This window comes from Pseudophryne corroboree, chromosome 3 (genome assembly GCF_028390025.1).
Source record: "Pseudophryne corroboree isolate aPseCor3 chromosome 3, aPseCor3.hap2, whole genome shotgun sequence".
Taxonomy (NCBI): Eukaryota; Metazoa; Chordata; class Amphibia; order Anura; family Myobatrachidae; genus Pseudophryne; species Pseudophryne corroboree.
The window spans coordinates 538,048,130-538,192,308 of NC_086446.1; the positions used below are offsets into that span (position 1 = coordinate 538,048,130).

General features: G+C 44.8%; 2 long non-coding RNA genes across 2 annotated transcripts; one reads left to right on the forward strand and one right to left on the reverse strand.

The window, feature by feature from the left end:
- Window positions 1–30,956: 30,956 nt before the first annotated feature.
- Window positions 30,957–78,428, reverse strand: LOC135057992 (uncharacterized). Its single transcript, XR_010244514.1, has 3 exons — window positions 78,346–78,428; window positions 60,551–60,622; window positions 30,957–31,837 (listed from the first exon to the last, which is right to left on the reverse strand). It is a non-coding gene; the product is annotated as an uncharacterized LOC135057992 (long non-coding RNA).
- Window positions 78,429–78,492: 64 nt separating this feature from the next.
- Window positions 78,493–100,126, forward strand: LOC135057993 (uncharacterized). The gene is made up of 3 exons (XR_010244515.1): window positions 78,493–78,578; window positions 93,297–93,483; window positions 99,747–100,126. It is a non-coding gene; the product is annotated as an uncharacterized LOC135057993 (long non-coding RNA).
- The last annotated feature ends 44,053 nt before the right edge of the window (window positions 100,127–144,179 follow it).

Consider the following 144,179-nt stretch of genomic DNA (forward strand, 5'->3'; position numbering starts at 1 on the left):
GAGAGATTGTCAGGGAGAGTGTCAGAAAGGGGGTGAGGGAGAGAGAGAGAGTGTAGTGAGAGAGTGTCAGGGAGAGGGGGGTAGAGGAACGTGCAGGAGATACATTACCTGCTACAGCAGACTTGCAGAGGTCTCTGATAGGGGCGGGGCTTCATGGAATTAGCCCCCCCCCAAATGACTGCGAATCGCGGCACTGCTGATCTGCTGCTGGTGCTAGGAGCTGCCAAGTAGGGCACTCCCACCTCCTAGCCACATCCTCTACAGCTGCAAGGGGCTGCTATCGGTGGCGGACATTCACCCGTGATCGGGGTTGAAGGGGGAACGCGTGACTGGGTGCAGCGGGAGCGGCAGGCCCTAGATGCAGCAGGGGCCCCATAGCAGCTGCACCCCCTGTACCCTAGGTAGTTACGCCACTGCATCCACCAATCAGCATCTGTCACTTATCTAGCTCAGTTACATAGGTAACATCTCCACTTTATCCCCCACCCCCCTTTCTTGGAACTTCTGAGCATACTGTACTGTCTGGTTATATGAAATGTCCTAACATCATACGGATCATACTTCTTAGCTGTTCCGCTTTCGTCCCCAGAGCAAGCGGTGAATAGATGCTGTGCACATGCGCCCGGCCTCTGATCAGCAGAGAGAGGGACTGACGGCATCCCAGCGACTCTCAGAGCCTTAAAGGTTCTAAACCCACACACACTGTGATATATCTCAAAGTATGGATGCGATGTCTGAGGGTATGAGGCTATCAGATAAATTGTTGGTTGCTCTGACAGGCATTTTTCCTTAACGTGTATGCCCAGCAACTACAACACTTTACACTAGCATACGGGAGGGGGGAAAAGCGACCAGCACAGGGCAAGTCCGCCCCGCATGCCGCACCCCCTTCCCCCTTGTATGTGACAGTCGCAGTCACACACAGAATATAGGCCTGCTGCATATAACTTTATCAGCAGAATCTGCTTGTGCATACTATTACATTATTTTGTGTCTAAGATCTATTTTCGCTGACAAAAAACGCTAAAAAGACTCTGGACCCTACCGAGTCACACGGCACTCACGCATTATGTGTAATGCGACTTGTAGCGCATGGAGCAAAGTTGTAAGAGGACATATGTGTATGTCACCAGCACTGACTGCAGCAGGACTCCAGAGGGGTAAGTATGATAGTAAGTTTAATTATATAGGTGCAGGGTGTGCACCCATTATAGATACGACAAAGATCACAGTCACCATTAACAGATTAATCTGTATAATCACAAAAACTAGTGATGTGCACCGGAAATTTTTCGGGTTTTGTGTTTTGGTTTTGGATTTGGTTCCGCGGCCGTGTTTTATATTCGGATGCGTTTTGGCAAAACCTCCCTGAAATTTTTTTGTCGCATTCTGGTGTGTTTTGGATTCGGGTTTTTTTTTACAAAAAACCTTCAAAAACAGCTTAAATCATAGAATTTGGGGGTCATTTTGATCCCATAGTATTATTAACCTCAATAACCATAATTTCCACTCATTTCCAGTCTATTCTGAACACCTCACAACTCACACTATTATTTTTAGTCCTAAAATTTGCACCGAGGTCGCTGGATGGCTAAGCTAAGCGACCCAAGTGGCCGACACAAACACCTGGCCCATCTAGGAGTGGCACTGCAGTGTCAGACAGGATGGCAGATTTAAAAAATAGTCCCCAAACAGCACATGATGCAAAGAAAAAAAGAGGTGCAATGAGGTAGCTGTGTGACTAAGCTAAGCGACCCAAGTGGCCGACACAAACACCTGGCCCATCTAGGAGTGGCACTGCAGTTTTCTAGTGAGAGGATGAGAACTTCCATCCTCATGTGAATCTGAACCACTAGCCATGAACATAGGCCAGGGCCTCAGCAGTTCCTTGCCACTCTGTGTCGTAAATGGCATATTGGCAAGTTTACGCTTCTCATCAGACGCTTTTAATTTTGATTTTTGGGTCATTTTACTGAACTTTTGTAGTATACTTGATGACACAGAGGTAGAGCAGTGGACTACTGTACCGTACTGCTATATATATATATTTATATACTGATGGTCAGCAAAATTCTGCACTGTCCTCCTACTATATACTGCGCACAACTAAAATGCAGCACAGGTATGGATGCATAGTATACTTGACCACACAGAGGTAGAGAAGTGGACTACTGTACCGTACTGCTATATATATATATATATATATATATATATATACTGGTGGTCAGCAAAATTCTGCACTGTCCTCCTACTATATACTGCGCACAACTAAAATGCAGCACAGGTATGGATGCATAGTATACTTGACGACACAGAGGTAGAGCAGTGGACTACTGTACCGTACTGCTATATATATATACTGGTGGTCAGCAAAATTCTGCACTGTCCCCTCCTACTATATACTGCGCACAACTAAAATGCAGCACAGGTATGGGTGCATAGTATTCTTGATGACACAGAGGTAGAGCAGTGGACTACTGTACCGTACTGCTATATATATACTGGTGGTCAGCAAAATTCTGCACTGTCCTCCTACTATATACTGCGCACAACTAAAATGCAGCACAGGTATGGATGCATAGTATACTTGACGACACAGAGGTAGAGCAATGGACTACTGTACCGTACTGCTATATATATACTGGTGGTCACAGCAAAATTCTGCACTGTCCTCCTACTATATACTACAATGCAGCACAGATATGGAGCGTTTTTCAGGCAGAGAACGTAGATATTTTCAGCACACTGAGCACAGATATTTGCAAGCACACTGAGCACAGATATTTGCCGCACACTGAGCACAGATATTTGCAGCACACTGAACACAGAAACTGAGAGAACGCAGCCACGTCCTCTCGCTATCATCTCCAAAGCACGAGTGAAAATGGCGGCGACGTGCGGCTCCTTATATAGGATACGAATCTCGCGAGAATCCGACAGCGGAATGATGACGTTCGGGCGCGCACGGGTTAACCGAGCAAGGCGGGAAGATTTGAGTCTGCATCGGAACCGTGTAAAATGGGTGAAGTTCGGGGGGGTTCGGATCCCGAGGAACCGAACCCGCTCATCACTAATAAAAACTAAAACAAATATTTCATAACCACCATTAGTTTATCACTTTCACATGAACTTATAGGCCAATACAGATACAAGAAGGAGTTTCTTTAAGGTCTACCTTTGTTTTTTGTCTAAGTCCACTATGTTAACAGAAACTGCATTCTTTCTAGTAAAAGCCTTCCGTGCATTTGCAGAAACTGTATCCTGCTCCCCAAGAACCAAAAGATTTTAAAGATTTTTCATCACAACTTACCTAGACAAATGTTTGAATTGTAAAAAATGATGCAGTGTGCTCTTGACTATTTCATGTATCATATAATAAATGACGAGGGCATAGCGTATTGTCAGACTCCAAAACAACAGCGGCTCTTTGGATATTGCAGATTTCCTGGAAAAAAAACACAATAGTGCTGGATAATTGTTTTGGAACGCTTAGACATGTTGTGTTTGGTCTTTCTTTCTTGATCTCTCCCCAGAGGCCCATTATGGTAATTTCTCCCTTCTATAACAGGCAAATTGCATAACGAGCCAGATGATAAAGTAGAGCAAGGCAGAAATTTGCATTTTAATACATCTGTCTAAATCATTTTTAGGCACTGGGTTAGGGTGAGGAGGTGCAGCGGGAAACCTGCACAGTTTATCCAAACCCTCTTATACTGGGGCTCTAGGGATGTCCTTTTATTTCTATCTGAACTAACCAAATAATCACTTCAATATTTAGATCTCCCCAGGCTGGGACATGTCTTTATCTTTCATCCCAAGAGACCATCTGTAGGAAAATCTTAAATTTCTTAAATACATAGATGCAGCAATGGATGGAGAGAAAACAAGCTGGATTTTTTTAATGTACAGTAAGGTTAAGATTTAAAGCTTAAGGACCCAGGGCTCCAGGGGAATGTGAGGTAATATAACATTATTTCAGGTGTCTCTATGGAATAACATAAATAAGACACAAAGTGGCTTTGAATCTCTATATAAAGAAGGCCGCCATTATGTTGTAAGCATTTGTTCTCAAGCCACATGTAAATATTAACTACAGATGAGAGAAAAGGCTAGGCTGTCATAAGTATAGTGACATCTTATGCGCTTTACATGGTTTAGTACGTTTGAAGCAGATTAAATGCTGACAAGACACATGCAGATAACACTGTCTATAACACATAGGGCCTGATGCTGATGCAGCGACAGTGTCGGACACAGGGGAGCAATGTCTTTTATCTGGCCATGCGCATCAGTCCCTATGGTATTCCTACAAAGGCACAGTATAAATTCGGATACATGGTAGCAGAACTGTATAGGCTGTGTATGAGGCATTCTGAGAGGTAGTGGCGGATCCGGGGGGGGGGGCACTCGGGCACGTGCCCCCCCTGTCATTTGTGGCCTCTGTCCCCCCCAGCGCCGGCGCCGCACAGAGAGATGACGGGCGCCCGCTGAGATTGTGTTACCAGCGGGCGCCCGTCTCCCTGCACAGCGCCCCCGCTTGTGTCACTGAGACACGCTGCCGCTCAGTCCGGCGGCAGCGTGTCTCAGCTGTCAGGAGAGGAGAACGCCCGACAGCGCGGCTGTGTCTGGCGTGGCAGCGTAAAGCGGACTTCGTTCAAACCAGCCGCCGGTTCGTGAGCCAATCAGAGCTCGCGGACCGGCAGCCAATCAGAAGCCGCCGGTCCGCGAGCTCTGATTGGCTCACGAACCGGCGGCCGGTTTGAACGAAGTCCGCTATACGCCGCCACGCCAGACACAGCCGCGCTGGCGGGCGCTCTCCTCTCCTGACTCACCCGTTCCTCACAGCCGGAGCCCGGAGGAGGAGGAGCAGCAGCAGCAGTGCAGCAGCGGTAAGCAGCTGCAGCACTGGCTGCTGTGGGGGCAATTGTATACCTGGCACTGTGGGGGAAATTGGCTGGCACTGTGGGGCATTTGTATACCTGGCACTGTGGGGGCAATTGTTTACCTGGCACTGTGGGGGCATTTGTATACCTGTCAGGTATACAATTGCCTTCACAGTGTCAGATCCACAATTGCCCCCACAGTGTCAGGTATTACCTGACACTGTGGGGGCAATTGTGGATCTGACATTGTGGGGGCAATTGTGGATCTGGCACTGTGGGGTCATTTGTATACCTGGCACTGTGGGGGGCATTTATGGATCTGGCACTGTGGGGGCATTTGTGGATCTGGCACTGTGGGGGCATTTGTAAACCTGGCACTGTGGGGGCATTTGTGGATCTGGCACTGTGGGGGCATTTGTATACCTGGCACTGTGGGGGCATTTGTATACCTGGCACTGTGGGGTCAATTGTGGATCTGGCACTGTGGGGGCAATTGTGGATCTGGCACTGCACTATTGGGGGCATATGTCTGTGTTTCACGTCCCATTTTAATTGTCCACACCCATTTTTTTGGCGCGTGCGCCGTGGGGCACAATACTTCTATGAGGCACTCTCTGTCTGATTGGTCGCCGCTTAGCCCCGCCGGGAGTGCACACAGACGCTCTCATTCCAGTGAATGGGGTGCGTGCGTGTCACGGACACGTGCGCGCCCCAGACGCGGTGATAGGCCCAGGCACAGACGGAACTCCATCTGTAATGGTGGCTAAACTACAAGCAGACAAACTACTGGGGGCATTACCACTGGGTGGCTAAACTAAAGGGGGGGAGGGGTAAACTACTGGGGTCATAACTGCAGGGGCATTACCACTGAGGGCATAACTACTAGGGCGCTAAATGACTGGGGGCATTACTACAGGCAACATTACTACTGGGGGCAATACGGGCATTGCATAAGGGGCACCACTACTATGAGGTCTATATAAGGGGCACTACCAGTACAGAGGACATTGCATAATGAGCGCTACAACTGTGGGCATTGTATAAGAAGCGCCACCTCACGTGCACCGAAGCCGCACGCAAATGTACTTGCCCCTTCCATGGTGCCCCCCCTATCATTTTCTTCTGGATCCGCGCCTGCTGAGAGGTAACAGGGGGATGGCTAAAAAGACACACACAGGGAACTCTCTTACGGGAGTGTCGTAGGTGAATAGAAATGCACACATAGGAGGCAATGCTCAGATGGAAAAAACATACCGAGTGGTATTTCAGCGTCTACGGATGCTGGCAGTTGGCTTCTCAGTACTTGCACATTATGGAGGCTTGGATGTTCGCCAGGGAAGACTTTGTACCAGCATTTGCATACAATCGCATATGCGTCTGCAGCAAAATACGCCATGGCTGTGTCCGACTCAAAATCAGGAAATTGAATATAAATGAATATGAACAGATCAAATTAATGATTGGATATGTAAAACATTTTTCCCCCCGTTTCACTGAAGTTACCAATTGTCCTCAGTGGATTGACCATACTCTGAAATAACAAATGAATCCAAATCAAATTGCTGTGGCTTCACTTCTCTTTCATACTGTAATACTGCAGGTTTAATATTAGGCACAGTAAGTTTGGGCTCAGTGTGAGTTAAACTATAGTATGTTTAGGGAATATTAAATGAAGTATGCGGTGGGGAGGGAACACTATTTAATGAACCGGTAGTGGTCGGGGAAAGGGGTTTACTGCTCTGTATACACAGGCTTGTGACCATCAGAACTATGGAGTCAGAGCCAGAGTAAGACCACATGGGGCCTCCTAGTCGAATCCAACCCTTGTCGTTACCCAGATCACCGCAACTCCTGTAATTACATCACTCACACCAACCCTCACTATTACCCAGCTCACACAACACCCTCATCATTACCCAGCTCACATGCAACATCTCACCATCACCTAGCTCACATCCACCTCCTCACCATTACCCCACTCACATCCACCCCCTCACCATTACCAAGCTCACATCCACTCCCTCACCATTACCCCACTCACATCCACTCCCTCACCAATACCCAGCTCACATCCACTTCCTCACCATTACCCCACTCACATCAACCCCTTCACCATTACAGAGCTCACACCAACCCCCTCACCATTATACAGCTCACATCCACTCCATCACCATTACCCCACTTACAACCAACTCCTCACCATTATCCAGCTCACATCAACCCCTCACCATTACCCAGCTCACACTAACCCTCTCACCATTACTCAGCTCACACCAACCCCCTCCCCATTATCCAGCTCACATCGAACCCTTCACCATTACCCAGCTCACACCAACCCCCTTACCATTACCCAGCTCACACCAACCCCCTCACCATTACCCAGCTCACATACACCCCTCACCATTGCCCCACTCACATCAACCCTCTCACAATTACCCAGCTTACACCAAACCCCTCACCATTATCCAGCTCATCCAAACCCTCACCATTACCCCGCTTAAATCCAACTCCTCACCATTATCCAGCTCACATCAACCCCTCACCATTACCCAGCTCACACTAACCCTCTCACTATTACTCAACTCACACCAACCCCCTCCCCATTATCCAGCTCACATCGAACCCTTCACCATTACCCAGCTCACATCCACGCCTTCACACCAACCTCTCACCATTATCCAACTCACACCAACCCCTCACCATTACCCACCACACACTCATACCAATCCTTGTCATTACATATCTCACTCCAACCCCCCACGCAGCACTACAGGTTTACTCCCTTGCGCAGCTGCACTGCTCAGTCAACTCAGACAGTCCTCCTTCAGTACAACGCCGGCTTTCCCACTCTGCTTGGTACTCCGGCTGATGTGCTGCTTCCCTCAGTCCGCTGCCTCACAGGACCTGTCAGCTGAAGACTGCCGCTCCGACACCTCAGGTCACTTGCCCGCTGTCTCCCTATTGTTAAATAAAGCTACTGCACAGTTCTGACTTGAGGTGGCAGCTCCTGCACCGAGCCGCACCTTCATTCAGTTCAGTCACAGTGTACCTCCGTCGCCTCACAAGGCAGATATCCCCGGGGCCCTACGGTCAGTGCTGTCTCACTTATCAATCCGGGCTGATGTCTCCCACTCTCTGCACAGCACTACGGAAGCAGGGGGAAAGGTAGGCGGGGTTAGACTGGCTTGCAGCTCCCTCACAAAATAGTTTATATTGCAAATGTAAAAGTGATGCTCTGTTTTGGGGATATCAGTGTTAGGGCCAGATTTCAGGAGGCCATGGGACCCCCGGGACCTAGGCAGACGCCTAAGTTGCCTAAAGGTAAATCTGGCACTTTATGGAGTGTAAAATTAAATGAGTTGCTGATAGTAATTGGAGTGGGGATTTGTAGCCCTTTGGTACTCGGGGGAATTTACCAAAGCTTTGAGAGAGATAAAGTACTTCTGTCATGTTACAGGCTATGTTTGAAAAATGACATTTAGGAGCTAATTGGCTAGTACTTTACCGCTCCGCTTTATCTCTCTCCAAGCTTGATAAATCTACTCCTCCATGAGATAAATCTGTTCCTGATGCAGATTTGCAAGGGATGGGTGCAGGCTACATCATTCACATGCGTGACCAGGGGCATAAGTAATACCTGGCACCCAGAGACGAAATAGAAGGTGTTGACCCCCTAGTAGATCCGGCTTCCACATGTGCTGACGTCCCAGCTACTAGCCAATAGTACATCCAGGAGAATAAAAATGCCTTACTGCACCTAATTATGGTGATTAGGAATCTTTATTTTGGGGTGCTGGCTGCAAATTATAATGAATGAGGGTTTCTTTTATCAAAGCTCGGGTAGAGATAAAATTGTGAGAGATAAAGTGCTGTCCAGTCAGCTTCTGACTTACATTTTACAGGCTGCGTTTGAACAATACAGTTAGGAGCAGATTGGTTGGTTCATTATCCCTCACAATTTTATCTCTCTCCATACTTTGATAAAACCCCTCCTACAAGTTTTCTTACAATAGTGCATTTACTTAAAACAACTTCTCTCCTTTCTTTCATTTAAGACAAAATAGCAGAGCTGTAGCTCACTATATATACACACTTGATTTGTTAACTCACATTCCGAGACTTTTCAGCTCAAGAGGGCTGCAAAAGGGGATTGAGAGTCAGCAGTGACTGTAGCAAATCTCTATGAAATGAGTGGAGACAGATTTGTCCAAGTTTAGCAGCCCCCTTGGTCTTTCTTTCTTGGTGCCCCTCTGACAGCTGGAGCCCGAAGGTCAGTGCCTCCAATGTCTTTGGGAGCACGGTGTATGACTGTAAGCATTCATTCACAACTCATATTAAAATAAAAAAATCAATAAAACAGTTGTGTAGCCCCTGCTATTGTGACCACATATAGGGGTATATGCAATTGCGGTCGAATTCCCGAAATTGTCAAAAAACAGGACTTTTTCGCCAAAAAATAAATAAAAAAAAATCGACAATGCAATACAGTACTTTCCGTCAAAAAAACGGACTTTCCAAATTCGACTTTTTGAAATTCGACTTTTGTCAAATTTGACTTTTCTGCAATGGTACAAATGTGGCAATTCGACAAAAGTATATTCAATTGAAGATTGGAAATTCGACAACAGTGCTTTTAGACAGTAAATTCGTCATTTTCAATCCGCCACACTTTGGTGGGTGAAACTAATAAAAAAAAATTAAAACATGTTTTTTTTGGTGTGTTTTTTTATTGGTAATAGCATATCTATTTATATTAAAAGGGATTAGGTACTTGGTTTGTCTTTTTGGGAGGCACAAGTATTATTTATATATATTTTTAAATATTTTATTTTATTATTTTTTAGATGGAATGGTAAAATCCCGAAAAAAAATGGCGTGGGGTCCCCCCTCCAAAGCATAACCAGCCTCGGGCTCTTCGAGCCGGTCCTGGTTCTAAAAATCCGGGGGAAAAATGGACAGGGGATCCCCCGTATTTTTAAAACCAGCACCGGGCTCCACTAGCTGGACAGATAATGCCACAGCCGGGGGTCACTTTTATACAGTGCCCTGCGGCCGTGGCATTAAATATCCAACTAGTCACCCCTGGCCGGGGTACCCTGGGGGAGTGGGGACCCCTTCAATCAAGGGGTCCCCCCCCCAGCCACCCAAGGGCCAGGGGTGAAGCCCGAGGCTGTCCCCCCCATCCAAGGGCTGCGGATGGGAGGCTGATAGCCTTGAGAAAATGTAAAGAATATTGTTTTTTCCTGTAGTACTACAAGTCCCAGCAAGCCTCCCCCGCAAGCTGGTACTTGGAGAACCACAAGTACTAGCATGCGGGAGAAAAACGGGACCGCTGGTACCTGTAGAACTACTGGAAAAAAATACCCAAATAAAAACAGGAGACACACGCCTTGAGAGTAAAACTTTATCTGTCTCCTGTTTTTATTTGGGTATTTTTTTTCCAGTAGTACTACAGGTACCAGCGGGCCCGTTTTTCTCCCGCATGCTGGTACTTGTGGTTCTCCAAGTACCAGCTTGCGGGGGAGGCTTGCTGGGACTTGTAGTACTACAGGAAAAAACAACATTCTTTACATTTTCTCAAGGCTATCAGCCTCCCATCTGCAGCCCTTGGATGGGGGGGGGCAGCCTCGGGCTTCACCCCCTGGCCCTTGGGTGGCTGGGGGGGGACCCCTTGATTGAAGGGGTCCCCACTCCCCCAGGGTACCCCGGCCAGGGGTGACTAGTTGGATATTTAATGCCACGGCTGCAGGGCACTGTATAAAAGTGACCCCCGGCTGTGGCATTATCTGTCCAGCTAGTGGAGCCGATGCTGGTGTAAAAAATACGGGGGACCCCTACTCTTTTTGTCCCCCGTATTTTTTGCACCAGCACCAGGCGCAGAGCCCGGTGCTGGTTTTAAAAATACGGGGGATCCTCTGTCCATTTTTCCCCCGGATTTTTAGAACCAGGACCAGCTCGAAGAGCCCGAGGCTGGTTATGCTTTGGAGGGGGGACCCCACGCCATTTTTTTCCGAGTTTTTTTCCGTTTTTACCCGATTTAAAAAAAACGGAACAAATCCGTCAAATCGGCCGTTTTTCGGCAGCGGGACTGTCGAATCCGTTTTTTATTGCATATGGTCAATTTCGGCACCCACTTGCCGAAATTACACTGTCGAATTGTGTCGAATTGAAAAAAGGCCGATAATTTGCCGCGATTCGCCGCTAATTGCATATACCCCATAGTAAAGAAGGCAATGAGAGAAATAGTACTGTAGTAACAGTTTATGTCCAAATATTATGCTGGACAGTGCATATTGAATGTGATGAATTGCTGCAGATAATCAGAACACAATGTTTCAGAAACATTCTCCAATTGTCAGATGATTCATGTATTGACTCACTGATCCTGTTCTTGCTGTCTGCAACGCTGTTCATCAAATTCAAATGTCAATTGTCACTACATACTAGCACAGACAGACATGGCTGCACCAAACCAATAGGTTGGCAGGTAGGTACTGATATATATTTCATATCCTATCGCATGTCACTTACAGATATTAGTATATTACTAATACTGCATCTCAAGAGATCCACAGAACAGTTAACTGCTCTAGACTAGAGCACCCCTTATTGAGGGGGCCCCACTGCTCACAAGCCCCCGCACGCTATTCTGATGTGATGTTATGGGGGTTTTTGTTATAAATTGATTTGACTTCACAGGCACTATAGCAAGGAAAATGGGGGCACTAAAGAGGGCAAAATCTGTGATTTGTTTGTGTATTCATTCTAGCTAAATACGGAGAAGTAGTGATAACCATCTCTTTCCATCATAAATGACAGAAAATGAGGGTTACCACTAGCGGCGGCTCCTACCTAGTAGAGGAGGGGGCTGCCGCTGGCCATGCTGCCTGGTCCCTGCCTCCTTGTCCCCGCTGCTGGCTGGGTCCTGGAACCTGCACAATGCAGTTGACAGGCGCTGGGAAAGGCACATGTGCAGCAGCGGTACTGCACATGTGCAAACCCCAGCTTCTATGGACTGCAATGGCTGCAGCCCATAGAAGGTGACTAGGCCAGCCCAAAAGGCAGGGATTGGCTTCCCACAGGACAAAAATACAGGGCTGCTTGCATTTCTGTCCATCTCTGAATCAGGCCCCCTGTGTGCAAGTGAGAAAGGTGTGTTTTTGAAGAGGTGCGTTTTTTTGGGAGAGAAATGTTTCCATAACCAAGGCCATGTGCACTTTGTTTTAGTATTAAGATAAGATAAGCTAGGCACATGCTTGGGGCAGACCTTTTAGGTGTGAAATAATGTAAATGGTTTTAGACATACTGTATTTTTTTTTTATTTTTACTGCTGTACTTGGTCTAACCATGTTACTGTAGATTATGTATGCAATAATGGTATATTATTCCAAACCTCCCTCTCTGAGCAGCAGCTTTTACTGCTCTAAAAGCTTCACTGATGTTATGTCAGCTCCTGCAATCATTACTATCGGCACTTGCCTGGTGCAAGAAATCTACCGGTGTGATACCCCAGAAATGAGAGAGACATTAGGACCCTGTGGACACCGGGAGTACCGCAGGGCCTCAGAGATGGACATAAGGACACTGGAGATAACAAGAGAAGTGGACCACAGGTTCTTTTAAGAGAATGCCACTGGGGAGGAGCCGGGGAGGCAGTGTGCATCAGGAGAGATGCAGGCTGAGAGTGAGCTGCTGCAAAGGCTGTGCTGTCAGACTTACCAAGGGAGCTGACTATGAGAGATGCAGAGTGGCTACGAGTGAGAGACAAAGGATGTAAAGAAAAGCCCAGCGGTTACAGGTGTCCACTGAAGTAGCAGGGTGGCTGCAGACAGAGGGACTGGCAGCGTAGTCCTGGGCTCTGGCGAATGGTGTCGAGAATGGCTGCAAGGGGCCTGGCAGTTGTGTGGACGGGGGGGGGGGGGCATATTCAATGTGCACCTGAAATTTTTTGGGTTTTGCGTTTTGGTTTTGGGTTCGGTTCCGTGGCCGTGTTTTGGGTTCGGACGCGTTTTGGCAAAACCTCACCGAATTTTTTTTGTCGGATTCGGGTGTGTTTTGGATTCGGGTGTTTTTTTCAAAAGACCCTAAAAAACAGCTTAAATCATAGAATTTGGGGGTCATTTTGATCCCATAGTATTATTAACCTCAATAACCATAATTTCCACTAATTTTCTGTCTATTCTGAACACCTCACACCTCACAATATTATTTTTAGTCCTAAAATTTGCACCGAGGTCGCTGGATGGCTAAGCTAAGCGCACCTAGTGGCCGACACAAACACCTGGCCCATCTAGGAGTGGCACTGCAGTGTCACGCAGGATGGCCCTTCAAAAAAATACTCCCCAAACAGCACATGACGCAAAGAAAAAAAGAGGCGCAATGAGGTAGCTGTGTGACTAAGCTAAGCGACCCTAGTGGCCGACACAAACACCTGGCCCATCTAGGAGTGGCACTGCAGTGTCACGCAGGATGGCCCTTCAAAAAAATACTCCACAAACAGCACATGACGCAAAGAAAAATGAAAGAAAAAAGAGGTGCAAGATGGAATTGTCCTTGGGCCCTCCCACCCACCCTTATGTTGTAAAAACAGAACATGCACACTTTAACGAACCCATCATTTCAGCGACAGGGTCTGCCACATGACTGTGACTGAAATGACTGGTTGGTTTGGGCCCCCACCAAAAAAGAAGCAATCAATCTCTCCTTGCACAAACTGGCTCTACGGAGGCAAGATGTCCACCTCATCATCATCGTCCGATTCATCACCCCTTTCACTGTGTACATCCCCCTCCTCACAGATTATTAATTCGTCCCCACTGGAATCCACCATCTCAGGTCCTCGTGTACTTTCTGGAGGCAATTGCTGCTGGTGAATGTCTCCATGGAGGAATTGATTATAATTAATTTTAATGAACATCATCTTCTCCACATTTTCTGGAAGTAACCTCGTACGCCGATTGCTGACAAGGTGAGCGGCGGCACTAAACACTCTTTCGGAGTACACACTGGAGGGAGGGCAACTTAGGTAGAATAAAGCCAGTTTGTGCAAGGGCCTCCAAATTGCCTCTTTTTCCTGCCAGTATACGTACGGACTGTCTGACGTGCCTACTTGGATGCGGTCACTCATATAATCCTCCACCATTCTTTCAATGGTGAGAGAATCATATGCTGTGACAGTTGACGACTTGTCAGTAATCGTTGGCAGGTCCTTCAGTCCGGACCAGATGTCAGCATCAGCAGTCGCTCCAGACTGCCCTGCATCACCGCCAGTGGGTGGGCTCGGAATTCGTAGCCTTTTCCTCGCACCCCCAGTTGCGGGAGAATGTGAAGGAGGAGATGTTGACGGGTCGCGTTCCGCTTGACTTGACAATTTTGTCACCAGCAGGTCTTTGAACCTCTGCAGACTTGTGTCTGCCGTAAAGAGAGATCCAAGGTAGGTTTTAAATCTAGGATCGAGCACGGTGGCCAAAATGTAGTGCTCTGATTTCAACAGATTGACCACACGTGAATCCTGGTTAAGCGAATGAAGGGCTCCATCCACAAGTCCCACATGCCTAGCGGAATCGCTCTGTTTTAGCTCCTCCTTCAATGCCTCCAGCTTCTTCTGCAAAATCCTGATGAGGGGAATGATCTGACTCAGGCTGGCAGTGTCTGAACTGACTTCACGTGTGGCAAGTTCAAAAGGTTGCAGAACCTTGCACAACGTTGAAATCATTCTCCACTGCGCTTGAGACAGGTGCATTCCACCTCCTTTGCCTATATCATGGCCAAATGTATAGGCTTGAATGGCCTTTTGCTGCTCCTCCATCCTCTGAAGCATATAGAGGGTTGAATTCCACCTCGTTACCACCTCTTGCTTCAGATGATGGCAGGGCAGGTTCAGGTGTTTTTGGTGGTGCTCCAGTCTTCTGTACGCGGTGCCTGTACGCCAAAAGTGGCCCGCAATTCTTCTGGCCACCGACAGCATCTCTTGCACGCCCTTGTCGTTTTTTAAATAATTCTGCACCACCAAATTCAAGGTATGTGCAAAACATGGGACGTGCTGGAATTTGCCCAAATGTAATGCACGCACAATATTGCTGGCATTGTCCGATGTCACAAATCCCCAGGAGAGTCCAATTGGGGTAAGCCATTCTGCGATGATCTTCCTCAGTTGCCGTAAGAGGTTTTCAGCTGTGTGCCTATTCTGGAAAGCGGTGATACAAAGCGTAGCCTGCCTAGGAACGAGTTGGCGTTTGCGAGATGCTGCTACTGGTGCCGCCGCTGCTGTTCTTGCAGCGGGAGGCAATACATCTACCCAGTGGGCTGTCACAGTCATGTAGTCCTGAGTATGCCCTGCTCCACTTGTCCACATGTCCGTGGTTAAGTGGACATTGGGTACAACTGCATTTTTTAGGACACTGGTGAGTCTTTTTCTGACGTCCGTGTACATTCTCGGTATCGCCTGCCTAGAGAAGTGGAACCTAGATGGTATTTGGTAACGGGGGCACACTACCTCAAGAAATTGTCTAGTTCCCTGTGAACTAACGGCGGATACCGGACGCACGTCTAACACCAACATAGTTGTCAAGGCCTCAGTTATCCGCTTTGCAACAGGATGACTGCTGTGATATTTCATCTTCCTCGCAAAGGACTGTTGGACAGTCAATTGCTTACTGGAAGTAGTACAAGTGGTCTTCCGACTTCCCCTCTGGGATGACGATCGACTCCCAGCAGCAACAACAGCAGCGCCAGCAGCAGTAGGCATTACACTCAAGGATGCATCGGAGGAATCCCAGGCAGGAGAGGACTCGTCAGACTTGCCAGTGACATGGCCTGCAGGACTATTGGCTTTCCTGGGTAAGGAGGAAATTGACACTGAGGGAGTTGGTGGTGTGGTTTGCGCGAGCTTGGTTACAAGAGGAAGGGATTTACTGGTCAGTGGACTGCTTCCGCTGTCGCCCAAAGTTTTTGAACTTGTCACTGACTTATTATGAATGCGCTGCAGGTGACGTATAAGGGAGGATGTTCCGAGGTGGTTAACGTCCTTACCCCTACTTATTACAGCTTGACAAAGGCAACACACGGCTTGACACCTGTTGTCCGCATTTCTGTTGAAATACTTCCACACTGAAGAGCTGATTTTTTTGGTATTTTCACCAGGCATGTCAATGGCCATATTCCTCCCACGGACAACAGGTGTCTCCCCGGTTGCCTGACTTAAACAAACCACCTCACCATCAGAATCCTCCTTGTCAATTTCCTCCCCAGCGCCAGCAACACCCATATCCTCATCCTGGTGTACTTCAACACTGACATCTTCAATTTCACTATCAGGAACTGGACTGCGGGTGCTCCTTTCAACACTTGCAGGGGGCGTGCAAATGGTGGAAGGCGCAAGCTCCTCCCGTCCAGTGTTGGGAAGGTCAGGCATCGCAACCGACACAATTGGACTCTCCTTTGGGATTTTTGATTTCGAAGAACGCACAGTTCTTTGCTGTGCTTTTGCCGCAAGTCTTTTCTTTTTTCTTTCGAGAGGATGAGTGCTTCCATCCTCATGTGAAGCTGAACCACTAGCCATGAACATAGGCCAGGGCCTCAGCCGTTCCTTGCCACTCCGTGTCGTAAATGGCATATTGGCAAGTTTACGCTTCTCCTCAGACGCTTTTAATTTTGATTTTTGGGTCATTTTTTTACTGATCTTTTGTGTTTTGGATTTTACATGCTCTGTACTATGACATTGGGCATCGGCCTTGGCAGACGACGTTGATGGCATTTCATCGTCTCGGCCATGACTAGTGGCAGCAGCTTCAGCACGAGGTGGAAGTGGATCTTGATCTTTTCCTATTTTTTTTTAACCTCCACATTTTTGTTCTCCATATTTTGCGCACAACTAAAAGCCACCACAGGTATACAATGTAGATGGATGGATAGTATAGTATTATATTACTTATGGACGACGAGTGACGACACAGAGGTAGGTACAGCCGTGGCCTACCGTACTGCTGCTTAGTGCTTATATATAAATATAATATACTGTATAACGGACCTGGTGGACAGTGTCAGCAGCAGACTGCTAAACTAGTATGAAGAAAGAAAAAAAAAACACCACAGGTATACAATGTAGATGGATGGATAGTATAGTATTACTTATACTTATGGACGACGAGTGACGACACAGAGGTAGGTACAGCCGTGGCCTACCGTACTGCTGCTTAGTGCTTATATATAAATATAATATACTGTGTGTATAACGGACCTGGTGGACAGTGTCAGCAGACTGCTAAACTAGTATGAAGAAAGAAAAAAAAAAACACCACAGGTATACAATGTAGATGGATGGATAGTATAGTATTACTTATACTTATGGACGAGTGACGACACAGAGGTAGGTACAGCCGTGGCCTACCGTACTGCTGCTTAGTGCTTATATATAAATATAATATACTGTATAACGGACCTGGTGGACAGTGTCAGCAGCAGACAGCTAAACTAGTATGAAGAAAGAAAAAAAAACACCACAGGTATACAATGTAGATGGATGGATAGTATTACTTATACTTATGGACGACGAGTGACGAGTCGACACAGAGGTAGGTACAGCCGTGGCCTACCGTACTGCTGCTTAGTGCTTAATTATATATATAATATACTGTATAACGGACCTGGTGGACACTGCAGTGTCAGCAGACTGCTAAACAAACTAGCATGAAGAAAGAAAAAAAAAAAACACCACAGTGTTTTTCAGGCAGACAAACGTATACTGGACTGGTGGTCACTGTCAGCAAAACTGTGCACTGTACTCCTGCTATAACTGCTCCCCAGTCCCCACAATTAGGCAGTGTGAGCAGTGCACTCAGCACAGATATATCATGCAGCAGTGCAGCACACTGAGTGAGCACAGATATGGCGGAGCGTTTTTTTTCAGGCAGAGAAACAACGGATTAAACTCAAAACCCTGCACTGTACTCCCTAACAGCTGCTCCCCGTCCCCAATCCTCCCCACAATTATAACTAACTAAGTTCTAATATAATACAACGGACTCGGAGAGGACGCCAGCCACGTCCTCTCCCTATCAATCTCAATGCACGTGTGAAAATGGCGGCGACGCGCGGCTCCTTATATAGAATCCGAGTCTCGCGAGAATCGACAGCGGGATGATGACGTTCGGGCGCGCTCGGGTTAACCGAGCAAGGCGGGAGGATCCGAGTCGCTCGGACCCGTGTAAAAAAAAGGTGAAGTTCGGGCGGGTCGGATTCCGAGGATCCGAACCCGCGCATCACTAATATTCATTATGGAAAAAATTGTGAAATAAGAAATTTTAGTTTTTGATTCTCACCCTTACATTGTACAAATGTTTTATAATTCATCACGCCTCTCTAATAAAAGTATAATTTCCAAAAAACTGCTATTTTTGCAGAACAGCTTTTCAGAAAAGTGTTATTTTTCTCTGTGCAGCTGAGGTGTCTATACGGGGTCTACTACGATATCCCAGCTGTCAGGATCCTGGCGCCCAGCATACCGGCGCTGGGATCCTGACCGCCAAAATGCTGGCAGTGCAAAAGATCCCCTTGCGGGCATATTTTTTTTCTCCCTCCAGGGGTGTTGTGGACACCCCAAGAGGGGGAATAGTTGTCGGTATCCCGGCGGTTGGGATCCCAGCGCCGGTATGCTGAGCGCCAGGATCCCGACAGCCGGGATATCGAATGCTTCCCATCTATAAGGATTTCCCCACACTGCACATGCACAGCTTGAAGACAAGCTACAAAAAGTAGGAGACAAGAGAGGAGCCAACAGAGGACAGCAGGTGTCTGTGCCCTCCACCACCCTCCCCCCACCTCAGCTCCCTTGAGTGCTTTTCTCCCCAGCACCCACATTCTGGCCACTTAACTCCCCCTGGCTCCTCACACAGGTTTTCTGTTGGCTGCCTGTAGTGAGATGAGCTCTGCTGCAGCCGCAGTCCCCTCACCCTCCCCTTCCCTGCCAGGATTGTCAGTCCCGTGACTGCCAGGCTGCATACAGGTAGGTGGGTGCTCAGCTGCAGCCCATCACTTCTCCTACCTGGAGTGTCTACTGGAGGTGAGTGCTGCTACAGCCTCTGCAACCTCTCTACCTCCCTTCCCCTGCCTGGACTGTATACAGGGAGGTATGCAGCTTATGCACACTGTGAATTTCAAATTATTTCTAAATAAATATTTCAATGCCAGCGTTAATATATACTACGGATGCAAGGCGCATCTTATAACAATATACGATAAAAGTGCGCTGAACGTCACAACACTATATCCCTTAAGAGAACGCAAGCAGTCGCACACATTGTAAGCTGAGGTCCAACGCTCAGAGATATATATTTGATATTAAAAGGGGTATGCATACAAAATAACATATGTACATTATATCATTCAGTTATAATATATATGGTTACAGAGTTACAGTTATAAAAGAAGCAGATACAGTTATAAAAGAATCAGTTACAGCCAGCATACTCCACCTTATTGCTCAATGCACAGTCGTCTCCATCTAAGCAAGCAACCAACAGAGCTTCCTGTGTGAGGGGAAATACCTATATACTGTGTATTGGAGAAAGATACATGTCTGGGGCTGAGTCTTCTGTTATTTGCCCAGGAGAGGGAGGTCTCTCATTCATGATGTGTTATTGGTCAGTTCATATGCAAGCAACGTCCAGTTTGAAGATGCAATCATAGGGGTTAGCCACTGGTTTTTGCTGCACACATGCTGTCTTTGTTCTAATAAGAGTGGCTTTAGATTTCATACATTTAATCATAACTAATCGTAGCAATGTGCTACAATCTTCCCATAGCTATCAAATTACTCCACACATTCTCCTGGTCATTTTGACACTAAGCATGATATGTTTAACTTGTTCCGTTCCAATAATTACATTTATGATGTTACACTCTATTATATAATTTAATACAAAATGGTGCTAAACATGTTTTGTCTTTGTGTTGTATGAATATGTTGTATATGTCTTTGTGGCTTCTCTGTGCGAATGCGTATGCTACCGTATATGCGCAAAACGCACGAACAGAGACCCATCTGTTTGGAGTTTGTATGTGGTGTGTATGTAATATTTTTGACTTCGACAACATATTCATGAAACTGAATGCCATTTTATGATGGCAAACTGTTTCTCTTTCAAACTCCAAAAATAATGCATTTTTGGAGATTGATGAATTTTCTAATTTCTACATCCCCAGAATTCTGCATGGGGAGTCTGGAAATTATCGCAGCTGGCTGTAACAAGGAGATATGAGTCATATCTAATTCGTTACAGCCTTTAATGAATGAAGCTGCAACTAAAAATTGAGAAACAGCCATGAAATAATTGTAAAAAAAAGCAGCTTTAGGAATAATGAATATGCTCCCAGGTCTGTTTGTAATTAATATGCTCCCAGGGTACTGCACCACCTTTCACCTAACACACATATATATATATATATATATATATATATCTGTCAATAGAACATATATAGGGGGCGCTCCATAGTGCATAAAAACTTTTTATTTTTAAAATTATACACAAGGTATTTAAAACCAACTGTAAGTATTCGTACCAGAAGGCAACCAGTGTGGGCCCTCTGACGAAGTCTATGACGAAACGCGTTGGGGCGGAGTCTGGTGACGTACACGATCGTTGGCATTGCTGAGCGAGGAGTCGGGGACGTGTGTGATTCCTGCCCGAGAGTCTGGGGAGACCAGCCGCCGGCGGGTGGAGGTATCCGGTATGATCGCCTGACACTTGTTCCTGCCTTTCCAATTGATCTTTTTGATTTGAATCACGTGGTAACCAGCCCACACTGGTTGCCTTCTGGTACGAATACTTACAGTTGGTTTTAAATACCTTGTGTATAATTTTAAAAATAAAAAGTTTTTATGCACTATGGAGCGCCCCCTATATATGTTCTATTGACAGATATCTTTTCTCCGGAGGAGTTCGGATTGCTGGAAGGGGAGCTGCGGTCCCACTAATATAACGAGGATCTAGTGCACACTGGCAGCATCCACAGGAAGTTGCTGTGATTCAAATATATGGACACACGCTAAGTGTATTTATATATACACATCATATATTTTCTCTGTCACGTATTAATCAGCGCTATATCATATTTGTTTATATATATATATATATATATATATATTATTAGCCTTTATTTATTTATTTGTATATGTACAGTATACATTATATATATGTATATATAATATATATATATGTCTATTGAAGCTCATATATTGAAGTTGTGAATGAGAGTTGCCTACTGTATGCATTCGCATGATGCTCTGGATAATCTATTTAAGCGAGGAATACAGCCACATATATATATTTATTTCAGTAAAGTCCCTGAAGTCAGTGACTTTGTGAGATTCCAGTTATTTGTGAAACTTCAGTAAATTATTCACACTCACTTTGGAGCCATATCTCAAAGCCTGAATAATAATTGCAGCTATCCACAGACATAAATACGCTCTGTAACATTCATGGGACAGATCCCTGAGTAAACAGTCGTGAGTTAACCTTGATGAACCATTGTGCAAGTGGACTGCAGCAAACAGGATCACACACAAATCTGTGGCCCTGCTTACTTGCATTGTAAATTATGGTATAGCCCCAAGCCAATAGCTATCAAAGATTTAATGGACAGCTTCAAAAATCTACAGTATTAAGACATTTTATTCTAGCACTTAAGGGCCCTACACACTGCGCGATGCGCCGCAGAACAGCCCGACGGCGGATATGGCCGACGGGCGACCCGGCGGTGAGGGGGGGGGGCAGTGATGGGGTAGTGAAGTTTCTTCACTCTCCCCGTCACCCAGCTCCATAGCAGTGCAGGCAAATATGGACGAGATCGTTGATATTAGCCTGCATGCACAAGCAACGGGGCACCAGTGATGAACAAGCGCGGGTCCGCGCATTGTTCATCGCTGGTGCCTCCACACTGAAAGATATGAACGGTATCTCGTTCATTAATGAACAAGAGTGTTTATATCTTTCAGTAATATCGGCCAGTGTGTAGGGCCTATTAGTGTTCACAGCTCCAGCATACAGCCAGGGAAGATTTGAAGGCTATTCTTATATGTTGCATGCCACAAATCCAGCCTGCATTGAGATACAGCAATCTGGAACAGCTGTTCATGAATTGTGAGCACTTCAGTCATTTACCAATAAATACACAATTCCTCTGCCACCACAAAGGATTAATATGGAGTCCTTACATTTTCCAAACAAATATTCATATTTCACAGTTAATTACACATAGGTAAGTAGATTGGGTCTCAAAAACTCACAGGTTAAGAAAGAATCATGGAGCTATGTCTGCAAATGCTAGGAGCTTAGGAGACAAAATTCCAGAGCTAATTGCGATAATGACAAGGGATAACCTGGATTTTGTGGCAATTACAGAGTCTTGGTGCAATGAGAATCATGACTGGGACTTAGCTATACCAGGATACAATTTATTTAGGAAGGATAGAATAGGAAGAATAGGAGGAGGGGTAGCAATGTATGTGAAAAAAAGCATAAATGCTACTTTAATACAAAATATTGAAGCCAAAACTGAGGCCCTTTGGGTCACCATAGAAACTGGGAAAAAGGACATTATTCGCATTGGGGTGATCTATAGACCACTAGGCCAGGGGCAGGATTTGGACAGGAACCTATTGTTGGACATCTCTAAAATGGCTTTAAAGGGAGAAGTCATAATCATGGGAGACTTTAATTTACCTGATGTAAATTGGGAGGGGTCTTTTGCAAGTTCAGCTACAAGTGGCAAATTTCTACATTCCTTACAGGGAGCATCTCTCAAGCAATTGGTGAGGGAGCCCACTCGCAAAGACTCAATATTAGATCTAATTCTTACAAATGGTGATAGGATATCTGATATATATGTGGGTGAGCACCTGGGATCCAGTGATCATCAAGCAGTATGGTTTAGTATAAAGACAGGATCCAACTCCTGTCACACAAAAACAAAGGTGTTGGATTTTAGAAATGCTGACTTTGCAAAAATGGGGAGATGTTTAAGTGATTCATTGGCAGACTGGAGGAACTTGGAAGGAGTGCAGGAGAGGTGGAAAAAACTGAAAAGTGCAATACTAAGTGCAACAGACCTTTGTATCAAAATGGTTAGGAAAAGCACCAGGAAAAGGAAGCCAGTGTGGTTCACAAAAGAAGTATCAACTAGTGTGAAAGCAAAAAAGATGGCTTCTAGGAAATACAAACAGACTCAAAATAATAATGACAAAGAGGTGTATCTGGACAGACGGAAGGATGCCAAGAAAGTGATCAGACGTGCAAAGGCAGAAGCTGAGGAGAAAATGGCCCAGTCAGTAGATAAAGGGGGCAAAACTTTTTTTAAGTATATAAGTGAAAGGAGAAAATCAAATGGAGGAATAATAAGACTTAAGACAGAGAGGGAGCATTTGGTGGAGGGAGACAAGGCAATAGCAGATCACCTAAATAATTATTTTTGCTCAGTATTTACTACAGAAGAAGGGATGGGGCCACAGTTAAGTTGCAAGGACATTCATAAAAATAAGGTAGATGAAAATACATTTACAGAGGAGAAGGTCCTAACAGAACTTTCAAAACTAAAAGTGGATAAATCAATGGGACCAGATGGGATACACCCAAGGATACTCAAAGAGCTAAAAGATGTACTGGTTACACCTTTAACAGAATTATTGAACCAGTCACTAAATACAGGTGCTATTCCAGAGGACTGGAAAAGAGCAAATGTAGTTCCACTGCACAAAAGTGGAAGCAAGGAAGAAGCAAGTAACTACAGACCAGTAAGCCTTACATCAGTAGTAGGGAAAGTAATGGAAAAACTATTAAAAGAAAGAGTAGTGAATTATCTTAAATCAAACAATTTACAGGATCCAAAACAGCATGGATTTACTGGTGGGAGATCATGCCAAACAAATCTTATTGACTTTTTTGACTCTGTGATGAAAATAATAGATCAAGGGGGAGCTGTAGATGTAGCATATCTAGACTTTAGTAAGGCATTTGACACTGTCCCACATCGCAGACTGCTAAATAAACTTGAAAGCCTGGGGGTGGATTATAAATCAGTTAAATGGATAAGAACCTGGTTGCAGGATAGGAAACAGACAGTCGTAGTTAATGGAGTGCAATCTATGGAGCGAAAAGTTACCAGTGGAGTACCCCAGGGATCTGTACTTGGTCCAATTCTCTTTAATATCTTTGTTGGTGACATTGCAGATGGTATTGTAGGGAAGATATGCCTTTTTGCAGATGATACAAAGATATGCAACAGGGTAGACACACCGGGAGGGGTCAAACAAATGATTAATGACCTTGGTAGGCTTGAGAAATGGTCCAGAACGTGGCAACTACAGTTTAATGCTAAAAAATGCAAAATCATGCACTTGGGTCTCAAAAACCCAAAGGCTAAGTATAGTATCAAGGGTACTATAATGGAAACTACTGAGGAGGAAAGAGAGATAGGAGTCACAATTTCAAGTGACTTGAAGGCAGGAAAGCAATGCAACAAAGCAATGAGAAAGGCAAGTCAGATGCTTGGTTGCATAGGGAGAGGAATCAGTAGCAGGAAAAAAGAAGTGATAATGCCACTGTATAGGTCATTGGTACGGCCCCATCTGGAATACTGTGTCCAGTTCTGGAGACCCTGTCTCCAGAAGGATATAAATACATTAGAGAGTGTACAAAGAAGGGCAACTAAAATGGTGCATGGCCTACATCATAAAACTTACCCGGAAAGGCTAAAAGATCTTAACATGTATAGTTTGGAGGAGAGAAGGGAAAGGGGGGACATGATAGAAACTTTAAAAAATATCAAGGGTCTTAACAAAGTTCAGGAGGGAAACATTCTTCAAAGGAAAAGAAGTATTAGAACTCGAGGGCATACATTGAGACTGGAGGGGGGGAGGTTCAGGGGAAATTTAAGGAAAAATTACTTCACAGAAAGGGTAGTGGATAAGTGGAATAGCCTCCCATCAGAGGTGGTAGAGGCTAAGACTGTAGGGCAATTTAAACATGCTTGGGACAGGCATATGAATATCCTTACAAAGAATTAAGGTTAAAAAAGGGTTGAGATTGCCTAAAGGATAAAATATAAAAGGGGCAGACTAGATGGGCCAAGTGGTTCTTATCTGCCGTCAAATTCTATGTTTCTATGTTAATATGCTAGATTAAATGTGTTTAAACTGAAAAATATTTCCAAGGCTTAGTTACAAATCCCTTAATAAAATTACATACAGGTTATAAATATGAATTAGTTTCAGAAATAAAATAAAAGGAATAACTTTCAGAAATCCAGGACACTTAAGATGGAGGCCTTATGAGCTTCTGTTGTCGGAGACTTCACAAGAATATGAGATGTGGTGTGTCCCCAGCATGTGGCTGTTCTCCAAGAAATGAACATTCCTTCTTGGGAGACATCTCTTTTTATTGATAAACTACTTCCTTTGTTCCCCTCAAACAGACTCTACTTGCCAAGCAAGCAGGGTCTTACAGAGAAGTTACAACATATTTGTCAGATGTGTCCACACAGCTTCTGACATAGTGATATACAGTATGACTAGATTACCCATATGGCAGAAAATTTTCGGGATTCACTGTTCTGTAAAGGTACATAGTTGTCCTCTAAAGGTCAAATATCATATTGAGATACATTTTTATGCTGTTACTGTACATATACTGTGTCAGTATTGTATTATATTGTACCATGATATGTTACCCTGCTTTTATTTAAGACAGAGTTTGACAGAGAGTTCCAGATAAATAAGCCATCAGTTGTATCATCATTGTATTGGGAACTAGAGGAGTCTCCTGTCTCTCTGCTGTGACATGGGGAGCCTTGAAGAGAAGGTACAGTCCACACTGACACACTACATCATCACTAGGGGTGTTACAACTTTGGCATCCACAAACAGGATTGAATATAGAACCGCAAGCAAGTAATCCTTCTTCAATGAATGGCAAGATGTCACAATCGGAACCACAGATATCCACAGCAAGTTTGTCCAATCAAGGAATTCCCTCCATGGGAGCTGCCTCACCAATAGCAATGCCATATCATTTCAGGGCCCCATAGCTGTGGTACAGTACAGACTGAAATACAACAATACCACTACGGATGTTACAGCGGAAACAGGATTTCCCTTACCGTGTCTGCAAATCACATGGAGCTTTGGCTGACACTGCCACAAGTCAGGGTGATTCTGTGTACTCGCATTGTTGCTGCCTAGTTGCCACTTCAAAATACCCAAATTCACAGATTTACAGATCCAACCGAGTTCCGCCCAAGTAAGGATAGTGTTACCAGTGGAGTACCCCAGGGCTCTGTACTTGGACCAGTGCTTTTTAATATCTTATTGGTGACATTGCAAATGGTATTAAAGGGAAAGTATGCCTTTTTGCAGATGACATAAAGGTATGCAACAGGGTAGACACACCAGAAGGGATTAAACAAATGATTCATGATCTAGGTAGACTAGAGGAATGGTCAAGAGTGTGGCAATTACAGTTTAATACCAAAAAATGCAAAATCATGCACTTCGTTCTCAAAAATCCAAAGGCTGAGTATAGTATTAATGGCGCTATAATGGAAACTACTGAGGAGGAAAGGGATGTAGGAGTCACTATTTCAGATGACTTAAAGGCAGGTAAGTAATGTAACAAAGCAATGAGGAAGGCTAGTCAGATGCTTGGCTGCATTGGGAGAGGAATCAGCAGCAGCAGAAAGAAAGAAGTAATAATGCCACAGTATAGGTCATTGGTACGGCCTCATCTAGAATACTGTGTCCAAATCTGGAGGCCATATCTTCAAAAAGATATTAATACATTAGAGACTGTACAAAGCAGGGCAACTAAAATGGTGTATGGCCTACATCACAAAACATACCCAGAAAGACTAAAAAATCTCAATATGTATAGTTTGGAGCAGAGAAGGGAAAGGGGGACAAAATAGAAACTTTTAAATATATCAAGGATTTTAGCAAAGTCCAAGCGGTACTGTAAACATTCTTGAAATGAAGTGAAACAATAGGACACGAGGACATGCACAGAGACTGGATGGAGGTAGGTTAAGGTTCAGGGGAATTTGAGGAAAAATTACTTCACAGAAAGAGTAGTGAACAAGTGGAATAGCCTCCCATCAGAGATGGTAGAGGGTAAGACAGTAGAACAATTTAAACATGCATGGGATAGACATAAGGATATAAGGATTAAATAAGGTTTGAGATAAAAATATGGTAAAAAATGGGGCAGACTGGAAGGGGCAAGTGATTCTTATCTGCCATCAAATTCTGTTTTTATAAGGATAGGACGGACATACACAAAAATGCATACATTCGCATCTGCACAAGCACTGTATGCAAAACTTGCCATATGTGCCCCTGCACAGAGGTCCGTCCGACCCAGGATCAGCCCTACATGAGTAAATACCTGTATTATTTTTGACAGAACATTATAATTTGTATTATTATCACTATTATTATTATTATTAGTGATGATAATAATAATAATCCCATAAAATCACATTCATTATATAAAACATTGTTAGCTAGTATAAAGCACTCTTCGCTAATATAAAAATATTATTAACATTATTATTATTATTAATTAGTATTATTATTATTCCTTTTTCATTTTCTTATATAATTTTTTTTTGTCCCTGTATTTAAAAAAAAATTATATATAGTTTTCAATTATATTCTTTTTCATTTTTCTTATTATTTCAATTTATGCTTTAATTATTGCAATCATATTTATAACTATTATACAGTATATATACTTTTATATGAATTTACATTTAATAATGATTCCTTTTTAAGTAGAGCAATCAATAGAATTTCATAAAGACATTTTATCATTTATATATTTTGTTTCACTGTTTGGGCTTTGTTTCCTGGCATGGGTCATGCCACATAGTTAGAACTTCATGTATATAGCTATCACATGACTTAGATGTGGTACAAACATGCTGCACTTGTACATTATTTTATATATGCCTGTGCCGCTCTTATAACCCAATGGCTAAACAATTTTATGAGTTATCTTAGCAAAGAGTTCACCATTTCACCCCAACAGCATGTTTCTTATGTGTAGCTAGAGGCATTTATTGTTTATAGTCTCTGAAAAAGACATACAATCATTTGTTCTCTTGCATTGTCCAGGCTTCCCAGGGTGACAGTAATATTAGTATTATATTAGGTTATGCTAGCTAGGCACACAAACTGAAATACAATCCCATTGGACTATAGCACTATTTAGGATTTCAAGTAATATGGACAAACATTTGCACAGATTGTATTACAACAATGTCACAAATTCATAAGAATAAAAATGTATTTGGCATGGTCAGAATCATTTGATGCTACTTACTTTAGAAACACACCTACTGTAGGAAGTTAGGGCTTTTATTTCTGACACCATGCAGGTCAAAGACTGCTGATTGAGTTCAAGCAGGAATGGGTTGATAGGAAAGACCCATGGACAGAGCCGGCCTTAGGCATAGGCAAACTAGGCAAGTGCCTAGGGTATTTGGTATGCTTAGGGGCACCAGCAGCTTCTGCTGATTAAAATGATATGCAGCATGCCTATATTCTGTGTGTGACTGCGGCTGTATCTGTATATGAAATACTACGTTACAGTGTATTCCTGGAAATCACTGTAATGTAGCATTTCGTATGCAGATACAGCCGCAGTCGCACACAGAATATAGGCATGCTGCATATCATTTTAATCAGCAGAAGCTGTTTGTGCATCCTAGCCACATAGTAATGCAAATAAGATGCATTTTCATAAACAAAAGGCGCCCAATGGTAGCAGAGCTGCCAGTTGACTCACGCCAGGCATCTCCTGCAGAACTAGTGGTGGTGCTAGGGGGCACCAGCCAAAATGTTGCCTAGGGCATCATATTGGTTAGGGCCGGCTCTGCCCATGGACTTTGAAGTTCCAGAAACTGGTGGTAGTGAGACACGAGCTACAGGTATAAATGGTGGTAGCTTTCTGAAGGATTATTTACCCTAAAGGGTCATCCATCTGTAAATATGGACACATTTCCATGACATGGTGTTGAGACATGTTTCCATAGAACAAGATGCCACCACTGCGACCCAGCAGACATCGTGCCTGATTGGTTGGAGGTGTGGCACATAGTGCAAAGTAGTCTTGCATTGTTGGACATACTACAGCCATTTAGGGGCAGGGAGGAGAAAGTGCCAGCTGCCATTTCCCAAAATGGAGGCGTGATCCGATGCTGCTTCCTAACAGTATGGCAAGCAGGAGTGTCTACTTATGCCAGTGCCTCCTGCTGCATTACCACACAAGTGCATCGCTACTGCTTCCATGTAGCAGAATTTGCCAAATTAACCATATCTGGTACACAGGCTACAATCTGCCCTTTTGTCTTAAATTGTCAGAGGGCCAGACTGTACAGATGTAATTGGATAGTATTGGGAATTGGCTGCACAATATACCCTTATGAAGGTAAACCAATGCCTTCACGTATGTGAGTGTTGGGGTAATTGACCATCTTATTTCCAATCCTGCCATGTGAAATACACTTTGATCATGCAGAGTTAGACTAAAATTGGATTAGGGTTTGGGAACAAGATTAAATGCAAATACAATGCATCCAAAAGTTGGTAAAAATGCCTGTGTGCATGCTGTCATTGGAAACAACAGGTTTCTGTTTTTATGCCCTTTTACATACATTGTACTAGCATAAAAAACGTGTAAAGTTCATATCATTAATACCAGTCTATGAAGCACTGGAGAAACACCAGCTGTGCGTCTCCAGATGTGATACTCTGCCGATCTATGCCCCTGGGCTGAGGTAGAGCAGGTTACTAATGTCCCAATGAAATGGCTATTAGATGTAGACTAATTAAATATTTCAGAAGGTTTGTATCTAAAAAATAATTGCCTGATTGCATATAATGTTTTATGTTCTCTCACAAAGCTATCGTTACAGCCCTGCTTGGAATTCAAGTGTTTGTTTACCGAGTTCCTGTTTCCAAAGAAATTGGATAATTAGCACTGATTTGCTAAACAAATTATGTATTTTTTCTTAATTTCCATTTGCACTTGTAACAAGGTTTGTACAAACTGAGCTGTGCCCTGATTGTCGGGTGTCTCACAGATGTAATAATAAAATGCATTCAAGCAAATGACATCTCGCAGAGTCGCTTTCTATGATGTGCCGTAATTATAGTGTAACAGATTAATCCTTTTACAGCCAGAAGAGACCCAGATAATCTGCAGTCAAGAGTTCATACTGATTTACGCAATCTTGCTTAAAGGGGAACGATCTCTTAAATGACAATTCCACACTATAAATATGTTTTATAGCTATTCTAAGCAATACAAATATCTCATAACTAAGTTTGTTCCTATTCCCCGGGAAAAAAGTATTTTGTCCTGTATTTCTGTGTCTCCCAGTATTGACTGGGGCTGTCCAGATGATGTCACATTGGCTCCCTAATGTGTGGATTAAATGGTGACTCACATATCACAGCACTGCCTTTCCTACTGTGTACTTTCTATTTGTGAGTCCATCTCAGGAAACTAGCTACACTCTGGTGCCAGTGATGTCACAGATTCTACTGCCCAGCAGGTAATGCAGCAAGGTGGCCAGACCAAAATGTATCTTACCCATCGAAACAAAAAACAATTAATAGCTGCATGGGCCATATAACAGCAAACATCTTGCTGGAGATAAAGCTATGCTATTTTGCATTTAGTTCAATCCTTGTTAAGTACTGTACATGGATGTAAAATCTAAATAGTGGGGGATGAACCAGCATTTGGTAGTTCTCTGTTTCCAATTAATGTCATATAAACATCCTCAGTGTAGGAAAGATGCTCTGTACCTATGCTCACATAGACCAGCTGTATTCAAGCCTTAAAAGGTATCTTTATCCTCCGTTCTGGGGTTTAGTTAGCCAGGTTATTAAATCGTCATAAAATCACAGCTCCTCAAAGACAAGAATAGCTCCTCATAGTGTTCAAAACTATTTTCAAAAAAAGAATTTATTTATATTACACAGTGGAGTACATCTGTATGTACAGATGGGTCCACATTTATCTTGACCTTTAATAGGATTAACTGAGCCAGGGCAGTCGGACTTAATCCCCTGCTGTAATGACTTAATCCCCTGCTGTATTGTTCTCTGTATTGTATTGCAGCTGAGAACAATAGATGAAGGGTTTATGCTAATAAATCATGCTGTGACTAGGCGCAGAAAACTAGTCAAGATAACCGTGGACCCATCTGTATGTAGTAAAATCTCATAATAAAAACAGCACAAGATGGTAAGAATTACTGTGTACCACAGGTGAGAAAGGTACACTTTTAGGCATGAGGGTGTAACATGGAATATCCGGATATACCACCTCTCCCTTTCAGTGGGTTCCCACTAAGGTTCTCAGGGGTAATAGCAGGCCGTCTCCTCCACCAACGCGTTTCGGACAGATCCTTTTGTCAAGGTGTGTAGGAGTTGTGCCAATCTGACATATTTATACCAAAAATGGGTCATGTGGTACAGGACACCCAATTAATGGACTAAAAACAGGTTTTCCTAGCTTCTAAAAAGGTATCATCATGTGGCAGTCAGTATTACAATAATATAAAACTAAACACAGAGGATGGTGTCTGAAAACATTTGCATTTAAACATAAATAAAATCCGTTTTCAGTTAATTGCCATATTCTTCATTATGACAACACAAAAGCAGATACGGAGCGCAGGAATGTGAAAAAAGTCCCTACAAGGTAGTTTTTCCAATCCTTGTGAGTCCAGTAAAGTGTTTCCTTGTTTCTAAGGATCCCGCCGTTACTTCCTTGGTCCACTTCCGGTCTTTGGACCGCATTTCTGTAAATGTAACTTGGGCCGCATTTCCAGTATTCCCCCGCGGTCAGACGGAAAACGGAAGTCGTCACAGGAACACAGATATCCTTGTCCTGTGCATTCCAGTGGTGTTAGTACCGCATTTCATACAATAACATGGTGAAAAAGAGAAATAATAAATATTACTTGCCAGAAAGTGATTCTGATAATAGTACTTTTAAAACTGTAAGCCACGCTTTGCATTTTCACAACATTGCTAAAGTAACCATTTGGTCTCAAATTCAACATTGAGACCATTTGGCACCAGGGTGTGCATTTCGTATCTCGCCAGATCTCCTTCTATATCATTGTTAGTTACTGCTTTAATTCCACAGAAAGCTACCATTTCCTCCACATTACAACTATGAATTTTCTTAAAATGACAAGAGACATTGTGGGTCTCTAAACCTTTCACAATTATTTCTTTGATGTTCAGCAAGTCTGAGCTTAAGCATATGCCTAGTTCTGCCTATGTACTGTTTACCACAAGTGCATTGCAATAAATAAACACAGTTTTCAGTGTGACATGTAATGAAATCTTTTATTGAATATATTCTGCTTGTGCTGTTAGATTTGTATGTTATTATTTTAGAATTAACACTTTTTACAGCTTTACAAAAGTTGCATGTACCACACTTAAAAATACCTGGAGTATTGGAGAGACAAAAATGATTATAAAGAGGGAGTACAACATCAGATAACCAAGAAGGAAAGTAGGTTTCATACATATCATAAAGTTGAGTATAGAGGAAGAACAGACACTCCCCTGAGACCCTTTTCTTTGGATAAATGAAGAGCTGATGGTCCATCGGGGCTCCGCCAACAAAAGGGAAAAGAAGGCAAATACAACCCTCATCTAGAGAATAAACACTATCCAACAGGAAACAAAGAGCAATACCCAAATAGAAGGAGACAGGCATCCTATAAGAATACCACTGAGGGAAATACATCTCGTGTCAGTTCTGCCGCTCGCCACAGGTTGAAGAGGAGCGGCGGCGGTCCCCCTCTGCTCCTGACCAGCATTTTTTAGGATGTTTATATGACATTAATTGGAAACGGAGAACTACCCAATGCTGTGTCATCCCCCACTATTTAGATTTTGGTTCATACTAGGGATTGGGTGTCCTGGTGATGACTCCAGCTGCTGGGTTTAATCGCAGGGTATATATCACTTTGTGGTGTAAAAAAGTACATGGATATATTCATACCTCCCAACTGTCCCGATTTTGTGGGACAGCCACATTTTTCTGTGACTGTCCCGCTGTCCCACCGGCGCGTCGCAGTGTTCCGCGATGGGGGGGAGGGAGTTGAGAGACCCTCTCTCACTTGCTGCTTTGCCTAGCAGAGCAGCAGTGAATAGACGCTGTGCGCATGCACACAGCATTTGTTCACTGGGAGAGAGGGACAGAGCTCTGGGCATGCCCCACAGCGTTGAAAATGGAGAAGTGGCCCACGACCGCAGCACACTCCATGAAAACAAGCACCTACCCGTGAGCCTGCGCTTCTTAATTTTGGACACCTTTGGCGCGCATCTGTGTCCCTCCTCTTAACTTTCTAAATACATCATACCTCCTAAAGTTGGGAGGTATGATGTATTTACCATAAGTGCAGGATGTGCCAGTCATACAGTACCTTGGGATGCATATGGTACATGAGACATGTGGGGACCCTGCACCGGAGTACAAGGTTCCAAAAATCCCTAAATGAATTTAGCCTCATCAGTGTGAGCTAGATAGTGAGGAGGTGCCATGCTGTGTGCTAAGTGCTACCCTCCATTCACTGAATCATTGATTGAAGTGGCCATAATAATATGACACAACTGTTTCTGAACCCTCCCGCCACTTTCTTGGTTAATTGAGCTGAATATATCTGATGCTTATTGTCTGAATGCACAAAACTGATTTTGTTTTCTTTGACATTGCATTACTATTGCAATTCTCAGAAAGTTGTGAGAAAATACTCTTCTAAAAATAAACACTTAAGCCAGTGGTTCTCAAACTGTGTGCCGTGGCACCTTGGGGTGCCTCAGGACATTTGTAGAGGCACCCTGGGTTGGTGGTCCAGGACCAATTAAAATTATTTATGGTCAATGTAAGGCAAAACCAGTCCTGGTGGCTGTCAATTATAAAATACAGATGGAGCCATGCTAATCGTGGCACCGTCTGTGCTTGGGCACGCCTGACAAGGCGGACCACTGGGAGCAAATGAGGTATGCGTGCATCATAGACGTGGATGCACCCCATTCAAAGTGAATGGGAATATCTGTGTACACTTGGCGGCGCGCCTAGGCACGCCGCTCGTCCCCACCTGCGATGTAGCCACGCTCAATAAGCGTAGCTCCATCTGTATGTGGACAAACAGAAGCAAATCACCACACAATTGAACCTAATGATTACATATAAACACAGTTTACTTAATTTAATATCTCTTTCTAAATTTCTTAATAAGAAACTTCTGGACTAGGGGTGCCGTAAAAGATATTCTGATACTCTAGGGTGCTGTGATTCAAAAAAGTTTGAGAACCACTGACTTAAGCAGTATTTTTGCAAGAGATGCCTGTTCAGGAAAAAACTTCTCTTTTCTAGGTATTGCTTGTAATCGGAATACCTCAAACATCCTAAGCAGATCATTTTATCCTGCCCATGACTGGCACACCTTTATTGCCTCCGACCAGTATTATGCGCCAAAGTGCTCTCATGAAGGGACTAGTCATCATACCTCCCAACTTTTAGTTTTGGAGAAGCAGGACTCCTCTGCACGGCAAAGCCACGCCCTCCTTAAAAGTGGGTGTGGCTTTGGTATAAGGGGGTGCGACCACTTGCCATGTCTCCCATTTACCTCACGGAGGGGGCATGCCCAGCGCTCTATGAACTGCTGGTATGACCCCAGTCCCTCTGTATCCTGTGAATAGGCAGAGCAGTGAGTGACAGGGGTTCTCTCAACTGTCCCCCGCCCCCCACCACCACCACCACACACCATGGGACACTGCGAGCCGCAGGTGGGACAGCGGGACAGTCCCCAAAAAAAGACTGTCCTGCAAAAATCAGGACATTTGGGAGGTATGACTCACTGACCCCTTCTCACTCATATAAAGACCTCTGTGGACTAGGAGTCAGAGGAAGTTACTAGGACCAGTGCATCTTCTCGCAGAGGTGAGTATAGCGACTTGTAAATGGTCGATGTAGCTCTAGCAAGCAAAATTCCCCCCTCTAAATTACATACTTTTCATTGGGCACTGAGCGAGCGCAAGTAGGGAGTAATTCAGAGTTGATCGCAGCAGCAAAATTGTTAGCAGTTGGGCAAAACCATGTGCACTGCAGGTGTGGCAGATATAACATTTGCAAAGACAGTTAGATTTGTGTGGGTTATTTTGTTTCCGTGCAGGGTAAATACTGGCTGCTTTATTTTTACACTGCAATTTAGATTTCAGTTTGAACACACCCCACCCAAATCTAACTCTCTCTGCACGTTATATCTGCCCCCCCCCCCCCCCCCCTGCAGTGCACATGGTTTTGCCCAACTGCTAACAAATTTGTTGCTGTGATCAACTCTGAATTAGGCCCTTAGCCTTCAGAACAGCCTCAGGTCCTCTGCATCCCATACGACCCAGCCATTTTTGCCCCTGAAATTGATCTGGCTCTCTCTTCACTCGTGGGGGATAAGGCACAGAGTGATAGCATATATAAAATACTGAGGAAGGTACAATTCAAAATGTGGCCCGCTGTTGTTTGTCTTAGACAAAGAAGAAAAGAAGGAGTCTCTAGCAGCTAATTTTACTCCCTGGTAGAGTTTAAAATTGCCCTCTTAAAAGCTTTTAGTAGGGCAACTTTAATATTTGGCCAGACATTTGACTTTTTACCTAACTTTTGCAGAACTCACTAGCTTCCATATGGCCCTTTTTGTCAGGAGGGTCATTCTGTCACGGCCAGCAGCTCGTCCTGAGACCAGCAAGGCGCCCCCAGAGAACCCAGAGGAGGTTTCTCTTGGACAAGAGTCACAAGAGGTTCAGTGTCCAGCAACACAAACCCCTCCAGGAAAGATAAAGTATATGGTAATTGGCCTATATATGTTCCCTTAGCCTTGTCTTTCTCAAGCAATAGCTTCCTGGAGGCAGATTATCACAGACAGGTGGTTATTAAAAATCAGAAAAAGGCCTGCCCCTACCCCTCTACAGGTTTCCATGGCAGATATTCCCTTGCTCAAAGAATGCCAGTCCTCTACTAGACATCATCTTAGTTTTTGCTCTAAGTCAGTGCAAAATAGAGCTGGCAGACACACCCAAAAGAGGATCAGCCATCTCTTTCCCAAAAAGAAACAGAACGAATCATAAAGACCAGTTCTAAATGTCAAATCCCTGAACCAGTGCATAAAACCTTGTTCTTTCCATGGAGGGTCTGGCAGACATGCCTTTCTTGCTGGTCAAGAATGACTCCTTTATCAAAATCATCCTCCAAGAGGTCTTTCATACAATCCAGGTCCACCCGAACCACAGGAGCATCCTCAGGTTCCTGTGGGAAGATGTTCTCTAGCAATGGTTATGGTTTTCGGCCTGTCCAATGCCCCTTACATATTCACCTGCCTCATGAAGGCTGTAGTAACACATCTTCGTCAGAAAGGAATCCGATGTGTCATCTACTTAGACGATCTCCTGGTAGTCCACTTACACCAGGAGATACTGTGGGCTCACAGGGATTCATTTTGTCACTCCTGTAACATCTTGGGTTTTCCATAAACCTTGACAAATTGATACTAAATCCTTGTCGGTCAATTGTGTTTCTGGGGTTCCTCATAGATTTCCTTTCTTTCTCCACAGTCAGTTTTCCTTGAGAGACTTAGCCAGAGTCATAAGAAAAATTAAGGCTTTGGAGCCAGGGTTTCTTCACGTCCCTCTCATTTGCAGACATTGCCAAAATCTCCTGTCATCTCTCCTCTGGCAGGGGTTCGTCTGGTCAGACAAGATTTGCTTACCTCTTGCAGTTCACAGGGAGATTCTCAGTTGGACATCCCTTCCTCTGCCTCCCCCGAAGACTCCTTCTACTTCCTCCTCCAATTATCATTATCACTTCTGATGCTTCAATCACCGGCTGTGGAGCTTTCACAAAAGACAAGACAGTAAGAGGAAAATGGTCCACTTAGGAGTCAACAGCCCATATCAACCTCTTGGAGTTGAGAGCTGCCAGCCTAGGGTTTCCCCAAGTGCTAGGGGGATCTCCGTGCATCTATACCTACAGGACTGCAGTTTTCTATCTCAAGAGAATGGGAGGCACTTGGTCTCTCATTCTGTGTTAAGAGGCAGTGAACATTTGGAACTGGGCGGTGGAACGATCAATACTTATGTCATACATTCTAGGAGAAATGAATGAGCTGGACAATTCCCTATCCAGAAAGAAACTCACAGACACATTAGACCGCACGAGTCTGAGGCAAAAAGATTTTCACAGCATACAAAAACATTCGGTCAGTCGCAGACAAATATGTTTGCGACCCCAACAAATGCACAGGTTCCCACCATCATGTCCAAACTCTGGACTCAGGGTGCCTCTCGAATGAATGTGATGTAATTTCCCTGGACTAATCTTCTCCTTCCATATGTCTTTCAACCTCCAGCCATGCTTCTAAAGGTCCTCCACAAAATTAAAGTGGACAGGGTGCTTCAGCTCATCCTACTGTACCCCTTTTGGCCTTCCAGAATTTAGTTCCATCCTGATCACCAGGCTCCACAAGGGACCTAAACTTCTGCAGGGAATGTCCCAGGATTGCTTCCAGGGGACACTGGACTCATTACTCGGCTGTTCACCAACACTAACCTCTCAGCTTCTTCCACAGCCTTAATTAATGCTTCTCTTAGGCCCAGAACAAGATCAAGATACCAGTCCATCCTAGGCTAATTTATATCCTGGTGGGCAACACAAGCTCCATTTGCCAGTCCCTTCTCTGAGAACTTAGCTAATGATTTCCTCGGCACTACGTTTGAGGCAGGGTTAGCTTCTGCCGCAATACAGTTCTACTTTAGCTCTGTTAATTCCAGGCCTTACAGAGTAAAACTTTACCTTAGGTTGCTCAAATGTATTTTCCTGTCCAGGCCTTATTGCCCACGTTACTCTTCTATGTAGGTTATTAATCCTTTTTTAAATTTACTAGCTACTATTCTTTCCAATGGCGACATTTTCTGTCTTTCAAAATAGCTAGCTTCATTGCTTGCTATAGCCTTTGCGGTGAGGGGTGCCGAGCTTTCATTGATACACATATCTGAACTCTGGATGACCTTCAAGTGGGTTTCCATATTGTCCTCATAGGACACACAAATACCAGCTTCTTTCAGACAAAACTAGTAGAATTTGCCCTGCTCACAGACCAATCAGACCTCGATCTTTCCATACTGTATTTGTCTGCTTATCAGTTTATCTTACTCTCACAGCACCCCTCAGAGGTAACATCTCTAATCTTTTCATCACTTGCCGGAAGCCTCTCTGCCCAGCCAGACCTTCTACGATCAGGGGCTGGATAGTTTCTGCCATGCATTTCAGGTATAGAAACGTCGCTCTTCAAAGGTCATTCCTTGCGTGGAGCTGCTGTTACTTCCGCAGCTGCCAGAGTCTTACCATTGCAGTCTATAATGCAGGCTGCACGTTGGTCATTCTCACGCACATACTGTACATTAAGCATTATTGAAGGCCTTCTGACACTCAAATGATAGAGTTCCTTAGAGCAGCCACCAGGTATGTGGTAGTTTGCCCACCAGCTTGTTGCTAGGTGGTAAGCCTCTTGACAAACAAACACTAGTTTGCAGGAATCTATGCTCTCCAAACTCTCTTTGGTCAAGGGAATAGGAGTTCCACCTAGTAACAGCTCCCACCCTACACTCCCTAAACCTTTTTAGGTCTGTTGGTTGTATCCTCTCAGGTTCAATTATTGTTATACCTGATCTCTCCTTTGAATCTAGGTGCTCCAAGAGTTCAAAAGAAGCAGCATGTACAGCCACCTAAAGAACAGTTTCTAAGCATCCCTGCATTAGTTAGCTCACCCCTCTCCCAGTTGAGGATTCCTTAAATCTTGTTGATTTTTGTTTTGAATGTTCTAGTAAACATTGTTCCTTCTGCATCTACTGGTCTTGACTCACTGCAATCAGACGAAGATCGGCCAGTATATTGTATAGTATAACCAGTGCAGCAAGTATGATGGTACAGGGTGGTACTGCATACTGGTAAGAAATTGACGCTGTAACGCTGGCTGTTCACCTTACTTGCAGCCGCTGATGTGTATTTGTCAGGGGAGGAGACCACAGCGCGCCTTTCCTACCCATCATTGCTCAGTCCGGCAGTGGTGGTGTGTAGGGTCTCAAACCAGCCTCCGGATTGTGAGCTAATCAGAGCTTGTGGACCAGCAGCGGCGGCTCCTGATTGGCTGCCGGACCACAAGCTTTGATTGGCTCATGAACTGGCACCTGGTTTGAGATGCACACTGCCGCCGTCTCAGCACTGAGGGGCAGGAGAGCCATATGCTGCGCTCTCCTACCCTGACACACATAGAGCAGCAAGCAGTGGTGAGCAGCACTGTGGGGGGGATGTGTGTACCTGGCACTATGGAGGGCATGTGTGTACCTGGCACTGTAGGGGGCATGTGTGTACCTGGCACTGTGGGGGGCATATCTGCCACTGTGGGAGCATATCTGGCTCTGTGGGGGCATATGTGTATCTGGCTCTGTGGAGACATATTTGTATCTGGCACTGTGGGGGCATATCTGGCACTGTGTGGGCATGTGTGTACTTGGCTATGTGGGGCCAAATGTGTATCTGGCACTATGGGAGCATATCTGGTGCTGTGGGGGCATATTTTTATATGGCACTGTGGGAGCACATCTGGCACTGAGGGGGCTTATCTGGCACTGTGGGGGCATATATGTATCTGATGCTATGGGGGTATATCTGGCACTGTGGGGGCATATCTGGCACCATGGGGCATATGTGTATCTGGCACTGTTGGGGCATATTTGTATCTGGCACTGTGGGGACATATCTGGCACTGTGGAGGCATATGTGTTTCTGGCACTGCACTACTGGGGGCATATGTGTATCTGGCACTATTGGGGGCATATGTGTATCTGACACTGCACTATTGGGGGCATATGTGTATCTGGCACTGCCCTATTTGGGTCATATGTTTATCTGGCCCCCCATATGTGTATCACTAACCATTTTCATTGGCCACATGGACACAGACATTTTTTTGGCATGCCCCACTGAGTATAACCCATCTTAACTCTATTTTAGAAGGTAACTTGGTCATCCTGAAGGCTCTGGTGCAGAGTCCTATGGCATTATACATACTGCCAGTGGCGGTTCCAGAGTTGGGGCAGCACTACAGTCCAAAATTCAAGTAGGGGAGCCACACCAACTGCCACCCTAAATGCTGCTAAACATCACTGGCTAGGACTCACTGGCAGTTGGTGTTGCACCCTTATTTTGAAATTTGGACTGCGCTGCAGCCCCACATCTGGTTCCACCACTGCATACTGTTCTCATTTAGTTAATATATAATGCTTCCAGCTTGTGTAGTGCCTTTGCTATTCTTGGACAAGAAAAGATATGAGAAATAGGCAGAATTCTAAGGAATGATTATTCATATCTTTCTGGAAAAGTCAGTTGTTTGGTAGCAAATATACTGTAGGATAACAAAGCGGCTTTATCAGCTCCTCTGACTCTGCACACAGTAACAGCTTGGTGTAATAGCATTTAATAACACAGTAGCAACATGAGGCAATGCGCATATCGATGCTTGTGCTCTTTCACTGATAGCCAGATCCCTGCAAGTGACACAGAGACCCCACTTCTCTCTACTAGCAAACAAGAAGATCGAAACGTCATGTCGTATATACTGTATATATATTTTTTCCTTTAGAGACTCTGTCTTCTTTATCTCTTGTGCTTGCTTTGAAATTGAAATAAAAGGACGCCCTGGAGCCCTGTTTCAAAGGCAGAGATAGGCAGTCTGCAATAAGCATCTCTTCTGACAGGTTGTTTGTGAAAATGAACCAATTTTAGACCTTGGCGGAAGCAGCTTTTAATAACACTTCCTTCGACCCTGGGGGAACCAACTCGTAAAACAGAAGCATATTTAAAATGGTAAATTCATTAAATGTCCTCTTCGCTTGAGTTACATTTTCAAAGAACCTGGTATGTCAAAAGTTAATATTTCAAGCTACTGTCTCTATCATGGAATAAAACAATATTACGACAAAAGCACATCACATGGCCGCTACAAGGTACAGCACCAAGACTTTTATTACAGAACCAAAGTTGTTTCTCCCCTTGAATGTCTAGGCCAGGCTGCCATTTGCACAGGTTGGGCCAAACTGCTATTTTCCCAACAGGAACATAGACAGGTACAAGCACAGAATACATATTCCACAACAAAGAATCAACATTCTACATCTTAGATTTCCCCAAGAAGTTCCACCTTCTGTCACATCTGGCAACCTTCAGCAAAGGAAGGGCAGGCCAGGCAGCATGCTGGAGAAAGTAGTATTATTAACACTTCCATGATTTTAGATATTTTCAGTAATGTAAAGACTTTTCATGTACTGTAAGAGTTGCCAGCTGTCTGGGATTTCTCCAGGACTGTCCGGAAATCAGCAGCACTATCCAAAATACGGAGACTGCCTAATCTCGGTTGTTGGTGGGAAATCAGTGGGGCACGGTTGCGGTGACATCTGTGTCAGTGTGTCAATCAGGCTAACATAATCTTCTGTTCTGTCCTGCCCTGTGGCCTGCCTTCTCTGTATTCCAGCCAAGACTTTTCTGGATCATAACACTCACTAGGCAATGTCACTGTTGGTGTACAGACTAATAGGTGAGTTCCACATTGTGTCAGGGGAGTGTGTAATCGAAACATATAATAAAAATCAGTGATTCACATGTCACCAGAGAAGTAGGACATATCAAGAGAGTCACAAGGGGAAGTAGAACATGAGTGAGATAGTATACAGAGAGGGCAAATTAAATGGGGTAGACAATGATAGAATAAATGAGACAAGGGAGAAGGCAAGACAAGTTGTGTAAAACATGAAGCAAAGGGGCAGATGAAATGGGTTACATTCAATATCCCGGGAGCCAAAACACCACTGCCGGAATCCCGACAGTCAGGATCCCAAAGGTAAGTGTTTCTGGGGGGGGGGGGAAGGGAGTTAGCTTTAGCTGCCACCCTGGGTGGTTATGGTTAGGCTGCGGAGGTGAGGAGGTTAGGGTTAGGCACAACCGGGCATGGGGGGGTTGGTCAGGTTTAGGCACAAAGGTGGGAGGGTTAGGCTGCGGAGTGTGGGGGATAGGTTTATGCACTAACCAGGGAGGTTAGGGTTAGGCACTAATGCGTGAGGTTAGGATTTGGCTGCGGTAAGGGAGCGTTAGCATACCCTCCAACTGTACCTTTTTAATAGGTACAGTACCTTTTTTTATGGACTGTACCTATTTTTGGCTCTCCAAACTTCCATTGAAAGTATAGGAAAATGGACGTGGCCACGCCCCCTTGCCCGAGGCCACGCCCCTTTTTCTAATTTGTACCGATTTTTGTGTGTAAAATGTTGGAGTGTATGCGTTAGGGGTAGGGGGAATACTTAACTCACCCCTGTCAGGATCTTCATCATCGGGATGCCTCTGTCGGTTTTCTGACTGCTGGCATCCCATGCATCAGCATATTATACCCAAACCACATTTAAATTAGTGATGAGCGGGTTCGGTTTCTCGGAAACCGAACCCCCCCGAACTTCACCCTTTTTACACGGGTCCGAGCCATACTCGGATTCTCCCGTATGGCTCGGCTAACCCGTGCGCGCCCGAACGTCATCATCCCGCTGTCGGATTCTCGCGAGATTCGGATTCTATATAAGCGGCCGCGCGTCGCCGCCATTTTCACTCGTGCATTGGAAATGTTAGGGAGAGGACGTGGCTGGGGTCCTCTCCGTTTATTCATTGTTGAGTTGATGCAAATATTTGTGCTTGCTTATATCATTGTGGGGACTGGGGAGCAGCTTTATATTAATATAGGAGGAGTACAGTGCAGAGTTTTGCTGATCAGTGACCACCAGTTTTATCCGTTCTCTGCCTGAAAAAAACACTCCATATCTGTGCTCAGTGTGCTGCATATATCTGTGCTCACACTGCTTAATTGTGGGGACTGGGGAGCAGCTGTATTATATAGCTTGAGTACAGTGCAGAGTTTTGCTGACAGTGACCACCAGTATACGTTGTCTGCCTGAAAAACACTCCATATCTGTGCTCAGTGTGCTGCTTTATTGTGGGGACTGGGGAGCGGGACCACCAGTATAATATTATATAGGAGGAGTACAGTGCAGAGTTTTGCTGACACAGTGACCACCAGTATATGTAGCAGTACGGTACGGAAGGCCACTGCTGTACCTACCTCTGTGTCGTCATTAAGTATACTATCCATCTACATTCTAATTCTATACCTGTGGTGCATTTTAGTTTTGCAGTTTGCTGACACAGTGACCACCAGTATATATAGCAGTACGGTATGGAAGGCCACTGCTGTACCTACCTCTGTGTCGTCATTAAGTATACTATCCATCTACATTCTATACCTGTGGTGCATTTCAGTTGTGCAGTTTGCTGACACGGTGACCACCAGTATATATAGCAGTACGGTACGGAAGGCCACTGCTGTACCTACCTCTGTGTCGTCATTAAGTATACTATCCATCTACATTCTATACCTGTGGTGCATTTTAGTTTCGCAGTTTGCTGACACAGTGTCCACCAGTATATATAGCAGTACGGTACGGAAGGCCACTGCTGTACCTACCTCTGTGTCGTCTTTAAGTATACTACCCATCTACATTCTATACCTGTGGTGCATTTCAGTTGTGCAGTTTGCTGACACAGTGACCACCAGTAAATATATAGCAGTACGGTACGGAAGGCCACTGCTGTACCTACCTCTGTGTCGTCATTAAGTATACTATCCATCTACATTCTATACCTGTGGTGCATTTTAGTTTTGCAGTTTGCTGACACAGTGACCACCAGTATATATAGCAGTACGGTACGGAAGGCCACTACTGTACCTACCTCTGTGTCGTCATTAAGTATACTATCCATCTACATTCTATACCTGTGGTGCATTTTAGTTTTGCAGTTTGCTGACACAGTGACCACCAGTGTATATAGCAGTACGGTACGGAAGGCCACTGCTGTACCTACCTCTGTGTCGTCATTAAGTATACTATCCATCTACATTCTAATTCTATACCTGTGGTGCATTTTAGTTTTGCAGTTTGCTGACACAGTGACCACCAGTATATATAGCAGTACGGTACGGAAGGCCACGGCTGTACCTACCTCTGTGTCGTCATTAAGTATACTATCCATCTACATTCTATACCTGTGGTGCATTTTAGTTGTGCGCAGTATATATAGTAATAGGCCATTGCTATTTATACTGGCATATAATTCCACACATTAAAAACTGGAGAACAAAAATGTGGAGGTTAAAATAGGGAAAGATCAAGATCCACTTCCACCTCGTGCTGAAGCTGCTGCCACTACTCATGGCCGAGACGATGAAATGCCATCAACGTCGTCTGCCGAGACCGATGCCCAATGTCATAGTAGAGAGCATGTAAAATCCAAAAAACAAAAGTTCAGTAAAATGACCCAAAAATCAAAATTGAAAGCGTCTGATGAGAAGCGTAAACTGTTATGATTCTAATACTCAGGTCTGGGGTCATCTTATATGAAAGGACCTGAATACCAGAATGTAATGCTGGGAAAGGGGAAAGGAATGGGAATAGCCCCTGGCGCCCTATCTCCGTTGTCTCGCCCGTGCTGTCAGTACACTCTTGCGAGACTATGGTTGCTTGGGCCCATGGCAGCCGCGTTTGAAGGGCGGGTTACGTCTGCCCAACTCCGATGCCCCCTCAGGTCTTAATGAGAGTCAAAGAGTGAACCGAGACAGGGTGATAACAAGGGGCCCTCTAACTAAACAACAAGGCCAGGGGCTACTAACAAACCTAAAACTAAAGTATGCGCGGATTACCGCCAGGGAAAAGAACAACCAAAATACTCCACTTGTCCACTCTCCTACACGGCACCGCCGAGTTCCGGAGAGGACTGTGGAAGCGGATACCTCCGCAAATGCTCCAAAACCAGAACACAATATAAAGCGGCCTAGGCCGCAGCACGCGGCAGAGCCGCCACTCACGAAACCACACGAGATCCTCTAAAGACTGTCACAGGTAAATGAGGACCAGGAGAACTCCTTGGGATGAGATGACAAACACCAAGACTCAGGAACTCAGAGGACTGGAATGACCGGGCACAGCAGACCAGGAACAGACGTTCACCAACATGAGCAGCATGCAGGAAACTATCACCGGCGTCTGTGTGAGGCACTGAGAAGGTATTTAGCAGGGAATCCTCCAATCAGAGTCCAGAGCCTGATTACAAGAATGTCATGCAGCTGCCTTGCTGCACGACCAGAAAACATGTGTGCACAGTTAAATAATCAACCCAGCAACGGGGAACGCGGTCCGTCCGTGGCGTCCCCGTTGCTAGGGTCCCAGCGGCTCGGCGCGCCCGGCGTCCTAGCGTTGCTAGGGAGCCGGCGGCTCAGCGTGCACGGCGTCCTAGCGTTGCTAGGGACCCGGCGGCTCAGTGCGCTCGGCGACCCTAGTTGCTAGGCGCTGGGCCGGGAGGAAGTCCCGGACCGTGGCGCCTAACAGTACCCCCCCCCCCTTGAAGAGGGGTCAACGAACCCCTAAAGCCAGGTTTCTGAGGAAATTCCTGAAAGAATAATCTCTTGAGTTTAGGGGCATGTAGATCCTTATCCAAGACCCAAGACCTTTCCTCCGGACCATAGCCTTTCCAGTGAACCAAAAAATAAAGCCGGCCCCGGGAAACTTTTGAATCTAACACCTTCTCTACCAAGAACTCCTGTTGTCCCTGCACATCCACTGGAGATCTACCCTGGGAGGTCCTCCGAGGAAATCTGCTGGAAGAAACATATTGTTTCAACAGGGAACAATGGAAAGTATTCCCAATTCTGAGAGATCTTGGCAAGCGTAGCCGAAAAGCAACTGGGTTGACCTTCTTAATGATAAGAAACGGTCCAATAAATTTGGGTCCCAGTCTAGCCGAGGGTTTTCGAAGCTTGATGTTGTGAGTTGACAACCATACCGTATCTCCCACCTTAAAAGTGCAAGAACGTCGGAGCCTATCAGAAAATTTCTTTTCTCGGAAGGCCGCTTTTCTGAGGGCAAGGTGCACTTTTCTCCAAATTGCTCTGAGATGGGAGGTTAAGGTCAACGAGGAAACTGGAAAATGATGGAAAAAAGAGTTGGCTCTAGGATGAAAACCAAAGACTGAAAAGAATGGGGACTCCTTGGTGGAGGAATGACAAGAGTTATTATAAGCAAATTCGTCCAAAGGAAGAAACTCGGACCAATCATTCTGGAGTTTGGCCGAATACAAGCGTAAGTACTGTTTTAATGACTGGTTGACTCGTACGGTTTGCCCGTTAGACTGTGGATGGTAACCCGATGTTAAAGACAGTTCCATCTTCAAAGAGGCACAAAAACGTTTCCAGAATCGTGCGATGAATTGTGGACCCCGATCAGAGACAACATCAGTGGGCAAGCCATGGAGCCTGAACACATGGCGGAGAAACAAAACTGCCAACCCTTGAGCAGAGGGTAATCGGGGAAGAGCAATGAAATGAGCCATTTTACTAAAACGGTCCACTACCACCCAAATGACTCGCAATGCGGCTGAAAGGGGAAGGTCCACCACGAAATCCATGGAAATATGAGACCATGGCCTGAGAGGAACGGCTAAAGGCATAAGTTGCCCGATAGGCGTCGAACGAGGAACCTTATGCTGTGCACAAACCTGACAGGAATGGACGAATTCCTTAACGTCTTTAGAAAGACTAGGCCACCACACTGAGCGAGAGACTAACTTCAAGGTCTTAGTGATACCCGGATGCCCCGAGACTTTGTTGTCATGAAACTCAGTTAAAACAGTGCCTCTCAAAAATTCAGGGACAAAAAGACGACCAGCAGGAGTAAGTCTAGGAGCTTGGTGTTGAAGCTGGTTTAACTGAGTAAATAAATCCTGTGTGAGGCCTGCCCGGATGACTGAAGATGGAACTATGGGGGTAGTAACAGGATTGCTATTGTGAACCGGAAGAAAGCAACGTGACAGGGCATCAGCTTTCGTATTCTTGGAACCAGGCCTGAAGGTGATTCTAAACCTGAAACGAGTAAAAAACAATGCCCAACGTGCCTGCCGAGCATTAAGCCGTTTAGCAGATTCAATATATTGCAGGTTCTTATGGTCCGTAAAACAGTAATAGTATGCCTAGCTCCCTCCAGCCAATGCCTCCATTCCTCGAAAGCCCATTTTACAGCCAGTAATTCCCGATTACCAACGTCATAGTTGGATTCAGCGGAGGAGAATTTCCTGGACATGAAGGCACAAGGATGTAACTCCTGAGACTCCGGATCTTCCTGAGAAAGGATAGCCCCCACTCCAACCTCTGAGGCATCAACCTCTACAATAAAGGGAAGCTCCGGATTAGGATGTCTGAGGACAGGAGCTGAGACAAAGGCCTGCTTCAAGGCCCGGAAGGCTAACTCAGCTTCAAGCGACCAATTGGAGGGATCTGCTCCTTTTTTAGTCAAAGCTACTATGGGAGCGACCAGGTCAGAAAAAGTATGAATGAACCGCCTATAATAATTAGCAAACCCTAAAAAGCGCTGAATTGCTTTTAAATTAGTGGGTTGCGCCCAATTAAGGATGGCCTGGAGTTTTTTCGGTTCCATGAAAAATCCCTGGGGAGAAATAATGTACCCCAAGAAAGACACTTCTGTGATGTGAAAATCACACTTCTCAAGCTTGGCATATAAATGATTCTCTCGTAATTTTTGAAGAACCAGACGCACCTGGGTAACATGTTGTTCCATAGACTCAGAGTATATCAAAATGTCGTCAAGATAAACGACCACGAACTTCCCAAGGAAGTCACGGAGAACATCGTTAATGAGGTCTTGAAAAACCGCCGGAGCATTTGACAGGCCGAACGGCATCACCAGGTATTCATAGTGACCCGACTGAGTGCTGAAAGCCGTCTTCCACTCATCCCCAGATTTTATTCGGATGAGGTTGTAAGCTCCCCTAAGATCAATTTTCGAAAAGATCACGGCGGAGCGTAACTGATCAAAAAGCACTGAAATTAATGGCAAAGGATAGGTGTTTTTCACAGAGATCTTATTCAGAGCCCTAAAATCAATACATGGTCTGAGTGACCCATCTTTTTTCTCAACAAAGAAAAATCCTGCACTCAACGGAGATTTTGAAGGCCCAATAAAACCTTTTTTAAGGCTTTCCAGAATGTAATTATTCATGGCCGTGGTTTCTGGCCCGGACAGGGCATATAATCTCCCCTTAGGCAAAGTGGCACCTGGTACTAACTCAATTGCACAATTGTAGGACCGATGGGGAGGCAGAATGTCCGCATTGCCTTTGGAGAACACATCAGCAAAATCCTGATATTCCACAGGAATAAGCTCTGGGACGATTGCTGCAACCCGGACTGGATAAGAAATACATTCCTTAACACAAAAAGGACCCCATTGGGAAATCTCCCCGGACCGCCAATCAATGGTGGGATTATGAAAAGCAAGCCAAGGGTGACCCAAAACTACAGGAACTGCCGGACAATGTGTAAGGTAGAATTCTATATCTTCAGAATGTAAGGCTCCTACTGTAAGTAATACTGGAGGTGTGCGGTGAGTAATTATCCCATTGGAAAGCGGACCCCCATCTAACCCGTGCATGGTGATACGTTTATCCAACGGTATCTGTGGAATGCCTAAGGCCTTAGCCCAAGTTAAATCCATAAAATTTCCTGCAGCTCCACTGTCGACAAAGGCCGACACCAATGAACTGAGGCTGCCAAAGGAAATCTTAACAGGGACTAAGAGAGAGTCATTTAAGGAGATAAGCTGCAGACCTAAGTGAACCCCCTCACAATTCACTTGGTCAGAGCGTTTCCCGACTTGTTCGGGCAGTTGCGAGCAATATGTCCCTTACCACCACAGTACAAACAAAGACCAGAACTTAATCTTCTGGTTCTTTCCTCTGGGGACAGCCGGGAGAGACCCATCTGCCTGGGCTCCTCGACGTCCTCTGGAAAGGTATAAGGACAAGGACTAGGCCTAACAGTTGTTCCTCTTTCAGCCCTCCGCTCTCGGAGACGACGATCTATTTTTATAGCAAGCTCCATGAGTTTATCGAGAGTCTCAGGAGCGGGGTACTGGAGGAGACTGTCTTTAATAAGTTCAGATAAACCGAGGCGAAACTGACTGCGCAGGGCCGGGTCATTCCAGCCACAGTCGTTCGACCAGCGGCGAAATTCGGTACAATACACCTCTGCTGGATTTTTACCTTGTTTGAGAGCACGCAGGTGACTCTCAGCTGACGCCTCTCTATCTGGGTCTTTAAAAAAGGCGTCTACAGATAACAAAGCAGAATCTTCAGTTTTTAACCCAAACGCCCAGGTCTGTGGATCCCCCTGGAGTAACGACATAATAATCCCAACCCGCTGAGATTCAGTACCAGAGGAACTAGGCCTTAAACAAAAATATAGCTTACAAGCTTCTTTAAAATTAAAAAAATATTTTCGATTACCCGAAAAACGGTCGGGTAAATGCATCTTTGGTTCTGGGACCACCCTCGGGTAGGCTCGCAAAAGATCTTCCTGCGATCTCACCCGAAGAGAAAGGTCCTGAACCATCTGAGTAAATTCTTGAATTTGGTTAACTAAAAGCTGACGGGATTTGGTCCTAACCCTGCCGGATTCATGAAGCCGGTTAACTCTTACCAAAACTGAATGGGAAAAAATTTAAAACCCCTTTTTTTTTTTTTTTTAGTTTTTGGGACGGTGATAATGTTATGATTCTAATACTCAGGTCTGGGGTGATCTTATATGAAAGGACCTGAATACCAGAATGTAATGCTGGGAAAGGGGAAAGGAATGGGAATAGCCCCTGGCGCCCTATCTCCGTTGTCTCGCCCGTGCTGTCAGTACACTCTTGCGAGACTATGGTTGCTTGGGCCCATGGCAGCCACGTTTGAAGGGCGGATTACGTCTGCCCAACTCCGATGCCCCCTCAGGTCTTAATGAGAGAAAAAGAGTGAACCGAGACAGGGTGATAACAAGGGGCCCTCTAACTAAACAACAAGGCCAGGGGCTACTAACAAACCTAAAACTAAAGTATGCGCGGATTACCGCCAGGGAAAAGAACAACCAAAATACTCCACTTGTCCACTCTCCTACACGGCACCGCCGAGTTCCGGAGAGGACTGTGGAAGCGGATACCTCCGCAAATGCTCCAAAACCAGAACACAATATAAAGCGGCCTAGGCCGCAGCACGCGGCAGAGCCGCCACTCACGAAACCAAACGAGATCCTCTAAAGACTGTCACAGGTAAATGAGGATCAGGAGAACTCCTTGGGATGAGATGACAAACACCAAGACTCAGGAACTCAGAGGACTGGAATGACCGGGCACAGCAGACCAGGAACAGACGTTCACCAACATGAGCAGCATGCAGGAAACTATCACCGGCATCTGTGTGAAGCACTGAGAAGGTATTTAGCAGGGAATCCTCCAACCAGAGTCCAGAGCCTGATTACAAGAATGTCGTGCAGCTGCCTTGCTGCACGACCAGAAAACATGTGTGCACAGTTAAATAATCAACCCAGCAACGGGGAACGCGGTCCGTCCGTGGCGTCCCCGTTGCTAGGGTCCCGGCGGCTCGGCGCGCCCAGCGTCCTAGCGTTGCTAGGGAGCCGGCGGCTCAGCGCGCACGGCGTCCTAGCGTTGCTAGGGACCCGGCGGCTCAGTGCGCTCGGCGTCCCTAGTTGCTAGGCGCCGGGCCGGGAGGAAGTCCCGGACCGCGGCGCCTAACATAAACTTGCCAATATGCCATTTACGACACGGAGTGGCAAGGAACGGCTGAGGCCCTGGCCTATGTTCATGGCTAGTGGTTCAGATTCACATGAGGATGGAAGCACTCATCCTCTCGCTAGAAAAATTAAAAGACTTAAGCTGGCAAAAGCACAGCAAAGAACTGTGCGTTCTTCTAAATCACAAATCCCCAAGGAGAGTCCAATTGTGTCTGTTGCGATGCCTGACCTTCCCAACACTGGACGGGAAGAGCTTGCGCCTTCCACCATTTGCACGCCCCCTGCAAGTGCTGGAAGGAGCACCCGCAGTCCAGTTCCTGATAGTCAAATTGAAGATGTCACTGTTGAAGTACACCAGGATGAGGATATGGGTGTTGCTGGCGCTGGGGAGGAAATTGACAAGGAGGATTCTGATGGTGAGGTGGTTTGCTTAAGTCAGGCACCCGGGGAGACACCTGTTGTCCGTGGGACGAATATGGCCATTGACATGCCTGGTGAAAATACAAAAAATATCAGCTCTTCGGTGTGAAATTATTTCAACACAAATGCGGACAACAGGTGTCAAGCCGTGTGTTGCCTTTGTCAAGCTGTAATAAGTAGGGGTAAGGACGTTAACCACCTCGGAACATCCTCCCTTATACGTCACCTGCAGCGCATTCATCATAAGTCAGTGACAAGTTCAAAAACTATGGATGACAGCGGAAGCAGTCCACTGACCACTAAATCCCTTCCTCTTGTAACCAAGCTCCTGCAAACCACACCACCAACTCCCTCAGTGTCAATTTCCACCTTACACAGGAAAGCCAATAGTCCTGCAGGCCATGTCACTGGCAAGTCTGACGAGTCCTCTCCTGCCTGGGATTCCTCCGATGCATCCTTGAGTGTAACGCCTACTGCTGCTGGCGCTGCTGTTGTAGCTGCTGGGAGTCGATTGTCATCCCAGAGGGGAAGTCGGAAGACCACTTGTACTACTTCCAGTAAGCAATTGACTGTCCAACAGTCCTTTGCGAGGAAGATGAAATATCACAGCAGTCATCCTGCTGCAAAGCGGATAACTCAGGCCTTGGCAGCCTGGGTGGTGAGAAACGTGTTTCCGGTATCCACCGTTAATTCACAGGGAGCTAGAGACTTGATTGAGGTACTGTGTCCCCGGTACCAAATACCATCTAGGTTCCATTTCTTTAGGCAGGCGATACCGAAAATGTACACAGACGTCAGAAAAAGAGTCACCAGTGTCCTAAAAAATGCAGTTGTACCCAATGTCCACTTAACCACGGACATGTGGACAAGTGGAGCAGGGCAGACTCAGGACTATATGACTGTGACAGCCCACTGGGTAAATGTATTGCCTCCCGCAGCAAGAACAGCAGCGGCGGCACCAGTAGCAGCATCGCGCAAACGCCAACTCGTTCCTAGGCAGGCTACGCTTTGTATCACCGCTTTCCAGAAGAGGCACACAGCTGACAACCTCTTACGGAAACTGAGGAAGATCATCGCAGAATGGCTTACCCCAATTGGACTCTCCTGGGGATTTGTGACATCGGACAACGCCAGCAATATTGTGCGTGCATTACATCTGGGCAAATTCCAGCACGTCCCATGTTTTGCACATACATTGAATTTGGTGGTGCAAAATTATTTAAAAAAAGACAGGGGCGTGCAAGAGATGCTGTCGGTGGCCCGAAGAATTGCGGGCCACTTTCGGCATTCAGCCACCGCGTACAGAAGACTGGAGCACCACCAAACAATCCTGAACCTGCCCTGCCATCATCTGAAGCAAGAGGTGGTAACGAGGTGGAATTCAACCCTCTATATGCTTAAAAGTATGGAGGAGCAGCAAAAGGCCATTCAAGCCTATACATCTGCCCACGATATAGGCAAAGGAGGGGGAATGCACCTGACTCAAGCGCAGTGGAGAATGATTTCAACGTTGTGCAAGGTTCTGCAACCCTTTAAACTTGCCACACGTGAAGTCAGTTCAGACACTGCCAGCCTGAGTCAGGTCATTCCCCTCATCAGGCTTTTGCAGAAGAAGCTGGAGACATTGAAGGAGGAGCTAAAACAGAGCGATTCCGCTTGGCATGTGGAACTTGTGGATGGAGCCCTTAATTTGCTTAACCAGGATTCACGGGTGGTCAATCTGTTGAAATCAGAGCACTACATTTTGGCCACCGTGCTCGATCCTAGATTTAAAACCTACGTTGTATCTCTCTTTCCGGCAGACACAAGTCTGCAGAGGTTCAAAGACCTGCTGGTGAGAAAATTGTCAAGTCAAGCGGAACGTGACCCATCAACATCTCCTCCTTCACATTCTCCCGCAACTGGGAGTGCGAGTAAAAGGCTAAGAATTCCGAGCCCACCCACTGGCGGTGATGCAGGGCAGTCTGGAGCGAGTGCTGACATCTGGTCCGGACTGAAGGACCTGCCAACGATTACAGACATGTCGTCTACTGTCACTGCATATGGGCCCTCATTCCGCGTTGTTCGCTCTGTAAATTTCATCGCATCGCAGCGATTTTCCGCTTAGTGCGCATACGCAATGTCCGCACTGCGACTGCGCCAAGTAAATTTGCTATGAAGTTAGGATTTTTACTCACGGCTTTTTCTTCGCTCAGGCGATCGTAGTGTGATTGACAGGAAATGGGTGTTTCTGGGCGGAAACAGGCCGTTTTATGGGCGTGTGGGAAAAAACGCTACCGTTTCCGGAAAAAACGCAGGAGTGGCTGGAGAAACGGGGGAGTGTCTGGGCGAACGCTGGGTGTGTTTGTGACGTCAAACCAGGAACGACAAGCACTGAACTGATCGCAGATGCCGAGTAAGTCTGAAGCTACTCTGAAACTGCTAAGAAGTTTGTAAGCGCAAAATTGCGAATACGTCGTTCGCAATTTTAAGATGCTAAGATTCACTCCCAGTAGGCGGCGGCTTAGCGTGAGCAACTCTGCTAAAATCGCCTTGCGAGCGAACAACTCGGAATGACCTCCATGATTCTCTCACCATTGAAAGAATGGTGGAGGATTATATGAGTGACCACATCCAAGTAGGCACGTCAGACAGTCCGTACGTATACTGGCAGGAAAAAGAGGCAATTTGAGGCCCTTGCACAAACTGGCTTTATTCTACCTAAGTTGCCCTCCCTCCAGTGTGTACTCCGAAAGAGTGTTTAGTGCAGCCGCTCACCTTGTCAGCAATCGGCGTACGAGGTTACTTCCAGAAAATGTGGAGAAGATGATGTTCATCAAAATGAATTATAATCAATTCCTCCGTGGAGACATTCACCAGCAATTGCCTCCAGAAAGTACACAGGGATCTGAGATGGTGGATTCCAGTGAGGAAGAATTAATAATCTATGAGGAGGGGGATATACACAGTGAAAGGGGTGAGGAATCGGAGGATGATGATGAGGTGGACATCTTGCCTCTGTAGAGCCAGTTTGTGCAAGGAGAGATTGATAGCTTCTTTTTTGGTGGGGGCCCAAACCAACCAGTCATTTCAGTCACAGTCGTGTGGCAGACCCTGTCGCTGAAATGATGGGTTCGTTAAAGTGTGCATGTCCTGTTTATACAACATAAGGGTGGGTGGGAGGGCCCAAGGACAATTCCATCTTGCACCTCTTTTTTCTTTAATTTTTCTTTGCATCATGTGCTGTTTGGGGACAATTTTTTTGAAGTGCCATCCTGTCTGACACTGCAGTGCCACTCCTAGATGGGCCAGGTGTTTGTGTCGGCCACTTGTGTCGCTTAGCTTAGTCACACAGCGACCTTGGTGCGCCTCTTTTTTTCATTGCATCATGTGCTGTTTGGGGACTATTTTTTTGAAGTGCCATCCTGTCTGACACTGCAGTGCCACTCCTAGATGGGCCAGGTGTTTGTGTCGGCCACTTGTGTTGCTTATCTTAGTCACACAGCGACCTTGGTGCACCTCTTTTTTTCTTTGCATCATGTGCTGTTTGGGGACAATTTTTTTGAAGTGCCATCCTGTCTGACACTGCAGTGCCACTCCTAGATGGGCCAGGTGTTTGTGTCGGCCACTTGTGTCGCTTAGCTTAGCCATCCAGCGACCTCGGTGCAAATTTTAGGACTAAAAATAATATTGTGAGGTGTGAGGTGTTCAGAATAGACTGGAAATGAGTGGAAATTATGGTTATTGAGGTTAATAATACTATGGGATCAAAATGACCCCCAAATTCTATGATTTAAGCTGTTTTTTAGGTTTTTTGAAAAAAACACCCTAATCCAAAACACACCCGAATCCGGCAAAAAAATTTCGGTGAGGTTTTGCCAAAATGCGTCCGAATCCAAAACACGGCCGCGGAACCGAATCCAAAACCAAAACACAAAACCCGAAAAATGTCCGGTGCACATCACTAATTTAAATGGGACTATTTCTGAACATGTTGGAATTAAATTGATTTGACTTTTCTACACAATTTTGGGGGGCCAAAGAAAAGAGGGCAGTTTAGCATTTTTGTCTACAAAATGTATTTTAATATGGGCTGGCATATGAGAGTATTAGCAGGCTTTCAGGCATTAAGGTGCTTTTTATTACAATGGTTAGATACTGGCCTGAAATTTGACAAGTAAAATGGTTGTTACCATACTATGACTTTGGCTATGGCCCCTGGTCACGTTATAGTACCTGTCCAAGAATCTGAAAATGAAAATATGGTAACCTGTGAACTTTATTATTTTTATTAAAGTAATCCCTTAGTTAGCACTAGAATATTGGTGTTGGACCATCCTCTGGAAAGGTTAGCTTTGCTTAATGTGGCATGTTCCCATTCTTTCCCTGACTGGCATCCATGGTAGATTTCTGTTGTAATTCTTTTACATAGCAGAAGAATTGGGTAGAACTGAAAGGTGACCCTTGATGGCCATGGGACAGGTACAATCACAAGCTGTTATTTACTTGTATTGTATCCCTCAAATCTGCCACTGAAAGAAATTGAACCAGAAGATGTCCTCAATCACATTGACCTTCCCAGGGGAGGGATCATACCTAATGGTTCCGGTATGAATGGTCGACCATGTTATGGTCGACAGTCATTAGGTCGACCACTATTGGTCGACATTGACATGGTCGACATGGACACATGGTCGACACATGAAAAGGTCGACATGAGTTTTTTTACTTTTTTTGGTGTCGTTTTTTGCGTAAAGTGACTGGGGACCCCAATTAGTGCACCGCGTCCCCTCGCATGGCTCACTTCGCTCGCCATGCTTCGGGCATGGTGCCTTCGCTCCGCTACCGCTTCGCTCGGCACAGATTACCGTTCCAATCGTAGTCCACGTGGATCGTAAAGTATGGAAAAGTTCCCCATAAGAAAAAAAAGTTAAAAAACTCATGTCGACCTTTTCATGTGTCGACCTTTCATGTGTCGACATTTTTCATGTGTCGACCATGTGTCCATGTCGACCATAACATGGTCGACCATGTGAACGGATACCATACCTAATTTACTGGAGTAGTCTATGGAGTGGTTGTCCTATAGCAGGAAAGGTTGACTCACACTGTGTACCTCTGTCACAGATGTGGGTATGTCAAACTCTTCCACAGGGCCGGCGCTACCCGCTCAGCGAAGGGATTCAGTGCAGGGAGGCGCTGGGAGGGAGAGACGGGACATAAGGGGCAGAGCTACACGGACCAGGCTGCTGCAGTGCTGTACTGATGGAGACAGTGGCTTAGGTAAGTGGAGGGTGACAGAGAAATGTGTGTGTGTGTGTGTGTGTGTGTGTGTGTGTGTGTGTGTGTGTGTGTGTGTGTGTATATGGTGGGTGTGTATGTGTGTGTCTATATGTGTGAATTGTGTGTGTGCGCACGCGCTTTATGGACGCTACTACTGGGGGGGTGCATTACGTGTAAGGACGCTACTACAGGGGGGGCATTACGTATAAGGACGCAACTACAGGAGGGGGCATTACGTATAATGACGCTACTACTACTGGGGGGGCATTACATATAAGGACGCTACTACAGGGGGGGCATTACGTATAACGACGCTACTACTACTGGGGGGGCATCACATGTAAGGACACTACTACTACTGGGGGGGCCATTACGTGTAAGGACGCTACTACTACTACTGGGGGGGGCATTACGTATAACGCTACTACTACTGGGGGGCGTTACATGTATGGACGCTACTACTACTGGGGGGCATTATGTATAAGGATGTTACTACTACTAAGGGGGGCATTACGTGTAAGGACGCTACTACTACTACTAAGGGGGGCATTACGTATAAGGACGCTACTACTACTGGGGGGGCATTACGTAAAATGTTACTACTACTGGGGGGCGTTACATGTAAGGACGCTACTACTACTGGGGGGCATTATGTATAAGGATGTTACTACTACTGGGGGGGCCATTACGTGTAAGGACGCTACTACTACTACTGGGGGGGGCATTACGTATAAGGACGCTACTACCACTTGGAGTGCACTACGTATAAGGACGCTGCTACTACTGGGGGGGCATTATGTATAAGGACGCTACTACTGGGGGGGTGCATTACGTGTAAGGACGCTACTACGGGGGGGCATTACGTATAAGGACGCAACTACAGGGGGGGCATTACGTATAACGACGCTACTACTACTGGGGGGGCATTACGTATAAGGACGCAACTACAGGGGGGGGCATTACGTATAACGACGCTGCTACTACTACTGTCGGGGGCATTACATATAAGGACGCTACTACAGGGGGGGCATTACGTATAAGGACGCTACTACAGGGGGGCATTACGTATGACGACGCTACTACTACTGGGGGGGCATCACATGTAAGAACGCTACTACTACTGGGGGGGGCATTACGTATAACGACGCTACTACTACTGGGGGGGCATCACATGTAAGGATGCTACTACTACTGGGGGGGCATTACGTATAAGGACGCTACTACAGGGGGGCATTACGTATAACGCTACTACTACTGGGGGGGCGTTACATGTAAGGACGCTACTACTACTGGGGGGCATTATGTATAAGGATGTTACTACTACTGGGGGGGCCATTACGTGTAAGAACGCTACTACTACTACTGGGGGGGGGCATTACGTATAAGGACGCTACTACTACTGGGGGTGCACTACGTATAAGGACGCTACTACTACTTGGAGTGCACTACGTATAAGGACGCTACTACTACTGGGGGAGGCATTATGTATAAGGACGCTAATACTACTGGGGGGGCATTATGCATAAGGACGCTACTACTACGGGTGGGGCATTACGTATAAGATAAATAAGATTGTGCTACATTTTGGCGTAATTTTAAATGGGGGTACTATTGTGTTGCCATGCCCCTTACTTGTGAGACCACACCCCTTTTTCCGGCGCGCACCAAAGGAATATGGGAGGGCGCAAATTTATAGTTTGCAGGGGGGCGCCGAACACCCTAGCACCGGCCCTGCTCTTCCATAAGAACACATAGTGGATGTTTCCCTTTGGTAGTTTAAGTGGAACATTTGGATCATGCTATAATAGTTTATGTTTTTACACTCAAAGCTCTTATTGCACCAAGATTATTGCCTAATTCAAGTGCCTGCTCACCGGACTGTTAGTGTAAAGCAGGGTTGGCCAAACCGGTCCTCGAGATCTACCAACAGTTCATATTTTCCAGGCCTCCTGGAGATCTGTAGAATTGTCAGTTAGGAATGACTGCATCACATCTTAATTAGTAATGACTACACCTGTGCACCAGCTAGGTGGTCTGGAAAATGTGAACTGTTGGTAGATCTCGAGGACTGGTTTGGCCAGCCCTGGTGTAAAGTGTAGGTCTGTATGAATAGGAACTTTGGATGCATAAGTAAAACTTTATGCCAACTTGTGGGGTGGGGGTCTCAGCAGCTCATAGCTGCTAAATACCCTCCTGTTTTTTGTAAAAGCTATTACCAACTATGGTGAAATTAAATGTTCCTACAGCACACTTGCCTACCTGACCCTCTCCATGAGGGAGAAAATGCTCTGTTCCTGGACTTTCCGGGTAATGTATGATTGCCATCACCTGTGGTGAGCTAGTTCATTGATAAGAAAGGTGTTTCACCACAGGTGATGGCAATCATACATTACCAGGAAAGTCCAGGAACAGAGCATTTTCTCCCTCATGGAGAGGGTCAGGTAGGCAAGTATGTCCTGCAGGCACTAGAAGTGCGTACTTCAAGCCCAAGCACTTTCTTTTAGTAAATGGTTGGCACAGTTGCTGCTGTTCAGTATACTGGACAATGGTGCTTAAAACAGTTATCAATGTTACAAACAAGTGGACAATATGAAACATACAGATACATATTTTAAATGAACGCTAACTGAAATAACAAATTCTCCCTGAAAACCCTCAATCACTACTTTAACATAATTGAAATTTCTCCTCTTGTTCTTTTCTTCTTCATTATTCAGTGAGAGAATATCTGACACTTGTCTGCTTTTTACCATTTCCAGTGCTGTCAGACTGTTCCCCAAACTCATCATGGCTTCACTTAGCTGCTAGCCAGTCACAGGTGGCCAGCCTGGGTAATCACTTACTGTTTATCATCACTAAAGAACCCGTTACACATGAAGAAACACTAAAAACTTAAAAAGTTTTTGGAGTTTGTTTGCAAGAATTAATGCCATTTGCAGATGGCGCTGCTTTTAGGAGCATCTGCCCAACCACCGCAGCAATGCTGAATTGCTCCGGTAAGTAAGCATTCACCGATGCAACTTATAGCAACTAGTTAAGCATTAGTTTTTATGTTTTTTTTTTCTTTTTTAATTAATTATGCAAGCAAAGTGTAGTTTACAACAAACGAAAACAGTACATTTTTATATGTAAATGGTGCAAAAACTGTGGTGGGGGGGGTTCAACTAAGACTTATTTTACAAACATGTCTGTTTTATTTTCTTATTTAGGAGTTTTAGGAGGCTATTCATCATTGGGGGCCCAGTTGCGGAGGTAGATACTTAATTACTGAAGCAATTCAGCATTGCTTCTATGCAGGGACAGCTGCTCCGAAAAACAGCTGTACCTGCTATCAGTAAGACTGCTACTTCAGTAACAGGCCCATTAGTGATACTGAATAGGCCCCTAAGGAGCACCGTCCCATTAAACTGGGACCACTGAGGTGATAGCCTCTTCAGGGGTCCCAATATTTTTCAATACACCAGGGAAGTTGGAAAGAGCCTCAGTGGGAAATTTAATAGAATATTATTTTAAATCCCACACATCACTGGCAGTTCAGGCGATCAATACTAGGAAAAAAAAATGCCCCTTGCAGTTAAAACTCGGTTACCCCCATACATTTACATACATTATATAAAGCACTGTTAGCTAGTATTATGCACTCTTAGATTATATAAATTATATAAATTATTATAATTATTATTATTACTATTATTATTATTATTATTATTATTATTATTATTATTATTATTATTATGTGCCAGCATAATAGAGGAAGAAAATACAACTGGGAAAGAGACTTCCATTGATCTATTGCAATACCATTATTATCATAATTTGTATCAGTTGCATTGTTTTTGATACTAGATGAAGGGAATCTGGGGTGAGACTTGTCAGTCATAGCCTGACATAATTTAATTCATTGATGTGTTTAATTATCAATTCAGTCACAGAGAAATAAAGGAAAAATATTTTAGCTACTCATTTCAACAATAGCAGGGTGGGATACAGTATATTTACACCCTTGGTGCCCGAGGCCCACAGTGAAACCTATTTAAATTCATGTTGACTATTCACTATTTCATGTCCACACTGCATGAACACAACAGAGTATGACCTGAATTTAGAAGTAAGATGCATACCTAAGCAAATGAAATCCACACACCAGCATTTTCCTGTCCCCATGGCAGAGACGTGAACAAAACACTGCTCGCCTGAAATAAATGTAAGAAGATTAATTATTGTAGCGCAGTCATGTGACAGGCAAGATAAGGTGTTACCCAGTGAACAGTATCGTATTTACCACTGAGCTTAGTACCACCCGGGACAAAAATAAACCTGAGATAAAACACCAGCACTATCTGTCTGGGACTCATTAATAAACTGTTCTAGAAATCCATAACTAATTAGCTCTCATTTAATTAGAGTTGAGAAACAAAATAGGCAGTCTGACGAGTTCACATACTGATGTAATGGGGTTGTTTGTACAACGCAGAAGCTGACGTTTGATAAAGAGGCCTCAAAAGTTTACATAATAGAAAGCCTTCCTTGACTAAGGTGCTTGCCTATTAATAACTATAGTTATGTGACATTGACAGTGATGTAATAGGGGCAAATATGTAAAAGCCTTCTTTTTAAACAGAACTTTTAATTGGTTGGACAAATAGCGGCATCTAGCCTCTACAGCAGAGGATAGCAGGGATTGGGGTAGCTAAACTGAGTCAATGGGGGGGAGATTCAATTGTTTGAAAAGTCAGTTGGGTGTCTGTTTTTTCCTATCTAATAGACAGGAAAATACAGACACCCAACCGAATTTTCAAACATTTCAATTCCCCCCATTGAGTCAGTGCTGCATCCTCGGTCACAGCAGATCAGAAAAGATATGCTAATGCACACAGTAGCCATCTTTTGTAATGTGATGCTCAATGTCGGCTTCTCAGATCCGCTGCATGTATCTGAAGACACAGCATCGGTTGCACATCGGAAACATTGGTCGGAAAACATTGTTGCTCTATGGTTGCTCAGAATGTCTGCTACAACTAAGCTGCCAGGGTCAGTGAAACTGTGTCTGAAGATGCAGTAGCTGGCTGTGACATGCCCCCAAAATGGTGCTGGCGCTCCTCCATTTTTAATAATTACCACTCTCTGTCACCGCCCCCAAACGGTTGCAGTCTGTCAATCAAACTGCATCTAAAACCACACTGCGACCGCCAGTGCAAGTGTATTAGGGCAAATACGCAATGTAGCTCAGAAGTATGTGCAGACCACAAGCCATCGATCATTTGGCAAAGAATCGAAACTGTGTAGACCTCCTGGTACTTTATCACGCTCCACATTATCTCTCTCCAAGCAGATGCCTGGATGCAAAATAAATGAAGGAAAGGGTTCTTCACAGTAAGGGCAGTAAAATGTGGAATTCTCTGCCAGAGAAGGTAGTAATGGGGTGCTCAGTCAATATGTTTAAAAATGGATTAGATAAATTCCTAGCTGAAAGAAATCTCCAAGGATATAGCATTTAAAGGAAGAGAATGTTAGAAATGAATTATAGTTGTTATTTAGAATTAAAAACATAACTTCATCTGGGTCAACTTCATCTGGGTCATTATAGTTAAACTATAGTTACATACAGATTAGTGTAAGAATTATAATACAGGTTGAACTCCATGGACATTTTGTCTTTTTCAACCTCATTAACTATGTTACTATGTTACTATGTATGTCAAGACAGTCATGTCATATTCAAGGAATATTTTAATTTCTGTTCTATAGAGAGAAAACTTTTACATAAATTGCCCTCAAGTAGCTGTGAAAGACATGGATAAAAAGAGAGAAAGAAGGATGAGGCACTTGGCCCTTTTGTAACCCTTTGGCACCCATGCTTGGACTTCATCCCGAGCACACTTATAGAAAAGAACATTCTCAATATCTTTTAATCAATATAGCAAGCTCAGATGTACTCTATTTTACATTATTATTACACATAGTTTCTTTTATATTTGTACAGCTACATAAATCCTCTGCAGAAAGGCACTATATATATGTTAATATAGTTTTTTTTCCTTTATATAGGACAGGTAATATCTTATTTGAATTATCATCAGACATGAGGTACGCTATATTGATTTTCACAGGCTATACCACCTGTGACATATACTTTATCTTTATTATTACAATTATAAATAAAATCTAATATTAATTTTATTTCTGGTTCTTTATTCTCCCAGGGGGACTTGAAGTACTGAATATGAGAAAAGAACAGAGCATATAGAATGCAATATAAACTTTGAATGACTAATATGGTTCTCGCTTTTTATTAAAGAAAATTGGCACTTAGAAATGGGAATAAATAAGGTAAATCAATGTTTTGACTAAGGGGCTAGTTATGATGGTTGGGTTTAATTGTAAGGGTACAAGAATTAATTATCTTAACAGAATTAATTCAGTGAGCTTGGAGTATGTAATTAAGGAGTTCATGAATATGAATGTATTAATTGATGATGATAGGGGATAATTCATATTACAGATGAGTAAGTTTATGTTTGTGAAGGGTTTAATAATGCTGAATGAGGTAGCTCTCTGTATTGCATTATGGTCACTAGGATACTCTGTATTGTATGGCAGTCATTAGGATACTTTATGTATTCTACTGCGGTGACTAAAATGCTTTCTAGGTTATATGGTGGACATTAAGCTATTCTGTGTAATTTATTGTTGTCACTAAAATGCTCTCTCTGTTTTTGTATGGTTACAAGAATACTTTCTATAGTGTACAGTATATTGGGCACCAGGATGTTCTATGTCTTTTATTGGTGCCACAAGAATGTTCTCAAGTATTGTATGGAGGTTAACAGGATGATCTCTGCAGGTCAGACTGGTGAGGTAGGGGTTTTGAGGAAATCCCCAATGGGACCACCACACTTGTAGCTCTATCCACTACCATGGGTGGGTGAGTCCAAGACCGCCATTCACAACCTACCTGGCCACGAAGCAGCTACACTTACAATAAATCTGTGGTGCGAGCTGCCGCCTGTCATTGAATGATCAGAAAGTCAAGTGTCACCTGTCTATTGCTCTGAGGGCCGGTTACCCTGGACTTGTAGCTCCACCTACTCCTACAGGTGGGTGGGGCAGAGCCTTTTGTACGCCATCTACAACGCAACCAGCTGCATGATGCATTTTAAACTTGGGAAGCAGCTCCATGATGCCTTTTTGACTTGGGACAGATGTTGGATAGATAAAGTATACATTATTTTTCAACATACAGTGCATCCGGAAAGTATTCACAGCGCTTCACTTTTTCCACATTTTGTTATGTTACAGCCTTATTCCAAAATGGAATAAATTAATTTTTTCCCTCAAAATTCTACATACAATACCCCATAATGACAATGTGAAAAAAGTTTTTTTGAGATTTTTGCAAGTTTATTAAAAATAAAAAAACAAGAAATCACACGTACATAAGTATTAATGGCCTTTGCTTAATACTTTGTTGATGCACCATTGGCAGCAATTACAGTCTCAAGTCTTTTTGAATATGATGCCACAAGCTTGGCACACCTATCTTTGGGCAGTTTCGCCCATTCCTCTTTGCAGCACCTCTCAACCTCCATTAGGTTGGATGGAAAGTGTCGGTGCACAACCATTTTCAGATCTCTCCAGAGATGTTCAATCGGATTCAAGTCTGGGTTCTGGCTGGGCCACTCAAGGACATTTACAGAGTTGTCCTGAAGCCACTCATTGATATCTTGGCTGTGTGCTTAGGGTCGTTGTCCTACTGAAAGATGAACCGTCACCCCAGTCTGAGGTTAAGAGCACTCTGGAGCGGGTTTTCAACCAGGATGTCTCTGTACATTGCTGCATTCATTTTTCCCTCTATCCTGACTAGTCTACCAGTTCCTGTCACTGAAAAACATACCCACAGCATGATGCTGCCACCACATACCCTCCAACATGACCTGCCCCACTAGGTACAAAATGCTCTGTTTCTAGACTTCCCTTTTAATTTATTTAGCTTTCTTTATTTTAGCTTTCTTATCATTTAACTAGTTCAACACAGGTGATGGAAATCATAAATTAAGAGGGAAGTCCAGAAACAGAGCATTTTGTACCTAGTGGGGCGGGTCATGTTGGAGGGTCTGCCACCACCATGCTTCACTGTAGGGATGGTATTGGCCTGGTGATGAGCGGTGCCTGGTTTCCTCCAAACATGACGCCTGGCATTTACTCCAAAGAGTTCAATCTTTGTCTCATCAGACCAGACAAGTTTGCTTCTTATGGTCTGAGAGTCCTTCAGTTGCATTTTGGCAAACTCCAGGCGGGCTGCCATGTGCTTTTTACTAAGGAGTGGCTTTTGTCTGGCCACTCTACCATACAGGCCTGATTGCAAGACTGTTGCAGAGATGGTTGTCCTTCTAGAAGGTTCTCCTCTCTCCACAGAGGAATGCAGTAGCTCTGACAGAGTGACCATCGGGTTCTTGGTCACCTCCCTGACTACTGCCCTTCTTCCCTGATTGCTCAGTTTTGACGGCCGGCCAGCTCTAGGAAGAGTCCTGGTGGTTCCAAACTTCTTTAATTTACAGATGATGGAGGCCACTGCTCATTGGGAACGTCAAAGCAGCAGATATTATTTTGCCCCCTTCCAAAGATTTGTGCCTCGAGACAATGCTGTCTCAGAGGTCTACAGACAATTCCTTTGACTTCATGACTGGTTTGTGCTCAGACATGCACTGTCAAGTGTGGGACCTTATATAGACAGGTGTGTGCCTGTCCAAATCATGTCCAATCAACTGAATTTACCACAGGTGGACTCCAATTAAACTGTAGGAACATCCCAAGAATGATAAGTGAAAACAGGAAGCACCTGAGCTCAATTTTGAGCTTCACGGCAAAGGATGTGAATACTTATGTACATGTGATTTCGTAGGGTTTTATTTTTAATCTATATTTGCAAAAGTCTAAAAAAACTTTTTTCACATTGTCATTATGGAGTATTGGTGGTCATTCCGAGTTGTTCGCTAGCTGTTTTAGGTCGCTGTGCAGCGATCAGGCAAAAAAACAGCATTTCAGCGCATGCGTATGCGGCGCAATGAGCACGCGTGACGTACTTTCACAACAGCCGAAGTAGTTTCACACAAGGTCTAGCGACGCTTTTCAGTCGCACTGCTCGCCGCAGAGTGATTGACATGAAGTGGGCGTTTCTGTGAGGTGACTGACTGTTTTCAGGGTGTGTGTGGAAAAACGCAGGCGTGACAGATACAAACGTAGGCGTGCCGGGGGAAACGCAGGCATGGCTGGTCGAACGCAGGGCGTGTTCGTGACGTCAAAACAGGAACTAAATAGTCTGAAGTGATCGCAAGGTAGGAGTAGGTCTGGAGCTGCTCAGAAACTACACAAACTTTTTTTGTAGCTGCGCTGCGATCCTTTTCGTTCGCACTTCTGCTAAGATAAGATACACTCCCAGAGGGCGGCGGCTTAGCATTTGCATGGCTGCTAAAAGCAGCTAGCGAGCGAACAACTCGGAATGAGGGCCATTGTGTGTAGAATTTTGAGGGGAAAAAATAATTTATTCCATTTCGGAATGAGGCTGTAACATTACAAAATGTTGAAAAAGTGAAGCACTGTGAATACTTTCCAGATGCACTGTACATATTGGACACTATGGGGCTGATTCAGAGATGGACATAGATGCATTTCTGTATGCAGTGGCTGCGTCCTTCTGGTCTGCGGACGCGCACTGGCCACAGTGCGTGTGCATGACCCTTCTCCTTGCGGCCACATCGGCGGCAAATGGGGATGTGCGGGAGCATTTTTGTAGTGGCTTAAAAAAAAAAAAAAAGTACCGCGGACCTCCTGACAGCGCAGCTATATATATATGTACGTAATGGTCAGAATACCGACAGCGGATGCAGGACGTACAGATTTGGAACAGTGGGGAAATACACCAGTTAGCTCTCTGAGCTGCCTCCCCCTATGCAACATACTGCTCTCCCCCAAAGGAGGGATTGTGGGCAGTGATCAGAGAGATAGGAATATGAGGGGGGAGTGGGACAGAGATGAGATGGAGGAGGGGACTTAGATGAAAGATACACGGGGCCAGCAACAATAGCTAACAACCCAGCAAATGATTGGTCAAAATATTAGCAGGAAATACTTGATTTAAGCATTTAGGAGCTCATTCATCGCTGGCGGCATCAGCGTCCCGCTGCGTAACCTTAAACATTGCGACCGCAGTGTGATTGACAGCGACGGGCATTCGCAGGGTGGCGATGCGGCATTGGGGGGTGTGGTGGGCCAAATGGAGGCATTCTGGGAGCGTTTCCAGGGCGACTGCGTGACATCACATGCAGCCGATCCGATTTAAAAAATGTTGCCGGGCTATCTGACAAGGCAGACAGGCTGCATTGCCAACCCATTTCTTGCATAGGTAGAGGCACATATTTCTTGTACAGGTACAGGAACCCATTTATTGTACAGGCACAGGCACATGTTTCTTGTATAGGCACAGGCAAACATTTCTTGTACAGGCACACGCACACATTTGTTGTACAGGTACATGCACTCATTTCTTGTACAGGTACATGCACTCAATTCTAGCACAGTTACATGCACTCAGTTCTTGTACAGGCACAGGCACACATTTTCAATTACAGGCACACGTTTCTTGTACAGGCACAGACACTAATTTCTTGTAGAGGCCCAGGCACACATTTCTTGTACATGTACAGGAACACATTTATTGTAAAAGTACATGTACTCATTTCTTGTACATGGCTACATGCATTCATTTTCTGTACAAGCGCAGGCACACGTCTCTTATACAGGAACACTATCTTGTATAGGCACACGCACACATTTCTTGTACAGGAACACGCATTAATTTCTTGTACAGGTACATGCACTCAGTTCTTGTACAGGCACATGCACACCAGGGACGTGCAGTCAGGGGAGGCAGTGCCTCCCCTGTCATTAATGAGTAAAATAATACAAAGAAGATACTTATGACACATAAGTACTTATGACACTCCTTTATTATTTTACTCATCATTAAACAGTGTAAAATGTGTTTGGGAGGCACCGATCGTGGTGCCTCACGTAGTGATTGGGGAAAGATATGGGAGCGGGGGGCGGACGCGGGTGGGGCCTAGCAATGGCAGGAAAAGCCCATTGAAATAACATGGGAAAGTGGCACCATTAGAGGTGCCGCTTTCATACAGGGATGTGCTTTCAACCTATGAAAGCACGCCCCTGTGAGTGAGGCCACAGTGATTGGCCAGCGGATCCGTCACTGGATCCGCTGTCAATCACTGTGTGGGTGTCGGTGGCGGCGGAGGTGCGGGATGCGGCGGGCCAGGTGGCGGATGTGCGGGCGGCGGAGATGCGGGCGGCGTTAGCGGGACGCGGCGGTCAGGGCCATTCTGCAGAGTTTGGCAGCGGAGCGGTACCCATTTCAAAAATGGCGCCTCAGCGTCATTTTTTAAATTCAAGATGGCCACCGCGAGGCAGCGGCTGTCAGTCCGACGGTGGAGGAGGAGCAGAGAAGAGCTCCTGAAGAAAGAAGATGCCATGGAAGTCCTGGATGGGCGGCGGCTATGCAAAAGAGCTTAGCAGCCGCCGCTCACCAGGTGAAGACGCTGGAAGCCCTGGGAAGGCAGTGGCCATGCAAAAGAGCTTAAAGGCTGCTGCCTCCTAGGTGAAGACGCCAGAAGCCCTGAGGAGGTGGTGCCCCCCAAGATGAAGACGCCGGATGACCTGGGAAGGCCACTGCCCCCAGGTGAAGACCCTTTGTAATAAAGCTTATTTTAAAGAATGTGTAGTGTTTTTTTCATATTTTCTTTACAGGTGGACTACATGTGCCAGCGGTCACGTTATGTCCAGGAATGCTGGCACTTGTGGTACTCCAAGTGCCAGCATGCTGGGACAGGCTTGCTGGGACCTGTAGGCCACCTGTAAGGAACAATATTAGCATACAATGAACTCCTCACCCACCGCCACCAGGGGTGCGGGGCATAGCACTGGGCTATCAGCCCAGTGCTGGTTGTTGCTCGGGAGGGGGGACCCCATTTTGATTTTTTGGGGGCCCCACTTTCTGAGGAATTCCAGCCCCGGGCTGACTGGTTTGGGGGGTGTTGGGACCCCACACTGAGTGCCTCCGCTGCTATGGCATTACCCCCCCTGGCTGGTTCTGCCTGGTGCTGGTTTTAGTGGTGTGTGGTGGGGGGACTGCACTTTTTTTTTTCCGGGGGGAGTGGGGGGTGTTCAGCTGCCAGTGCCTCCCCAGCTGGTGAGCTCACCGCACTTCACTGTTGCACACATTTTCAAATACAGGCACACGTTTCTTGTACAGGCACAGACACTCATTTCTTGTAGAGGCCCAGGCACACATTTCTTGTACATGTACAGGAACACATTTATTGTAAAGGTACATGTACTCATTTCTTGTACATGCATTAATTTTCTGTACAAGCGCAGGCACACGTCTCTTATACAGGAACACTATCTTGTATAGGCACACGCACACATTTCTTGTACAGGAACACGCATTAATTTCTTGTACAGGTACATGCACTCAGTTCTTGTACAGACACATGCATAGCACACATTTTCAATTACAGACACACGTTTCTTGCACAGACACTCATTTCTTGTAGAGGCCCAGGCACACATTTCTTGTACATGTACAGGAACACATTTGTTGTAAAAGTACAAGTACACATTTCTTGTACAGGCACAGGCACACATTACTTGTACAGGCACTGGCACACATTTTCATGTACAGGCACAGGCACACATTTAATGTACAGGCACAAGCACACCTTTCTTGTACAGGCACAAGCACACCTTTCTTGTACAGGCACACATTTCTTGTACAGGCAGGCACAGGCAAACATTTCTTGTACAGGCATAGGCTCTTGTTTCTTATAAAGACACAGGCACACCTTTCTTGTACAGGCACAGGCAGACATTTCTTGTACTGGCACCAGTGCCAGATTAAGGTCCACATGGGCCTGGAGCTGACATTTGTGAAGGGCCTATTGTGTGCCGCAGCAGATGATGTGACTATTGCCATGGAGGTGTGACTAGTTATGTGTGGGGTGGCCTTTGCCATGGAGTGTGACTAGCGCCTACCTCGAAAACCTCAGTCACATTTCTCTGGCTACAAGACACAGACTGCCTATCCCTGAATAGCAGCGGCCAGCAGGTCGTCCCTGATTATTAATATTATTACCCTTTATTTATATGGTGCCACAAGGGTTCCGCAGCGCCCAATTACAGAGTACATAAATAGGCAAAACAAGAAAACAGTGACTTTCAGTTGAAGACAATATACTGTAGGACAAGTACCGGGTATATAAACATAGCTTCATCAGCAGACGACACTGAAATAAATATCAGGGTGGCAGAGAACTGGGGGATTTAGTGCCGTCGAAGGGAGTATGAAGTAAAAGTAAACAGTGAGCGTTAAACAGAGAGTTAGGAGGAGAGTTGGCTGGGTTTGGTGAAGAAGTGGGTCTTGAGAGCCCGTTTGAAGGTTTGTAGAGAGGTGGAGAGTCTGAGGGGGGAGTGGTAGAGAATTCCAGAGAAAGGGAGCAGCATGTGAGAAATCTTGGAGGTAGGAGTGGGAGGAAGTAATCCGTAGGCAGGAGAGTCGGCATGCATTATACTAAGGTTTCATTCCCACATATTATACACAGATACCTCTCCACCTACAGAGCTCACTACCTAACACGTATCACACAGATACTAGGCGCTTGTCCGCAGATCTCACAATCTTACAAACATATCTCACAGATAGGGAGTTTCAACATCCCCAGAGCTTACAATCAAATACTGTACATGTCATCACACATACCTAGTAATATCACCCAGGATTTACAATCAAACACATGTGCCATAAACCTTCTAAACTTTTGTCCATCGGTTTACAATCTTATCTAACAGCAGCATAATCCAAGGTCTCACTGATATTTGTATCTTGTTTTAGGAGCTGACAATCATATGTTGCTCTCTCCCCAACTAGAGCTTGTTATTCCACTACACAGGTACCATCAGAGAGACCTCACCTACAACTTGCCACCTAGTACGTATCACACATCCCCAAAATCAGATAATATGATGCAAAATTCAGATTTAAGTGTGCAGGTTCCTTGCCCACAGAGCTTGCAATCGCAGAGATTGCCTTCTCACCTGGGAGGGGCAGGGAGTTGAGACAGGGGCCAAAGCAGCGGCTCCGTGCTCTCCCAAAACTCTTCTCTGCTGCTGGAGCAGGGGCCTGAGACGTCAGAGCTCCTTCCCACTGCACCAGGGTTGAGACTTTTAGTTTGACTGCATAGCTCAGGCTCTCGCCTGATAACAAGCAGCCCTGTCACAATCACGCGGGCCGCCTTCACAGAGCTGAGGGTAAGCACAGCTCAACTGCCCCTGGTGCACTGGTGGTGTGGCAGCGCTTGGTGTGGCATCACACTTCACTTGCATTTGAAGAACCCCGTGCGAGGTTAATTTTTGCTGGATGGCAGGGGGAGAGATTAGTTGCGGTGCGAGTGAGCGGGACCTCAAGTGCCTGCTGGCAGCTGGATTTTTTTTTCTCCTGTCTCTAGCAGGTGTTGAAGCTACATCTGCCCCATTATTAATCCAACCCTGGCTGGCACCCTGTTCACACTGTAGCTGTGCTGCGAGCATCAGTGTACACGGACGCATCTGTATGTATGTTGATCGCACGCTGCTGATTTTCGCAGCGCAGCGATCAGGGTACTACTGCGCATGCGTATGCACCGCAATGCGCATGCGCGTCATACGGGTACAAACAGCATCGTTGCTGGGCAATACTTCTAGCAACGAATTCATTCGCACGGGTGATCGCAAGGAGATTGACAGAAAAGGGCGTTTATGGGTGTCAACTGACCATTTTCTGGGAGTGGTAGGGAAAACGCAGGCGTGTCCAGGCGTTTGCAGGGCGGGCGTCTGACGTCAATTCCGGGACCGGACAGGCTGAAGTGATCGCAAGGGGTGAATAAGTTCAGACCTACTCAGAAACTGCAAAAAACTTTTTTGTCCCGCTCGGCTGCACATGCGATCGCACACTTGCAAAGCGAAAATACACTCCCCAGTGGGCGGCGACTATGCGTTTGCACGGCTGCAAAAAGAAGCTAGCTAGCGATCAACTCGGAATGAGGGCCATAGAACAGTAATACATACACATAGTATACATAGAAAAAAATAAGAATTTACTTACCGATAATTCTATTTCTCGGAGTCCGTAGTGGATGCTGGGGTTCCTGAAAGGACCATGGGGAATAGCGGCTCCGCAGGAGACAGGGCACAAAAGTAAAGCTTTTACAGGTCAGGTGGTGTGTACTGGCTCCTCCCCCTATGACCCCCCTCCAGACTCCAGTTAGGTACTGTGCCCGGACGAGCGTACACAATAAGGGAGGATTTTGAATCCCGGGTAAGACTCATACCAGCCACACCAATCACACCGTACAACTTGTGATCTAAACCCAGTTAACAGTATGATAACAGAGGAGCCTCTGAAAGATGGCTTCCTAAACAATAACCCGAATTAGTTAACAATAACTATGTACAAGTATTGCAGATAATCCGCACTTGGGATGGGCGCCCAGCATCCACTACGGACTCCGAGAAATAGAATTATCGGTAAGTAAATTCTTATTTTCTCTATCGTCCTAAGTGGATGCTGGGGTTCCTGAAAGGACCATGGGGATTATACCAAAGCTCCCAAACGGGCGGGAGAGTGCGGATGACTCTGCAGCACCGAATGAGAGAACTCCAGGTCCTCCTTTGCCAGGGTATCAAATTTGTAAAAATTTACAAACGTGTTCTCCCCTGACCACGTAGCTGCTCGGCAGAGTAGTAATGCCGAGACCCCTCGGGCAGCCGCCCAAGATGAGCCCACCTTCCTTGCGGAATGGGCCTTAACAGATTTAGGCTGTGGCAGGCCTGCCACAGAATGTACAAGTTGAATTTTGTTACAAATCCAACGAGCAATCGACTGCTTAGAAGCAGGTGCACCCAACTTGTTGGGTGCATACAGTATAAACAGCGAGTCAGATTTTCTGACTCCAGCCGTCCTTTAAATGTATATTTTTAAGGCTCTGACAACGTCCAACAACTTGGAGTCCTTCAAGTCGTCTGTAGCCGCAGGCACTACAATAGGCTGGTTCAGGTGAAACGCTGATACCACCTTAGGGAGAAAATGCGGACGCGTCCGCAGCTCTGCCCTATGTCGAATGGAAAATTAAATAAGGCTTTTATAAAACAAAGCCGCCAGTTCAGATACTCTCCCGGCCGAAGCCAGGGCCAGTAACATAGTCACTTTCCATGTGAGATATTTCAAATCCACCTTCTTTAGTGGTTCAAACCAATTTGATTTGAGGAAATCTAAAACTACATTTAGATCCCACGGTGCCACCTTAGGCACCACAGGAGGCTGTATATGCAGTACTCCTTTGATAAAAATCTGGACCTCAGGGACTGAGGCCAATTCTTTTTGGAAGAATATTGATAGGGCCGAAATTTGAACCTTAATAGATCCCAATTTGAGACCCATAGACAATCCTGATTGCAGGAAATGTAGAAAAACGACCCAGTTGAAATTCCTCCATCGGAGCACTCCGCTGCTCGCACCACGCAACATATTTTTGCCAAATACGGCGATAATGCTTCGCGGTGACTTCCTTCCTTGCCTTTATCAAGGTAGGAATGACTTCTTCTGGAATGCCTTTTCCTTTTAGGATCTGGCATTCAAACGCCATGCCGTCAAACGCAGCCGCGGTAAGTCTTGAAAAAGACAAGTACCCTGCTGAAGCAGGTCCCTTCTCAGAAGTAGAGGCCACGGATCGTCCGTGACCATCTCTTGAAGTTCCGGGTACCAAGTCCTTCTTGGCCAATCCGGAGCCACTAGTCTTACTCCACTTTGCCGTATAATCCTCAATACCTTTGGTATGAGAGGCAGAGGAGGAAACACATATACCGACTGGTACACCCAAGGTGTTACCAGCGCGTCCACAACTATTGCCTGCGGATCTCTTGACCTGGCGCAATACCTGTCCAGTGTTTTGTTGAGGCGAGACGCCATCATGTCCACCATTGGTTTTACCCAACGGTTTAATAGCATGTGGAAAACTTCTGGATGAAGTCTCCACTCTCCCGGGTGAAGGTCGTGTCTGCTGAGGAAGTCTGCTTCCCAGTTGTCCACGCCCGGGATGAATACTGCTGACAGTGCTATCACGTGATTCTCCGCCCAGCGAAGGATCCTGGCAGCTTCTGCCATTGCCCTCCTGCTTCTTGTGCCGCCCTGTCTGTTTACATGGGCGACTGCCGTGATGTTGTCCGACTGGATCAACACCGGTCTTCCTTGAAGCAGAGGTTCCGCCTGGCTTAGAGCATTGTAGATTGCTCTTAGTTCCAGAATGCTTATGTGAAGAGACTTTTTCAGGCTCGACCACACTCCCTGGAAATTTCTTCCCTGTGTGACTGCTCCCCAGCCTCTCTGGCTGGCACCCGTGGTCACCAGGATCCAATCCTGCATGCCGAATCTGCGGCCCTCCAATAGATGAGCCTCCTGCAACCACCACAGAAGGGATACCCTTGTCCTCGGCGACAGGGTTATCCGCAGGTGCATCTGAAGATGCGACCCTGACCATTTGTCCAACAGATCCCTTTGCATGGAATCTGCCGAAAGGGATTGCTTCGTAAGAAGCTACCATTTTTTCCCAGGACTCTTGTGCATTGATGTACAGACACCTTTCCTGGTTTTAGGAGGTTCCTGACCAGGTCAGATAACTCCTTGGCTTTTTCTTCGGGAAGAAAAACCTTTTCTGAACTGTGTCCAGAATCATCCCCAGGAACAGCAGACGAGTTGTCGGCATTAATTGGGATTTTGGAATATTCAGAATCCATCCGTGCTGCTTTAGCACCTCTTGAGATAGTGCTAAACCCATCTCTAGCTGTTCTCTGGACCTTGCCCTTATTAGGAGATCGTCCAAGTATGGGATAATTAATACGCCTTTTCTTCGAAGAAGAAATATTATCTCGGCCATTACCTTTGTAAAGACCCGAGGTGCCGTGGACAAACCAAACGGCAGCGTCTGAAACTGATAGTGACAGTTTTGTACAACGAACCTGAGGTACCCCTGGTGTGAGGGGTAATTGGAACGTGGAGATACGCATCCTTGATGTCCAAGGATACCATAAAGTCCCCTTCTTCCAGGTTCGCTATCACTGCTCTGAGTGACTCCATCTTGAACTTGAACTTCTTTATGTACAGGTTCAAGGACTTCAGATTTAGAAAAGGCCTTACCGAGCCATCCGGCTTCGGTACCACAAAAGGAGTGGAATAATACCCCTTCCCTTGTTGTAGAAGAGGTACCTTGACTATCACCTGCTGAGAATACAGCTTGTGAATGGCTTCCAAAACCGTCTCCCTTTCTGAGGGGGACGTTGGTAAAGCAGACTTCAGGAAACGGTGAGGTGGCTCTGTCTCTAATTTCAAACTGTACCCCTGAGATATTATCTGCAGGATCCAGGGATTTACCTGCGAGTGAGCCCACTGCGCGCTGTAATTCTTGAGACGACCGCCTACCGCCCCCGAGTCCGCTTGCGAAGCCCCAGCGTCATGCTGAGGCTTTTGTAGAAGCCGGGGAGTGCTTCTGTTCCTGGGAAGGAGCTGCCTGTTGCTGTCTCTTCCCTCGTCCTCTGCCTCGTGGCAGATATGAATAGCCCTTTGCTCTCTTATTTTTAAAGGAACGAAAAGGCTGCGGTTGAAAGGTCGGTGCCTTTTTCTGTTGGGGAGTGACTTGAGGTAGAAAAGGTGGATTTCCCGGCCGTAGCCGTGGCCACCAAATCCGATAGACCGACCCCAAATAACTCCTCTACGCATCGCCTGTCCACTGTCGTGTCCATAAAGCTCTTCTGGCCGAAATGGACATAGCACTTACCCGTGATGCCAGTGTGCAGATATCTCTCTGTGCATCACGCATATAAAGAAATGCATCCTTTATTTGTTCTAACGACAGTAAAATATTGTCCCTGTCCAGGGTATCAATATTTTCGATCAGGGACTCTGACCAAACTACCCCAGCACTGCACATCCAGGCAGTCGCAATAGCTGGTCGTAGTATAACACCTGCATGTGTGTATATACCTTTTTGGATATTTTCCATCCTCCTATCTGATGGATCTTTAAGTGCGGCCGTCTCAGGAGAGGGTAACGCCACTTGTTTTGATAAGCGTGTTAGCGCTTTGTCCACCCTAGGAGGTGTTTCCCAGCGCTCCCTAACCTCTGGCGGGAAAGGGTATAAAGCCAATAACTTCTTTGAAATTAGCAGTTTTTTATCGGGGCACCCCACGCTTCATCACACACGTCATTTAATTCTTCTGATTCGGTAAAAACTACTGGTAGTTTTTTCACACCCCACATAATACCCTGTTTAGTGGTACCTGTAGTATCAGCTAAATGTAACATCTCCTTTATTGCCAAAATCATATAACGTGTGGCCCTTTTGGAAAATACGGTTGATTCGTCACCTTCACTACCGGAATCAGTGCCTGTGTCTGGGTCTGTGTCGACCGACTGAGGCAAGGGGCGTTTTACAGCCCCTGACGGTGTTTGAGGCGCCTGGACAGGCACTAAGTGAGTGTCCGGCCGCCTCATGTCGGCAAACGACTGCTTAAGCGAGTTGACGCTATCCCGTAATTCCACAAATAAAGGCATCCATTCTGGTGTCGACCCCCTAGAAGGTGACATCCTCATATTTGGCAATTGCTCCGCCTCCACACCAATAACGTCCTCATACATGTCGACACACACGTACCGACACACAGCAGACACACAGGGAATGCTCTATACGAAGACAGGACCCACTAGCCCTTTGGGGAGACAGAGGGAGAGTCTGCCAGCACACATCAAAAAGCGCTATATATGACAGGGATAGCCTTATGATTAAGTGCTCCCTTATAGCTGCTTTTATATTAATATATTGCCATTTATTTTGCCCCCCCTCTCTGTTATACCCTGTTTCTGTAGTGCAGTGCAGGGGAGAGACCTGGGAGCCTTCCTGACCAGCGGAGCTGTGACAGAAAATGGCGCCGTGTGCTGAGGAGATAGGCCCCGCCCCTTTTCCGGCGGGCTCGTCTCCCGCTATTTAGTACATTTAGGCAGGGGTAAATATCTCCATATAGCCTCTGGGGCTATATGTGAGGTATTTTTAGCCTTTTTAAAGGTTTACATTTGCCTCCCAGGGCGCCCCCCCCCAGCGCCCTGCACCCTCAGTGACTGCCGTGTGAAGTGTGCTGAGAGGAAAATGGCGCACAGCTGCAGTGCTGTGCGCTACCTTAAGAAGACTGCAGGAGTCTTCAGCCGCCGATTCTGGACCTCTTCTTGCTTCAGCATCTGTGAGGGGGCCGGCGGCGTGGCTCCGGTGACCATCCAGGCTGTACCTGTGATCGTCCCTCTGGAGCTTCATGTCCAGTAGCCAAGAAGCCAATCCATCCTGCACGCAGGTGAGTTCACTTCTTCTCCCCTCTGTCCCTCGTTGCAGTGATCCTGTTGCCAGCAGGAATCACTGTAAAATAAAAAACCTAAGCTAAACTCTCTAAGCAGCTCTTTATGAGAGCCACCTAGAATTGCACCCTTCTCGTCCGGGCACAAAAATCTAACTGGAGTCTGGAGGGGGGTCATAGGGGGAGGAGCCAGTACACACCACCTGACCTGTAAAAGCTTTACTTTTGTGCCCTGTCTCCTGCGGAGCCGCTATTCCCCATGGTCCTTTCAGGAACCCCAGCATCCACTTAGGACGATAGAGAAATTATAAATATAAAATTATATACATATATATATATATATATACACACATACATACATACATACATACATACATATACTGTGTATATATATATATATATATACACACATACATACATATACTGTGTGTGTATATATATATATATATATACACACTATACATAGTATGCATGCATGGGATGCAGTCAGCATACCGGCGTTCAGGATATCGGCATTTGGAATGCTGATGCCGGAATACCAACATTGGTCAGAATGCTGGTGCGGGATACACACGTGGATAAAAACCCGAACGTAAGTGTGCTGTGGTAGGAGATGGAGGGGAAAGGTTTAGGCTGTGGGAGGGTTAGTATTAGGCTGCAGGAAGAGGGTTAGTTGTGGGGAGAGGGGGTTAGGCACCACCGGGAAGGGTTAGGCTGCGGGGGTGGAAAGGTTAGCTTTAGGCTACATGTGTGTGGGGGGTGGGTTAGGTTTAGGCATCACCGAGTAAAGTTAGGGTCAGGCTGCGGGAAGGGAGGGTTAGGTGGGGGAGTAGATGAAGGTTAGTAATAGTATACTTACCTTCCAGGTGTCAAGATTTGGCATGTAAGGGTGATGTTGTCTGTATTCTGACCGCTGCCATCACAAAGATCCCGATACCATCCCTGCATGCATATATAGCGTATAGTATATATATATATATATATATATATATATATATATATATGTATATATATATATATATATATATATATAAAGCACACACATACAATACACATGCATATATAGCGTATAGTATATTATATATATATATATATATATATATATAAAGCACACACATACAATACACATGCATATATAGCGTATAGTATATTATATATATATATATATATATATATATATATATAAAGCACACACATACAATACACGTACATAATATACATATATATGCAGAGTACATGTTGTATACATAGTATAGATAACTATACATACTGCAAAAGAGCAGGGAGGGTGTTACAGGAGGTGCTGGATAGAGATGGAACTTGTAGGTTTTGGTGAGGCGAAATCAAGCTTATAAAAGTAATTATCCTGTACAGTACTATACACATGTATGTGTGTGTGACACACTGACAGGTGACTAACCATCTCTCCTGTGTTGAGTTCCTGGCTGCAATATCATTCTGCAGCCTGCTGCCCGGGTAGTTGCTGGTCTGTGTGTGGGTGGGGGGGTGTCTGTGCTCTGATTGGCTGAGTGACTGTGTGTGATGTGTCACTCAGCCAATCGGAGCACAGCAGATGCTGCTGAGGAGTTCCTGCACTGATCAGGATTCTCCTCAGCGTTACAGCAGGGCGCACCACAGCTTCAGCAGCTGATAGTGAGTACCTACCGTATACAGCTTGTCACCAGCCCGACCCTGCCTTGGCCACGCCCCCGATGATAGTGGGAGGAGTTACAGAGCAGGGGGCACACCTGGGATTAACCAACAGCCCAGGCCGCCTCTGATTGTGAGGATAGGCCAGTGGGCGGGGCTATGGATGGATTCGGGGGCAGAGCCTCAGAGGTATTCAGGACTGACTCGGGCCGGCAGAGTTTCAGACCTCTGTGGTCGGAACTTTGGCCAGCTGGTTTGGGGTGTTGTGGGCCTATTTTCAATGGGAGGCCTGGAGCTGCAGCTCCATCCGCCCCATTGTTAATCCGGCCCTGACTGGCACAGCCACTTGTTTCTTGTACAGGCACATATTTCTTGTACAAGCACAGGCACACATTTCTTGTACAGCCACACATTTCTTGTACAAGCAGGGAAACATTTCCTGAACAGACACAGGCATCTATTTCTTAAATATAACAGACACACATTTCTTGTTCATGTACAGGAACAGGTGCACATTTCTTGTACAGGCATAGGCACACCTTTCTTGAACAGGCACTAATTTCTTGTACAGGCACAATCACACCATTCTTGTACAAGGTACAGGTACTCGTTTCTTGTACAGGCACACATTTCTTGTATAGGCACAGGCACACATTTATTGTACAGACACAGGCACACATTTATTGTACAGGTAGAGCACTCTTTTCTTGTACAGGCACAGGCACTCATTTCTTATAAAGGCACAGGCACACATTTCCTGTACAGGCACAGGCATATATTTCTTATAAAGGCACAGGCACACATTTCCTGTACAGGCACAGGCACTCATTTCTTATAAAGGCACAGGCACACATTTGTTGTACTGGCACAGGCAAATATTTCTTGTACTGGCACCGGCACGCATTTCTTGTACAAGCACAGCCACTTGTTTCTTGTACAGGCACACATTTCTTGAACAAGCACAGGCACACATTTCTTTTACAGGCACAGGCACACATTTCTTAAATATACACAGGCACCCATTTCTTGTACAGGCACACATTTCTTGTACATGTATTAATTTTCTGTACAAGTGCAGGCACACATTTCTTGTACAGGCACAGGCACACATTCCTTGTACAAGCACAGGCAAACATTTCCTGTACAGACACAGGCACCTATTTCTTAAATATACACAGGCACTGATGTCTTGTACAGGCATAGGCACACATGTATTGTACAGGCACTGGCACACATTTTCATGTACACGCACAGGCACACATTTCATGTACAGGCACAAGCACACATCTCATGTACAGGCACAAACACACCTTTCTTCTACAGGCACAGGCATTCATTTCTTGTACAGGCAAAGGCACACATTTCTTGTACAGGTAGAGTCACACATTTTTTGTACAGGCACAGGATCTTGTTTCTTATAAAGGTACAGGCACACCTTTCTTGTACAGGCAGTCAGGCACAGACATTTATTGTACAAGCACAGGCACACGTTTCTTGTACAGGCATAGGCACAGATTTCCTGTACAGATACAGGCACCTATTTTCTTAAATATACACAGGCACCGATTTCTTGTACAGGCACAGGTACACATTTCTTGTACAGACATAGGCACACCTTTCTTGTACAGGCACAGGCACTAATTTCTTATAAAGGCACAGGCACACATTTCTTGTACAGGCACTGGCACCCATTTGTTGTACAGGCACAGGTACGTGTTTCATGTACAGATACAGGCACACATTTCTTGTACAGGCACAATCACACATTTATTGTACAGGTACAAGTACTCATTTCTTGTACAGGTACAGGCACACATTTCTTGTACAGGCACTGGCACCTATTTCTTGTACAGGCACCAGAAAGCGTTTCATGTACAGGCACAAGCACACATTTTTTGTACAGGTACAATCACACCTTTCTTGTAGAGGCACAGACACTCATTTCTTGTACAGGCACAGGCACACATTTCTTGTACAGGCACAGGCACACATTTCTTGTACAGACACAGGCACACATTTATTGTACATGTAGAGGCACTAATTTCTTGCACAGGCACTCATTTCTTATAAAGGCACAGGCACACCTTTCTTGTACAGGCACAGGCAGACATTTCTTGTACTGGCAGAGGCACTCATTTCTTGTACAGGCATAGCCACTTGTTTCTTGTACAGGCACATATTTCTTGTACAAGCACAGGCACTCATTTCTTGTACAGGCATAGCCACTTGTTTCTTGTACAGCCACATATTTCTTGTACAAGCACAGGCAAACTTTTCCTGTACAGACACAGGCGCCTATTTCTTAAATATAACAGGCACCGATTTCTTGTACAGACATAGGAACTCATTTCTTGAACAGGCACAGGCACACCTTTCTTGCACAGGCAATAATTTCTTGTACAGGCACAATCACACCATTGTTGTACAGGTACAGGCACTCATTTCTTGTACAGGCACAGAGACACATTTATTGTACAGACACAGGCACACATTTATTGTACAGGTAGAGCACTCATTTCTTGTATAGGCACTCATTTCTTATAAAGGCACACGCACTCTTTTCTTATAAAGGCACAGGCATATATTTCTTGTACTGGCACCGGCACTCATTTCTTGTACAAGCACAGGCACACATTTCTTATACAGGCACACATTTATTGTACAAGCACAGGCACACATTTCCTGTACAGACACAGGCACCTATTTCTGAAATATACACAGGCACTGATGTCTTGCATAGGCACATATCTTGTACAGGCACTGGCACACATTTTCATGTACAGGCACTGGCACACACAGTGCAGTAACTAGGCATTTTAGCGCTGTGTGCAAGAAACGACAGTGGCGCCCCCCCCCCCCCCCCATGTAAGATAGGGGCAGTGCGCGCCGCAGGTGCGCAAAAAAATTCTAGGGGCGTGGCTTCACGGAGAAGGGGCGTGGCCACAAAATAATAGCAATTCATACTACGGTGCACAGTAGTCTACATTATTCAAATTACGCTGCACAGTAGCGCCACTACACCAGGTAGAGCCCCTTTTATACATTACAGCAGACAGTGTCCCCCTTTTTACACATTGCGGCAGCCAGTCACCTTTTTACACATTGCGGCAGCCAGGGCCCTTTCTTACACATTGCGGCAGCCAGGCCCCCTTTTTACACATTGTGGCAGATAGACCCTTTTTTTACACATTGCGGCAGCCAGTCCCCCTTTTTATACATTGCGGCAGATAGACCCTTTTTACACATTGCGGCAGCCAGTCCCCCTTTTTACACATTACAGCAGCCAGTCTCCCTTTTAACACATTGCGGCAGCCGGTCCTTCTTTTTACACATTGCGGCAGACAGCGTCCCTTTTTTACAATTACAGCAGACAGCGTCCCCGTTTTTACACATTACGGCAGACGGTGTCCCCCTTTATACACATTGCGGCAGCCAGTCCCCCTTTTTACACATTACGGCAGCCAGTCCCCCTTTTTACACATTGCGGCAGATAGACCCTTTTTACACATTGCGGCAGCCAGGACCCCATTTTACACATTGCGGCAGCCAGTCCCCATTTTTTACACATTGCGGCAGCCAGTCCCATTTTACACATTGCGGCAGCCAGTCCCATTTTACACATTGCGTCAGCCATCCCCCTTTTTTACACATTGCGGCAGCCAGTCCCATTTTTTACACATTGCGGCAGCCAGTCCCATTTTACACATTGCGGCAGCCAGTCCCATTTTTTACACATTGCGGCAGGCGGTGTCCGAGAGAGAGACAGAGAGAGAGAGAGAGAGAGAGAGGGGGGGGGGGAATATACTTACCTTCTCCCCGCTGACAGGCTCCTCGTGCTGCTCCCTCGGTGCAGGCAGTGAGATGAGAAGGAGGAGGAGGGAGGGGGAGCAGGGAGCCGCAGCAGCGCTATGTTATTGGTAGTAAGCGCCGCTGCAGCATCCCCCTCTCCTTCTGTATTGGCTGCCGGGCAATACATTTTTTGTACAGGCACAGGCTCTTGTTTCTTATAAAGGTACAGGCACACCTTTCTTGTACAGGCACAGACAGACATTTCTTGTACAAGCACAGGCACGCGTTTCTTGTACAGGCATAGGCACACATTTCCTGTACAGACACAGGCACCTATTTCTTAAATATACACAGGCACCGATTTCTTGTACAGGCACAGACACACATTTCTTGTACATACATTAATTTCCTGTACAGGCACAGGTGCACATTTCTTGTACAGACATAGTGTTATGCACACCAGTGCCTGCAGGAAAGTACTGGTGTCAGAACTGTTATGCACTCCAGTGTCTGCAGGAATGTACTGGTGTTTGAACTGTTATGCAAAACAGATGGACTCACAGACAAACTGGGGGATATGACATAATGTACACAGAAGGTGATATGGTAACAAAATACACACAAAGTGAACAGAGAAGCCCAGAGGCTAAGGAACTGGGTATCTCCCTTGTATTAGAACTGCTCAGATGGAAAAGCAAGATGTTGTGTTTTAATACGTAGAGAACCCGAAATGCGGTTGCTAAGGGCAACAGCAAAACCCTAAAGGGTTACCAACGGGTGTGGCAGTAAACTCCTTGGTCAGAGATGGAATGATAGACACAAGGAGAATCTCCACAATCCTAATTCTCACTTGCAGTGCACAGGTTTTAGCTTACTGCCACTAAACTGACCCCTGACACCTAGCACAGTGAGACAGGATTAGACAGGCAAGTCTTAGAATACAGCCGCAAACTTGCTAAGTTCACAGAGTAGTAACAGAACCCCAGCAAGCTAAACGACTGACTCCAGTCTTACTGCTAGGTCTGGATTGGCAGAGTGTAATACCAAATCCCCAGGCCTATTTGCAGTAAGCAACAAACAAATACAAAGCTACACAGTACTGGCTAACTTTCATGAACTGACTAACCAACAAAGATTCAGCAGCATCTGCTTACCCTGAAAAGAGGCCTTATAAAGCAGGTGCTGTCCACGCCCCACTCAGACCTCACAGACTGTGAGCACAAAAACCAGCACCGGATCCCCTGCCGTGCACAGAGCCTATAACCACTGCACAGCAAAAGACCCGAACCGGAGTATCAGCTGCGCTCAGGTTACTCCACTAGCACTTGTCTCCCGGTTGCCATGACGACGTGGCAGCACAGGGCAGGAGACCCTAACACATAGGCACACCTTTCTTGTACAGGCACAGGCACTAATTGCTTATAAAGACACAGGCACACATTTCTTGTACAGGTACAGGCACAGGCACCAATTTCTTATAAAGGCACAGGCACACATTTCTTGTACAGGCACATATTTCTTTTACAGGCACACATTTCTTGTACAGGCCCACATTTCTTGTACAGGCATTCATTTATTGTACAGGCACAGACACTCATTTCTTGTACAGGCACAGGCACTCATTTCTTGTACAGGCACAGGCACACATTTCTTGTACAGGCACAATCACACATTTATTGTACAGGTACAAGTACTCATTTCTTGTACAGGTACAGGCACTCATTTCTTGTACAAGCACAGGCACACATTTCTTGTACAGGCACACATTTATTGTACAAGCACAGGCACAGGCACACATTTCTTTTACAGGCACAGGCACAAATTTCTTGTACAAGCACAGGCACACATTTCCTGTACAGACACAGGCACCTATTTCTTATTTATACACAGGAACTGATGTCTTGCATAGGCACATTTCTTGTACAGGCACTGGCACACATTTTCATGTACAGGCACAAGCACACATTTCTTGTACAGGCACAAACACACCTTTATTTTACAGGCACAAACACACCTTTCTTTTACAGGCAAAGGTACACATTTCTTGTACAGGTAGTGGCACTCATTTTTTGTACAGGCACAGGCTCTTGTTTCTTATAAAGGTACAGGCACACCTTTCTTGTACAGGCACAGACAGACATTTCTTGTACAAGCACAGGCACACATTTCTTGTACAGGCATAGGCACACATTTCCTGTACAGACACAGGCACCTATTTCTTAAATATACACAGGCACCGATTTCTTGTACAGGCACAGACACACATTTTTTGTACATGTACATACATTAATTTCCTGTACAGGCACAGGTGCACATTTCTTGTACAGACATAGGCACACCTTTCTTGTACAGGCACAGGCACTAATTTCTTATAAAGACACAGGCACACATTTCTTGTATAGGTACAGGCACAGGCACCAATTTCTTATAAAGGCACAGGCACACATTTCTTGTACAGGCACATATTTCTTTTACAGGCACACATTTCTTGTACAGGACCACATTTCTTGTACAGGAATTAATTTATTGTACAGGCACAGACACTCATTTCTTGTACAGGCACAGACACTCATTTCTTGTACAGGCACAGGAACACGTTTCATGTACAGGCACAGGCACAAATTTCTTCTTTTCACAAAATTTTTTATTGAGACATTACAACATCACAAATCAGGCCAAATAAATGGTCATAATATACAGTCTGAAAAAGATTCACATGGATACATAAAAAGAAAACCATAACAATAGGTTATAACATTGCTTGTACATAACATTAATAGCCACATCAGTGTATTGTAAGTGAAACAATGAACATGACTATTTCCGGAGAGGCCACCGCTATTCAGCTAGATTAACAGGTGGATCTTGGGCAGCCAACCTTGTAAGATACCAAGTAGTATTTTTGAGACTAAAATGGATTTGCTGCCTCATGGCAAGAGGAAGGGACGCAATATAAGAGTCCCAGAGAATAAAGAAACATTCAACCTGTTTACCTTTATCCACAATAGCTTCTACCCAGTCCATTTTGAATAGAAAATGAAGCTTAGACAAGAATAAGGGAATTTGCAGGGGAGTGGCGTCAATCCAAACCTGAAGTATCGTCTTTTTCCCAGCTGCACTGAGGGCTAGCAAGAGCTGTTTACTTTCTAAAGTCATACGAAGAGAGGGGTCAAAGGCCCCCAGTATAGCCCATTCAGGGTTGAAAGGCACGTATGTGACAAGCTTAGCCTCAGCGTAGCGCCGAATGAGATGCCAGAAATATTGTATGATGGGGCAAGCCCAGAGACAATGGTAGTTATCTACTTCCGCTTGGTGACACTTCGGACATGTATGTATGTCGGAAGTTCCCATATGTAAATGCCTAATAGGGGACAGATAAGTACTATGGTATAGTTCAGTGTACATACTAGCTTTTAACATCTTACGTGAAAATAAAAGGGTTTTTTCCAGTATTGGTACGGTCAAAGTAGGGAAGTGGGTCAACCATTTAGACATGCCTCCCGCCAACCCTGCGTGGTTAATAATATTTCTCATAAAAGTATAATGTATAGATATGGCCCTACATTGAGACAATGGGAGTGTCAAGAGGCTGTCTAACAGGCCATTCCAATCCCCATGTGAAAATGAGTAACATAAAATCTTGTTTGTAAATACGCCATTGGGTATGAGTTTATCATAGGATATTGGGACTATACTTCTGAGTAATGCAAAGGACGCTTATCCTTTATTGAGACCAGGGATCGCAAATTGTGAACTCCTGTCAACCTCCACAAAGTGAAGGGGTGAGCAGCCATGCCATCCAAAAAGTTAGGGTTGCGAATCAGGAGTAGGTGAAGAGAATGGTATTGGTTGAGACCTGCTTTATGGTGCAGTATATGCCAAATTTTTCTAGTAGTCCATAAAAGGGGATTTAACTTCAGAGAGTCTGGTAACATAGTATCTGAGGTTGAAAAAAGACAATTGTCCATCGAGTTCAAACTATTTGTGGTCTCCTATGCATGATGATTTGACTAAAATTTCTGACTGATGCTGCTGTCAGCCGTTGCATTTTATCCCTATTTATAGTAACTATAATGCATGACTATGCACCATACCCCTGGATATCCTTATCCATTAGGAATTTATCTAACCCATTCTTAAAGGTGTTGACAGATTCCGCCATTACAACTCCCTCGGGCAGGGAATTCCAAACACGTATTGTCCTTACCGTGAAAAAGCCTTTACGACGTATTGTGCGGAATCTCCTCTCCTCTAACCTGAGCGAGTGTCCTCTGTGTTGATCTAACCAAAAACAGGTCCCGCGCAAGCTCTGTGTATTGTCCCCTTATATATTTGTAGATGTTGATCATATCCCCTCTTAGTCTCCGCTTTTCCAATGTAAACATGCCTAGTCTTTCAAGCCTTTCCTTGTATTCCATCGTCTCCATGCCCTTAATTAGTTTGGTCGCCCTCCTCTGTACCTTTTCTAGCTCCAGGATATCCTTTTTGTAGTACGGTGCCCAGAATTGTACACAGTATTCAAGGTGTGGCCTCACTAGTGATTTATATAATGGGAGTATAATACTCTCGTCCCTAGCATCAATACCCCGTTTTATGCATGCTAATATCTTATTAGCCTTCTTTGCTGCAGTCCTACTTTGGGTACTACTGCTTAGCTTGCTATCTATGAGGACACCTAAGTCCTTTTCCAGTATAGAATCCCCTAATTTTACCCCATTTAGTAGGTAGGTGTAATTTTTGTTCTTGTTACCACAGTGCATTACCTTACACTTGTCTGTGTTGAAGCGCATTCTCCATTTGGCTGCCCATGCTTCTAATTTAACTAAGTCGTTCTGAAGAAACTCGGCATCCTCCTCTGTATTTATAGCCTTACACAATTTGGTATCATCTGCAAAAATTGACACCATGCTCTCTAGACCTTCTGTTAGGTCGTTAATGAAAATATTGAACAATAGCGGTCCTAATACTGAGCCTTGCGGCACACCACTTAGCACTTCAGTCCAAGTTGAAAAAGATCCATTAACCACAACGCGCTGCTCCCTATTATCTAACCAGTTTTTGACCCAAGTGCATATTGTGCTTCCTAGCCCTGATTCTTGTAGCTTGTAGATAAGTCTCATGTGTGGTACAGTATCGAACGCTTTGGCAAAGTCTAAAAAGATTACATCCACGTCTTTACCCTGATCTAGGTTTGCACTTACTGTTTCATAAAAGCCAAGTAAGTTGGTTTGACAGGATCTGTCCTTCATAAACCCATGTTGATTCCTTTTAATTACCTTATTGACTTCAAGGAACTTCTGAATACTATCTCTTAGAATACCTTCAAATACTTTCCCCACTATAGATGTAAGACTAACTGGTCTATAATTACCTGGTTCAGCTTTACTTCCCTTTTTGAATATAGGCACTACTTCCGCTATACGCCAGTCTTTGGGAACCATACCTGATATAACTGAATCCTTAAAGATCAAAGATAGCGGTTTTGCCAGTTCAGAGTGAAGCTCCATTAGAACCCTTGAGTGAATACCATCGGGCCCTGGTGATTTATTAATCTTTAAATGTTTTAATCGGTCACAGACTACTTCCTCGCTTAAATAAGTACCTATCAGTGGGATATTCTCATTATTGAGATTGTGTGTCAGTCCCTGAATTGGGTCCTCTCTAGTGAATACTGTTGAAAAAAACTCATTTAGTGTGTCCGCTATGTCATTATAATTTTTGCTTAAGACTCCCAACTTGTCTTTTAAAGGGCCTATACTCTCCTTCTTTAATCTCTTGCTATTAATGTATTTAAAGAATTTTTGGGGATTCGCTTTGCTTTCCTTTGCTACTAGTTTTTCAGTTTCTACTTTAGCCGCTCTTATTTCCTTTTTGCAAATTTTGTTACATTCCTTATAGTGCTGAAATGACTCTGCTTCCCCGTCAGATTTGTATTTTTTAAATGCTCGCCTTTTCTTGCCCATAAGTTCCTTAATCTTTTTGTTAAGCCACATCGGTTTATGATTTTTATTCCTTTTTTTGCTGCTCATAGGAATAAATTTGAGTGTATTTTTAGCTAGCAGGAATTTTAGTACCTCCCATTTCTCCGTAGTATTTTTTCCTAAAAACAAACCTTCCCATTCAATATCCCTGAAAAATACCCTCATCTTTTCAAAATTTGCTTTGCTAAAGTTTAGAGTCCTAGTTGAGCCAGTATAGGGCTGTTTATGGAAACTGATATTGAATGTGACCATATTGTGGTCGCTGTTTCCTATGGGTTCCCCAACTATAATACCTGATACCAAATCCCCATTGTTTGTTAATACCAGGTCTAAGATTGCATTGTACCTAGTTGGTTCCTAAATTAGTTGGACTAAGTAGTTATCATTAAGTGTGTTTAAAAACATATTGCCCCTAGCAGTATCACATGAATTGTTTTTCCAGTTTATCTCTGGATAGTTAAAATCTCCCATCACTACTATGTCTCCTACTCCTGCTGCTCTTTCAATTTGCTTTAGTAACAATTCCTCATCAGATACGTTGATACCAGGCGGCCTATAGCATACACCCAATACTAACTTTTTTATTCCTTTTTCCCCGCATGCAATTTCTACCAATAATGTCTCGACAGTGTCTACAGTCCCCTACTGAATATCTTCCCGTATATCAGGTTTTAAAAACGGCTTTACGTAAAGACACACCCCTCCACCCTTTTTATTTAGTCTGTCTCTCCTAAACAGTGTATAGCCCTCTAGATTGACTGTCCAATCATGAGATTCATCCCACCAAGTTTCAGTAATGCCTATAATATCATACTGTTTGCTTTCTGCAAGTATTTCTAGTTCACCCTTTTTACCAGTAATGCTTCTGGCGTTTACATACATACAACTAAGATAAGTATTTTCCCTTGCGTTAGGGACATCTTTCACCTTATGTAGCAATGATGACATGTAATTGTCATTGGTTAGTGCTTTGGTAAAATCTCTTTTAGTACCCATGTTAGTAACCTTACCGCCTGCTCTTACCCTCCCCCCAACTTCTCCCCCATTTCGTTTACTACCGCCATCCCCACTATTCTCACTGCATGACCCATAGTTTCTAGCTAAACCCTCCCCCCAGGCTCCTAGTTTAAAATCTCCTCCAACCTTCTAACCATCCTTCCCCCCAGCACCGCTGCCCCTTCCTCAGTCAGGTGCAATCCGTCACGACAAAAGAGATGGCGCCTGACTGAGTAGTCCACCCAGTGTTCCAGGAACACAAACCCCTCTTTCCTGCACCAATCCCTAAGCCACACATTTACCTCCCTAATCTCCCTCTGCCTCCCAGGACAAGCGCGTGGCACGGGTAATAATTCCGAGAATATTACCTTAGATGTCCTTGCCTTCAGTTTCTTTCCTAAGTCCCTATAGTCTTTCTTAAGGACATCCCACCTTCCGCTAACTTTGTCATTGGTGCCAACGTGCACCAAGACCGCCGGGTCTTTCCCAGCCCCTCCCAACAATCTATCTACCCGGTCTGCGATGTGCCGTACCCGAGCACCCGGGAGACAACAGACTGTACGGCGATCACGGTCCCGGTAGCAGATTGCCCTATCTGCCTTCCTGATGATAGAATCCACTACCACCACCATCTGACTAGGTACCTCTCTTTCTTTTATCCCAACCGCGCCAGAGGGACTGCTCCTCTGGATGCTAGAGGGAGCAGTCTCCTCCGGCACCGTCATTTCTTCACTATCCTCCTCCGATTCCTCGTCCAATCGGGCAAATTTGTTCAGATTTGATAGTTCGGAGATGTCGAGCCTCCCCCTCTTTTTCTTCCTTCTAACTGTGACCCAACTGGCTACCTGATCATCAGCCTCTTCTACCAGTGACCCCTCCCGCAATTCCTCCACCGTTCTGTCTAAACTACGCTCGAGATTGTGAATCTCCCTCAGTCGCGTAACGGTTTGCTCTAGATCAGTTACCTGGGCTTCCAGGGCAACAGTTCGCACACACCTCGTGCAGATGTAATCACACTGGGCCGGTAGCTCCAGGTGTGCATACATCTTGCACGACATGCACTGAGTGAGGTCCCCAATCACAGCCCCTCCCATATTGTTTGTAAGGTCTAACTCCCTGTTACTCTCAAAGAAAAAGCAGAAAAAATAAAAAGTAGAAGACAAGCAATCTCACTTATACAATAATTAAGCTGGCTTATACTTATCTATCTTTGTGCGGTTCTTGGTCCTTCACTTTTATGCAGCCGTAGTACTCTCTCCTGCGGCACCTATACTCCACTTAGCAGTTGCAGTTGTTCCAGCTCACTGCACCTCCTTTTCACTCGGCTTCCAGCTCACTTAGAAATCCAAGCAGCACTTAAAAAAGACAAGCCTTTACACAGAGCAAGCTCCAAAGAGTCTAATCACTGCTTATATAGGCTCAGCCAGCTGCTTTAATCAGCCCCTCCTCCTCCTGATTACAGTATTTCCTGATCATGCTGATGGAGAAAACCTGTCAGACTCACAGTAGGAAGAAAACCTTGGTCTAATGATGTGTTGGTGTATACTGAGCTATCCTGTAGCCAATCTCTCAGATGTCTCAAAAGAGAGGTGTGATTGTAATTTACGATGTCTGTGAAATTTATTCCACCATTAGATTTTGGTTGAATGACTTTTTGTAATGCTATGCGGGCACGGCTCCCTTTCCAGATGAATCTACGAAAGATTGCATTAATTTGTTGCACATCTGCTTTAGTCAGTAAGGCCGGGAGAATTTGTAATGGATAAAGCAAACGTGGAATGGCTACCATCTTGAGTAAATTAGCTCGTCCCAAGTATGATAACGGAAGACGTTACCACCCCTTCACATCATTAGTCAAGGTAGTAATAGCACAGCTCACATTGATTCTATATAAATTTGCAGGATTACGGGGAATCATAATCCTCAGGTAGGGAATATGTGCGGTAGCCCAATGTAATGGGTATTGGGTAGTCCAACCAGGACGAATACGGTTACCGTGTAGTAACACAGCAGTTGATTTGTCCACATTAATACTAAAACCTGAAATGGAGCCAAATTGAGTAATAATGTCTAAAACATGATGAAGCGAGTTTTCAGGGTCCACTATGTAAAGGAGAATGTCGTCGGCAAAGGCTGACAGCTTTATTTCATGTGTACCTAGAGGGATACCCCAAAAAGCTGGAGAGTTTTGAAGCGTACGTAGAAGTGGATCTAGCGCTAAATTGAATAACAAGGGGGGAAAAGGGCAACCCTGCCGGGTACCCTTCTCTAAATAGAAACGTGGGCCCCTAGATCCATTAACCAACAAAGAAGCAGATGGCCTCTTGTATAGAGAAAGAATCATTTGAAAAAAGCTGGCTCCGAAACCTCTCCTTTCCAAGACAGTAAATAAATGTGGCCATAACACCATATCGGATGCTTTATTAGCGTCCAAGCTTAAAAGCATTTGTTGATCAGTATGGGAGTTTTGGGAAGATAGCACTGCAGCCAAAGCTGTGCGTACTGCTTTAACAGCATGTCTTCCTTGGACAAAATCCTACTTGTGTAGTCGTTAATATATCAGGGAGTATAGATTGTAGGCGTAGTGCCATGATTTTAGCTAACAATTTGTAGTCTACATTCAAGAGACTTATGGGCCTGTATGAAGACATTAAGCAGGGATCCCTGTCAGGTTTGGGTAGAAGGGTAATGAATGCTTCATTGAAAAGAGGAGGGGGGGAGTTCTTATCATATATAGCTTGGAACAATTCCAGCAGTGAAGAGGCAATGTTGGTCTGCAATAAACGATAATAGTCACCTGAAAGGCCATCCGGGCCTGGTGCCTTACCATGGGGAAGTCTAGAAATGGCCAAATTAATCTCATCCATTGTAATCCTACACGCTAAAGTTTCCGCCTGGTCAGGGGTGAGTGGAGGTAGCACTCCATCAGAAAGGAATCGTTGTTGGAGTTCAGTGTCCACATGTGAGGAGGTAAACAAGGTTTCAAAGTAAGTCTGAAATTGAGCCGCAATCTCAGTTGATTTGGTTAACGCCTGAAATAGGGTGTCTGAGGGTAGTTATAACATGTTGCTTTTTAGGGGGCCTAGATAAGGTTGCTAGTAGTCTACCAGCCTTATTTCCCCATCTGTAGAACCTGTTTTTAGTGAAATCAATAGAATGTTTAGCCTGCGTCGCCAAATAGGTCTCAAGTAAATGCCTGGTTTGCTTGTAAGCAGTCAGGGTGATATCGGAAGGGGAGACAGTATAATGTTGGAACAGCTCAGACATTGCCGAATGTAACGCAGTATATTCAGCCTTGGCTTCCCTCTTCTTCCGGGAGACATAGCTAATTATGTGCCCCCTCATTACCGCCTTAGAGGCTTCCCAGAAAACTTCTGGTTTGTCCCAGTATTCTAAATTTTCATTCACATAGTTAGTCCAGTGGTAAATAAGGTAAGATTTAATGTCTTCATTTGTTGATAAATAATGAGGAAATCTCCAAATACAATCCGATGTGGACATAAACGTGTGGCTGAGAGCTATGGAGACAGGTGCGTGGCCTGACACTATAATATCATAGATGACAACCTGACAAATATGTGACATTAGTGTATCCTCTACCAAAATTTTATCTATACGGGAAAGAGACCCATGTAGCATTGACAGGTGTGTATGCATTTTATCCATGGGATTAAACAACCTCCAGGGATCCGATAGACGCAGGGCGGCACAAACAGATTATAGGGTTTGACCTGAGAATCAGATGCGCGCATAATGTAGGGGGATCTGTCAACGCCAGAATCCTCTACCATATTGAAGTCCCCTCCCAAGATTAAAGTGTAATGGGGTCTACCCTGAAGGAGATAACCCAAATCTTGGATATACAAATGAGGGCTAACGTTGGGGGTATATAAATTGACCAGCGTATATTTGGTATGATATAATTCTATGTCCAAGATTATATATCTCCCCTCAGGATCAATCACTTCCGACAATATGGCTACAGGTAGATCTTTGCGAAATAAAATGGCTACACCCCTAGCTTTTCTTCGAAAGGGGGCGGAGATGCATGACCCAATCCAAGCCGCCTTCAAAGTATTTTCTGCATTAGCTGTCCAGTGTGTTTCCTGCAGAAACACCACGTCCGGGTGAAAACGTCTGAGGTGAGTAGTGACCATCTTTCTTTTAACTAGAGTGTTCAGGCCACCTACATTCCATGAAACTATTTTCAAGGGTTTTGGGGGCAGGGTATCAGAGGAGGCGGAGTGTGAGGATGGCATGGATTCTCACCCCCAAGAACTGGACAATAGGTGATAGTCTTCAAAAACTTAGAATCCCGGTCTCCTCCAACGTCCTGAACCTCAGATAAAGTTACATAAGTAGCAATAAACAAGCAACTAAGCTTTGCATTTGAACAAAACAGTAGCAATACAAGCAATAGTGAACATTTGCAATGTCTCATAACCATAATTTCAAACATTTTCCAACCAAACAAAACAGTAGTGAGCATCATCTAGATTTAGAGGTGCGCACGAAGAACATAGAATAAAGGTATTTATAGAATTGTAAATACAGGGGTAAGAACCCGCAATCATAATGAACAAAAACACTCCCGCCCAGGGGGAAAATCTCCCAATAAACTAAACCATGTAGTCTCACAAGGACATGAGCTATCAGTTTGGGGAGCGTTGTGGTGATTTATTCGTCAAGAAATGAGATTTTGCAGAGTCAGGGTTTGTAAAGAACAATTGAGTACCATTGTCCAAAACCCTCAACTTTGCTGGGTACAGCAGAGCAAATCTAATGTTTTTATTGTGGAGGTATGAACAAACTTCTGAGAATTCCCCACATTTAAGTGGGACAGCTGCTGAGAAATCTTGAAAAATAAGAATTTTATGACCCCCCAACCACCAAGTCTCTCGCCTTGCGGTAGGCAGTCAGGATTTTTTCTTTGGTTCTATAGTCAAGATATCGGGCAATAACCAGGCGGGAGCATCTAGGCCCTCCAGCCTGTACAGCGCCCAACTTGTGGGCCCGTTCTATGTATGGGACTTCTAAATCATCTGAGATTTCCTAGGCATCGGGTAAGTCTGAGCAGAGAAACAAGGTCAGAGCAGGACCCGTGATTGATTCCGGGATCCCCACAAACCGCAAGTTATTCCTAAGGGGTCTATTTTCTAAATCCTCTAATTTTTCTTGTAGCTGGAGGGTAATCTTTTCATGGGAGGTCACGTCTGTCTGACAAGATTGTAGTTGATCCTCTACATCACTCATTCTTGTTTCTAGTGTTGTAATGCATGTAGCATGGGAATCTATACGAGCCAGTCCTGCATCTAAGCGGGTTTGGAGATCATTGAACCTTTTATCCATGAGAGGCATTAGGAAATCAGAGATCTCCTTTGCCGTGAGGGGAGTGGATCTGTCTCCATGCATGTCAGAACATCCCTGGTCCGAACCAGAGGGGGAGGGTGGGCCAGACTTTTGTGATGAACCCCTACCCTTTCCTGTTTTAGGAGCCTGGTTGTTTGGGTGGCATAGTTTTCTCAATATATTTGTCCATGCCCCAAAAGAATTATGATGAGAAATTCGGGCGTAGAGAGGACTCACCAAGTGAAAAGTTAGTTATCACCTAATGACGAATCTAGAAAATATAGGCAAAAACCCGGGCGGGCGGTAATAGTAAGTTACATAAGCAAAAAGATGATCCCTCAAGGGGAGGGACTCCCACAACATATCGTTTACATAAGGGGAAAAGAGTAGAATTCACATATAAATGGGTTGTATTTGAGAAAAATTTAGGACTGCACCACCGGGAGGTGATGAGCAATAGAGACCCCACTGTTACTCAGATAATCAGAGCCACTAGGTGGCACAACTGCTGTGCCTACGGCAGTGAACAATATCTTCAAAATCAAAAAAATGAAGCTGCTCCACAAGATAACCACTAAAGAATAACACAGCAGTACGAATACCAACTTAATATTGAATTTGTCATACAAGGTATATACCCAAAATTTATACAACAGACACAAAGTCTAATTATAGCCCTACGGCAGAGACCTTCTAAACGTATAACATATGAAAAAAGGGCACTCTATGAGAATCCCATCTATACAGTGGAATAACAGAAAATGGAAAGCATGAACACTGAAGGTAGTCCTGCAATAGGAAAAGCCGTGGGGCTCAGTATGAAACACAAATTAAATAAAATGAAATAAAGCAACAGTCACACACTTAGGACGTTTAGCAGGTCAGTCCCATCTTGATTAAGGGTCTCAATGAACCTGTTACGGTTGCAGAATAAGGTGAGGGTAATCAGCCTGAGCAAGGCTTCCAGCCAAATACAGTTATTGCAGCCACCAGAGGAATAGGAAGGGTGGGATAGGAAAAAAGAAAGAAAGGGGTAAGGGATAGAAAAGGTCAGGGGGAGTGTAAAACACAAGGTAGGGAGGGAAAAGGGGGTCTTAGTAGGGGTAAAGACAAATACCGGGTAAGTAGGAGATGAGGTCCATAGGCACCAGCAGTCCCACTCAGAGGGCGTCGTATTGCCGACAGGGTGCTCCGTGGTCAGCAGGGGCACAGGAGTGAAAACGAAGGGGGAGGGCTTCGTCAGTCCCCTGCTACACGACACTCCACCAGCCAGGCTCGCAGCATTCCCTCAAATCTCCCGCGAGGCAGGTATGGAAGTCCTTAGAGAAACTTCTGAATGTCAAGATGCTGACAGCGAATCAGGAGAGAAGCGGTTGGATGGTGTCCCTTCAGCTCCGGATGGGCAGCCCCTCTCCGGATAGAGGAAGAGCAGAGCTTCGCAATAATCACAGGCAGATGCTGCAGTGGGACCTCCTCACCTCCCGCTGGATTTTCATCTAGAGGCAGCAGCCGCGATCGACTTAATTGCAGAGTCCTGCAGTACAGGAGGAACGTAGGAAGATGGTAGTTCCGGAGAATACAATCTTGCTATCAGAGGCACCACAGCTGTTCATGTGGCCACAGGGTCAGCGCTGCAGGAGCAGGGGAGTGGAGGGAGATCCTGCCCCCAGGGACGGCACAGAAAGCGCTGGCGGGAGTGAGAGCAGACACAGTGCGCCCGAGCACCACCACCCCCAGCCGCAATGTATACACCGGCAGAGTCCAGGTTCAGTGTGCGCAGAAGCCGCTCTGGTCTCCGGTGCAAAGAGGGCCATCCAGCGATCAGAGGAGGGAGCTCAGCATGGACATCAGTGCCAGCTATCCTTCTCAGTCCGCACAGCCACCCATTCAGCGCCGCAGAGATAGGGAGGTCCAATCTCCAGGAGACTGCGCTAGTGACTGCCAGAGGAGGGCACTGCAATCGTGAAGCCGCCAGTCACAGGTAAGAGTGGCAGTGCTGTTAACAGCCGCAGACTTGGTCCACAAGCGGGACAGGGATGAGAGGGAGTCCAGCAATGTGCAGCCCGGAATGTAGATTGATGAGTAGGGAGTAGGGGGACCCAGGGGATGGTAGCAGCTAGGAACGTTGTCCTGTACAATGGGAGACACGCCACTGGAGGCAAAGTTAAATGGTTCAGGGGCCCATCAGTCACAGTGACCAGACTCCGGTGAAAAAAGGTTGCTCCACGGCATGCGGGATATCAGTCTCCTCCACACAGTCAGATCTATCCACGGAGTATGTTACAATGTGGAAAAGGTAGTGTTATGAGGAGGAAATGGCTAGATTGTGGAGCCGCAGCCTGGAGCTTCAGTAAAAAACGGCCATGCTCGATGCCCCACCCACCGGAAGTCACAAGCACACATTTCTTGTACAGGTACAAGTACTCCTTTCTTGTACAGGCACACATTTATTGTACAGGCACTGGCACTCATTTCTTGTACAGGCACATGCACGCGTTTCATATACAGGCACAAGCACACATTTCTTGTACAGGCACATGCACGCGTTTCATATACAGGCACAAGCACACATTTCTTGTACAGGCACAATCACACCTTTCTTGTAGAGGCACAGGTAGTCATTTCTTGTACAGGCACACATTTCTTGTACAGGCACAGGCACACATTTCTTGTACAGGCACACATTTCTTGTACAGGCACAGGCACACATTTCTTGTACAGGTAGAGGCACTCAATTCTTGCACATGCACTCATTTCTTATAAAGGCACAGGCACACATTTCTTGTACAGGCACAGGCAGATATTTCTTGTACTGGCATCGGCACTAATTTCTTGTACAGGCACAGCCACTTGTTTCTTGTACAGGCACACATTTCTTGTACATCTACATGCCATCATTTCCTGTACAAGCACAGGCACACATTTCTTGTACAAGCACAGGAACACATTTCTTGTATAAGCACAGGCACCTATTTCCTGTACAGACACAGGCACCTATTTCTTAAATATACACAGGCACTGATTTCTTGTACATGCACAGGCACTGATTTCTTGTACATGCATTAGTTTCCTGTACAGGCACAGGTGCACATTTCTTTTACAGGCATAGGCACACCTTACTTGTGCAGGCACAGGCATTAACTTCTTGTACAGGACAGGCACACCATTCTTGTACAGGTACATGCACTCGTTTATTGTATAGGCACAGGCACCAATTTCTTATAAAGGCACAGGCACACATTTCTTGTACAGGCACATATTTCTTTTACAGGTACAGCCACAAATTTCTTGTACAGGTGAAGGCACACATTTCATGTACAGGTACACATTTCTTGTACATGTACAGTCACTCATTTCTAGTACAGATGCAGGCAAACATTTTCATGTACAGATACAAGCACTCATTTCTTGACAGACACAGGCACACATTTCTTCTGCAGGCACATGCATACATTTCCTGTACAGGTACACAGGCACACATTTCTTGTATAGATACAGGCAGAGGCATACATTTTTTGTACATGTACAGTCACTCATTTCTAGTACAGATGCAGGCAAACATTTTCATGTACAGATACAAGCACTCATTTCATGACAGACACAGGCACACATTTCTTCTGCAGGCACATGCATACATTTCCTGTACAGGTACACAGGCACACATTTCTTGTATAGATACAGGCAGAGGCATACATTTCTTGTACAGGTACAGGCACACATATCTTGTACAGGTACAGCCTGCAGTGGCGTAAGTTCGTCCCAGTTGCCCGGAGGCAAGATACATTTTGGTGCCCCCCCTCCCTTATATAGATAAATATATGTAAATATGTATGTACAGTGTGAATGATACACATAATATATACATATATATAAAATGTTCTAGGAAAAAGTACATATATATTTATATATGTATATACACATATTTCATTGTCATTTATTTTAAATCACACATTTCTTGGCAAACATGCCCATGACCTGCTACACTGAAGGTAGACGCCATACTGATAGAGCTCCTGCATAGCAACCCTGCAGATTCTACTTCATATAATTAGATTTCTCATGCTTCCTGTACATGAGCAAATAGCTTCATCAATAAGGTGGCTGCTTCAAATGTAATAGGTCGTGGGGTCTAATCCTGGGTATCACACTTGTAAAATGTGTATCTATAGTAAAGATGGTATGACTTGTAAGGTGAAGGGGGAAGACATAGTGGCGGCTATCAATTAATTGAATTGAATGGTATCGCTGAACAGGTGGAGAGGTGCCCCCTTACAGAGTAGGAGCCGTCTCTGTTACCTCCACATTTACACATTTGGGTACAGGCACATATTTCTTGTACAAGTACAGGCACACATACCTTGTACAGATACACGTCTTGTTTTGGTTTACTACAAGTTTTCACTTTAAGTAAACTTTTCATTTTTAAACCAGCATTTCTGTTTCTTCAGTTAAAGCTTTACTATAGGGACATAATCCCAGTTGGGGGGATGCACAAAGCTGCTTTCACAGCTACTCTTTCCATTTACATCATTAATTCTAAATATAACAGAATAAAAATGTCACAAAGTCCCCAAACCGACAGGATGGGGACAGGAGGAGGGTGGGAGGATGATAATAATACACATTTTTATTTCCCGGCTATCCAATTTCTAACCACTAATTCTTCTAACAATATGGACTTGTTTATAAATGATCTTTACATTTTTTTTTCAATTCCTCCACAGTTACAAAAACAGCCAATGCTTTTTCTCTGAGTGACATCTAATTCAATTACCACCAAACATTGGGAAAATGTGTAGTATAACATATTTTAGGATAAATTGGATTATGTGGAGCCTCAGTTGGAGAATAGGATACAGAAATGTGTTCATAGTTCCGCAGAGTAACAGTAATTCAATAAGAGGTGAAAATATTTCTCTCAACAGGAAAAAAATTAAATTTTGTACCATTTATCTCCTCTGTGATTTAAAGTAGCAGCATGAAAGCAATCCTGACACGCCCAATTAAAAAACTGAGTGCATCTGATTCAAAGAAAAAATATGTTTTTTATTTGCAGACTCCAGTGATCTACACCTGGCTATATGAACGAGATTAGTAATATGTGGTTATTTTGAAAGGCTGAAAAGTTTAAAGGATGATCCAAGACAACTGAAAATTTATAGTCAAATCCACCCAGTGAGGGGACAAGAAAAGGAAACCAGTTATAACTGGGGTGCACACAACCCAACTAATATTTACAATAAGTGCTTAATTGAGGATTTAATGAAACTCCCCTAGATTAATATTGTCCAATAAAGGCTTACATGCCACATATATTAAATAGTATAGATTAGAAAAAAAGTTTTTAGTACATTTTTGTTATATAGGGACTGAAAATGTCCTTTATTGTTTGACGAGTGAAGTATTAAAATCAGAAGATTCTGAAAGAAAATAAAAAGAAACACATCTAGTGAATAAAGATTAAAAACAAATAGCAGATGTGTCCATTTCTTTGTGTATTATATATGCTTTCTTATCCACACATTCATGAACCCAAGAAAAAAGACTGCATAGAATGCTGTGACAGCACTAATTCCGTTGAGTTGGATTTTTGATTGCCCCGTAGATCAAATAGTTTGTAAAGTAATAGGGCTGATATCTCACAATGAGAAGATGTTGTAATCAACTGTTTGAAATAATGAAACAAAGTAATAGTAACACGTGTCTAACTGTTGCAGTGTTAATTCAGTGCTACTGACAGACTGCTCAACTATATAAAAATGCTACAATATAGATACATTGCCACTATTCAGCTACTGAAGATGGATACATATTCATGAATTAAACCTCAATGGTAGCTAGTGTATGTAAGTATGGTGACACTGATATACTGCTCCTACAAAGCAACAAGGCAAGTCTTTACAACAGTGGAGATTGTATAATTACAGTAATAGTATAATTGTGCCTTGAGATAGGGTAGTATGCATATATATGTGTAATTTAAATGTTGCAGTGTTAATTCAATGCCACTAACAGACTGCACAATTATATTGAAATACTACAACATAGATACACTGCCACTATTCCGCAACTGAAGAAGTACGGTGACATTAATTCACTGTTTACAGTAATAGTGCGATTGCAATTGCACTATTACTGTAAACAGTAAATTAATGTCAATATTAATCTAGGGGAGTTTCATTTAATCCTTAATTAAGCACTTATTGTAATTATTAGTTGGGTTATGTGCATCCCAGTTATAACTGGTTTCCTTTTCTTGTCCCCTCACTGTGGGGATTTGACTATATACAGTATCCTTACTCGAACGAGTTGGTAGCACCATTTGAACCTTTATTATATATCAATGTGGAGAACCTTAAACTCACACAGAGATATATCATAAATAACCCAAAAGTTGGGGTACTTTATTTATTATTATAATGTCACTTGTATCTTGGTGCGGGTTACTCTCCAGAAATGGTGGGTATTTGATCTCTCCATTCTTGGAACTCTACAACTCAAAATTTGTTGTAATTGTTCAAGTTTTTATCCACATTTTAACACTACTTAATTGTGTCTCTCCAAGTGGGGCTTTTGTGCACCCCCAGGTTCAAAAAGAAAGAACAATGACCTTTGACCCCCGCATCCAAGCCTATCTGAACAAGTCACACCTACACAGACTGGAGATGTCTAATGAATACTGCACCTGATGGTTTCAATGTCTAAGCAATCTAGTGTTGTAGCAGGTGGAACTGGTATGGCTGTCTTAGTTGACCTGAAAAAGTGTCTGGGTCGACGCCAAAAGGTTGACAGGCACAAGGCCGACAGCTGAAATAGGTTGACATGGCAAAAAGGTTGACACAGGAAATGTTGACACAGGAAAAGGTGGACGTGAGATTTTTTTTAAATTGTGTTGTTTACTCCGTAAAGTGACCAGGAACCACAATCAGTGCACCGTGCTCGCCATGCTTCAGGCAAGGTTACTAATCTCAATTGTAGTCCACGTGGATCGTAAGAAAAAAAGTTTTTAAAAAATTGTCATGTTGACCTTTTCCTGTGTCAACCATTTACATGTCAACCTTTTGTCCATGTTGACATTTTGACCATGTTGATTTAATGCCTGTTGACCATTAGTGGTCAACCTATTGACTGTCAAACTTATCCATGTCGACCTAGCATTCGGATACTGGTGGAACACAGAGATGAGGGTATGAGGGTGTGGAGGGTGATAGGGAACACAGAGATGAAGGTGTGGGGTGTGATGGACAATATGGAACACAGAGACAGGGTTGTGTGAGTGCAGAGGATGGTATGAAACACGCAGATAGGGAGCGTGGGGGACAATATGGAGCATACAGATGGAGGTGTCATTGTGTGGAGAACAAAATGGAACATAAACAGAATTTATGTTATTATTGCAGGGTTGGCTATGATATGTTGACATTCATTATGTCCATAAATGCCCTAGTGGCTAATGACAGATAAACCAAACTTATCCAAAATAAAGACACAGACACAGATGGGGAGTTTAGAAAAGCTAGCTGGTCTTTTATATTTAAATAATAATAATAATAATAATAATTGTTGTTATTATTATTATTATTATTATTATTATTATTATTGTTATTATTATGATTATGCTAACAACTGAAAGAATAGAGCAGCTGACAGAGGTCAGTGCCTACCATCAAATGACTACCAAAGCTTGCAGGGCCAAATGCCCATTAACGTAAGTACATAGGTCAAACAATCCCCCCCAACAATATCATCAAGGCTGGTTAGAAAACTGAGGCCTCTGATCCTAGTAGGGATACTCAAGCAAAAGTATCTTAATGGGAGTGTGTGGGGGGAGTAACCTATTAAACTGCTTTCTGACCCCTTGACTGCAGTACTTTTCCACCAACATGCCAAAAAAAAAAAAAGTATGATAGATTGAAACATTTAAACATTAAGGTGGGAGGGAAAAAGGTTTGAAAGAGGCAGCTTCCTGCCTCACATGAATTAAGAAAAGTATTCTTCTCCCTAATCCCACCCTATCACTAACTATTGGCTAACTGTCACGCCTGAGGTCCGACTCTGACCAGTGGAGATCTCAGGCGTAGGGGCTGACTGGAATGTGAATCTGGGAGCTTTGATACATAACCAGGATATGGTAAACTTGAGCATAGGCCCGAAGGCATGACCAGAATGGAGGAGAATATAAGATAAGACAAGTCTTTTATTCAGCACGCAAGATGGTACAGATAGTGGCAGATGGTATTAGACTCAATGATCGGTATCACAGATAATGCAGTAACATTGGCACAGGATCAAGGTAATGCAGAAGCATATGTAACATCGATGGCAAGATGTAATATGAGATGCAGTGAGAACCACTGATGAAGTCCCAATATAATGAGCACACGATAGCAGACACAGTTGCAGTGTAAACTACTGATGAAGTCAATGTAGAGGAATACACAATGTTACTGACCACTGGAGAAGAAAGGATACCGATGGAGCTGGAGATCAATGGCAGAGCACCGATGGAGCTGGAGATCGATGGTATAGCACTAATGGAGCTGGAGATCGATGGATGAGCACCGATGGAGCTGGAGATTGATGGCGGAGCACCGATGGAGCTGGAGATCGACGGCGGAGCACCGATGGAGCTGGAGATCGATGGCGGAACACCGATGGAGCCAGGCAGAGCTGCAAGCAGGATGGAACTCAGGTCTCAGGGCAGAATGGAATCTCCTGGAGCAAGGTAACCTGGAAGCAGCTGAGAGCAAACATCCATACAAGGTATGACAATCATAGCACTGGCGACAGGCAGTCCTTACCCAGCATTCTTATAGGAGCCAGAGTGCAGGGATTGGCTGGGATGATCCGGTGATGCAGGGAGACTCAAACAGGTACATAATTGGCTGTGCTGCTGTCAGGTGATCAGGCCTTGTCACAGCAGTACTCCAGGCTCAGGCTCAGATGTGGATTGAGGCCTAGTAGGCCCAAACACTAGGAAGCAGACATTATGCTGAGAGAGCTATGCAGGAACAGCATGTAAAGACTTTACTGCAAGCTGGGTGTGATGAACAGAGAGCCGGGTTGCTGAACACTGGATCTTGGCAATTACACACACAGTGGAATTCCTGCTCAGGTGCTAACCAGCAAGTAATCAAGACTGCAGTTTGTATGAGAAGCAGATGCCTGTTTGCAGAATAAGCAGAGGTAAGCCACAGAACATGAGAATTACAGTCAGGATTGTGACACTAACACACCAAAGTACTTAACTCTTAACTCTCCTGCATCTGTCCATTCACCCAGTCATCTAGCCTAGGGGTTTATGGTCCATTCTGCATACATGGGTGCCCTCCGTTGTCATAATATTGACATTGACCACGTCGATATTAATCATGTAGACAGTGGTGAAATGTCAACATGTAAGAATGTTAACATATCCCTGGTGGCCTAGCAGGCACTTACCAGCTGACAGTGGATGCAGTGGCTCCATTGGCATCTTCTGGGTCCAAGGGGTCACGTGACTGTGATTTCCAGGTAAGGCCTCCAATCCTCTGAGGTTCTGTGAGTATTTCTCCTCTATGACTAACGCTAATACCTATGTGTAACCGAAACCTCCTCTAATGCCTAACTCTAATCCCCCTCCCTCAGACTAACCCTAATCCCCCCCCCTCCCACGCAGCCTAACACTAACCCTACCACCCGCTTCTAACCTTTCTGAGAATGTCAACACAATGCCTGTTAACATTTTAACAATGTTGACATAATAACTGTTGACATTGTGGTGTTGACACTATAAATGTCGATTTTCTAATTGATGACCTTTTGACTACGGGCCTGATTCAACCCAATAGTTTATGAACAATCCCGGTGGTGAGAGATCTGCTCTTGTGCAGACCCCGCGTTGTACATGTGCAGATCCTGTCCTGTGCGTATGATTGGCATGCTACAGTCTTATGTCGGTGAAGTGGAGACAGCAATGGGCAGCGCTGGAGAAAATGGGGGTGTCACCCCCTCTTCCCCCTATCTGAGCATGCTGAAGCCAGTGGCTGCATTTCTGGATGCAGCGTCGCTTGTTTCAGCTGTGTGACTATTTCGGCCATCCTGAGTAACCTTCAGCTTACTCAGATGACCAATGTTTGTGCAGATGATCCATTGCTGTGCCCTAAGACACTGCAGTGGATCCAAGAAGCTGGCAGAAGCATACTACTTACACAAGACGCATCCTGAAGCCTCATGCGGCATTACCATCATTTTGCAGTAATGGCTGTGAAAAACTGTCAAAGCCAAGCTCCAGAACGCTTCACATTCCGGATCTTTGTTAATTTCACATTTTGGGCTAGATGCATCATTGCTTGTAAAGTGATAAAATGGAGAGTGAAAAAGTGCCAGCCAATCAGCTCCTAACTGCCACATCACAGGCTATATTTGAAAAATGGCAGTTAGAAGCTGATTGGCTGGCACTTTTTCATTCTCCATTTTATCACTTTCCAAGCGATGATGCATCTAGTATTTTAGCTTCCTCAATAGGGGCTGCTTTTGTAGGTAAAAATGGAGGTATGACAGAAGATATGGGAGATGTCTGCTGCAGTCCCTCCTTCTTACACCTTAGAGATACTTTGCTTTTGCTGGGACCTCCCAAGAATTGTGGTTTTTAAGAGATTTGCACCAAAATGTTGTAGTATCTAATAAACAATGATAAAAAGATGAACATACAGTAAAAGACAACTGGGTAGAGACATCAGAGCATGGAGAGGGATAACGTGGGGAGTAATAAATGACTAACTAACTAATCAGCTTCTAACTTACATGTTACAGGGGAATAGAGGTGCAGATTGGGATGGGAAACCAGCCCGGGAAATATATGGAAGCAGCCCTAATAGGGGTGCAGTCTGATGAGGGGACGGGATGAGTCCTCATAGGGCCTGATTGTACGCAATTGTGGCCTTCCTTGCGTCTTTTGCTGCAGTTGTGTCTGAGACCAGGGGCAGATTGGGAACTTGGGTCTATTTACTAAGCCTTGGATGGAGATAAAGTTGCTGAAGATAAAGTACCAGCCAATCGGCTCCTAACTCTCATTTTTCAAAGACAGCCTGTGGCATAGCAGTTAGGAGCCGATTGGCTGGTACTTTATCTCCAGCGACTTTACCTCTATCCAAGGCTTAGTAAATAAACCCCTTACACTGGCCCTGTAAAAATTTGTACAAGTGTCCCGACATGGGCAGCACAAGAGGTATGACTTACCGTGTAGTTATTGCAGCATCACTGTATGGCAGAGTTGCTGTACTGCAGAGATGGTATAACAGAATAACTGGGGACAATGCAGTTTACTGTGTGCGGCGGCCTGTCATGTGGGGAGGTGGGGCCACGTGACAACACACAAAACAAGGCCCATAGATAGAATTTAAGCCCAACCCAGATACACTTCTCCTGTGCCATCTGACCCATTTCCTATGTATATAGGACACATTCCACACATGGGCCCAAATGTATTAAGCCTTAAAAAGCGATAAGGTGGAGAGGGATAAAAAGTGATAAATGACCAGCCAATCAGCTTCATATCTGTCATGTTACAGGCTGTGTTTGAAAAATGACAGGAGCTGGTTAGCTGGTCATTTATCACTCTTTATCCGTCTCCACTGTATCACTTTTTAAGGCTTAATACATTTGGGTCATAGTATCGATATTGTTCATGTACAATGCAAAATAGTTTTCAGTCAAATCAGGATTATCCTGATTTGATTGAAAACTATTTGGATTGTACATGAGCAATACTGATGCCCTGTGTGCCGCTAGGCCTTGCCCTATTAATCGTGAGGCAATGCAGTTTTTTGGTTTGGGGCTGGAGTCTGAGGGCCCACTGCAGATTGTTGCACCTGGGCCCACCGCTCACTGCAGTAGTTCCGCCACTGACTCCGGCCCATTGTGTCATATAAAAATGTATTTCCCATCAAACTATCCTAAATTCCAAAATGAGCTATGCGTAAGTTATATTTAAATACACAGATTCAATTCTCATTGATTTCTGTAGGAAATGCGGCTTATATAATTTAAATGAAGTTCATAATGATGCCACCACTTCTAGGACTACCACAGTAGTCACTAGAATATGTAACTTTTCCATAAATCTAATCTTACATATGTTTATGATAAAATTAGTTAATACATATTTTTTTTAATTGTCCTGATATATTGGAAAAAAAAATAAACAGACCAATTAGTGGTAATGTTAACTTACCTATATACTTTTTCTGATTTATTTCCATACTACCTGTGTTTAAAATAATAGAGGGAAGGAAAGTATACCCTCTTGGGTTACACTTTAATCTCATTTTAAGGATATGGTGGGGAATTGTGAGGCTTCAATATAAGGAACTGGGGAAAGCTTAATAAAAGTATCTCCTAAGGAGTTTTGAGAGACAGTTAATGGTATATTGAGCATTCACATACCTGTACTACATTCTGAAGTCAGGCATAATGAGTAAGGTCAAGAGACTATTCAGACCCTATTATTAAGGAGGCATAACCAAATGTGGGGTGCATGATAATGCCCATTGTGAATACCAGAGCACTGTGTATATACTCCCAATGCAGAAGTGTTATCACAAAATCTTGGGATTTGGGACTCAGGGGGTCATTCTGACCCGTTCGCTCACTGCTTTTTGTCGCAGCCGAGCGAACGGGGCCCTACTGCGCATGCACCGGCGCCGTAGTGCGCAGGCCAGACGGCTGAAGGCCATAGCAGGGCTGCGATTGCCTCTGCCTGATTGACAGGCAGAGGCGATCGCTGGGTGGGAGGGGACGGAACGGCGGCGCTTGGCCGCCGTTTCGTGGGAGCAGTCCGGCCAATGCAGGCGTGGCCGGACCGAACGGGGGTGGGCCACAGCGGCTACGTGATGTCACACGCAGCCGCTGCGGGTCGGGGAGCGATGTGTAGCTCCCGGCCAGCACGCTAAAGCTGTGTGGCCGGGAGCTACTCTTGAAGTGCAAAGGCATCGCCGCTGTGCGACCCTTTGCACTTCTGAGGGGGGTAGGGGGGGCGGGCGGCACTGACATGCGGGGCGGATTAGCCCTGTGCTGGGCGTCCCCCCGCATGTCAGTGTGATTGATCGCAGCTGTGCTAAATTTAGCACAGCTATGATCAACTCGGAATGACCCACTCTCAGCGGCACTGTGTATGTCCAATTTTCTTGCTGGTAATATGATCAGAAATTTAGGGTCTACTTTTTTGGATATACGTAAGGGTAGTTTCATCATTGATGTCATCTCACCACTTTAAATGTATTATTTCCAAAACAGAGTTAATTATATTTCCACAAGCCGATAGTAGTTTAGTAGTTACCAAGCTTATATTTCTATCACTTTTGAGAACTAGACAATCAATCCAACCCCACAAGCTCACTGCCTAGGTGTCTTCCTTGACTCTAAACTGTCTTTTGTTCCCTACTTTCAATCTGTCTTGAAATCATATTACATGCATCTAAACAAACATATCCAAAATGCGATCATATCTTACACAAAACATTTGCTAAATCTCTAGTCCATGCTCTCATTATCTCCAGCATCCTTACTGGTCTTACCAAAAAGAGACTCTCACCACTACAATCCATTCTGAATGCAGCTGCAGGACAAATCTTCCTCGCTCATCATCTGCAGATCCACTCTGTCAGTCCCTCCATTGGTTAGTTGTATTCCACCATATTCAATATAAAATACTTTTACTTACACACAAGGCCATTAACCAAACTACACCAATGTTCAGCTCTTTGTGTATCTCAAACTATCCCCCAACACGACCTCTTCGCTCTTCACAAGATCTACGTCTCTCATCCACACTCATTACTCACTCCCATGCACGATTGCAGGACTTGCTTCAGGCTGCACCCACTCTGTGGAATAACCTACTGTGGCAAACGGGCAATTAATTTGTATCCAGCGATATAAGACTTGTATGTAATGTCTATGTGTATATTGTAATGCAGTCTGCAACACAAAATGGTTTTCAACCTGCCCTTTAAATTAACCCATAACTACATAGATATGGGAGTAGAGGACACTGATGTATAGTGGGAGAGTCAGAGGTTAGTTTATGGCTCTTACCTTATCTAAGAAGCTACTGTATAAACGACATTACAAAAGCCAGGCCAGGCCAAGAAACCTGACCTCTTGAAACTTAAAAGAAAGACAGTTGTTGAAAGTGAAACCAAATGAAAGCTGGTTTCTTACTGCCCAGGTACACAGCAATGAGAGAGTTAAGGAAAGGGTGGGGGGCCTGCAGCTATGAGGGGACTATATCTGCCCCTCACACACACACTGTTTTGTTCATTTTCTGAGGGAAGCAGCCAGGAGCTGGGAATGCACCCTATATATCTTCCATTGTGAGATCCCTCCACACAGAAGGCTAACTGAGGTTGAGTAAGTTAGGCTTCTGAAATTATTCTCTTTTTGTTTATTGAGACTGCTAGTAACCTGTATATCTTTTCTAAACTCCTTATATTCTTTGTAATCTTTTTACCATTGTAAACCCGAAGATATTTCTTAATTATAATAAACATATAATTAGATCTGACTGCTGTGTTCTTGAACCCAAGTCAAGCCAAGTGAAGTACGTTACCTATTGTTTTCATGAGATATTGAGATTGGTGGTTACAGGTAAAGCTAAAGACACCTGCAACGTCCGTAATACGTTGAAAAGTCTTTGCTGGTGGCAGCGGAGATTCGCACGGCGCTGGCGCAACTCTTGGATTGGTGTATCCGGAGAGTGGGGCGGCCGGGGTCCGTGACACCTACCATGCACAATAAGCCTCTCCTCTTGTCTCCTAACCTTCATGCATTCCCAGAAAACCCACCTCTTCAGGCAAGCTTATCAAATTCCAGAATTCCAGAACCGCTCACATAACCTTCATAAGCTTTTCCTACTGTACGGTCCACACATATCCTCACGTATTTTCTCTTTCTTCACTTTACCATCATTCTCGACCCCGGTTCAACATTGCCGTGTGGCCATATCATGCAGCCCACCAAAACCTTGACAATTATGCAATCGATATTACCTATCCTTGTGTATCAATGCCTATTTCCCTATAGATTGTAAGCCTGTGAGCATGGCCTTCCTACTTCTATGGCTGTTTGTTACTAGGCAGTTTTGTTTCATCATTGTTGTTTCCAATTGTAAAGTTCCACGGAATTTGCTGCGCTATATAAGAAAGTGTTAATATTAATAATAAAATAGTACTGAGATACCCAAAGTAAGTTCGACTGAGTCAACTAGTATGTTAAATAGCAGTTACTGAACCAATGAAGCATTACTAGAGGAAAAAGGAAAAGGTACTGTCTGAGAGAGTGTAAAAATTGTAACAAAGATGATAAACCTCATATTTCAAACCATGCAAAAATAGAAGCCTGTGTGTCAGTCTATATAATGGGAAATCGGTTTACAGCAAAACGGAAGAAGAATGAAAATAATAACAAAACACATCCACAGGAATTTCTTAAACCATTTACTAGCATCTGCAATTATGCAAGCATCGATGTAGAATGAAACCCATAACATTGCTGATAGATAGATAGATAGATAGATAGATAGATAGATAGATAGATAGATAGATAGAATAAGAAAAAGCATATAGGCATACCTCCCAACTGTTAATATTGGGACTCCTAAGACGCGCCCACCCAAAACCCGTGAAAATCAGGACAGTTGGGAGGTATGATATAAGGCATGGGTCTTCAACCTACTGTCCCTGCCGCAAGCCCCCCCAATTACTCTGGCACTGTCTGTAATGTATATATGTCATACCTCCCAACTCTGCACTCTTATGATTCGGGACTCAGGCGTGGCTGCGCGCGAAAAGGGGACAGACCTCTGATGGGGTGGGCAGAGCCTCAGATGGAGGGGCGGGGCATAGTGCCGCGACCCTAGTGTTGTCATTTTGGGGGCGTGCCCAATACTCCCTAAGCAACTGGGCAGCCCCTGGCTCCCCCCCCCCCCCTGCACTGATAGGTGCCATGCGCACGGCATCTATTTAGCAATCACTGGCTGCTTTGCAGAGCAATGGTGATCACTGGCTCTCCCATCAGTACCCCCCGCCCATGGGACACTGCTGCCCACGGGTTTGACAGCAGGACAGTGTCCAATTAGCAGGACTGTCCCGCAGTTTTTGTAACAGTTGGGAGGTATGTATATGGCATCAGTGTCCTAAAAGAATGGCAGAATGCCATTGCTCTGGGAACTAGAGGAATCTCTGGGCAGCTTCACAGGCTGCAGGGTGCCTGTCTGGAACATCCCTTGGATGCTCCAGCAGGCTCTGTAGTAGCTGGCTGCAGGATGCCATTGCAGGCTGGGGGGTGTACTACCCATTGGCCTGAGCAAGGGGCACCGCCTGATGGTGCCACCCTCGGCCAATGGGTGGAATCCCTTAAGCCGTAGTGTCTGGCAATACCTGCTGTGCCAAGCTTCCTGTGCATTGCCTGGGATGGAGGGCGGAGGATTACTCAGCAGGCAGGAGCTGGCATCCGGCACTGCAATGCACTACAGGGAAGAAACTGAAAATAAACTCCAACTCCCAGCAACCCTTGCTGTCGGGAGCTCCCGGCGGCAAGGGCTGCTGGGAGCTGTAGTTTATATTCAGTTTCTTCAAGTAGTTTGGTGCCAGCTCCTGCCTGCTGAGCGATCCTCCGCCCTCCATCCCAGACAGCTCGGCACAGCAAGTATTGGCAGACACTACGGCTATCTGTTGGGATGTTGTGGGGTGGGGACTAGGGCTATGTGCTGTGTGGGGAGGCTATGTGGAGGAGACTACTACTATGTGCTAAGAGCGGACTACAGATATGTGCTGGGAGGGGGATGGGGACTATGGCTATTTGCTTGGGGAGGTGAGGGGCTATGGGGGTCATTCCGAGTTATTCGCTCATTGCCGATTTTCGCAACGGAGAGATTAAGGCAAAAATGCGCATGTGCATGGTACGCAGTGCGCATGCAGTTAGTATTTTAGCTCAAAACTTAGTAGATTTACTCACGTCTGAACGAAGATTTTTCATCGTTGAAGTGATCAGAGTGTGATTGGCCGGAAGTGGGTGTTTCTGGGCAGAAACTGGCCGTTTTCTGGGAGTGTGCGGAAAAACACGGGCGTGACAGGGAAAAATGCGGGAGTGTCTGGAGAAACCAGGAACGAAACGGCCTGAGCTGATCGCTATCTGTGAGTAGGTCTGGAGCTACTCAGAAACTGCTAAGAAATTTCTATTCGCAATTCTGCTAATCTTTCGTTCGCAATTCTGCTAAGCTAAGATACACTCCCAGAGGGCGGCGGCCTAGCTTGTGCAATGCTGCTAAAATCTGCTAGCGAGCAAACAACTCGGAATGACCCCCTATGTGCAGGGAGGGTGACTATGGCTATCTGTGCTGGCAGGGAACTATTGTTACGTGATGGGAGGGGGTGGGGACTACTGTATGACTGTGTTGGGAGAGGTGGAGACTATAGCTATGTGCTGGAGGGACTACGGCTATTGCTTGGGGAGGTGGGAGCTATGGCTATTTACTGGGAGGGGACTATGGCTATGTGCTGGGAGGGAGATGGGGACTATGACTATATGACTGTGGGGGCTTATCTAGCACTGTGGGGGCATATGTGTATCTGGCACCATGGGGGCATATCTTGCATTATGAGGGCATATCTGGCACAGTGGGGGCATGTGTATTTGGCAATGTGGGGGCATATCTGGCAACATGGGAGCATATCTAGCACTGTGGGGGCATATGTGTATCTGGCACTGTGGGGGCATATCTAGCACTGTGGGGGCATATCTGGCACTGTTGGGTCATATGTGTATCTGGCACCATGGGGGCATATGTGTATCTGGCACTGTGGGGGCATGTGCGTATCTGGCACTATTGGGGGCATATGTGTATCTGGCACTGCACTATTGTGGTCATATGTGTATCATGCCCCCATGTGGTCACACCCATTTTTTTGCGTGATCGCGCCGAAGGTGCACGCACACAGTACCACTAAGATTTTTTTTCTACTTGCACCACTGGGTAGTGTGCTGCACTGCACTTCTTTGCACTAATATTTCATTATACTACCTGGCCTTGTGTGGCATTGCTTCCTCAGCCAGGCCAGGCACTGCGGATATCTCCTCAGTATTATAAGAATTACTGTGTGGGCATAATGTGTAAAGGGAACTGCTAGTGTGTGGACATAATGTGTAAAAGGGTTACTACTGTGTAGCGTAATTTGAATTGGGGGAACTATTGTATGGTCATGACCCTTTTCCACAAGATCATGTCCCTTTTTTGCACATGCACCTTCCCTATTTCAAATATGGGAGGCGCCAGTCCCTTACTTTTCCAGGGGCGCCCGGACCCATAGATACACCCCTGTTGCAGGCATTGTACAAAGGGGGTCATTCTGACCCAATCGCTCGCTGCAGTTTATTGAAGCGCAGCGATCGGGTCGGAACTGCGCATGCGCCAGCGCATGACAGATGGCCAAAGGCCATCGTTGCCTAGCGATCTCCTCTGCCTGATTGACAGGCAGGGGCGGTCGCTGGGTGGGAGGGGGCTGGACGGTGACGTTAAGCCGCCGTTTAGGGGTCGCAGTCCAGCCAACGCAGGCATGGCCGGACCGTTGGGGGGGCGGGTCGCGGCGGCTGCGTGACATCACACCCAGCCGCTGCGACCCGGGCAGCGAAGAGGTTCTCCCAGCCAGCCGCAGGAGCAGCGCTGGCCGGGAGTTACTCCTCAAATGCAAAATCGGCGATGCTTTTGCATTTCTGCGAGGGGGGCGGCACTGACATGCCAGGCGGCTAGCCCTGTGCTGGGCATCCCCCCGCATGTCTGAGTACCTGATCGTAGCTGTGCTAAATTTAGCACAGCTACGATCAACTCGGAATGACCCCCAAAGTACAAACCACATGCAGGTGCAAAGGTATCACTCGCTCACCACTAGCTACAGTTTTGTATAGCATGCTGTAGGCAAACAGATGACTAAACCCTCCCAGCCAGTCATGGCATGGTCATACGTATGATATAAATGCTCCCTCAATTCTTACACTTCATGCTGAATAAGTCAGAAATGTAGAGTTTTTTTTCTATTCCACCAGCAGTGTCAGATAAAGCATAGCGAGTCAGCTTGAAACCATTCAAAGGTTAAATATTTCTCCATTTTAAATGGTAATTTTCTCTTCAAGAAACAGTTTATTGAACGAAAAGAGAAGAGACTTTTACCAACAGTTCTGCATTTCTCAGCTTACATAATTAACCTATGATCTAAGAGAATCAGTTCACAAGATCTCTCAACAAACTCAAATTCATTCTGCTGAGCCCTGTATTGTAATTCAGCCGGTATGATGTATCACACAGACTGTGCTGCAATCCACTGGCATATCTATAATGGGTGCAGTGTGTGCGGTGCACACGGGCCCCTGGGTCCAGGGGGAGCCCACACCGTACACACTGCACCCATTTATTCTATACTTACCTTTCTGGCGTCCGTCGCCGACTGTGTGTGGGCCCCCTCCTCTCCTGTAGCCGTCACCGCCACTGCTAGTGCACTGAGCGAGAGACTCTGGCACAGTGCCAGAGTCAACAGCACATGCGCAGGACTCCGTAAAAATGGCGTGGCGGCCATTTTTTGGAGTCCTGCGCATGCGCTGTAGACTCTGGCACTATGCCAGAATCTAAATACTGAGAGCGCTAGCAGCGGCGCTGACGGCTACAGGAGAGGAGGGGGCCCACACATGGGGTCTGCACACGGGTCTCCTCCTCTCTAGAAACGCCGCTGCTGCAGTCGTCTCAAAGGCATCTTTAAAGATATTCATTCTAACAGGTGATAAACAGACGTGTAAACATGAGAACATAAATGGCTGGTTTAGTACTACATAAAGTACTCCCCTTGTATGTACTCACTGTTTTCAATAAGAGAAGTACTGTAAACTGTTCCTAAATAACTGAAGGAAAGTTACAGAACTTCCAGTAAGCTGGGCTTCAAGCAGATGCTTATCTATACTGATGTGTTCCTGGTATTAGTACCAGGGCCAGATTTAAAGTGAGGCTGTGTTAGACAGTGGATCATTCTGTGGTCTGTCTCCGTTCCCAGCACTAGAGGCAGCTTCCCTGCTCTAGTGTTTTCCCTCCTAGTGTCAGCTCAGTGCAGAAGGAGGTGCTTAGTGCACAGTCTAAGAGAGTTCTTCCTGGGAGAGACAACTGCAGTAATGTGCAGCTACTGCTCTCCTTTGTGTGTGACCTTGTCTACCCTGCAGCCGCACCCTGTGTGTATACAGCCGCATCTTGTGCGCACTGAGACGCTGTGTTACCGCTGTTCTGCTTTACATGTATACTGTGATTTCCTACTCCTGCAGAACATCTTCTATATACTACAAGCTGTTATCTCTGTTATCTGAATAAACCAATCATCATTGTTAAGTGCAGTTGTGTGGACTAACATTCCTATCCGACACCGCAACACTCTGCCAACAGGCTGAGTAGGCTGCAGGCTAGGGGTCCTCCCCACTAGTCCATTAAGGTTGATATGTACTGAAGCTTGGAAAGAGATAAAGTGTAGAGCGATAAAGCAGCAACCAATCAGTACCTAAAACACACCTGTAAAATTATGTTAGAAGTAGAAATAAGCGGTTTCGGACTCTTGGAAACCGAACACACCCAATTTAGGGGTTCCGAGCAGATTTGAGCCCTGGCACAGATCTTCCTACCAGGCTCAGATCTGAACACAAGGCAAAACATCCTATTTCCAGTGGCGGATCTTCAATGTTTTGGTCCGGAAAAATGTCTAATTCACTTCTGTCTGTCGGATACAATCAAGCAGCCACTACCATGGTAACAGGCCGCTTGTTGGCTGAAAATTGCTTTCTCTCAGCCAACCAGTGGCCTGTTAAAAAATGGCAGCAGCCAATGATTGGATTAGAAAAGCAGAAGTGACAGAAAACACAAGGGGGACATCATCGCTACACCCAGGGGAGCAAGGGGTCTATTATTGAAGGTGAACAGTAAAGAATAGTTACTTATCTCTATAGATCGCATCAGTTTAATATGATCTATAGCTTGGTCATGTACCCTCACCTTTTTAGTGAAGCGATATGGTATAGACAGGTCCCGCAATGCCGTCTTCTCTTCTTCATCACTGACTTTATCTTTTTAATGCTCTGCACATGTGCGGCATCTTCCTTTCCGTGTGATTATGATTGCACATGTGCCGGGTCAGTGCGCAGTAAGGAGGAGGTGACCCAGCATATGCATATGTCGGGTCACCTCAGCGGCAGCAGGGATGAGGGCAAGTGGGCAATCAGGAGGCTGGTGCAGAGCGAGGGTAAACTATGGCAGCGGGCCAGGCAGTTGGGAGGAGGAAACCCAGCATATAGGCTCCTCTGATTGGCTCCTGTCACAGAAGGGGGTGGAGAGAAGGTAGGAGACAAACGTCTTCACTGCTCTACTCCCCTAACAAGCTTCTACACGCCATCCAGAGATGGCGAATGGATTTTGCGAAGGGAAACGGAAAGCTGAGATTTGTAAAAGTATGATGATATGATCCAGGCACAGTGCGGGGGTGCCGCTGGAGAAGTCAGGGACTTCTTCATGGTAACCCGCTCTGTGAATAGTACTAGGCAGAGAAAAGCCCTGTTTAATGCAAAACAGGGCTTTTCTTTGCTGCATTAATAGACCCCCATGGGTCCCGCAGCTGCGATGTGTGTCTTGCTCCTCCTCAAGTACCTGGTTCACATACGCTTCTTTGCCACTCATATCTCACTGCCAATTATTGAGCCCAGCTCACGCTGCAGGAGGAGGTCACATTGCCAACAGCTGTCATCGGGTGTATGCATGGCCAGTGGATGCTGCAACAGGAATGGGTCACTTTGCCGGCACCTGTCACTGTGTGTGTTTGTGCCCTGCGGACACTGCAGCAGAAGGGGGTCATTTTGGCGGCGGCTGCCACCAGGTGTGTGTCCCCAGCAGACACAGCAACATGAGGGGGGTCACATTGCCGGGTGTCTGTCAGTGTCACTGTCCCCAAGTATAAAAGTCCCGCAGCATGGGGGGGTGCATGACATTTCATTTTAGATACGGTATGTATACATATTTACTAAGTAGGAAAGGTTACGGGGCAGTCTGTCCATGTCCTACTCATTCAAACTCAACTGTAGGTAGTTTACAGTATATTAAAGTGGAAAAATGTTGTAGTTACTGGTAATTTAGGACTGACCGTAATGAAACATAAGCCCATGTGCAGCCTCCCAAGAAGTTGCGCCCTTGAGCACATGCCTCACATGCCTAATGGGAAATTTGCCACTCACATTCAGGGTGCTTTCCTGGTGCCGTGCCCCTGATAGGGTGGGGGAGGAGCACTGAAAAAATAGTGGAAATATGAGAGTGAAGAGGAGAGCAGGTCAGTGAGCATCACATTCTGGGGCGGGAGGAGAGGCCAAGGCTCAGGCTGCTATTACTGATGCTATTGCCACCCGTGGAGAGGGAGCAGAGCTTACAAGACACCTGGATGGCTTCCGCCCCTGTAATTGCTGGCCAACTGCCAGGCTCTTGCAGAAAAACTTTTGTAGACCTTGTCAGCTCCTTTAAACAGGTGTCACTCTCTGCCTCCCATTGTCACCCACTTGCCTCTTCCTGTCCCCTCTGCCACCCCAGCCTCTCCCTGTCAAACATTGTTTCTAACTTACATCCACTACCTCTCCCCATCACCCACTGCCTCTCCCCATGGGATGGAGTAGGGGATCAAAACATATTTTTGTATTTGGTCCCATCACTTGCAAGTATCGCTACTGGTACAAGTCCCATTATTTAATGCATTACAGGTTAGATTATATATAATATGTATTTCATTGAATTGTAAGATAAATCTAGTTTGATTAACGGAATTCCATTTAGAGTTTTAAAATCAATATAGTAATGTTCAATAATGAATCCTACGATTACAGTTGTTCAGTGTTTATAAACAATGTACACAGCGTTTGTTGGTGTGCAGCGTTGTGATGCAGGGTTTTTCATTGCAAAAAAAAGATGTACAGTATGTGTTTGTGACTTACAGTTATACAAAATATTCTTGTGATCTTTCACAGTGCTGTTGATACTCATTCATTGTTACTGAGAATGTAGAATATATAATATCAAGAAAAAAAGCAAGGTTATTCTATTTTTTTCCAATGTAAAAAGAAAATATATATTTTTTCATTTTTTTAAATGTAAATAAAACAGTCCCTTATCTTTATTAGACTTAATAGCAATGATTGAGTCCTCTGATATCTATACTAGCTAATCACGTGACCAGACACTATATGTTGCAAGACAGCTTCTAATATTTTATATTTCTAGAATAAAATAATAATTCTACTATTTAAGCTGTGAGGTAGTCACAAATGGCTGGACATGGCTGGAAAAATAAGATTTTACTTACCGGTAAACCTATTTCTCATACTCCGTAGTGGATGCTGGGGACTCCGTAAGGACCATGGGGAATAGACGGGCTCCGCAGGAGACATGGGCACTTTTAGAAAGAATTTAGATTCTGGTGTGCTCTGGCTCCTCCCTCTATGTCCCTCCTCCAGACCTCAGTTAGAGAAACTGTGCCCGGAAGAGCTGACAGTACAAGGAAAGGATTTTGGGAATCCAGGGTAAGACTCATACCAGCCACACCAATCACACCGTATAACTTGTGATAACTTTACCCAGTTAACAGTATGAACAATCACAGAGCATCAGATAAACTCTGATGCAACTATAACATAACCCTTATTTAAGCAATAACTATATACAAGCATTGCAGAAGAAGTCCGCACTTGGGACGGGCGCCCAGCATCCACTACGGACTACGAGAAATAGATTTACCGGTAAGTAAAATCTTATTTTCTCTAACGTCCTAGTGGATGCTGGGGACTCCGTAAGGACCATGGGGATTATACCAAAGCTCCCAAACGGGCGGGAGAGTGCGGATGACTCTGCAGCACCGAATGAGCAAACACAAGGTCCTCCTCAGCCAGGGTATCAAACTTGTAGAACTTTGCAAAGGTGTTTGAACCTGACCAAGTAGCCGCTCGGCAAAGCTGTAATGCCGAGAACCCTCGGGCAGCCACCCAAGAAGAGCCCACCTTCCTTGTGGAATGGGCCTTAACTGATTTAGGCAGTGGCAAAGCAGCCGCAGAATGAGCCTGCTGAATCGTGTCACAGATCCAGCGAGCAATAGTCTGCTTTGAAGCAGGCGCCCCAAGCTTGTTGGAAGCATACAGGATAAACAAAGATTCTGTTTTCCTGACCTTAGCCGTTCTGGCTACATAAACCTTCAAAGCCCCGACTACATCCAGTGACTCGGAATCCTCCAGTCAGTAGTAGCCACAGGCACCACAATAGGTTGGTTTATATGAAAGGATGAAACCACTTTCGGCAGAAATTGTGGGCGGGTTCGCAATTCTGCTCTATCCGCATGGAAAACCAGATAATGGCTTTTATGTGACAAAGCCGACAATTCTGACACACGCCTAGCCGAAGCCAAGTCTAATAGCATGACCACCTTCCACGTGAGATATTTTACTTCCACCGTTTTGAGTGGTTCAAACCAGTGTGATTTCAGGAAACTCAACACCACGTTAAGATCCCAAGGTGCCACTGGAGGCACAAAAGGGGGCTGAATATGCAGCACTCCCTTTACAAACGTCTGAACTTCAGGCAGAGAAGCCAGTTCTTTTTGAAAGAAAATGGATAAGGCCGAAATCTGGACCTTAATGGAACCCAATTTAAGGCCCAAAGTCACTCCCGACTGTAGGAAGTGAAGGAAAAGGCCCAGCTGGAATTCCTCCGTAGGGGCATTCCTGGCTTCACACCAAGCCACATATTTTCGCCATATACGGTGATAATGTTGAGCCGTCACATCCTTCCTAGCCTCTATCAGCGTAGGAATGACCTCATCCGGAATGCCTTTTTCTGCTAGGATCCGGCGTTCAACCGCCATGCCGTCAAACGCAGCCGCGGTAAGTCTTGGAACAGACAGGGGCCCCTGTTGCACAAGTCCTGTCCTAGAGGCAGAGGCCACAGGTCCTCTGTGAGCATTTCTTGCAGATCTGGATATCCTTCTTGGCCAATCCGGAACAAAGAGTATTGTTCTCACTCCTCTTTTCCTTATGATTCTCAGCACCTTGGGTATGAGAGGAAGAGGAGGAAATACATAGACCGACGGGAACACCCACGGTGTCACCAGTGCGTCCACAGCTATCGCCTGAGGGTCTCTTGACCTGGCGCAATATCTCTGCAGCTTTTTGTTGAGGCGGGATGCCATCATGTCCACCTGTGGCAGTTCCCACCGACTTGCAATCTGCATGAAGACTTCTTGATGAAGTCCCCACTCTCCCGGGTGGAGGTCGTGCCTGCTGAGGAAGTCTGCTTCCCAGTTGTCCACTCCCAGAATGAACACTGCTGACAGTGCGCTTACGTGATTCTCCGCCCAGCAAAGAATTCTGGTGGCTTCTACCATCGCCACCCTGCTCCTTGTGCCACCTTGGCGGTTTACATGAGCCACTGCGGTGATATTGTCTGACTGAATCAGAACCGGTTGGTCGCGAAGCAGGGACTCCGCTTGACGTAAGGCGTTGTATATGGCCCTTAGTTCCAGGATGTTGATGTGAAGGCAAGTCTCCTGACTTGACCACAGCCCTTGGAAATTTCTTCCCTGTGTGACTGCCCCCCACCCTCGGAGGCTTGCATCCATGGTCACCAGGACCCAGTCCTGAATGCCGAATCTGCGACCTTCGAGAAGGTGAGCACTCTGCAGCCACCACAGGAGAGACACCCTGGCCCTGGGGGATAGGGTGATTAACCGATGCATCTGAAGATGTGATCCGGACCACTTGTCCAGTAAGTCCCATTGGAAGGTCCTCGCATGGAACCTGCCGAAGGGCATGACCTCGTATGATGCCACCATCCTTCCCAGGACTCGAGTGCAGTGATGCACTGACACCTGTTTTGGTTTTAATAGATTCCTGACCAGTTTCACGAGCTCCTGAGCTCTCTCTATCGGGAGATAAACCCTTTTCTGGTCTGTGTCTAGGATCATGCCTAGGAGAGGCAGATGAGCTGTAGGAACCAACTGCGACTTTGGAATATATAGAATCCAGCCGTGTTGCCGTTACACTTCCAGAGAAAGTGATACGCTGTTCAGCAACTGCTCTCTTGATCTCGCTTTTATGAGGAGATCGTCCAAGTACGTGATAATAGTGACACCTTGCTTCCGCAGGAGCACCATCATTTCCGCCATTACCTTGGTGAATATTCTCGGGGCCGTGGAGAGACCAAACGGCAACGATATGTGTAATTAAGTGCTAAGGTGAATTTATTGCACAAAAGATTAGAGAACAGACAGGAAATCTACCCATGTCTGTCCCTATGTCGCAGAGACCTTCAGAGTCTCTCAATGCTCACTATCCAAAATAATAGACACTGATATCGACACGGAGTCTGACTCCAGTGTCGACTACGATAATGCAAAGTTACAGCCAAAATGGCAGAAAAGTATTCAATATATGATTATTGTAATTAAAGATGATTTGCATATCACTGATGACTCATCTGTCCCTGTCACAAGGGTACACATGTTTAAGGGGAAGAAAGCTGAGGTAAATTTCCCTCCTCTCAGGATGAAAAAGAGCGGGAATCTCCAGACAAGAGACTGCAGTTTCCCACAAAGAATTCTCAGGCAGTATCCTTTCCCCACTAGGGCCAGGATATGATGGGAATCTTCCCCTAGGGTGTCACGTTTGCCCAAAAGGTAGCCCTGACGTAACAGCTATTCTCAGGGATCCTGCAGATAGCGTGCACATTCTGGTACACTACTCAGACCGGCGATTGTGTCGGCATGGGTTTATAGCGCTGTGGCAGCGTGGACAGGTACCTTATCAGCAGAGATTGAGACCCTAGTATGTATGTATATATATATATATATATATATATGTATATATAGAGATATATATATTAAAGATGCTGTCTTAAGAGATATATATATATATAAAACATGCCCAAAGAGACATGAGTATACTGGGTCCTAGAGTCAAAGCTATGTCGATTTCTGCTTGATGTGTCCTGTAGAATATGCAATGGACAGATGATGCCGACTTAAGAGGCATATGGAAGGCTGAGGATTGTGTGGAGAAGGGTTCTCGGACCTGGTCTCCACAGCTATAGCTGGTAATTCTGATATTTTGCCTTATATTCCTGCACAGCCTAGGAAAGCACGACATTATCAAATGCAGCCTTTCGAACAAAGAAACAAGAAAGTCCGAGGTGCGTCCTTTCTTGCCAGAGGCGGGGGCAGAGGAAAGAAGCTGCACAACACAGCTAGTTCCCAGGAACAGAAGTCCTCCCCGGCCTCTACAAAATCCACCGCATGTCGCCGGGGCTCCACAGGTGGAGCTAGGCCCGGTGGGGGCACGCCTTCGTAAGTTCAGCCACAAGTGGGTTCACTCTCTGTTAGATCCCTGGGCAATAGATATTGTGTCTCAGCGATACAAGCTGGACTTTGAGGAGATGCCCCCTCACCGACGGCCCTGCCGGCTTCCCCCCACCAGAGGGAAACAGTGTTAACTGCAATTCACAAATTGTATCTTCAACAGGTGGTGGTCAAGGTTCCCCTCCTTCAACAAGGAGGGGGTTATTATTTGACCATGTTGTAGTCCCGAAACCAGATGGTTCGGTCAGACCCATATTGAATTTAAAATCCCTGAACATATACCTGAAAAGGTTCAAGTTCAAGTAAGGTAAAGTAGTACTACTGTGGGATTTAATATGAATTATGGACACTATCGCATGATCAAATGTGAATAAAGTTGCAGTACTGTGTGGGGTAATTGGAATTGGGGTTACTATTGTGTGGCCATGCCCCTTGCCAGCAAAAACACACCCCTTTTTGGTCTGTGCGCCAAATGTGCGAACTGTTCCTATTTAAAATATAGAGGGTACAAACACCAAAATAAGGACTGCTACGGGTGAGGGGTGATAGTGCTGGGAAAGAGGTGCAAGGTCAGAGGCGGAACCAGCGGTTGTGCTAGGGGGCACCAGCCAAAATCTTGCCTAGAGCATCATATTGGTTAGGGCCGGCTCTGGGCGGATCTAGACTTTTCTTTGGGAGGGGGGGAGGGGGGATGTTAACAATTAACCCTGACTCCTCCCATTTCCATAGCCAGCTTCCCCTTTTTCAGTCCCAACTTCTTTGAGCCCCGCATACCACTACACTATTATTATTATTATTATTATTATTATTATTATTATTATTAATATCCTTTATTTATAGGAATCCGAATTACACAAAGTAATGTTTTAGATACAAGATGGTTCAGACGTGGGCTGGAAAAAATGAATGCTTAATAATAACATTATGGTACAAAGCTGGTGTATAATAGTTACGGGAGCACAGCTGGAAGTGTAGCCTTATTTTTTAAGGTAGTGGCAATAATAAAAACACACATACACACTCACTGGATAGCCCCCTTCCCGTGTGTAGCATTACCTGTCTGGACGGGTGTAGTACTGGTGACCGGCGGTCTCCTGACCGCCGGTCACCTTACCGACGCCGGGATCCCGGTAGCATACCGACGCCGGGATCCCGGCGGGGAGGGGCGAGTGCAGCAAGCACCTTGCGGGCTCGCTGCGTTCGCCACGCTGCGGGCTTGGTGGCGACCTGCGGTCGCCACGGGTTCTATTCCCACTCTATGGGTGTCGTGGACACCCACGAGTGGAAATAGTCCCTGTTGGTCGGCATGCCGACCATCGGGATAGTGAGCCGTCGGGCTCACGGAGGAGGTCATGTGACTGTCGGTCAGCTGACCGGAGTTCACATGAATACCACCCGTCTGGACCCCCTCCAGCAAAGCGAGGGTGTGGGGAGCAGGAGTGCAGGGAGCTGGGACAGCTAGCTGGGTCCCGAAGTCTTGGCAGGTTCTCCATCATTGCAGTTGCCGTGGGCAGCTCCGAATCCTGAGAGACTGTGTGAGCTCCTCAGCAGCTGCTGTTAATGAACAGCTGAGCCAATGAGGGAATGGAAACACAGCTAAATGCTGTGCTACGGACAGAATCGCTATGACTAATTCTGGGGGGAAAGCCCCTAATGTGTGGGGGCCCTGGTACTTTTCACTGTAATTTTCATGGGCAATTGATGCACAATCAGCTCAATGCAAAACGACCTTATTTTGTGCTGATACTTGTAATTACTGTGAGTGATCGCATGCGCCCCAGCATAAGCACGGCACAGGTTGCAGTGTGTAATAAAACAACTGTTATTGTGGTAAGGCTTGCAGATGTAAAAAATATATCCACCATAATATAACGCTAGTTTTCAAAAGCAACACCTTTTGGACAAATCCCAGTATTGCACCAGCCAGAAACTCAATTTTTTTATACTGCGACTGCATATGCCACCCAGGAACCGAAAATGCCGCCTTGCGACCAGGTGCAGTCATATGTAATGCGACTAGTTTTTCCCGCTACATGCCAAAGATGAGCATGGCTACATCTGTACATTGCATTGTGAGCGTTGCAAGAAAGAGTGATGTGTCACTCAGGTCACCTCAGTCTTCCCCCTGGTCTGGCTGGCCCTGCCACCTCTATCTGCTGGCCACCCCATCTCTGCTGCTCTTACCTTCTACTACCGCTTCATCCCCCCCAGCAGCTCATTCCCGTCCCCACCAGGGCCGTCTTAACAGCAGTGTAGGCCCCTGGACACAGCAATGCACTGGGCCCCCTACCCATCCTCCAGCGGTAGGGGTGGGAGGTGCTATCAGCGGCAGCTTTGATGTCCCGTGGGCAGTAGGGGGTGTTCTATCTTCCGCTCAGCATGTAGGACCTGGAGCAGTAATTTCTGCTAATTACTCCTTTACTGCACAGATGGGGCTAAACTGTAGAAGGAGTGGATAGTGGAGTGGGCTTAATATTTATAATTTTCCAGTGGGAGGGCAGCTTGCTTGACTGCACATATCTCAAGTTCCTGAAAATATATTTCTTAGCTTTGAATGGGATAAAAACCTAGAGAGTCTCACCTTTCAGGAGCATTTGGGGACTTGGGGATCAGAGTTCAGGCGCCAGAGCAATTCACAAACAAAAATATAAAACTGCATACAAGGCGTGTGGAGCTAGAGCAGGGACCAGGTGCTGGAAGGCTGATATCTCTGGTTCTGGGCATGGTAGAGACAAGCTGCCAGTGTCCAGTGAAAGGGGAGAGTCACAGCTCAGAAATCAGCCAGAACCCGAGATATCTGGCTGGGAAGAACAATTAACAGGCTTAGATGGGGACCACTGCTTTCAAGTCGGATATCTCCGGTTCCCCAGGGCCGATTTTCAAAAATCTGGTAACCATGGAAAGAGGGGACACTCAGCTATCAGCCTAGGGCCCTTATACTCATGGGGCCCTTGGGAAAGAGCCCACTGAGCCCATACAAAAAGACGGCCCTGGTCCCCACCCCTACCCACTCACATACCTACCCTGTTCAGATGTCCCAGGGGTGTTCCTTCCTGGAGAGATAAAGGTATATACACACCAGCGCTGGCTGTTTTAAGAAAGGAACAGAACGGCTTGTATAATAAATATAACAAATGTATTAATTTCACACAATAATAAAAATGATAAAAGGGTATTATGAATAAAACACAGTCACTGTGCTTAAATAGTTTAGTTGCCACAGGTACCAATGGATTATAGATGGCCAGGACTTAAGGAATATCCAATGTTTCCGCAGTAGGAATAATGAGCATACCATTTGGAGATTTGGCAATGTCCCACAAGCAGCGGGTATGATGTTACTGGTGGGCCAATACAGATGGTGCAGTCCCCTTATTCCTTGGCTAGGAAAGAATCCTCTTGAGCAGCGGGGCTCCATTAGGCCAGTGTTGAAAAATCCCAATCAGGAACAAGCAAAGTCCAATTGATGTCAGCATACAATATAGATCCAAGTGGCAGGCACAGTGGGCACAGTGGTAAACTCAACACGTTTCGTTGGTATAGTATGACCAGCTTCCTCAGAAGCATGTGTTCCTTCCTGGAGAGGTCGGTTCTATCTTCCTAGCAATGGAAGCCCACTGCGCATGCATCATGGAGATGAGAAACACCTTGCAGAGTTATTATATAGATTATATCATAACTACACTGTGTAGAGGAGAGGTAAGTGGGTAAAATATCTTAAGGAGGTTATGTGGGTGGATCGGCCATGTGATAAACTTGCCTGAAAAGGAACTTTTAAGAGAATGCTTGAAAGTTGGGTGCTGCTAAAAAAAAAGTCTTGTAATTGAATTGCATCAGGTAATGAGTGTGGATGAGAGATGCAGATCTTGTTTAGAGCAATGGGGTCGAGTAGGGAGATCATTTGAGATAAGCAAAGCTCCTATGAATTACTGTGCTTTGGATGTAAATACTGAACTTTAATGATAAACTTTAATGCAGGCTTGCTCACATGGAATTTATATCAAAAACCTACACACCTGCTCATCATTCAAACACAGCCACAGACATTAGTTTGGTGCCAATAAACATTATTACTATTTTCTGATACCACATATTCTATTGTTCAAGATAGTAGAGCATTTGGCTTAGTAGATATTACTATGACAATCCCACTACCTTTTTTTTGGTTTCCAAAAAAACTCTCTGCAATCACTAAGGCAATCCTTACACCATTGTTTTTTAGTGTCTCACTGGACCCATTGCGCCACATTGTTCAGCAATGGCCATCACAGGAAATAAATCTATAAATATAGATGATATATTTGTTTATTATATTCTCCTATACTTATCTATGTAAAATCTTTCCAATGTTCACATGCATGTGTATCACTGTCACTAGCGTTGTATAACCATGTATAACGTGTGAGAAAGATTCCTGTTTCTGTTCTATGAATTAGTCATTTAATAAAAAATATGTAAACAAATATATTAATTTAAGGTTATTTTATACTGTAAGTTATATTACTATGCAAAAATACACCCAAAAGCAGCCAGGACAAATTACCAGAGGCACATAGGATCTCCTCAAGCACAGCATTAAATTATACATTCACAAATGTTATTGGCTTAATATTAAAGCAGACGTCGCATTACCTTATCCTCTGTACGTGTTAGGAGCAAACCTAGGGCTTTGTCTCCACTTTGTCTGATCTGTGCCATTTAACACCCCTAAAACAGGCCACAAGGCTAATGATATCAGTCACACTGTCGTTGTAAGCAAATAAACTGCTGCAAGTAGCTCTATGAGTATTATTCTACATTCATATTTTTATTGTCACTTTGCACAAATGCTAAGCCGATATACTGTATAGAAATAGTAGCATTTATGTGTACCACGTACTGTAAGTTCCAGCTAGAAATGGTGTTTTGGTGTCAAGCTGCTGGAAATATATTATACTGCAGCACAGAAAGCCCTTTAAATCAGAATATTAGCTGTAGAATCTTTACAGCTCTGAGAAATCATGCTAAGACATTTTCTCTCTCTTCAGGACTCAAGTGCTTAGAGACTTTTTCCATTAGGGTCTCCTCTGAGCTATTTGGGTTTCCCGTAGTTAACCCTTTGAGTGACAGTGCCATATGATTACATTGGTCCACATGATACCATTGATGTAATTTTTGCACTGGAGGGCATCTGTAAGTTCTTGACTGTGCCCAATAGCTGGACAATTGCACCTGCTTCACCTCTGATGGGAACTACAGTAACATAAGACTAAAATGTGTAAAATGGTCAACAGTATCTGGCTGTCGTATACTTATATATTTTTGTGCTATTTGTACAACTGAATACTACCATAATGTTACCTAAAGTATATTACTGTACTGCTTGAAAAAATACAAAAAAGAGAAAAAAAATTATATATTTTCTTTCAAATGAAATGTACTGTATACCTTCAGTGTGTGTATATATATATATATATATATAAAACAAAGATGAACCCCTTTTTTGCGCTATACCACTAGTCTCAAACCACTAAGAAAATACCCTCTGTCAGATGAGGTATTAAGAGTAGATTTGAAATGGAAAAAGATTCTCGTGGGAGCCAATACGCCTTTAGTATGACAATGATTAAAAGTTTTTATTCATACATAAACAAACGATATTTATATCCTAAACATTCGTCATTGGTACAAATTTCTAAAAATTCAATAAAACAATATTACAATCTTATACATAAACATATTTCGGTTGATGTGAGGAATTTACAGTCAGGTGATCACAGTCAGAACTTGAAAGAGATATGTCTCCAACCAGATGCTTGTGGTAAAGGCTTTATTAACCCGATGTCGCGAAACCAACGCGTTTCGTTCGTTAGGACTTCATCAGGGGTTTACAATCAGTTCTTATAATAGAATGGATTACCACTGGTTAGAACTGGTTAGAATTTTCAATGTTACATCCAATCACACGTTCGATTCAATAAATATGGTATCTAAATAGACTTCATCGTAACAGAAAATAACAATTAGGTTGAAGTTAGATGATGTTATATTCCCTATTCTCATCAGGGATGGTGGAGCCCTACAATCCACCTCTGTTCCAATAAGTATCACCAAAAAAAGGGACTTTGAGAAATTTCCAATCTTATTCTCATCAGGGATGGTGGAGCCCTACAATCCACCTCTGTTCCAATAAGTATCACCAAAAAAAGGGACTTTGAGAAATTTCCAATCTTGAACAGCGCTACTCCTTTTTGACAGGAACAAGCACAACCTCACTGGGATCCAGTGTGTATTTTGGTTCATTCCATGTGGCATAATGTGAAATTTGGCTCATTCCATGTGGCAGAATGTGAATTTTGGCTCATTCTGTGTGAATTTTGGCTCATTCCATGTGGCATAATGTGTAATGTGTAGGGAGCACCATTACTAGATAGTATAAGGGGTCCTACTATTGTGGTGCATAATGTGTATAAGGGGTATATGGTGTGGTACACTACACTTAAGGGCATGCCGCCTTTTGAGTGGCCACACACCCTTTTCCGGAGCACGGCGCGCACTAAATAACAGCCTTCACTTTTCCATACTCGCACTTCAAAATTTCAACTTCGACCACTGTGTGTGTGTGTGTGTGTGTGTGTGTATGTATGTGTGTGTGTGTATGTATATATATATATATATATATATATATATACACATGCACACACATATATATTATATATACATGTGTGTGCTTCTTATTTGAAAGATTCTTTAAAATGTACCACCTAATTGTAATTTTCTTTGTATTGACTGAAGATGTTGTAATTTAAAAATTTTAAATTTAGATTTTAGTGCCCCACTGTCTTAAGTACACCAGGCCCCCCGAAGCCTTAATCCTGCTCTGCCACCAACCCAGGGCACCCCTGCAAGTGTCCCAAAGCACCCCAGGGAGCCACGGCACACAGTTTGGGAACCTCTGTGTTAGTGATTTGTTATTTGGTCTTATTTACTGACACAGATTTTTGTGCTGTTCTTTTCTGTGTTTCTATTCTAGAGAACCCTTCCTTTCTAGTACCTGTTGCTCATACAGTAACATTTATATTGTACATCACTGTTTCTTGCTGCATACATTGACTCAGTTGATGAGAGGGAGTGCTGGTCCTTGAAGTGCCATTTTGGAGGTTTTTTGGAGGATCTGCCTGGTGATTTGTTATTATAATGAATAATAATAATAATAATAATAATAAAAAAATAATTGTAAAAAATTATTAATAATAATAATAATAATAAGTATTATTATTATTATTATTATTATAGTAGTTATAAAACACTTTTATCCAAAAGCACTCAAGGAAAAAACATGTAACTCTCAATTTAAAAACATGACCCAATATAGGCACTAGGTCTACCTGATCGCACAACCGCTGTGAAGTAATGAGTAGCTTATTATATATTTTCATACTTTATATACAATATATATATTTTTTTACATTTATTTAGACTTGGTAAGTCTTACAGTAGTTCGTTTTTTAATAGTTGACAGCAGTTTGATGGTGGATGTCTTCATGACCAGACCAGCTACGGGCGGATTTAGAGAGGAAAGGGCCCGTATGCAGGCTCCATGCAGTCTCCCTCCTCTCTGGCAGAGGTTACAGCACTGTAGACTCTGGCTTTGTGCCATGGTCTATTATTATTATTATTACCAGTTATTTATATAGCGCATACTATATATTCCGCATATTCCGCAGCGCTTTACAGAGAATATTTGGCCATTCACATCAGTCTCTGCCCCAGTGGAGCTTACAATCTATTTTCCCTACCACATTTACACACACACACATTCACACTATGGTTAATTTTGTTGGGATTTTTGGATTGTGGGAGGAAACCGGAAAACCCGGAGGAAACCCATGCAAGTACTTGGAGAATATACAAAACTCCACACAGTTAGGGCCATGGTGGGAATCGAACCCATGACGTCAGTACTGTGAGGCAGGAATGCTAACCATTACACCATCCATACTGCATATTCGTGGGTCTCTGGGAACATGGTATCTGCGCCTAGTTCTCTGAGACATATCCACTGCAGAAATCACTAGGAAAATGGCTGCTATGCCAGTTTCCCGGTGATTTATGTCTGCCACTTCGACTGCCACAGGACTCCGGCGGGATACGTATAATTATATGTGTGGGGTGTATGTTGTGGGTCCCTCTGGATCACACACCCTTCACCCATTATAAATTCGCCAATTATGTCAGCGTCAGAGCAGGGCTCCCCTGCGCCGGCACCTGAAGACGTGATATCAACTGAGATGGCTTAGGAGAAAGTGTAGAACTTCCTGGACACTCCATGTGGCTCTACACACTGCAAGGTGCCTGCCCAGAAGAGGGGCTATAGGACAGTGAAGGTGGTGCTCCCATTGCCCTGGTGATGGTACTGCTCACACACCCCTCCCTACAACCCTGTTACATGTAGTGATATTAATAACACTGTACGAATAGTTTGTTTCACTTTTTTCTGGGTGTTTTTGAGGTTTTCTTTTGTGTCATACAGTATTATAATATATATACTATCCCATAGTTACAGTACTTTCACACAGTTAAGGCAACCCAGATATTTACACCAAAATGTAATATGCAACTATAAGTAAATATACTCAAATATACTCTATGAAAGTTCTGACATAGGGGGTAATTCAGACCTGATTGCTAGGCTGCGTTTTCTCACAGTCTTCGATCAGGTCTGAACTGCGCATGCATATGCACCATAATGCGCAGGCGCGGTGGACCGCAGCAATGGGAATCGTGCATAGCGACGGGATGGTGCGAAAAAAGCGATCGCATGGGCGATCACAGTGTGACTGACAGGAAGAAGACGTTTGTGGGTGGCAACTGACCGTTTTCAGGGAGTGTCTGGAAAAAATGCAAGCGTGTCCAAGCATTGGAACGATTCCGGTTCAATTTCCGGTCCTGGACAGGCTGAAGTGATTGCAGCGGCTAAGTAAGTCCTGGGCTGCGCAGAAACTAAACAAAATAAGTTTGTCCAGCTCTGCTACACACAGTGGTACAAGTAGAAAAAAAATTCTCATGGGTAGGTGCGCGCACAGCAAAAAAATGGGTGTGGCCACATGGAAATGGGGGCGTGATACACATGACCACAATAGTGCTGTGCCAGATAGACATATGCCCCCACAGTGCCAGATATGCCCGCACAGTGCCAGATACACACATGCCCCCATAATCCCAGATACACATATGCCCCCACAGTGCCAGATATGCCCCCACGGTGCTAGATATGCCCCCAAAGTGCCAGATACACATATGCTCCCACAGTGCCAGATATGACCCCACATTGCCAGATACACATGCGTCCACAGTGCCAAATACACATATTCCCCCATGTTGGCAGATATGCCCCCACGTTGCCGAATATGCCCCCACGTTGACAGATACACATGCCCCTACGGTGCCATATATGCCCTCATAGTGCCAGATATGCCCCCACTATGCCAAATATGCCCCCACATTACCAGATACACTTGCCCCCACAGTGCCAGATATCCCCAACAGTGCCAGATACACATATTCCCCCACGTTGCCAGATACAAATGCCCTCACGGTGCCAGATATGCCCTGATACTGCCAGATATGCCCCCACATTGCTAGATAAACATATTACCCCACGTTGCCAGATATGCCCCATGTTGCCAGAAATGCCCTCATAGTGCCAGATATGCCCCAACAGTGCCAGATATGCCCCCACAGTGCCAGATATGCCCCCACAGTGCCAGATATGCCCTCATAGTGTCAGATATGACCCACAGTGCCAGATATGACCATAGCAGCGCAACTCACCGTTGTTGCTGCTTCCTGGGGCCAGCACTGTCTGCTGCTGCTGTTAGGGAAGGGAGAGGAGAGCCCAGCACGTGCCTCCCCTGCCCTTAGTCCGGTCTCCTCCTGCGGCAACAGCGGCGTCCCATAGATCAGATTCTGGCGCTGGTCCACGAGCCAATCAGACCTCGCAGTCTGGCAGCGGTGGACCCTGATTGGCTACCGGTCCGTGAGCTCTGATTGGCTCACGGACCAGCGTTTGAGTACACGCCTCTGCTGCAGCAGCCACTGGACTCACAGGGCTGAAATGAACTGAAGTGGGCAGGAGGGGAGGGATGCATGCTGTGCTCTCCTTTCTCCATGGTGTCTGCAAGGTGGTGGCCCGGCTGCCTGGCGTACCAGCTGGGAATTTCTTACTGGTACGCCATATTAGGGGCAGACTAGATGGGCCAAGTGGTTCTTATCTGCTGTCAAATTCTATGTTTCTATGTTTATGTTTCTATCACCCCATACCACCATACTTGCAGCACTGGCTCCACATGCATTTGCACACTTGCACAGCTAAAATACACTCCCCCAGTGGGGGCAACTATCTGATCGCAGGGCTGCAAAAATCGCTGCCCAGCAATCAGGTCTGAATTAGGCCCATACTGTAGATAGAAGGCTCATAAGCAAAGGTGGGTATGTTTATTTTAAAAGCTTGACTTTCTAATGGTATCTTCCATTTCATTCTAAAAGGGTGAGAAACTACTGTATCTATATCATTTCTTAGATTCTCAGAAAGGAGAATGACAAATGGTGACTGACTAGTATCATTTGGTGAGTGATTGTTGTTTAGTGTATCATTATAGGTTTAGTTTCACTCGAATGAGAGACAAGACGTATGCTAAGCTATGTTCTGAATGTATTATTTCTGAAACAGGGAAATCACTACAAATTTATTGAAAAAAAAAAAAAAACTTTCATTGTTTCATGTCATTATACATTTCATCATATTGTTCTTTATTTTATATTATGCTGTACAATAAAGATATATGAGTATATAGCAGACCTCATAACACATACTGTATATCTTTAATTCCCTCATGCAATTGTTTTTTTATTAAACAAAATGTTTGTTAAAAAAAAGTCAAGTTCATTTTGATGCAAATTGGTTAATTTAATCAGTCTGTCAAGGAATATGCATGTTATATTTGTTCTGTCATATTAAAACTTGTATATACCTTTCTTTATTACATAGTGTACATACAGTAATTAGGTGTACAAGAATATAACATGTAATGAGGTGTAGTGTTGACTTTAGTGATATGTGTGACATGTGGCGTTGGTGATATTATCAATGAGGAATAATAGGAACATGGGTAATGTCAATGAAGCAAGACACTCACAGACATATGTGTTCTATTGGGAATGTGGTGGATGCAAGTCTTCCAGCTGCCTGCCAAAAAAAGCCCCCTTTTAAGTAGAGAATAATGTAATTTTACACATGGATGCAGTGGTAGGAAATTGAGCCATAGAATGAATCTGGAGGTTTCAGGGATTTTCAGCTAACGTTAAATCAAGCATGGTTCTAAATGGATGAGGCTTCTGCCAGACCACTTAGAGGGCCAGAGTTCTGCTGTATTCAATCATTTCTACTTTAACGAATTTACTTTGCCATGTGCAAGAGAACGAACTATAATTCTCCAATGTTGGGTTGTAAGGGAGAAGGCAGAAAACTACAACCTCAAATATTAGAAACATAGTACACTACTGATTCTTAACCCCTTTCAGTGGCAAAAGCAGGATTTGCATGGGGGGGGTTTCCAGAACTGGGCGGAGCCAATCACGGGGGTGGGGACTGAGGTGACCCAGTATATGCTGGGTCCGTAAAACTAGTGTGTCTGTGTGTGTGTGTATATATATATATATATATATATATATATATATATATCTACACACATATATATATACTAGGTGCTTCATCGCGCCCTACGGGCGCTCTTCACACCGTCGCGAGGGGCTACGCCCCCTTAACCCTTGCATGCCTTTCTGGGGTTTAATATTTGTATTATAAGGAGTATTACCTGCATTCCTTTGTTAGTGGTTAAATATTGCACAATGAAAGGGCGTGCGATGGTGAAGGAGGCGCAGCCCCTTGCGATGGCGTGAACAGCACCTGCAGGGCACGATGTACAGAATGTAGCGGGTGCGGGGGGGACTGCGGATGGTGTCTGTAGATGCTGCGGGTGGAGGGGAGGCAGAAGTGGGGGTGGGGCCTGGATGGGGAAGGTTCGGGAGGTGCTGCGCGTGGCAGAGGAGTGGGGGATGCAGAGGAGTGGGGGATGCAGAGGAGTGGGGGATGCAGATGGGGGAGGGGTCCGGAGGCACTGCAGGTGGGGGAGGGGCAGGGGTGCCACGGGTGGGAGAGGGGCAGGTGTGGGGATGTTGTGGATGGATGAAGGGTTCCGGAGGTGCTGTGGGATGGGAAGGGACGGGAGTGCCGGTGGTGGGGTAGGGGACCGCAGGCACCATGGGTAGGGTAGGGGCAGGTACGGGTGTTGCGGCGGATGGGAAAGGAGGTCCGGAGGTGCTGCAGGTGGTGGAGGGGCAGGTGCGGGGGTGCCATTGGTGGGGGAGGGGTGGGTGAGGGGGGGACCGCTGATGGAGGAGGGTGTCTGCAGATGCTGCGGGTGGAGGGGGGCAGGTGTGGGGGGAGACATATAAGGGGGGTGAATGGTGGAAGGGGCCTGGAGGTGCTGTGGGTGGTGAAGGGGTGGAGGAGTGGGAGCCACGGGTGGTGTAGGGGGTCTGGAGGCACAGCATGTGGGGGAGGGGTGGAGTGCCGCATGTGGTGGAGGGGAAGGTGCGGAGGTGTGGTGCATTGGGGAGAGGTCTGGAGGCGCTGCGGGTACTGTACATGCCATAAAAGGTAGTTGGAGGGTATGCAGTAACAGGGCCAGGACAGGGGTGACAGGGTCAGTACTGGGGTGACGGTGCCAGGACAGGGGTGACGGTGCCAGGACAGGGGTGACGGGGCCAGGACAGGGGTGACGGGGCCAGGACAGAAATGATAGGGACAGGATAGGGGTGACAGGGCCAGGGTAGGGGCGGCAGGACCAGGACAGGGGTGATGGGGCCAGTATAGGGTTGACAGGGCAAGCACAGGGGTGACAGGGCCAGGATAGGGGTAACAGGGCCAGCATAAGGGTGACAGGGCCAGGATAAGGGTGAAAGGGCCAGGATAAGGGTGAAAGGGCCACGATAAGGGTGGCAGGGCAAGGCCAGGGGTGACAGGGACATGACAGAACACAGGGCACGGGAGAGATTGGTATTAGGGACAAAACAGTGGTGACAGACAGATGTGTCTTACCGGAGTCACTGCAGCTGGCTGCTGCTGTTCCACTCCAACCTGTTGGGATCTGCTGCTGCTGGAGACTTGGCATGGCTGACTCTCTCAGGCTGGAGTTCTGCTTCTTCTGCCCGTCCGCATCCCTCCCCCCCTCCTCAGTCACACACCGCAGACCTCGCGCAGCTGCCGGGCACTGTGGTAAGGTGAGACTGGAAATGACTGGTTAGCCCCCAGGAGATGCTGCGGCTGGAGGGAGGAGGGGGTCATAGCATGCACGTGGCGCGGACCTCACGGCTTCCGGGCACTGTGGTAAGGGGAGACTGGGAGTGACTGGTTAGCTCCCAGGAGACGCTGCGGCTGGAGGGAGGAGTGGGTCAGAGCCTGCAAGCAGCTCGGATTTCTGCAGCGCTACCCGCCAGCTAAAGTGTGTGAATGAGCTGGGCGCACTCCACTGCGGGTGGCAGCGCTGCAGCTAGCAGTGGGGTTGCCGGGGCTGGAGATAACAGAGGCAGTATGGAACCTGCACAGCGGCAGGTGCCCCACTAAACTGCAGCTAAGAAGCGTGGAGTGTGCCAGAAAGTGATGCTCCTCCGCACCAGAGAGACCCTGCTGAGTATGCCGATGTGGGGGGTCAATATAAACAAATGGTGATGATATATGAATAGGCGCACTGCACCTCACACCAACAGCACAAAAAGTCTCTCAGAAGTTACACCCAACTTCAAATGGATACAAAAAGAACAAAATTAGAGACTTCAATAGGCGTAAAATGAGGTTCCATAGACACAGAAGGGAGTCATTCAATCCAACCTAGATGGATAAGATTTTTTCTCAAATGTCTTTTTGTGTGACACAGACAGTCCCCAAAAATCTTGGTTCTCTTATTCCTTCCAGATAGATTCACTTTAGAGATGTATTCGGAATATACCCAAAAAGGAAAGAAACGATAATAGTGTAATTCTGTATATATTAATAATATGGAAATAGTGTAGATGCACTTACATTCCAAAAGTTAAATGAAGGCATGTATCTCACACAATGGTGAGTAATTCCCAGGATCAGGATAATTCTCTCTTTTAAAGATGGTTTCTACTGGGTGGTCTTCCAGGGCAGTGTCACCAAATAAAGAGAGAATGTACAATAGTGCAAATAACGTCTTTTTTTAAAAACAACGATATCTTTAATAAATTGCACTCACATTATAAAAAACAAATATAGGCATATCTACCCAACATCTGGGTCCAGGAGTTAAAATTTCAAGCAGCAGGTTATCCTCACAGATGGAAAAGTGCACGTGCAGTGAATAAAACCAGCCTCCTCAAGATAACCCCAGGGTCCACAGAGTACAGACAGCAGCTTAACGCGTTTCGAACCTTAAATGGTTCTTCCTCAGAAGCATGCTGTCATATCATTCCAAAACATCCTTATATACTATATCTAATTGATACTCCTCCCCTTCCTACCAGTTAGATTTCCCGCACTTTTTTCAAAGGGCCGGTCTGGAAACATCATATCCGCCGGAAGTGACATATGTCCCATAAGAACCACAATTATAAATTTAATTCTATCTGCTTGTATTATAGAGCAGACCAACAGTTTCTAATAAAAGAAAACAATGCCCAGGGATCTGCCAAACACCGTCAGAGATTGAGCCCAAAAGACTTCCGATCCCGGCCGCAAAATAAAAAGAGACCCGGAAGTCACCATAAACCTCTTTTAGGTGTTTGCGTTCCATGTGCGGGTCACCCGCTAAATCGGAAGCAGGATGTCGTTAGTTCTAAGCGCGTCACTTCCGGAAACCGGAAGTTGACGCGACGGATCCGTAGCTCATAGCTAAAGTGCTTTTCAGTCACTTTGCACATCATACACGTGACGCATCCGGAAACCGGAAATCGACACGATTTCTCCTATGCGTTCCATATAAGGTTCACATCACTTCCGGAAATATAACGTTCTACCAAAACCACTATATCATTGAATTCACTCTGTGGTTTAAATTACCGCTTAATTAGTGCTACACCACCACTACTAATATATATATAAAAAATAAATTAAAAAATGGAGTCATTTAATCTTTTAAAAAACATTTGAGCTCAAAGTCTCCATTTAATCCAGTTGGTACCAACGTTTTTAGGGTATGTATCCATTTAATCTCCCTTTTTGAGAGTCTAACTTCAACATCCCTAGTTCTCCATCTAGGGAGAATTTGCTCAATTGCCCAAAATGCCTTAAAACCGGATTCCTTACAATTATGAGTGGATTTAAAATGAGAGGATACTGTATGGGAGTCTAAACCTTTCCTTATATTATATATATGTTCTGCTAGACGTACCTTTAAATTTCTCCCAGTTTTTCCAATATATATATAGTTACATTTACATTGGAGGGCATAAATCACGTTTTTTGAATCACATGTTATGAATTCCTTAATTTTATAAGTCTTTTCATTTACTATAAATTCTTTTTGTTTCCTTTCACCTTTTACTGAGCGGCACATCAAGCACATGCCGCAACGATGGAAACCCTGATTACGTGAACTGGTTCGTTTATTTTCGTCTAACGAACTCTTAACCAAGCTATTTTTTAGGGACGGGGCCTTCCTATAAATGAAAGTGGGTTTCTCTGGGAGTATAGCCCCCAGAGTAGGATCTTTTTTTAATATGTACCAATTCTTTTTGAAGATCTGTTCAATTTCCTTATACTGAACATTAAAACGACTTAAGAAGGCCCATTCATGACATGTGTTTGATTTAGCAACCTTCTCTTTTTCTATCAGCAAGGAATTTCTTTCTACTTTAGTTAGTCTATCCTTAGCTTGTTGCAGGGTCTCACTTGTATATCCTTTATTTTTAAAGCGATTTGACATCTCATCAATCTGTTTATCACAAACAGCTATTTCTGAACAATTCCTTTTTGCCCTCACAAATTGGCCGTAAGGGATACCCTCAAGCCAGTTTCTATGGTGTAGACTATTTCTCTCAATGTAGGAATTCGAGTCTGTAGGTTTTCTAAAAATCCGTGTATGTATTGCATTGTCTTTGATATAAATCAATAAATCCAGAAATGTAATCTCTACCTTACTGTGAGAAAAAGTTAAATGAATTTTAAAATCATTCTCATTAAGTTTCATACAGTATTGTTCAAGTAATTCCTCTGATTCACACCATATAAAAAAGACATCGTCTATGAATCTCAGCCAGGACACCAGAGACGCCCCGAGAACGCCACCCCTCCAGACCTCCAACTCCTCCCAATAGGCCATGAAGAGGTTGGCGTAACTCGGAGCGAATCTGGTGCCCATGGCTGTGCCTACCAGCTGAATGTAAAATGTTCCATTAAAATAAAAATAATTATTCTTTAAAATAAATTTAATGCTATTTAAAATAAATTCCTGTAGGTCCCCTGAGTATTCTGTCCTTTCCAGAAAATATGATACTGCTTGGATGCCTTTATCAGCCTCAATAATCGTATAGAGAGTGTTTACATCTGCGCTTACTAAACAAAGATTCTCATTCCACTGTATACTTTCAAGTTTCCTCAAAACATCACTTGTGTCTTTAAGATAGGCCCTTGTGGTTTTTACAACCGGTTGCAAGTAAAAATCCACAAGTGAAGAGAGATTAGAGGTTAAACTATTGACCCCAGAAATTATTGGTCTGCCAGGAGGTTGTAGGGGATTTTTATGTACTTTTGGTAGTACATAAATAGTGGGGACCGATGGATGGGATATGTTAATGAAATCAAATTCTGATTTATTTATAACATTTTTGGCAAGCGCTTCCCTCGTAAGTGTAAGCAAATTTTTTGCAATATTGGCAGTCGGGTCACTCTTTAATTTTTTATAAGTGACTCCATCGTCCAATTGTCTATTGATTTCAGATATATAGTCATCTTTATTCAGCAAAACGACCCCACCCCCCTTATCAGCTGGTTTTATTATTAAATCAGCGTCATTCCTAAGTGACTGAATGGCGTCAGATTCTTTTCTGGTTAGGTTGTAAGTCCTCTTTCTTTTTCCGTTTACTATGGTGGATTCTACTTCATCACTAACCACACGATTAAAACAATTGATAAAGCTTCCTCTAAATTGTGAAGGATAAAACGTAGATTTAGGTCGCAGGCCAGAATGTGAGGGCTTTTCATCCTCAACATCCTCCCCAGTTGTATCCTTATTATTATTAATGAAATATTTTTTAACTGTTAACTTTCGAATATATTTCTGAAGGTCAATATATATCTCAAATGGATCCACAGTACTTGTGGGTGCAAATTTTAAACCCTTTTTCAGTACTGTAGTTTCATCTTTAGTGAGACACCTTTTACTTAAATTAAAAATTTTACAGTCCTCATTCTCAAGGGGATTGTTATCTTTATTAAGGGTTTCAATATCAGGTTGTGGTGGTTTAGTAGTCTTTTTCCACCGTTTAGCACCACCCCTTTTACCCCTTCGTTGTTTTTTTATAACTAATTGAACCTTCTCCTCCTGTCCCTCCAGTTCTCCCCTAAAAAAGAGGGTGACATGGAACTATTATCTACATCCTGTAAGGGTAAAAATCTATTTCTCAAGGGCCGATATTGATCTGACCTTTGTGGGTCCCAATTTCTTGGTCTCCTTATAGTATCCTCTATGAATGTAGAGGATGAAGATTTACATAATGTCCTTAAAAAACTTGAAACTGCAATTTTAAAGGAAAATAGAATATGGTGGGAGGTGATTAGCCTGGAGAAATACCAGACGGAGGAAATAATACCAAAAGGATTGAAAATTTCCAAACTTCCCTCCTTCACCTCTTCAGATGAGAGATTTGTGAAAGAATGGGATTGTATTCTATCTAATTGTTCATTTAGATTGATTGAACTCATTCTGAGTGAAAGGAGAGCTACTCTGGATGCTTTGAATGAGGAGATCAATGCTTTATTAGTATTGGTGAAACCATTCAAGGATTTAGAGGACTTTAAAACGGCAGAAACTATGATTGTGAGAAAAATAGAAAAGGAAACTAAGTTCTTGAAATCAAAAAAAATTAAAAAATTCCAACGTGACACAAAAGGAGAAAAGGAGGTAGTTGTGTCAAAGGAAAGGAAGGAAGATTGCAAATCTCACCCACCACAAACTCCTTTTAGTAAATGGAATAAAGTCCCTGAGAGGAAGAAGAAATTCCTCAATAATAGAAAATATAATTTCAGACAAGAAGCTCCTTTTGAAGATTTGGAAAACGGAAGGTTTATGTACCCTAAAAGAAATAAAGATACTATAAGGAGACCAAGAAATTGGGACCCACAAAGGTCAGATCAATATCGGCCCTTGAGAAATAGATTTTTACCCTTACAGGATGTAGATAATAGTTCCATGTCACCCTCTTTTTTAGGGGAGAACTGGAGGGACAGGAGGAGAAGGTTCAATTAGTTATAAAAAAACAACGAAGGGGTAAAAGGGGTGGTGCTAAACGGTGGAAAAAGACTACTAAACCACCACAACCTGATATTGAAACCCTTAATAAAGATAACAATCCCCTTGAGAATGAGGACTGTAAAATTTTTAATTTAAGTAAAAGGTGTCTCACTAAAGATGAAACTACAGTACTGAAAAAGGGTTTAAAATTTGCACCCACAAGTACTGTGGATCCATTTGAGATATATATTGACCTTCAGAAATATATTCGAAAGTTAACAGTTAAAAAATATTTCATTAATAATAATAAGGATACAACTGGGGAGGATGTTGAGGATGAAAAGCCCTCACATTCTGGCCTGCGACCTAAATCTACGTTTTATCCTTCACAATTTAGAGGAAGCTTTATCAATTGTTTTAATCGTGTGGTTAGTGATGAAGTAGAATCCACCATAGTAAACGGAAAAAGAAAGAGGACTTACAACCTAACCAGAAAAGAATCTGACGCCATTCAGTCACTTAGGAATGACGCTGATTTAATAATAAAACCAGCTGATAAGGGGGGTGGGGTCGTTTTGCTGAATAAAGATGACTATATATCTGAAATCAATAGACAATTGGACGATGGAGTCACTTATAAAAAATTAAAGAGTGACCCGACTGCCAATATTGCAAAAAATTTGCTTACACTTACGAGGGAAGCGCTTGCCAAAAATGTTATAAATAAATCAGAATTTGATTTCATTAACATATCCCATCCATCGGTCCCCACTATTTATGTACTACCAAAAGTACATAAAAATCCCCTACAACCTCCTGGCAGACCAATAATTTCTGGGGTCAATAGTTTAACCTCTAATCTCTCTTCACTTGTGGATTTTTACTTGCAACCGGTTGTAAAAACCACAAGGGCCTATCTTAAAGACACAAGTGATGTTTTGAGGAAACTTGAAAGTATACAGTGGAATGAGAATCTTTGTTTAGTAAGCGCAGATGTAAACACTCTCTATACGATTATTGAGGCTGATAAAGGCATCCAAGCAGTATCATATTTTCTGGAAAGGACAGAATACTCAGGGGACCTACAGGAATTTATTTTAAATAGCATTAAATTTATTTTAAAGAATAATTATTTTTATTTTAATGGAACATTTTACATTCAGCTGGTAGGCACAGCCATGGGCACCAGATTCGCTCCGAGTTACGCCAACCTCTTCATGGCCTATTGGGAGGAGTTGGAGGTCTGGATGGGTGGCGTTCTCGGGGCGTCTCTGGTGTCCTGGCTGAGATTCATAGACGATGTCTTTTTTATATGGTGTGAATCAGAGGAATTACTTGAACAATACTGTATGAAACTTAATGAGAATGATTTTAAAATTCATTTAACTTTTTCTCACAGTAAGGTAGAGATTACATTTCTGGATTTATTGATTTATATCAAAGACAATGCAATACATACACGGATTTTTAGAAAACCTACAGACTCGAATTCCTACATTGAGAGAAATAGTCTACACCATAGAAACTGGCTTGAGGGTATCCCTTACGGCCAATTTGTGAGGGCAAAAAGGAATTGTTCAGAAATAGCTGTTTGTGATAAACAGATTGATGAGATGTCAAATCGCTTTAAAAATAAAGGATATACAAGTGAGACCCTGCAACAAGCTAAGGATAGACTAACTAAAGTAGAAAGAAATTCCTTGCTGATAGAAAAAGAGAAGGTTGCTAAATCAAACACATGTCATGAATGGGCCTTCTTAAGTCGTTTTAATGTTCAGTATAAGGAAATTATACAGATCTTCAAAAAGAATTGGTACATATTAAAGAAAGATCCTACTCTGGGGGCTATACTCCCAGAGAAACCCACTTTCATTTATAGGAAGGCCCCGTCCCTAAAAAATAGCTTGGTTAAGAGTTCGTTAGACGAAAATAAACGAACCAGTTCACGTAATCAGGGTTTCCATCGTTGCGGCATGTGCTTGATGTGCCGCTCAGTAAAAGGTGAAAGGAAACAAAAAGAATTTATAGTAAATGAAAAGACTTATAAAATTAAGGAATTCATAACATGTGATTCAAAAAACGTGATTTATGCCCTCCAATGTAAATGTAACTATATATATATATTGGAAAAACTGGGAGAAATTTAAAGGTACGTCTAGCAGAACATATATATAATATAAGGAAAGGTTTAGACTCCCATACAGTATCCTCTCATTTTAAATCCACTCATAATTGTAAGGAATCCGGTTTTAAGGCATTTTGGGCAATTGAGCAAATTCTCCCTAGATGGAGAACTAGGGATGTTGAAGTTAGACTCTCAAAAAGGGAGATGAAATGGATACATACCCTAAAAACGTTGGTACCAACTGGATTAAATGGAGACTTTGAGCTCAAATGTTTTTTAAAAGAATAAATGACTCCATTTTTTAATTTATTTTTTATATATATATTAGTAGTGGTGGTGTAGCACTAATTAAGCGGTAATTTAAACCACAGAGTGAATTCAATGATATAGTGGTTTTGGTAGAACGTTATATTTCCGGAAGTGATGTGAACCTTATATGGAACGCATAGGAGAAATCGTGTCGATTTCCGGTTTCCGGATGCGTCACGTGTATGATGTGCAAAGTGACTGAAAAGCACTTTAGCTATGAGCTACGGATCCGTCGCGTCAACTTCCGGTTTCCGGAAGTGACGCGCTTAGAACTAACGACATCCTGCTTCCGATTTAGCGGGTGACCCGCACATGGAACGCAAACACCTAAAAGAGGTTTATGGTGACTTCCGGGTCTCTTTTTATTTTGCGGCCGGGATCGGAAGTCTTTTGGGCTCAATCTCTGACGGTGTTTGGCAGATCCCTGGGCATTGTTTTCTTTTATTAGAAACTGTTGGTCTGCTCTATAATACAAGCAGATAGAATTAAATTTATAATTGTGGTTCTTATGGGACATATGTCACTTCCGGCGGATATGATGTTTCCAGACCGGCCCTTTGAAAAAAGTGCGGGAAATCTAACTGGTAGGAAGGGGAGGAGTATCAATTAGATATAGTATATAAGGATGTTTTGGAATGATATGACAGCATGCTTCTGAGGAAGAACCATTTAAGGTTCGAAACGCGTTAAGCTGCTGTCTGTACTCTGTGGACCCTGGGGTTATCTTGAGGAGGCTGGTTTTATTCACTGCACGTGCACTTTTCCATCTGTGAGGATAACCTGCTGCTTGAAATTTTAACTCCTGGACCCAGATGTTGGGTAGATATGCCTATATTTGTTTTTTATAATGTGAGTGCAATTTATTAAAGATATCGTTGTTTTTAAAAAAAGACGTTATTTGCACTATTGTACATTCTCTCTTTATTTGGTGACACTGCCCTGGAAGACCACCCAGTAGAAACCATCTTTAAAAGAGAGAATTATCCTGATCCTGGGAATTACTCACCATTGTGTGAGATACATGCCTTCATTTAACTTTTGGAATGTAAGTGCATCTACACTATTTCCATATTATTAATATATACAGAATTACACTATTATCGTTTCGTTCC